Genomic DNA, 144,179 nt, shown 5'->3' with positions numbered 1-144,179 from the left:
TGAACCGAGCCTTCTTATCTATCTCAGCAAAATTTGTATCTGTTACACTTTCTGGCTTTTTTGCAATTCCCTATATCGTTAAATCAACTCCGTCTTGAACCAATATGCCCTCCATCTTAAGCAGCCACATCCCGAAATTCACATTCTTGTTGAATTTCTCGATAACAGTCTTTGTTATTGTCATTGTTGCCACAAAATTCAAAGGCTCCGAAAAAATTCTGATACCAATTTGTTAGGACTGGTCCCAAAAAATTATAAAAGTGTTTTTCGCTATCTCAAAAGACAAATAACAAAATAGAAATAAATAAGATAGGAATATAGGAATTTATGTGCTTCGATCAAATTGACCTACCTCTATAGATAAAGGAGAAGCAAATTTTCACTATAAAGAAGAAAGTACAAAAATGCCTTAGAAAAGTATTTCTAAACCCAAAAGACCTAATACTTAAAATATAAGAGAACCCAAAAAATATTTTACTTAATAAAAGGTTTAATGACCCAAAGACCCAAATAACCCACTAAAACTCTCTTGATTTTGTGTACTTAATCCGATCAAAAGCCCACTTTACTTATAGTCAACTAAGGAAAAAGGCTGCCCTACAAAAAGTGATGTGGGACAAAGTCACACATAACACATATCTAGTCTGTGCTGCCATCTACATTTACATTTGGTCCTCAACTATAAGAAATTGATGTTTCAACCTTTGTGCAGAATAAAAATCTTGCACAATCTACTATGCTACAAAGAAAGTCATAAAAGGAAATGCCTGATTTTTTATCTCACAAGCCATCCCAATAAGTATACATGAATTATATACTTCATGTATGGATGAAGGCATTAGAAGAGAAAAGTCTAGCTTATACTAAATAAGTTATATGATGCAACAAAATTTCATCATCATGAATTGGCTCAAAAAAGAAATGTGGAAGTGAATAGAATGCAAACTTGTACAAAGTTTAGCCAGACGTGGTTGGTTTCAAACCCGATTGTGAATACTTGAAGAAGGAAAAAAGCAATGTAGTAAAACAGGTAAATTATTATTTACCCTTTTGTAGTTTTGCACCTTTTTTTTATAAATCCATACATAAGGGAGGGATGACACCCCTAATTTATTATTAAAATACTAGAAAAAATAAGGGGACATAAACCATATCTCCAAAATACAAAGCAAAATTAAACCCAAAACGAGAAGTTCTACTCCCTTTTAAGGCCTTTGATCGACACTTCCTAATGGAAGGCAAACCTATCTTGTCTAATCTATAAGCTCTCTGAGCCAGCAATGAAACATACACTGGTTGATATACTTAATACTCGAGTCCAAAGCACCAACAATGGAGAGAATATTAGAAACTTGATTAACTTCTGGGAAACAATGAATAACTTGCATGAGATGAGAACTTAATGCACAAATCTAGTGTATTTCATGATATATACTTCATGGACAAGCTGCCCCATTGAGTCCAACTCAACGTGAAAGTTTGTGAACTCGTGAACAATACATTGTTGAAGTCAAATCAACAGTGCTTGAGTCTCTGATTGAACACTCGTAGCAATTTCAAAATGAGAAGAAAAAGCAAGCAACAAATCACCATTGTCATTCCTAAGCACACCCTCCTCCACTGAGACTTGGATTTCACTTCGAACAACTGTCTGTATTCAACTTAATTGTACCAAAAGATGGATCCAACCACCTAACAACTTTGTAAGTAAATTGTTGTTTAAAGGAAGAGACTTCAGCATAGAAGTGCTGCCAAGAGATCGAAAGAAAATTTTTCTTAGGAAATTGCAAACTAAACAGCCCCTTAATGTCCTCAAATATTCTAGAAGCAATAGCTAAGAATTCCAGCTAGATCCCCTCAATAACATATAAATTACGTGCCTTCTAGAGGTGCCAGCAAATTAGACCTAGAGTAACCTGATGGACAAAATCAAGATACTTGTTCCAATGATCACCATATCACCAAGGCTACAATAGTAGCTCTGATTGATAAGCCAACTTGAGACATACCACATATAGCCCAAAAACTTTCAAACCTGAACTGCTAACTCACCTGAGTAGAAAATATGATCCAGAAATTCCACATTTGATTCCAAGCAACAAAAACACTTTGAAGGGTCATGGAAACCAAACTTTATTAGTGTTGAATCCAAAGGCAACCTATTGCGCAACAAATAAAGCAAAAGGAAGGAAATCTTCAAAGGAATCATTGGATGCCAAATCTTACTAAGCATAAAAGAACAAGGCAATTGATCATGAACCAATTGGAATGCAAACTTCAAAGAAAAGACGCCTGTATAATTTGGAGATTAAACCATTACATCTTCAAGATTAGAATCAAGAAAACAAGTTCTCAAAATATCAACAAGAATATCCAGAGAAACCCAATGCTATAACAAGTTAACATTTTGTTATGACTGTAGACCAGTTATTGGTTATTCATTGGAAAATGCGAATATAATTCTTTTAGGTAGTCAAATGGAATCTTTCTTGTTAGCTAGGCAATTATGTTGAGTTAGCAAATAACTAACAAAGAAGGAAGAGATATGTTATATAAAGGGAGTAGAGTAGCAAGATTGAAGGGGGTTGTTGATCATCATTTTCTTTTTGGAATAATATGTTCCTTTCTTCTTCTTCAAGTTACACTTTCTCTCTCTTTTTTCTCTTTAATTCTGCTACAACATAGCAGCATTCTTTACAATGGTATCAGAGCTTCTGGTCCTTAGACTAGGAAGCTTGATTCACTACCATGGCAGAAGGTACATGTCCCAAAACAATTGAGGAACAGGTTAAGAAGCAAGAAGCAAGATTGCAGACTTTCATGCATTCCACCAGTGAGACTCTTAAATCCATGGAAGAGAAGATGACGGCTAACTCCATAGAATTGAAAGCTCTCATAGCTAGTGTTGCAGCACAGATTGAAGGAAACAATAGGAATTCTCAACAAGAAAGAGGAATTCTTGCCACTCCCACAAGTTCTATGCAAGGTAATTCTAGACAAGGGTAGATGAATCAAGATAGAGGAGAAAGAAATGGCTTTATCCCTGGGATGCCCAAGCTAGAGTTTCCCAAGTTTCAGGGGATCAAGTGAGGGATTGGTCCAGAAATGTGAGACTTTCTTTCATCTTTATGGCATTATGGATTTGCAGAAGATGTTTATTGCAGAAATGCATTTGGAAGGGAAAGCCAATGTTTGGTTCCAGAGATTCAAAAGAGATAAAGGGACAATGGCATGAGAGGAATTCAAAGGGGATGTAAATCAAAGATTTGGAACCCTTGGTGATGAGGATAGGGTAGAAGAATTTAACAAGCTATAGCAATCTTCCACAGTAATGGCATATCAAGAGAGATTTGAGGAGTTGAGGGCCATAGTCCTACTCAAAAATCCCGATTTGAGTGAAAGTTATTTTGTTTCAAGCTATTTAAGTCGGTTACAAGAACAACTCAAGGCTTTGGTCAAGATGTATAAACCCCAGACCCTACAAGAAGCTTTTGAGGTTGTAAGATGGCAAGAAAAGTCACTAGAGGTCATTTTCAAGAAGAATAAGACAGTAAACAGATTCTCCCTACCTTCACAGTTGAGTTCCAATGGAGGGTTGGCCATGAACAGATCTACTATAGCCAATGCATCATCCACCAGAGAGGGAGTTTCCAAGAAACCAGGTAATTCTACTCAACAATTTAAGAAAATCACTCCCACTGAGTTCTAATACATGAAAGAAAATAACTTGTACTTTACGTGTGAAGCCAAGTTTGGGCCAGGTCATGTGTGTAAGAACAAAGGAATACATGTGTTTATTGCTACTGATTGGGAAAGAGATGTATATGAAGAAGAAGTAATAGAATATGAGGGAACAGTCACAAACAGGATATTGAATTGTCCTTACATTCAATCACTGGGAATTTATTTTCTAGCACCACTAAATTGGTGGGGATGGCTAGGGACTTTGAAATTTCCAGTATGTTGGATGGTGGGAGCTCTAATTGTTTCCTTAAGAAGTCAGTTACTCAGAGATGGCATGAACTTATCAAGCAATACAAACCTTTTAAAGTCAGAATTGCAGATGGTTAGGAGCTTTGTTGCAGTTAGTCGATACCAGGTTTCCAATAGAATATGCAAGGGCAAAAGTTTTGTCACAATGTATACCTCTTAAATCTGGAGCCACATGATCTAATTTTAGGGGTGGACTAGATGAAGGCTTACAGTCCCCTAACATTTGACTTCAAAAAACTACAGGTCTCATTCAGTAGAGATGGTGAACTAGTGAAATTACAAGGAGATGAAGGCATTGCAAAAACCAGGATGGCTAAGGGGAATGTGGCCCAAAGATACACAAGGAAGAAGCTAAAGCAGGCAGCGTAGGCATATCTGACCAACACCACTCAATTACAGGTAATCACAACTCCAAATATTTTAGAACCTCTGTTGATTGAGTTCCAAGATGTATTTAGTGAGCCCAAGCAATTGCTCCCTAAAAGATCATTGACCATCAAATTCCTTTAAAAGTATATGCAAAACCCTTCAAATTGGCCCCTTATAGATATCCCCATTTCCAGAAAATAGAAATAAGAAAACAAGTCAAGGACATGTTGCACAGTGGCATTATCCTACCCAGTCACAGTCCATTTGCCTCCCCCATCCTATTGGTTAAAAAGAAAGATGGTAGCTAGAGGTTTTGCATAGATTACGGACAACTCAATTCCTAACCATTAAAGATAAATTTCCCATTCCTATCATAGATGGCATATTAGATGAACTCCATGGGGCCAAAGTCTTTTCCAAAATTGATTTGAAATTTGGTTAATACCAGATTCGCAAGAACCCTCTAGACATTCCTAAAACTGCTTTCAGAACTCATTGTGGACTTTATGAATTTCTGGTAATGCCATTTGGACTTACCAATGCTCCAGCTACATTCCAAGCTCTTATGAACTCAGTATTTGAACATTTTCTTAGAAAATTTGTCTTGATCTTCTTTGATGACATTCTTATATATGGCCTAGACATGGAAACTCATATCCTCCATCTTAGACAAGTCTTGGAAACTTTAAGATCCCACACCCTTTTCACTAAGCTCTCTAAATGTTCCTTTGGACAAAATCAAATAGATTATTTGGGGCATGCGGTTACTGGTGAAGGAGTAAGAGCTAATCCTTCCAAGGTGGAGTGTATGTTGAATCGGCCAGAACCTACAGATGTCAAAGCATTAAGAGGGTTCCTAGGTTTAATTGTGTACTACAAGAGATTCATCAAAATTATGGGTCCATAGTTAAACCTCTTATTGATCTCCTGAAAATGATAGATTTGCCTGGAATAAAGATGCTAGTTCTGCATTTTATGAATTAAAACATGCCATGAGTCACACACCAGTTCTAGCATTACCAAATTTTCAAAACCATTCATTTTAGAGACAAATGCCAGTAACCAAGTTATTAGAGCTGTTCTTATGCAGCAAGGCCAACCAATAGATTATATGAGTCAGGCACTAGGAGCAAGAAATTAGGCATTATTTGTCTATGAAAAAGAGTTGTTAGCCCTGATTTTTACTATAAACAAATGGAGGTATTACCTGCTGGGGTCTCACTTCATCATCAAAACTGATCATCATAGTCTGAAATACTTGTTAGAACAAAAAATTTGGACTCCCGTGCAATAGAAGTGGTTGACCAAACTGATGGGGTTTGATTATGAGACACAGTTCAAACAAGTGAAAGAAAATGTAGTTACAGATGTGCTTTTCAAAAAAGGGGAGGGAACACAAGAACTTAGTGCTATATCCATCGCAAGGCCAACTTGGATAGTTGATATAACTGAAAGTTATGAGAAGGGTCCTAAAGCTAGAGAGCTACTTACTGCATTAGCAGTTAATGGCAAAGAAATGCCAGAATACTCATGCAGTAGTGGAGTCATCAAATACAAGGGTAGGGTGTATGTTAGGGCCTTTACTGAACTTAGGCAACAACTTACAGCCTGTATGTACACGTCAGCAATTCAAGGACATTCAAGTAAATTGGGGACTTACAAGAGAACTAAAACTTATTTTTTCTGGCCTGGCATGAAAAAGGAGATGGAAGATTTTGTTCAGAACTATGATGTATGTAGAAGGAACAAGAATGAGAATTGCAAACCACCTAGGCTATTACAGCCCTTACATGTACCAAAGCAAGAATGGCAATACATATATATGGATTTTATTAAAGGACTTCCTAAGTCTGAGGGCTGTAGTGTACTGTACGTGGTAATTGACAAGTTCACAAAATATTCGCACTTCATTCCCTTAACAGCTCATAACACTGCTAAAGTGTGGCACGAGTATTTTTTGACCAAATATTCAAGCTGCATGGCCTTTCACTCAACATTGTGATAGATAAAGACAAGACATTTACTAGCATGTTTTTGCAGGAGTTATTTTCAAAATTGGGAACTCAGTTGAATCTCTCTATTGCCTGTCACCCTTCATTAGATGGATAGACAGAAAGAGTTAACAAGTGTGTAGAAACATGCTTAATATGCATGTGCTTTGAGCAACTACACAGATGGAAAAAGTTACTAGCTGCTACAGAGTGGTGGTACAACACCAACTTCCATATTGCATTGAAGATGTCCCCATTTCAAACTCTTTATGGCTACACAACTCAACCTAACTCTAGGAACACCTGTGGTAGCTATGGTGGATGATTGGATGTTAGAAAGAGTAAACTGGAATTTGGTGCTCAAGAAGAATCTATTAAGGGCACAAAACAGGATGAAACAAAATGCTGACAAACATTGCTTTGACAGGAGTTTTAAGGTTGGTGATCTAGTCTATTTTGAGCTACAAACCATATAGGCAAATTACCATGGCTCTTAGAAAGAATCTTAAGTTGTCTGCTAAGTATTATGGACCCTATAAGGTGCTGCAGAAGATGGGGCCTATAACTTACAAGTTAGAATTACCACTAGGATCAGCCATTCACTCGATGTTTCATGTATCTCAGGTAAAGCTTTCTACTAAAGGAGCTTCAGTACAAAACTTCCTGCCACAAGTAACTAACCAAAGGAGGATAAGGGTGGTTCCTGCCACAAGCTTTCTGCTGGACAGGCGAACTAAACGAAGGGGAGGACAGACTACAAAACAAGTGCTAATTCTATGAGAGAATTTAGGCCACGAAGATGCTACTGTCATCCGAGCTCAATTTCCAAAATTCAACCTTCAATCCTAGAGACTAGGATTTTGTTAAGGGAGAGGTATTGTGATGACTCTAGACCAGTTTTTCGTTATTCTTTGGCAAATGCTAATATAATTCTTTTAGGTAGTCAAATGGAATCTTTCTTGTTAGTTGGGCAGTTATGCTGAGTCAGCAAATAACTGACAAAGAAGCAAGAGATGTGTTGTATAAAGGGAATAGAGTGGTAAGGTTGAAGAGGGTTGTTGATCATCATTTTCTTTCTAGAATAATATATTCCTTTCTTCTTTCTCAAGTTACATTTTCTCTCTCTCTTTTCTTTCTAATTCTGCTACAACATAGCAGCATTCTTTTCACATTTCAAACCAAAATCTCTAACTCAATGATTCAACACGCTATCAAATGAGAAGCAAGAGCACTAGTCCCAACTAATAGTCAAACCAAAAATTACAATTTCTTGCTCTTACAATCCAATATATATTTTGCTCTACCACCTCTCTAACTTGTAACATTCTCCACCAAATATATGAGTAAGAACTCAACTGATAAAAAATGCAAGGATAAGCTCGAGGGCAATATTTAGCTTTCATGAAATTAGCCCAAAAAGGAGTTTTGATGGAACCTCCACCGAAGCTTAATGGAGAAGACTCGAAAAACTTGCTCTAAGGGCTGAAATCCAACTCCACCTTCCTCGTTAGCAACATAGAGATGTTTCCCCTTCAACCAGTGGTAATTTACATCCCCATCTATAGACCCCAATGAAAGTTTGAAAACTGGCGTTCAATGAACCAAAGCACTAGGAGGTGAAGCAAAAGACAAGATAGATTGGAATTGAAGACAGTATATGCTTGATTAAACCTATCTTACCTCCAAATGGCAACTAGGTAAACTATCTTACCTCCAAATGACAATAGGTTATTCTTCAAAGAATTTACTCTTGAAATTATTGTGTTATAAATTTCTGGAAAAAAAATCCCGCTTTCTCCTGCCAACAAATAAGGGGCAGCAGAGATATCTAACTGGAAATTCCTTATGTTAGAAACCTGTTTCATGACATATGACTACTTTCCTTGATACCGACAACTTTGGGTGGACCATAAAGCAACTCTTAGAAACATTAATTTTTTTGTCAGATTCGCTTTCATAAAAATTAATGATTTTCATGATGATTTTCAAAGAAGAAGAGACTGTAATTGAAAAAAATTAGAATGTCATCTCATAGACAAGGTGACTTACCACAGGACACCTTCTTAGGACTTTGAATGGAACAAATCTTGACTATATAAGCTATGAGGACCCGAATTTTTATTTTACTTTTATTTCATTTTACCGTCTTATTCAATTGTTTATTTATCCGTTTACTCCAAATAATTTATTTCATTCATTTCAAATCCATTTGTACGTAAAAATGTTTCATTTATATTTTTAAAACGTTTTATTAACGAATTTAATTTTTCTGCGACTCGTTTAACAAGAAATAGTGCATGCACATTTTTCGAGCTAAATTTGGTCCGAGAGTGCAATAATCTTGGAGAATTAAGAATGATCAATAGTAGATAAAGAAAAGTTAATTGAGAGATTAGATATGAGTGAGTTAATTTAAGCTCAATTAGGAGCACTAATGGCTCACTAATCAATTGTTAACTTTTAGGGCCAAGACCACCTTTATGTCATTTCTCTTGTTACTCAATCAAGTCACCCAACTACCACACAAACACTTTCTTTCTTTCCTCTCTATGGCCAGCCCTTTCTCTCCTCATTTCCTCCCCAAAAATTTTAGCTAGCTTCTTCCATTGTTGCTTCAAGAAAGCTCTCCATACTTGCTTCTTGTCTTGGATTTTCATACAAGCTTGGAAGAGGACTTGATCAAGGAAGAAACTTGGTGATTTAGAAGCTCAAATCCCTAGTGTTTACTCTTCATTTTGGGCAGCAAGGTAAACCTCCATGAAACACTCAACTTTTTCTCTTCAATTCATAGTCGTAAGTTAGTAGTTAGTTAGTGATAGCAAGATAGTTGTTGGGTTGTTGATGGGTTCTCAAGAACCTTGACATTAGGTAGTGGACTTGAGGTGAGTTGATAAGTAGAGGTCTTGAGGATTTTCTGTGTTTATTTGCTTGTTTGTTACTTGTTTTGATGAGATATGGTGTAGTTTGAGTTGAAAAGTTAAAAAAGAAAGCTAGAGGAAATGAGATGCTTGCTGGCCGAAAATTGCAGATTGTTACTCTCTTGTTAATTTCAAAATTTTGATATTATTTTGGTCCAATAATGCTTGATATATGATGGTGGTTATGTGTATGAAATACATTCCAAAAAGCTTTCCGTTTGGTTCTGTTTAAGTAGGGTTAAAGTGAGGTTGAATCCTGAAAAATTTCAGATCAGATAACCCCAACCAGTGTTCACGTTTTTTGTTATAACTCTCTATCTGGGGTTGAAATCGGGTGCCATTTGTGGCATCCGAAACTAGACTTTGAGAGCTTTCCGTTGGTATAAAATGCACCCCCTAACTCATTTCCTATGAGCCGTAGTGAACCGGCAAAGATGACTGAAATTCCTCTCTGCTTGCATCCGAGAAACAGTTCTAGCTGCAGTTTTTAGCTCAAGTTTGCCTATCTTGCAAAATGAATTTTATGACAGTTCCTTCTAGTGAATTGTAGTATTTTGAATCTAGTTTTCAATGTCACAAACCACACTAAATTTCGAGTTGTGTAGCCCTAGTTATGATCAGGTTTTGAAACTCTGTCTAGTACATCAGAACTGGGATTTCGTAAAACAGGTTCCAAACTTCAATTTTCTTAGAACTATTGTATCTTGGTATAGAAAGGTCCAAATTAAGTTCCATTTGTTGTGTTTGAAACTAAGCTTGGATTTTTAATTGTGATATAAATTTCAAAGGTTGATTCCATTTCAATGAATTTTGCCGAATTTCCAAACTTCACTGAATTTGCAAGCCTGCTTTGCTCTGTCCTGTCTAGAACAGTGACTTTGAGCTAAAATTTGAATGACTTTGAATTGGAGTCAGAGAAAAGTGTCTTCTAGAAAGTTTTAGTACTTTAAGTCTAGTTTCCAATTTATAAAGTTTTTAATTTTTGGACTTATGGAACTCGAGATACGATTTTTCCAAGTAGTGTCACTTTCAGCTGGGAATTTCTGATTTTCAAACAAATACGCTTTTAAAGAACTTTCCACCTTCCTTTGCGATTATTGGACTGTTTTAGGTGTAATTTCATGGTTGAATACACGGTTCCTTTGAAACTTTAAACTTTCATTTAAATTTTGGTTTCCGAAAGTTAAACCTCTCTTGATGCGTTTTCTTGGTCATATAACTCCCTTGGTTAATGGTATTTCACTTCATACCCGAATTAGAGACTTCAACCCCTATTCTTATGGCCTCGATTTCCATGAGTTTGAATTCCAAAAAAGGAGCGTTTTGACTATAGTAGTTCTTGGTGAATTGCACTAGTTTTATACTTCAACCTTGGAACCTTAGTTTTGACTTTTACTATGAAAATAAGTGGAGTTTTGGATACATTTGACTCCATTAGTTTGGAAAAAATATGAATGCTCTTTATATTGTAAAGTTTAGACGTAAGATTTGAACTTTTGGGAGATGAAAACCATCTACCCCTTTTCTTCGATTTTTGTGTCGAAAGTGAAAATGATACTTTCTCTTGAATTGAGATTCACTTACCACAACTTGAATTAAAAACGACCTTTGAACTCTCTTGAGCATTATTCCAATGTTTTAGCTAGAAAAGCTTCTCAAACTTGACTCGAATTTGTGACCTTGAGAGTAGGTAGCGAGAAAAAGTTTTTTCTTCTTAAACTTGGTAGAGCACCTAAGTAATTTTGATTGTACATGTTTCAGGTGGTCACGAAGACGTCGAAGAGCTCGTTTGACTTCTCGCTTCACTCTTGTTTTGCCCTTGACTTGTGGTGAGTGTCAAGTGCATGTTAAATGCTAATATGTTTGAAATGATATGTATACAAGTACTATACATGATACGTGAACTTGCCGAGACGAGAGTGTACTTTATCGTCCTCGTCCTCTCTCTCTCTCCTGATTACATGATACTTGTTAAATGAATATATGTGATTTGTACTTGTACATGAACATGTTTAACTCGTGACCATCGAGTGAAAGCATGTACCACACCCTATTGGGGTAGGAGGTACCTCTCATACTGATTCAGTGCTATGATCGATTCTCTGAGTGGAAGCATGTACCACACCCTGTTCGGGTGGGAGGTACCTCTCATTTCGACTCAGAACCATAAACAACTCTAAGTCGATTGGAACGATATCTCATCGACCACTTATATTTCTGGGGGGCACCCCAACCCATTGGCTAACCTTGTAACTCAAGCCGACAAGGGCTTGGTCATGGAGTTTGGCGAACCTTAGGAAATATTATAGTTTGATCTTTTAAGATCTCGGTTGACATACTCAAATAGTATCGCCACCTCATACGTGTTTGGTTTCGGATCTGAGTGGGTATATGTTGGATGGAGAAAGTATGTGGAGCACTACGGTCGTGTTACTATTTGGGGCGACAGAGGGTCAACCCCAGATGGCTCAACTTGATTGAGATGTGGAAATAACTCCTAAGAGCTTTTATATCCTTCTTGTGTGATTGATTCCTACTTGCGCGCTTGAATGAAATGTCATGTTTAATGTTGCTTTTAAACACGTTATTTGATTAATTGGTATTACGTGCTTGCTTGTCTGTTTTGTTGGCCTCATTGAACATTCGCTCATCCCATTAAGTTTGTTTTCCTTAATAGACTTTAGAGGTCAATTGGAGGACCTAGACTAGCGATTTGGTGGAAGCTAGTATTTTTGTATGAACTTTTGGTGACGCTTAAAGTGTAATTTTGTTACTTCTGGTTGATGGATTGTAATGATAACTTTTACCTTAGAAGTTGAGATTTGTATATTCGATGTACTTCTTATTTAGTCATTGGATATTTCGTGGCTCTATATTAAGCATGAACGAATGCTTGAGTCCCGACGAGAGTTGGACAGACGTTCCACTGATACCTTAGGATTCGTCCTAGAAAGAGGTGGGGGCGTTACATAAGCAAACAATTAAGAGACCAAGAAAATACTTCTGCAGCAATAATGAACAATGATGCAAAAAGTGGATTACCTTGATGAATACCACTTGAAGCTTTAAAAACCAGCAAAGAGAACCATTAACAATCACAAAAAACTATGGATTAGAGATAAGGCGTCAAATCATGTCTATTCACCTTTCTCTAGATACGAAGGTGATAGGTCATAATTGGTTGCTAAATTTATAATTATTTTCTCATTGATTTTAGTCAAATATTATTTTAATTGATTGACTCTACTTGTATTTGGTATAATGGTGCTAATTGTAGGAAAATGAGCAAAATGTAATAAAAGGCATAATTTTCCAAGAATTACAGTCAAGTCTAGAGATGATGGGATTCACGCATGGCAGTTTCGTAATTCAAGCCGAAAACTTACGAAGCATGTTTTCAAATACAGTTGGGAAACATCTTAGATTATTAGGAAATATCTTCTTTTTAGGAAAATTAGGAAGTTCAATGTATTTGGGAAAACTAGAAAATAGGAAAAGAAAAGGCCGGCTCCCGTTTGATTACTACTTCTTAAGAAAGAAAAAAGGAGGCTAGTCTATTTTATTCTTTCTTTCATGTTTGGAAAGGAATAGTTAGTAGTAGGTTATTTCTTCTACTTTATTTCGGCCGTAAGCCGAAAGGAACAATTAGAACATTGTTGCTTCATTTTTCTTTTATGTACTTCGAATAAATATATCACTTGCGGGGAGATTATCCATGTCAAAGAGCTCGACTATTTTGCATGGGATTTTCTCAGCGGAGATGAACTATGTTTATCTCAATTCGTAACTTTTGATGATTACAAAACAAATGAATGATTACTAATGTTCTCTCAAAAAGACTCTTTTAGAAATGGAGCAAAACAGGTTTAAAGATTGAAGCACAAAGGATGCTGAAGCTGCTGTCAGACGCGCAAGAAAACTGGATCGGACGTCCGACAACTTTTGCACAATTTCAGATGAATGAAGAACCCTCGGACGTCCGAAAATATTAAGTCATTCCCTCTAAACGCACTGACCTCGATCGGACGCACATCCTTAAAGCACCGGACGTCCGACAAGAGTTGCGACACTTCGGACGCAAAGCCTTGGAGGGACTGGACGTCGGAAAAGAATTAAAGAAGAACTTCCAGTTTCACCTCTTACCTTCGAACGCATACATTGAAGGTACCGGACATCCGATATAATTCAAAAGGATTTCTTGCACTCACTGCCTACGTTCGGACGCAAGAAGTTGATCTACCGGACGTCCGATACTACCAACGGCTAGTTGACTCTTCAACTGCCTTCTATCCATTGGAAGCATTAATTGAGAAACTTTTTGGTCTCATATAAATAGAACAAAGTCAACCACTTCAAAGGGACTTTGCACATTGGGACTACATCAATCAAGAGTGATTCAAGTGTGAGAATACTCTTCAAAAAAAAGATTTGTACTCTTAGTTGTATAACTTTCAATAAAGTTTTCTAGTGTGAGTCAACTACTTCAATAATGTAGCTTTGTGAGGGTTATTCAAGTGATTGTAAAACTTTATTGCTTGACCAAGTGTGGCTTAGACCAAGGAGGAAGTGATCCTTCCCTTGTACATAAAAGATTGGTTGTAAGTTGATCAACTTGAAGAAGTTTGCTCTATAAAGTGATATCCAAACTCAGGAGGAGTTTGACATTTGGTTTGGTATTCTATCCCCTTTTATTTACTGTTTTGATATATAAACTATTCATCTCTTCTACTCACAAGCACTTGTGCTTTCTCTTCTATTGCTCGATTGTGTGGTCGTTTAGAAAACGAGGACAAGTACTGAAAAAGTTGACTCATATCTTGGTAAATTTTTTAAACCACCTAATTCACCCCCTTCTTAGGTTGTTTTCGATCCTTACAATTGGTATCAGAGTTTGGTCTCCTAGAGATTAAACTCTAGGAGACCAAACTCAGTCAACTTTGGAGTAAAAGTGACAACCAACAATGCCATGTTCTTTGAAGGATAATCCGTCACTAGACCCCCAATATTCAATGAATCGAATTATGTGAGTTGGAAGGAAAGAATGATTATTTTCTTACAATCTATTGATATCGAGTTATGATTTATTGTCAATGAAGACCCATATGATGTCTCTACTGTTGATGAGTTATCAATAGACCGAGACCAAAAACAAGGAGTGATCTGACTGGTGATGATAGAACCCATCTCACCTTGAATGCTAAGGCCATAAATGTTTTATACAGTACTCTAGATTCAAATGAGTCTATCAGAGTCAAAGGCTGTAGATCTGCAAAAGAGATTTGGGATAAATTTAGAGAAATCCATGAAGGATGTGAGAATGTGAGAGAACAAAAGAAATCTATTCTGATCACTAAGTATGAATCATTTAAGATGGAATCTCATGAAAATGTTGATAAGATGTATTGTAGATTCAATGACCTCATTAAAGATTTAGAAGTGCTGGAAAAGAAATACTCTCTAGGTGAGAAAAATAAAAAAATTTTGAACGCCTTATCCAAGGATTGGGAGAGTAAGGTAACTACAATTGAAAAATCTAGAGATCTAAATATCATACCTATTGAATCTCTCATAAATTCTCTAATCTCTTATGAGATGAAACTCAAGTCCAAGGTGCAGAATGAAGAAGATGCAAAGCTGAGAAAGAGCATTGCTCTAAAAGCCTTGCAAGAGAAAGATGACTCAGTCTCCTTAGATGGAGACGATATGAAAGTTGATGACAGTGATATTGCACTCATCACAAGAAGTTTCAAAAGGATTCTCAACAAAAGGAAATTCAGAAAAGGAGGACCTAGCAATTCATTCCCAAATCAGTTCAACAACTCACGAAACAAAGGGAAGCAAGAGTTCCACAAGAAGCAAACAGATAAATGCTTCAAGTGTGGCCAACCTAGAGACTATGCGAATGAATGTCCAATCAAGAAAAAGAAAGAAAGAAAATTTGAACAGAAACCAAAGGTTAACAACTTCTAGATTACTTGGAATGACTGCAACTCAGAAGGTGAAGTCGAAAAAGAAGAGGAATTTGCCCAAATGGCTTTCATGGCTATTGATGATGAAGAAGCGAAATTGGTGAATATTATCAAGGAATCAAAATGATTTATAGATAGTGGATGTTCAAGACATATGACTGGTGATCCATCATGATTCATCAAACTCAAGCCAAAAACAAGTGGAAAGGTAATTTTTGGAGATGATAACAAAGTCAAAACTGTTAGAGTTGGTGATATTGGCAAGAATAATCAAACTTTTGTTCACAATGTTCTTTTAGTTGACAATCTGAGTTATAACTTGTTAAGTGTTAGTCAATTGTATGATAGAAATCTGTTTGGTTTATTTAAAAATCATGAATGTGTTATTCTTGATTCAAAGTTCAACACTATCTTCAAGGAAAAAAGAGTTAATGACATTTATGTAGTAATTTTGAAAAATGTTGATTTGTTCTAGTTTTAAATGTCTTAAAGTTGCAAATGAAGATCCTTAGTTGTGGTATAGAAGACTTTATCATTTCAATATGGATTTGCTAAAAGAGATTTCCAAAAAGGAACTTATTAGAGAATTACCAAAAATCAAATTTGAAAAGGATAAAATCTGCGATGCTTGTCAATTTGGAAAACAAGTCAAGGTTTCTTTTAAACCCAAAAAATGTGTTTCTACCACAAAATCTTTGGAACTTTTATATCTTGATTTGTTTGGTCCCACACAAACCACTAGTTTAGGTGGCAAAAAATATTGCCTTGTTGTTTTTTATGATTATTCTAGATACACTTAGGTGATGTTTCTTGAACACAAAGATGATACTTTCAAAAACTTTATTTCATTATTTGCTAAGGTTCAAAATCTGATTGGATTAAAAATCATCAAGATCAGAAGTGACAATGGCACAAAATTTTATTTTTGTGACTTTGCAAAATTTTGTGATAACAATGGCATTACACATGAATTTTTAATTGCAAGAGTTCCCCAATAAAATGGGGTTGTTGAGAGGAAGAATAGAACACTTCAAGAGACTGGTAGGACCATGTTAAGTGAGTGTAACTTACTAAAATATTTTTTGCCTGAAGCCATAAATATAGCCTGCTACACTATGAATAGAATCCTTTTAAAACCAATCTTGAACAAAACCTTTTATGAGTTGATGTTTAATAAAAAGTCTGTTGTTGGATACTTCAAAGTTTTTGGTTGCAAATGTTTCATTTTGAACATCAAGGAACATCTTGGTAAGTTTGATAAAAAATTTGATGAAGAAATTTTCTTGGGGTATTGTGAGAATAAGAGAGGTTTTAAAGTTTACAATCGAAGGACACTGATTATTGAAGAAACTATATACATTATTTTTTATGAATCTAATGGTGATATTTTCAAAAGTAGTGGTGAAAATGATGATGTAGGTGTTCAAGAAGAACTAAAGAAACTCTCAATCAATGACCAAGACATTGCTTCACCAGAAAATAACTCAAAGGAAGATGATTCTCAAGACATTCTAGCACCGGAAGACAGTGACAGAGATGTGAGTACATCTAACGATCTTCCAAAGGTCTAAAAATTTGCTCAAAACCATCCTAAGGAGCTCATAATTGGTGATCCATCAGAAAAGGTCAGAACTCATTCTTCCTCTAAACAATTGATGGATAATTTTGTATTAGTCTCATATTTCGAACCCAAGAATGTTGTTGATGCCTTGAAAGATGAGAACTAGATTTTAGCTATGAAAGATGAGGTAAATCAATTTGAAAGGAACAAGGTTTGGACATTGATTGAAAGACCTCAAAATCATCCTATCATTGGCACGAAATGAATTTTTAGAAACAAAATGAACGACAAAGGTGAGATTGTTAGAAATAAGGCCAGCCTTATAGCCAAGGGATATGCTCAAGAAGAAAGAATAGATTTTGATGAAACACTTGCACCCGTGGCTAGGTTAGAATCAATTAGAATGTTTTTGGCTTATGCATGTTTCAAAAATTTCAAACTATTTCAAATGGATGTAAAAAGTGCCTTTCTAAATGGTTTTATTGATCAAGAAGTATATGTTGATCAATCTCCTGATTTTGAAATTGAGATTTATCCTAATTATGTGTTTAAACTCTCAAAAGATTTGTATGGATTAAAACAAGCTCCAAGGGTTTGGTATGAACGTCTAAGTGATTTTTTTTATTGAAAATGATTTTAAAAGAGGAATTGTAGATATCACTCTTTTCACTAAACAAAGTACACATGTTCTGTTAATTGTGCAAATATATGTGGATGACATCATATTTGGTGCTACTAATGAGAGTTTGTGCAAGGATTTCTCCACAATAATGCAAAAAGAGTTTGAGATGAGTATGATACGAGAATTAAATTTTTTTCTTGGACTCCAAGTGATTCAAACCCGAGATGGAACATTCATTAATCAAGCAAAATACACCAAGGAGCTGCTCAAAAGATTTGGAATGGAAGATTCAAAACAAATTAGAACACCTATGTGCACCTCTACCAAGCTTGACAAGGATGAAGAAAGTACAAAGGTTGATAAAAAGAGGTATAGAGGTATTATTGGTAGCTTGCTTTACTTAACTGCTAGTAGACCTGATATCATGTTTTTTGTATGCTTGTGTGCTCACTTTCAGTCCTATCCAAAGGAATTTCACTTAAATGCGGTAAAAAGAATTCTTAGATACCTAAAAGAAATTGTGAATTTTGGCTTATGGTATCCTAAGTATCTTGAATTTTCTTTATGTGGATTCTCGGATGCTGACTTCGGTGGGTGTATGGTAGATAGAAAAAGTACAACGGGTATATGTAATTTTCTTGGAAAATGCTTAGTATCTTGGTGTAGTAAGAAGCAAAATGCCATTTCCCTGTCTACAACTGAAGCAGAATATGTTGCTGTTGGTGCTTGTTATGCTCAATTATTGTGGATGAAAAACACATTGAATGATTTTGGATTAATGTATGATTGTGTGCCTATGTATTGTGATAACACTAGTGCAATAAATTTGACAAAAAATTCCATCCAACATTTTAGGACAAAGCACATAGACATAAAGCATCATTTGATTCGCAATCTTGTCCATAAGGGTGAAATTTGTGTTCAATATGTCTGTTCAAAAGATCAAATTGTTGATATTCTCACAAAAGCCTTACCACTGGATCAATTTGTGTCTTTGAGAACAAATTGGGCGTTTCAGAAAAAATACTCTATTTATCGAACGTTCGATGTGTTAGAACGGACGTCTAACAGTGTTCTTGATTATTTTTTCCAAAAAGTTCTGGTTCGAACGGTCATGTCGGACACTTTACTTCGTTCGGCCGTCCGACACTCAAAAATTGCGTCTTATAAGGAAGTCCCCTGTATCATTCAGTTCATTCTCACCCCTCATCTTGGACGCAACTCTTCATATTCTCTCAATTTCAAAATTTAAATTCATCTCTCTTGGGAACAATTTCCAAGTAATCACTCAGACCGTCACTATTACATACCTATTCCGAGTTAATTGAACATCATAACTTCTCCCAACTTCCAACTGCATTATAAATCCCAATTTTAACCCGAAACCCTAACTACCCAAATTTACTCTCTGTGGACGAATTCTAACATCCATTGTAGTTCATACTACACTTTCAAATTCTTTGATACTTATTTGCATTACATACCACATCAAAAACACACTGTATTGCAATCATAGTGAGAATTAGAGAAGGGTCTGTGAGTGTCGAGCGCACCTTCAGGTTTAGAGATGAAGAGGATGAAGATGTTCAAGTTGTTGAACCTTCAATCAAGTCAACCAAAAAGGGAACTGGAAATCGTGATGGAAAAACGAAGCAGTCTACAAAGAAAATGCAGACTGTTCAAACCACAGAACCATCTGTTGAACCAACTGATGAGCAGATGGAGGAACAACAATTTGAAAAGTATCCAGTCAGTGGCAATGAAAAGGAACTGGAGCAGCCTACCAATGAAAACGTAATCGTCACGAAATCACCCAGGAAAGGAAAAAGGAAGAGCATTGCTCAACCCAAGGAAAAGGAAACTGCTGATCCTTCAGGGGAACAGCAGGATACAGAAAAAAATGCTGATAAACAGCAAACTGCTAAACCATCTACCAGGAAGTCACTAAGGATGAGATCTGATGTCCAGAGTACTGTGCCAACTACTCATCGCACTGAAAAAGAAAGCGTCCTGCAAATGAGTAACCTGAGACTCAAACTGCAGAGGAAACCACTTCCTTTCCCACGTTCATTGATGATGATGCCAGGAAGAGATTCGAATGGATCTCACAGAAAGGCTTCATCACTCAGAGGACCATTATCTCCTACGAATTCCGTAAACTTGACCTTGAACCTATTCTCAACCTTTTTGAATTTCCAAAATAGACCCATCTTCTGACCATTTCAAACACATACTATCCTGACATGTTTCATCAATTTCAAACACATATTATCTTGATGATGATGCCAGGAAGAGGTTTGAATGGATCTCACAGAAAGGTTTCATTACTCAGAGGACCATTATCCCTTACGAATTCTGTAACTTGACCTTGAACATGTTCTCAACCTTTTTGAATTTCCAAAATAGACCCATCTTCTGACCATTTCAAACACATACTATCCTGACATACTTCATCAATTTTTTGCCAACCTTAGGAAGGGCAAGTCACACACTGATATCATCTCACGTGTCAACTGTGTTAACATAGAACTGAATCCTGACATTGTCAACACTGTTTTAGAAGCCAAAAATTGAAGATGATTTTAAAGGAAAAATTGTAAACTTCTTTTTATACGAAGAATTTTCTTTTGCCTACCATCACTTTCATGTTGCAAAATTGATGACCTATTTTCAAACTCATTTCAATACTCCTTCTGAGGCGAGATTGGAGGATCTCAATCCTCAAAATCTAATCATTTTTTCATAATTTCAAATCTGTTGGTGCCCACTGATGGTCGCAGGATCGACGCCAACAAAATGAAACTTTATCTGTTCTACTGCTTTCTTGAAAAAATCAGAATTAATTTTGGCTTTGTCATGTGCAAGTTTTTGCTCAAAATAAGCACTGATAGTCATAGGAAACTTTCCTATGACAAATTTCTCAGTCCTATTTTTGCTCACTTTCAAATCCCCTTTACTGAAAAATCTCCAAAACAGGGTGCATCAACTGTTTTCTCCAAAGCTTATTTTGAAAGGAAAAATCTGAAATTTTTTGAGAGGCATTGGTGTTACAAGGAAACTGTTTCAGAGTCTAGGAGAAAGAACCTTCATGAAACTCCTGTTATCCCTTGGACCCCTCGTGATCAATCCATATATATGTCGCCCTTCATCATCCATCCTAGAAAGTCAGCCACCAAGTTTTCTTCATCTAACCTTGAAGTCATCTCTCTGCTTGAGGATCTCAAACAACACGTCCTACTCTTTGAAGATGGTCTGATGATGACTATGACATCCGATCAACAAGCCACCTTCATTGCTAAAAGGAATCTGCTTGTGCCTCCAATTTCTCAAGAAAATGAAAATGCACACCAAAAGGAGCCCAGAACTGAGCCCACTACTGAAACTATCCCAAAGTACCGTGTCTCCAGTTATCAATCACAGAATAAAGGAAAGGCTCCCGCAACTGAAGCAGAGACTAAAGAGGATGATGATGATGATGATGACGAGGACACTGAAGAAGAAGAAGATCCTGCTCAGTTTCGCCTAGCAAGGAGAAGGACTGGATCCTCCAAGATCACCTTTTACGCACTTCTAGGTAAATGCACTTTATTTAGGCACTTCTATAAGTTTTTAGTATCTTTTACATTATAAACAGTCTGTGTTTTGTACTAAGGATTCTACTTTGGTATCGTTTGTGTTATCTCTTTGTTTTGGATGAATGTTACTTAACTTTGTTTAGCCTTAAAATTCTGATAATGACTGTTGTTGATAATTGCTGACTGTTGCCAATATTGCTGCTGTTGATAGCATTACTGATACTATTGACTAGATAATTAATTGCTAATTTCTATTGTTAACAATTGCCAAAAATATTGCTGATGTTGTGTTTTTTGCTTAGTAGTTTTGAATGCTAATATTGAATACTAAACTCTAATATTGATGATCAGATTCTGGTTGTTTTAAATAATGACAAAAAGGGAGAGAAATGGATGTATAAGTAAGGGGGAGTCATTCTAAGGAGAAGTTGTGCCAAATTATTCTAAAGGGCTTTATGTCCATTAATCTTATGTGAGAGGACTGCATCAAGTAAGGAGGAGTTGTGTCCCGATTTTATTTTCTTTGATCCATTGTTTTGTCATCATCAAAAAGAGGGAGATTATTTATCTCAGTCCGTAGTTTTTGATGATTACAAAACAAATTGATGATTACTAATGTTCTCTCAAAAAGACTATTTCATAAATGGAGCAAAATAGGTTCAAAAATTAAAGCACAAAGGATGCTGAAGCTGCTGTCGGACGCTCAAGAAGACTAGATCGGATGTCCGACAATCTTTGCACAACTTCGGACGAATGAAGAACCTCACCCTCGGACGTCCGAAAATATTAAGTCATTCCCTCTAAACTCACGGACCTCGATCGGATGCACATTCTCAAAGCATCGGACGTCCGACAAGAGTTGCGACACTTTGGACGCAAAACCTTAGAGGGACTGGATGTCCGAAAAGAATTAAAGAAGAACTCTTGGTTTCACGTTCTACCTTCGGACGCATACATTGAAGGTACCGGACGTCCGATATAATTCAAAAGGATTTCTTGAACTCACTGCCTACATTCGGACGCAAGAAGTTGATCTATCGGACGTCCGACACTACCAACGGCTAGTTGACTCTTCAACTGCCTTCCATCTATTGGAAGCATTAATTGAGGAGCTTTTTGGTCTCATATAAATAGAACAAAATCAACCACTTCAAAGGAACTTTGCACATTAAGACTACATCAATCAAGAGTGATTCAAGTGTGAGAATACTCTTCAAAAAGAAGATTTGTACTCTTAGTTGTGTAACTTTTAATAAGCTTTTCTAGTATGAGTCAACTACTTTGATAGTGTAGATTTGTGAGGATTATCCGAGTGATTGTAAAATTTTATTGCTTGATCAAGTGTGGCTTGGGGCAAGGAGGAAGTGATCCTTCCCTTGTACACAAAAGATTGGTTGTAAGTTGATCAACTTGAAGAAACTTACTCTATAAAGTGATATCCAAAATCAAGAGGTGTTTGACATTTCGTTTGGTATTCTATCCTTTTTACTTACTGTTTTGATATATAAACTGTTCATCTCTTCTACTCACAAGCACTTGTGCTTTCTTTTCTATTGTTCGATTATGTGGTTGTTTAGAAAAAGAGGACAAGTACTGAAAAAGGTGACTCATATCTTAGCAAGTTTTTTAAACCACCTAATTCACCCCCCTCTTAGGTTGTTTTTTATCCTTACAAACTAGATTTCTACTTCTAGTCGAATGCTAACTTGAAGGCGTGGTTTCAAATATCTGTGAGATTGAATTAATTTTATTTATTTCTTTTATTCATTAGTATTCGTACATCTTCTGGTTTAATTTCTTATGATTGTTTTGTTATTTGAATGTCAAGGGGCCGATATTCGAATTAACCTAATAATCTACTGCCAGATTAATTGATTGAATCCGTAATTGTTCAATTGATTAATACCAGTAATGGCTAGCGTGATTGGTTTCATGTTAGGGAAATGTATGATCTAATTTAAACGAATTCTCGTAGCGTGTTTGTTGGTTAAGGTTGGGATTTTCTAATTCTTATTACAATCAAGAAATTAAATCCTATGGTCGTACCTAGAGTTATTTATTGATTAGAAAAATAGTTAATGGTTGTACCTTGACTATTGAAAAAGTAAGGAAAAGCTGGTTGTTTATCGCATGTATGACAACTATAACCAATCTATTAATGAGTAATTAAATTATCTTTGCATCGATGATCAGTTGAACGGACCGTGTCTGAAAAATTGCACATTTGACTAGAACCGTATTTGTTATTGATTAATTCCTGTTTATTTCTATTAGTTGTTTTATTAGTTAGTTAATTAGTTATTTTATATTCTTCAAAAACCCCCCATACTTCGAACTCTGAAAGAAACGAATTATCTCTAGTCCCTGTGGATTCGACCCTGCTTGCCATTGTCTATGAGTTAATAATTTTTTGTAAGTTAGTCAATTCTAGTATATTGGATTAAGCAAACTCTTTGAAACTAGGGTAAATCAAATAACACATTGCACATTCAGAGTCCCTGCTTCAGTACTTAGAATTGATTGTTGACTGTCGTCGGTGGTAGTTAGGTATTTATTATTGTACAAACTCAACACTCTGTCAGAAGGCTCGAAGCATTTTAATTAAGTAAACCCAAGAGACTCTATCATATGCCATTGTCATGTCTAGCTTAAGAGCCACATTCCTGCCTCTCTATTGTTTTCCAATACCAAACATCATTTCTTTGGCCAACAAGAAATTATTATAAATCAACCGACCCCTTACAAAGCCACTTTGCTTATGTAAAATAATATTACGTAGAATAGCGGTCAACCCATCAGCCAGAACATGTGAAGTAATTTTATTTAAAAAATTGCAAAGGCTAATAGATCAAAACTGCAAAAAATCCCTAGGATTAAGCATCTTAGGAACCAACACAATTGATGTAGTAGTGACACTTCTTAAAAGATCAGCTCCATAAAAGAAACTGACAACTTTTTGGTAAATATCTTGCCCAATAATATTCCATGCATATGTGAAAAATTTCCTCGTGAAGCCACAAAGCCAACTATACTATCTTTATTCAGGTCAAAAACTACACAATGGACCTCATCATAAGATGGAATATCCTCCAACATATCATTATCCTAAGGGGTCACCAAGTGGGGAATGATGTGTGAAACATCTGCCAAAGAAGAGGTCTCTTCTGTAGTAAATAAGGCCTGAAAATAACAAGGAGCCTCTTTCCCAATCTCTACTTCAGAAGTCAACAAAATAACCACAAACATCCTGAATCCGGTAAATAAAAGATTGAAGTCAATGTTGTTTAACTACTGAATAGAAAAACTAAGTATTCTTGTCACATAACTACAATCATTAACCCTAGACTTCTGCTCCCAAAAAACTTCTTTCACTGCTAAACAACGTTGTAAGAGAGCTTGGGAATAATAAAGTTGCTCTTGAGCATCTTCCAACCCATCCTTCTCCATCCGCCTTTTAGCAATAGCAACCTCTTCCTGAGCCCTTCTAAAATTTGAAAAAATGTTCCAAAAGCACTATTTGTTCCATGCCTGAATATCCACCTTCAATCTTCGCAACTTAGAACACATAAAAAGCAAGGAAGGAGCATCACACTCTTGCTGCCAAGAAGATTTAACCACATCCAGGAAGCCTAGATAGGAAGTCCATGCATTAATAAATATAAATGGTCGGGGCTTATCATCTAACCTAGTCTTAGCCGACAATAACAATGGAGAATGATTCAAAGGATCCTAAACTGAATGATAAACAGGAACGTCTAACCCAGCATCAAAACATTCATTATTCATTAATAATCTATCCAAATGTTAGCAAATATGAGCTTGTCCATATCGATTGTTACGCTAAGTAAAGCTTGACCTTGAAAACCCACCATCAATAACCTCAACAGAAGACATGAAATTACTAAAATCAATGGATTCTGAAGCCTGAAACAACCAGCCACCTTTTTCTCACTAGCACATAAGATGACATTAAAGTCACCACAAATCAACCAAGGACCATTTTGTGGTTTATCCAAAATTAAACAAGCACGTAACAATTGTCTCTCCTCAACTACGCATGAAGCATGAACAAAGGAAACACGAAAAGGAACTTGCAAAAAAATTATGTTGAAATAAAATTGACATATGTTGACTTCCTTCTCCCACCAACATACAAAAAAAGAATTATTATAAAAAAAACCTAAATTGAACAAAGAATTACAAATTACAAAAATCAAAATTGATTTTTGATAAGTGTGCATTTTGAGTGTTTCAGTGTGTTTTATTATTTAATTTTGGTGTTTTTATTCTTTTTTATAGTTAATTAACTAGATTTCTAGTGAATTATGCATTTTTTGGTTCCAAGTGTAAAACAGTGCATTTCTATGCGTTCAAATGGTGAAAACTCTGTCTTTTTGTAAGTTTTAATGATTCAATCATCAAATAAAGTGAATTGATAAGATATTTGGAAGATTGTTGATGATTTGAAGTAATTTAAAGAGAACATAAAGTGCAAAATGTTCAAAAGATGAAATGCAAGCAAGTATAAAAGAAGAAATGTTTGATAACTTTGATACCTTTTGGTATTTCGACTATATCTTGAATTAAAAGTATTGGATCTAGGTTATTCTTGACCTATTTTGAAGTTAATAAAAACTCTACATCTCTTATGAAAACATCAAAATCTAGTTCATGAGTTTTCTTGATCAAAAAGTCGAAATACAATTGCCTATTTTTGTTGTCAAAAGCTGAAAAAGGGGATTGACTAGTCAAGGGTATTTTGGTTATTTCTTAGTCTATAGAACTCCAAATTAGATGATTTTTCATGCATTCAAAAGTTAACTCAAAGAGCTACAACTTTAATGTTTTGTACATGAACTAGTTCAGCCTTCATCAATGGACAATCGCAACCTAATACACGATCTTAACCCGCGTTTTGAGGGTGCATATTCATATTTTGGCTGTTTTACAGCTGGAACCAGTTGTACTTCAATTTGCAACTCTTTCCTACTACTTTTGAACCAATTTTCTAAATGGATTTCATCTAGAAAGCCAAGAAGCATTTTGGAAATTTGGAGAAACAACTTTTGAAAATCTCAAGATACAATTTGCACAACTTGAAACATGATTGCTTGGAGCTTTAATTCTCTATAAATAGGGCCTTTGTTGAGCTTGTTTGACAACTTTGGAAGGCTAGAGATACTACCAAAATGTAGTCTTCGTTAGTTTTTCTTAGTTTATTAGTTTAGTATAGTCTAGTATAGTTTCCATCCATTCTTGTACTAGCTAAACTTGGATGAGATAGAAGATAAAGATGAAAATACTTGAAACTCAAGTGACAAGGGTGACTTCTCTCCTCTCACATTGTTTCTTATATTAATTCTTATTTTTTGCTATAATACAATTTTGGTGTCCATTTTCATATTTAGCTAAAATTTATGCTTAGAGTTATCGATTAATTTTTTATATTTTGTTTGTGATATTTATTTGGTTGTTTGTTGATATTATTTTGAACAAGTTATTTAGTACTTTTGATTTTCTAATTATGATTAACTGGCCAATTGTGATAATTTTAAGGTTTCGCAATGAGAATTAAGAGTTGACACTAGTTCAAGAAAGTGCTAAATCTAGAGAGTTTACTCACGAGAGTGGACGTATAACTTTATGGCTTTAGTGGTTTGCTTCATGTAATTTCATATAAGAAATGATTTTGTAATTAATTTTATAACCATGAGAGTAAGTATGCCTTAGTTACAAGTATAGGTGATTCGCTACGAGAGTAAGTTTCACATACATAAGGAAATTATGCCATAACTAACCAAGATAATAACATTCAATTAACCGATAATTTTATTTACAAGAGCAGTGAGAAATTTCATAACTCTAGAAGCTTTCTATTATTACTTTATTCACATTCATGTTCATAATGTAGATTTAATCTCTTGTATTTGTGATAGTCTAAATAATAAAGAAATTCAAAAATCATCGGTAATTTATAATCTTCCATGTGGGATCGACACCTAATCTCCCTGTACTCAATAAACAATCTATATACTTGTAGAAAATGGGGTATTTAGATTTTATTAAAATTTGGTGCATGGTAGAATCTCTTCATTCACAAGCTAGTCTCTCCTTATCATTTAGCTCTTGTAGGGAAATTTCACGGGATTGCCCAAAATTAAAAGAGGTTCACAAGTTTATTTGTTCACTAGATTTGAAATATTCATGTAAGATTGGCCATATGGATGATCAATAAGTTCTTTCGAATGTGTGTCGAAGGATGATTTCCATTGTCTTTGGACTCAAAGGCTTCGAGATGTTGAGAAGTTCCCAATGCGGGTTTTTAAATGGATCCCTAATTTCCATGTATCAAAAGAATCTTCTCTTGTTCCTGTTTGGGTGACATTGTTGGGATTGCCAATCCATTTTTTTTATAAACATGCTCTTTTCTCCATTGTTAGCCCTTTGAAAAAACCAGTGTTTGTTGACACAGCAATTGCTAATTATTGAGGCCAAGTGTAGCATGGATCTATGTGAGGCCAAGTGTAGATCTACGTTGAGGTCGATTTGCTTTGCATGCTGCCCTCTAGGGTTTGGATTGGGGTTGAGGATTCTTCAGAGAGATATTGGCAATTGTTAGAAGCTTAGAATCTGCCCAAACACCATACTACATGCTAGCATTTTGGCCATTCTGCTAAATCTTGTAAGAAGAATGTGATTTTAGATTCAAATCCAAAGCCTGCTCAGCGTGTTGGGTAGGAAATTGTGGTTCACCAAGGAAAGAATGTTGAATAGAGGTGGGTTTCTATTTTAAATAACAACCAATAGCCTTATGTGATTGATAAGGAATGGACTTCAGTGGCTGAGGCTATGGTAATTCCTTCTGCTCTAGTTATGATTGAAGCTATAGCTTGTGGTAGAGAAAACCCCTTTGGTGTCTATCAAAAGGACTGGTTGTTTCTACACCTGCTTCTCTTGCTCTTCATCGGAGAATTGAAGATCTTCAAAAGTTAATTTTCCAACCTCTAGTGTTCCTCCATAGGTGGGGAGCATAGAATCTTTGTCATTGGTAGCGGTCTGTAGTCCAATGAATTCTACTCTTCAGTTACAATTGGTTTGAGTTGATAATGATGTTGAGGCTTTGGTTGATAATGTTGACAACATTGCTGGACAGCTTTCTTTTGATGTTAAAAATACATCTATGCATTTGGATGAAGAGGTGCATGAAGAGATTTATGCTACCGATCCTCTTTTGAGTGCGAGGAATTTGCCATCTTGTGGTCCAATAGCTATTTCAAGTTTGGAAGTAAATATTTCAGCTGATATTGTGCTTTAGGTGACAGACGATTCTTTTCAACAAGTAAAGGCAAATAAGGAAGGGATTCATGCTCATTTTCCCTTAGATAGACAACTTCAATCTTCTACCAAAAAAAAACCACACAGAATTCCTATCAGGTTTTGTCTAATGATTCATATGCTATTTTGGAATATTAGAGTTTTGTCTAAGTCCTCTCACTTTAGACATTTGAAGAAAATTATTATTTTGCATTGACATCAAATGCTTGCAATTATGTTGATGTCTTGCAAGCTGAAACTTTTTGAATGAAACTTTTTCTTTTCTACTTGATTGCATTACATCTTTTGAACATTTTGCACTACATATTCTCTTTAAATCACTTCAAATCATCAATAATCATCCAAATATCTTCTCAATTCACTTGATTTGATGATTTAATTATTAAAACCTACAAAAACATAAAATTTTCACCATTTGAACACATAGAAATATAATGTGTTACACTTTGAACCCCCAAAATGCATAATTCAATAGAAATCTAGTTAAGTAGCTATAAAAATGAATAAAACACACCAAAACTAAATAATAAAATATACTTAAACACTCAAAATGCACACTTATAAATGAACATTATCAAAAGAGAAATAAACTGCATCCTCATTTCTATGAATCAATAGCTTCTTAATAGTAATAGGCAATGAAGGTGTAGTAATAAAAAATTGAGAAAAAGATTTTCTCTCAGACAATAATAACAAAAGGTTTGCCCTCAGTCACATATTGAGGATAGCCATAGCTGACAAGATGAAACCCAAACACGTATAGAAGAAGAAGGATCTTAATAAGTTCTTATTTTAGGAGCTTTATCTTAAGTTGCAAGACATAAGGTTTTTGCATATAATTGTATTACTGTGTAATGTTTTCAAATATCCACATAACTCTTATCTTATTCTATATAAAGTGAAAGATGGATAGAAAGTAAATCAAGTTACGAAGATTGCCTCAGGTATTCTAAAGAAATGTATGTGCTAACATTATGCTTGGGTCTATTTTATGATGTGTTTTTTGAGATATTTATCTAAAACTAGTATAGGAACACGTGTATTGCACGTTACTGGTCATTTTTATATGAAGTTTTTTCTTTTTAAGAATGAACTTTCTTCCATAATGACCTAAGAAATTTAAGAGTCACAAAATCTAATAAGTTTAAAAAAAATAATACATCTATGGATTTGGTCCAAATGTTTTTGATTTTTTTTTTTTTGGCTAACCCCGACAATGGGAAGGGATGCCACCCCCGCTTTTATTCATAATGTAAGTCGTAGTACAGAGAGAAGATCAGAGGACAGAAGATCAAGGATTAGGGGTTTCGCACCATCCTAAGGGAAGGGAACCCCATGCTATCGAGGCTAACTCCTCCACGGGCCAGCCGCGGCCAGTCACTCCAGTGCTCATAGAGTTGAATAGCTTGATGAGGGTGGGCTGCCCCTACATTAGCCAAAGCATCTGCTACCTTGTTAGCCTCCCTGAAGCAATGAGAGAATCTAGACGGGTCCCTAACCAGGTTCCAAATCTGCCGGACCTCCCCACGAATATGCCAAGGACTGCAAGCGACGTTGAAGAATGCCAACCAAGACCAGAGAGTCTAACTGGATGCTCACGTCTGTAACCCCCTTCTGACCACATATCCGAAGGCCCGTCAAGAGAGCTAGTGTTTCGGCATAAAGGCTAGATGTCACCCCGAAGAAAGTCGAAAACCCCACCAAAGATCGCCCCACAATGTCCCGTAAAACCCCACCCCCCCGCCTAGCCCAGGATTACCCTTGGAGCAGCCATCCGTGTTCAGGGTGAACCCTCCCTCTATAGCTGGTTTCCAACAAACCAATCTAAAACCAAAACTCCCACGTGACTGAGATGCCCATTCACACAACTGCAAGAATGACTGGGCCTCAACCCGCTCCCTGAGCTGACCTTCAAGCAAAACCTTAGTCTTCCGAAAGATAGCCTGACAAATGGAACTGGATTGCGGCTGAATACCTTCAAAAACTGCACGATTCCTCGCCTTCCAAAGATGCCAGCAGATAAGGCTCGGCAGAATATGGTAGATAGCCTGCCGTCTCTTTGTTCTGGGCGAGGCCAACCACCAAGAAGTGAGGTGGGCCCGCACTTACGGAACTGAACTAGAGATGCCACACAACCCCTCAAAAAACCCCCAGACTACCACTGCAACCTGACCCGTCGAAAAAACATGTTCAAAAGACTCGACCGACGGATGAGAGCAACACCGACATTTGGAAGCTGCCTGAAAACCAAGCGTGTGGAGCACGTCATCCAAGGGTAGCCGGCCCCATAGGAGACGACCCATGAAAAATGATACTTTCGCTGGGGTCGGCCTTTGCCAAACCCTAGAAAACATAAATGAAGAGTTACCAATCGAGCGTACCTCCTGATAGGCAGAGGCTAAGGAGAACTTGCCAGACCTTGCCGGCATCCATACTACCTCTGTTCAGCGGGAACCGACTTACTCAGCACCACAGCAGTAATATCCATTGGAAGCACCTGAGACAGGAGCTGGACATTCCAGTGACCCTGAATGATGAAGTCCCGGAAAGATAGATTCAACACAACTGGAGACCTAAGAAATAAAGCGCCACTCCCCAACCAATTATCGTACCAGAAATGACACGACCCGTCCTGAACCAACCACAGCATGGAGAGCTCGACCTGTCGACTGACATCCTGCATCCGCCTCCAAGTTGCTGAAGCAAATGGCTTGCGCTCCGCCTAGCAAGGATGAATTCCCCGACAATACTTTGCGCGCATGAAGGTAGTCCAGAGAGACGACCCTGTCCGAAACTGCCACCATAGCTTGTATGAAAAAGCTGTATATACATCCCTGAGCCTCCGAAACCCCACACCTCCTTCCTCAGGTGGAAGACACAGTTTACTCCAACCCATCCAATGGTACCTGAAGCCCTCCTCCGACGAACCCATAAAAAATTGGCACAAGCTCTCTCTATGATTTGAAACACTGCTCTGGGCATCACTGCAGCAGAAAGCAAATGGATTGGAATAGCGGAAAGAACATGCTTGATCAGAGTGAGCGTCCCCCCCGAAGATAAAAACTTTGACTTCCAAGACAAGATTTTCCCCAGCACCTTTTGACACACCTCCGCAAAGTAGCTCGTCTTGCACCTGCCAATGTACAAGGGGAAACCTAAGTAGTGGGTGGGAAATGCCTGCCGCGAGAAACCCATAATCCGCTCAATTACCCTACGACGAGCCACGGACAGGGACGGGTGGACCAAATAACCACTCTTTTGAACGTTGAGCATTTGACCGAAAGACCGTTGATACGCATCCAGTACCCTCATAACACGGCGGAGAGCTGTCATAGACCCATTAGCAAGGATTAACACATCATCCGCAAATGCTAAGTGGGTTACCCCCGGGCAACCTTGGAGTACCGTAAATCCCAAAAATGACGGCTGGACCGCCAGATTATTCAACCCTCTTGAGAGAACCTCTGCTCCTATAACAAATAGTGCAGGGAAGAGCGGGTCCCCCTGACGGAGTCCCCTGAAAGACTTGAAAAAGTCGTGTGCCGCCCCATTAACCATGACTGAAAACCAGACGTTTGAGATCAGGCGCCAAACCATGTCAATGAATCGTTCACCAAATCCAAACTTCCATAATACCCCAATTAGATTGAGCCAGGACACCCGATCATATGCCTTGGCCATGTCCAATTTTAGTACGACATTCCCTCCTCTCGACTTTTTCCAGATGCCCGCAACAATTTCTTGCGCTAACAGGTAGTTCTCCACAATGTTCTGGCCCCGGACAAACCCCGACTGCTGGGGGGAGATCAGCTTTGGTAGTAGACCAGCTAACCGGTCTGCCAAGAGACGCGACAGAACCTTATTAATGAAATTACACAAGCTGATAGGCCTAAAATTAGAAAAATCTTGAGGATTGGATACTTTCGGAATAAGGACAATAGAGGCCGAGGTAATAAATCGCGGCAACTCCGCCCCACAAAAAAAACTCACCACAGCATTATACACATCCTGGCCGATGACCTCCCAAGCAAAGGTAAAGAACTTACTGGTGAATCCATCTGGCCCCGCCACACTGTTCCCATCCATAGCATGTATCACCCTTTTTACCTCGTCCATGGACGGAATATCTTCCAGGATCATATTGTCCTCCCGTGAAAGTAAAGGCGGAATTAACGGAAGCAGCTCAGAGCTGGACACCACAGACTCTGAATACAACCCCGAGAAAAATCAAATGGCCTCTTCAGCGATGTCCCCATCCTTCTCTACCCAAAGTCCCTCCGATGTCTTGATACGATGGATTGTACCCTGAACCCTTCGTTGCCTAACCACTGCATGAAAGAACTTAGAATTCCGATCCCCATGTGAGAGCCATTTGACCCGAGTCTTTTGGCTCCAAAGCTGCTCCTCTATTGCCAATGCATGCCGAAACTTTGCCTGCGCCTCTTGCAGGCCAATGTGAGCCTCCTCCGAATCCGCACGCTCTGCCGCCGTTTCTGCTTGCACCATCTGAAGCTCAACCACTTTAACATTGTCAAAAATATTTCCAAAGGAAACTTTATTCCAAAGCTGAATTGCCCTTCTCGCGGCTAAAAGCTTGGAACACAGCACCCGCCAGGGAGACCTATTTACGGGCAGCTCCCAAGAAGAGCGGATCACTTCCAAGAGTGAGGGCGACGAGGTCCAAACATTGAGGAATCGAAAAGGCCGAGGCTTATTGTCTTGATGAGTGGCAAATGAGATTTTTAGAGAGGCATGATCTGATGGGTGCCTCGCCAAATGGACCACCGAGATAGCAGCAAAAAGCTCAGCACAATCACCATTCACTAGGAGCCGATCCAATCGCTTCCACACCCGAGATCTACCTCGCCTATTGTTACACCAAGTAAAGCTAGACCCTGAAAATCCCGCATCAAAGACCTCAGCCTCCTCCATAAATGACATAAACTCCAACCCCTCAGCAGGAACAAAAGAACGCCCCCATCTCTTTTCAGCCGGCGACACGATCACGTTGAAGTCCCCCCCAATACACCAAGGACGTTGCCTAGGCCTGTCAACCAGCAGATCTCTCCATAGATCCTTACGAGCCTCCACAGAGCATCTCGCATGGACCCACGAACACACCATAGCGGTGGGCAACAACGGATGATGGACATCTACCGTAATGTGTTGGTCAGAAGACCCAACCAACGAACAAGCTAGCGGTGACTTATAAAACACCCAAAGGTCAGCAGACATATTGAAAAGCACACAGTCAAATGACAGCCGCAAGCGTATAGTATCAATTTTAGAGACTTCCAGTTTAGGTTCACAAATAGCCAAAATCTGAACATCATGTAAATGAACTAGTCTAACCGAACGCCTCAAATTAGGAGCTTTAGCAACTCCTCGAATATTCCAAAACAATGCATTAATCATGACTCAATGCAGAGAAAGAATTACGTGAAGATGTTGAAGATCGAAGCAATCTGTCAGAGGGAAATTTAGCTCGTATACCTTTTGTTTTCACCTGTGAAAAAACCTCCTCAAGGTCCGCGGTTTGGTCTACATGAAATGTCATCACCGCGGAAGCCGACAGATGCTCAAGCAGCCTGGCCAAACATGGAGATAAATTTCCAGCAGAGCGCGACAACTCTCCTATCTCTGCAGGCTCCGCTGGGATAGCCTCGCACCCCAACTCTCTCCCTCCCTCACAATCGTCCAGTCCCGCTGCACCCGGCCTAGCCAACTCACCTGGACACCCTTCCTCTAAGCCTGCGCATGCCACCCCAGCAACTTTCACGCCAACCTCCTCCTCCTCTCCCACTGCGCGCGTCATCTCTTCCTGCCCGAGGTCTCCCACAGACAGAGAGGGACCCTCTCGGCCAGCATCAACAGCATCATCATGCTCTGCAGGATCACATGAGCCCCCTTGCGTGACAACTCTGGGAGCAGGTTCCTTGTCGCTGCCATTGCTGCAATCATGCGGGTGAGCACTGCCACCTATGTGTTGCTGGGACTGGTGCACTGCCACTCGGTCAGCATCAACAACAGATCCATGCTCTGCAGGCTCACTTGCGCACCCATTCATGACAACAGGATTGACATCACCGATGCTGCAATCCTGCGGGTGAGCCCTGCCACCCATGTTCTGCTGCGACTGGTGCACTGCTACCATGTTCTTACACTCACCATTGGCTTGAGGAAACCACGCCATGGTGTCCTCCTTGTTGCCCTCCTGTTGGTACCCACCGCCCCCCTGTTCTGATGTGGCATGGTACCTTTCTTGCACTCACTATTTGTATGGTCGAGCCGCCAACATGCAGAACAATATGACGGCAAGTTCTCCACCTCAATGGATTGCCAGAATCCCCCTTCCCCTTCGACCGCCACCCACACCCGCGAGCAGAGAGGCTTCAATAGATCGATCTCGACACAAGCACGAGCCACGCTGGGACGTGTTCCAGATGCAGTGCATTTTCTATTGATCAATAGATAGATCAATAGCCTTTCTATATATTTTTTTAAATGTCAACTCTCGGGAATTGGTGCATTTTTTTAATTTTTGATCCTAAAAGAGTTTTTGGAAAATATTAGGAATGTACATGAAAAATATTAGTAAATTTAAGAAGATGAAAATTGTGCACCAATGTTTCAATTCTTCAAATTTTATATTATTTGGTTCTATTTTCTCTATATATTTTGAGCTCACATTCTAAATTTCTTCTCGTCTAAATTCCATGTATCTTCCGTTGCTTTTGAGTTATTCTTTTTATCATTTCATCACAATTAATGCATTGGTTGAGTTAATTTCTCTGAGAGATATAAACAACTAATCTTTTAGATATCAAAATTGACTACATTATTTTATTGAGCATTTTTTAATTTATTATTAAAACATATATTCACATTATATGATATTATTATTTTATATGTGTATTTTTTTAAAACACTTTTTTTATTATTAATTTTGAAAAGACCAAGAGTACTACTCCTTTATATGTAACCTTTTGGAACAAATGTAAGGGAAATACTTAACATCTAAACAGGAAATGCCTTTAACTCCCCTGGGCAACGTGATAGCATCATAAGTGGCTGGTTGGTGGGTAGAAGCCGCCTGTTTTGCCAGGGTATCCATTCCTCAGTTGATCTCCCAATAACAATGCTCCAAAATGAACTCTGCCCTGGTCATCGCTTGTTGTATCCGTCTGATGATGCCATCAATCCTCCAAGGTGTAGGGGAGGTTGTAGCACCGAGTTGAGTAATTGTTCTGAGTCCATGTGCACTACCACCTTCAGAACTCCCATAGCTATGCAAAGTTGGAGACCCTCCGAAAGAGCCATTGCCTCTGATTCCATATTGGTATGGAACCCATAGAAGGAAGAGAAAGCCCGCTTTACTTGACTGTTGTTGATGGGCGTAGGGTATACATATAACATTAAACTCATCTTAATCAAATTTTACATTTATAAACTCCTAAATACCCCACACGCGATTTATCGCAAGTATACGAATCGTGAGCAAATATAGGGTATTAAGGGTCGATCCCACAAGAAAGATTGCAATTATCGGCACTACTAAAACTTATCTATTATTTAGACTATCAATGTATTATAAGAAATGAAACCTACTGAACTTATGCAAAATAACAAATGAAAGTTCCTTAAGTTATGGTATGCCTAACTACTCATGCAATTGCCATTTTTGGATCGTTGAGTACTATTATCTAGGTTAGTTATGGTGTAATTTCTTTAAACATGTGAAACCTACTTTCGTAGTAAATCAACTATACTCATAACTAATCCATACCTATTCTCATGGTTATGAAATTAGCTACAAGTTCATTTCTTCAATGAAATTACATGAAATTAATTACTAAAACCACATAGGTGCACCTCTACTCTCGTGAGCGTACTCCTTATGTTTAGCACTTCTTGAACTAGTGTTAAATCTCAATTTTCATGGCTGAAATAACACCTTAGATAATCACAATTAATGGTACTAGATTAATTATGATTTAAAGGGCCAAAGTGCTAAATAACTTGCTCAAATAATAGCAATCAACTAACCAAATAATAAACACTAACAATCATAGAAAGTTCAACCAAACCCAATGCATAAACTTTAAAGACACATATTAAACACAAAATCCAGAACTTACATATTAACTATACTTAAGAATCTGATACAAAAGATAAAGAGTTGGAGAAGAGATAACCCATGTCACTTGAGTTTCAACTCCTCCTTCTTCATCTACATCTTCATCTTAATCTAGCCAATATACAAGAATGGATGAACTACACTTACTCTATACTAAACTAACCTAACACTCAGAAAATGCAAGAGCTACATTTCTGCACTCCAAGCTTTCTCCGATATCTTCCTCTATTTTCCCTTCAATCTTGCAAGTTTTGGCTATATAAAGATGAAAGAAGTCAAGAAATGAGGCCTACACCACCCTTTTACAGCTGCAAAGTAGTTCTCACATGTTTGGTATTGCATATGACTTGTTGGAGGTGAAAATAAGTTTTCTGCGTAAAGATCAACCTTCTCTGACCACAATCCGACCAGAAATCCGGCCAAGTTCCTGCCGGATTGCTACAATGACATTTTGGTGCACTTTTGTTCAATTTCCAGCTCTGCTCTGATTTTGTGTCAATTTCAACTGAACGTTTCTTGAAGATAAAAGCTGATTTAGCTCTTGATCAAAACATAAAACTTGTAGCCCTTTGAATTAGCTTTCCAATGCATCAAGAATCACCTCATTTGGATCTGTGTAGGCTAATAAATGACCGAAATACCGTTGACTGCTTACTGCCCTGTTTCAGCTTCGACCAATAAAAATTAGCTACTGTAATTCGGCTTTTTGACCTATAAAACCTTCAAACTGGATTTAGATGTCTTCACCAAAGTTGTAGATCTATCTCTTATCTTCAAATTGGTTTAAGAATCATCTCAATCTGATCATTGTAGCTCAAGTTATAGTCAAAATACAAAAATATGTCAAAACTGTCAAGGTACACAAAATCCAAGTAAAAAGTGATAAAAATCTCATTTAACCACTTAAAAGCATTTTTCACCAATTATAACCAAAATGATTCATTTTCTTCCAGTAATATAACCAAAGTGACTAAAAATAATATAAAATGTGATACAATTATTACGTAAATTAGTCACTTACCAAATTCCCCCACACTTAAATCATTACTTGTTCTCAAGCAATCCATACATAATTAACTACAATGATTCAAGAGGTGAAATAATATATGCACTTTTGTCAAATTTAATTCCTCAAGACTTGGAAAATAATCATTAGACAATTGTTCAAATTACACTAAATACTCATAATATCAAGTAAAGGAAAGATAATTATACCCTAATTTAACAAGTTAAACTTAATCTCTCACCCTAACCTAATTTCACAAATAAGCAAATCACATAGTCAATTTATAGCATTCCTTCTCCTATAATCATCCTTTTTTTTATTATTATTATTTTACGACTAAGAGGGATTTATTCACACTAATTTTACTTAAATAGTGAAATTGCCTTTTGACGCGAAAATCGACACTTTTAGGTGAAGATTTCCGGTTACTCAATATTTCACTTATTCAAGTTGCAATGTATACTCTTAATTCAAATATCTTTTTACGTGAATGTCGACATTTGTAGATGCTAACCCCCGGTTACTCGGTACGAGAATCATTGAAGTAGAACAATTTTTATTTACTTTCTTTTCTTCTTTTTTTTCTTTTTTTCTCTCTTTTTTTATTAGAAAATAAATAGATTTTTCCTCATAGAAAATTAAATCAAAGGAGGAGTATACCTTTTATTGACTATATCAATCACTTACTTGCAAAATTAAATAAAGAAAAGAAATCTCATTAAACATGAAAAATTATAACCATAATTTTCTTCACTTTACCAAATATACTTTCTAAAATGTAAAAATCCTAATTGCATAATAACCATTTCCAAGTTAAATGAGGACTAAACCTTCCAAAATACATATAAAGTTTCAACAATTGGAAGAATTTAAACATTTAAAATTGGAACAATTAGCCCTTTTTGAATGAAAATACAAAAATTTGAAGAACTTTTGGACCATAGTGAAATATTGGAAAAGATTTTAGAAATATTTTTACAGAGTTTCTCCTTAAAAATGGATGAAAACTCCCTGCCAACAAACCCAATTTCAGGCAAATTATCCATATGGCAAATAATTCAAATACAATTTCAACATTTCTAAGCATTTAAATCTACAAAATATCATCACATAGAAAGTATTTGCAAGTTCAAATATTTCCTCCCCCACACTTAAGCTTCACATTGTCCTCAATGTGAGAAAAGGAATATAAATAAAGAGCAAAAGAAAACTACTCAATTGAACTTGCGCAATCCAAATCCATATCCAATTGATGAATTTCCAACCTAAATAGTCCGAATCACTAGCACTATAACAGAGATGAAGATCACTTGGATTAGTTCACACAAAAGAAATAAAGAAAATCACTAAAAAGTAAACATCACAAGCACTACAGAAAATAAAAGAAAAGACTAGCGGCAATGTCAAGTGGTGACGAGCACTCCCTCAAGTAGTTGCTTGGTCAGGTGAAGAGGGTGGAGTTGGAGAAGCTTCAATACCCAACTTGGTCTCAATGTGACGAAGACGCTCGGAGTTCCGTTTGTTCTCTTGTCGACTTTTCTTCACCTCAGCCTCGAGGCAAAGCAACTTATCTATTATCTTCTTCAGAAACGACTGAGTGTCTTGAGGTGAGGAAGACGGCTCAGTTGAGACCGGTGGGGTGGTTGTTTCAACCCCTTGAGTTTCTTCAATTCGTTCAATTTCAGCTTCCTCCTCATGCCTAATGTCTCCCTGAGCACCTCCTTGAGTTGAAGGACCACTTACGTCTTTACTCTTCAAAATAAACTTACAAAAATCCTGTGTAAAGACATCCTTCTTCTTAAGACCTGTAGGGATAGCGTTAGAAAAATCCACTCCAACCCTTTGAAACTCCAAGGTCAAGAAGCGAGGATATGGGAAAGCATGTTTAATGTCGTTACTACGAATCACTGTCCACATGTGGTTGGTGATAATGCTTCCCAATGGAATGCCTTGGATGTTGCCTAAACCATGCTTCATTTTATCCAAGAAATAGATGTCACTTGTGCGCGCCTCATTGGTTCCACTTGCCCTCGGAATAATGTTGGAGGCAAACAAGTAAATTAGAAGACATTGCGACTCCGGAAAAGATGAAGTTAATACTGAATATCGCCCAATCTTCCGAGTAGCCTTGTACTCAACCCCCAAGCGTACAAGTGTCTCTAGCATGTTCTAAGAGTCCAAATCGCTGGGTTTGAAAGCTTTCTTCAAATCTACCTTATATCCTACATCCGAAACATGAAGATAGCACTCCAAATCAGCTCTATGGACTCGAACTTTTCTCCCTCACACTGTACTGGTAATCACTTCTGTATCATAGTGAAAAACCTTCTTGTCCTCCACATTCGCATAAAATTTTCGGACAAGCTCCTCATAATAGAAGTTTGGGATGTTAAAGAAGTTTTTCCATCCCAATTTGGCAAAAGAGGCCTTAAGATGGTAGACCTCCTCAATATCCGGAGTGACATCTTTCTCCACCAATACCTTAGCTCCCCTTCTAGCATTGTACCAAGCTTCATTTTCAGCGGAGGTGAAGCGCGACTTATCATATGGGACTTGCTCCTCTTGGTCCTCTTGTGTCTCTTGTTCCTCTTGTTGTTGAGTCTCCTCTTCGGATGATGGCTCGTCCTTAAGTACTAGACGTCTACTTGCTTTTCTTTCATGCGCGATGGTCTAGACGTCGAAACTTCTCCTTTCCTATTGGGAGGAGGAGATTTCATTCCGGCTTTCTTAGTGCAAGCCATTGTACCTAAATTCAATAATTAAACATTAACTTCATTTAATAGGTATAATGCTAAGTAAAGATGATGAAAAATTGTTTACTTTTACCCTTTTATCTTTAAATAGACAATCTTATCAACTTACTCACATAATAATTAGCAATTAACACCATAAGTAAGAATCACAATTGATTATCAACAACAAATGCTCCTTTTGTTACTTTTTTTATATATTTTTTTATTTGAATTATTTAAGCATATAAAACCAATTAGAGGAAGCAATTAAACAAATGCACAACTTACTCCCAAATGACCTAAATAAGCATAATTAAGTGTTAATAATACCTTAAACATGAATTTTAAACTTACAAAGGTCATTAATTCTCCTTTTCACCAAAATTTCTAGAATAAATATGCCAAAATTTAAAGGATAAGCCAATTAAGCCTAATTTTTGCATGTAAATATCCTAGAGCAATCCATTAAGCTCATACAATTTTCTCCAATCCAATTAGCTCAAGAATTTAGCTAATAATTATCAAATCAAATTAATCCTCAAAATTAGCTAAAAATTGCTAAATTCACCAAATAATCACAAACTCATGAGTTAAACATCACTAATAATCATCAATTAGCTCAATAAACATAATAAAAGGCATCAAACTTCACTAAATGAAAAAAATTTGAAATTATCCAAAATTAGAAAAAAAGTGATAAATGGCAAAATTCAAATGATAACATTTGGTGAAGATTTGTTACCTCAAACTTGTTGGTAGATGATTAATGATGAAAATGGTTAAGAAACCCCAAAAATCTCACTTCAATTCGGCCTCAAATGGAGAGTTCAAAAATGTGAAACCCTTGTTTTTCTCAAGTTCAAATCCGAATTAAAACTTGTTTTTGAAAGAATTTAAGCTATGGATCAACTCTTAAGAGAAATGGGAGTGTTTTGGTGTATTTAGTTTGGAGATTTGAGAGTGAAAAGATGGATTTTAGGAGTAGTATGTGTTTTAGATGTGAGTGTGTGTAAAGGTTGAAGAAGAGAGGAAGAAGAAAATTGGGGAATCCGCGCACGGATTCCCTTCTTGTGTGTGAAACTGGCCAGAATCCGGCTAGTTTCTGGCCGGAAAGGTTGAAGAAGAGAAGAAGAAGAAAATTGGGGAATCTGTGCCCGGATTCCCTTCTTGTTTGTGAAACTGGCCAGAATCCGGCTAGTTTCTGGCCGGATTGTCGGCCGGATTCTGGCAAACAATTTTTTTTATATTATCTGCATATCCGGTCGGAATCTAGCCAGATTTAAGGCAGTAGCCTCAAAAATCCATGTTTTCTTCCCCTGTTAATCCGGCCAATTTGTGGCCGGATTTGCTGCAGAAATTTTTTATTCTGCAGTTTTTCCTTCCATTTTCCATTTACCAAGGTTTTTACTCACCCAATTTTCAACTTTCTTCATTTTTTTCAAGAAAAACTCACCTTAAACATAAAAAATGTGCTTTCTCAACCACTTGCACCTTGAAACATGAAATTATGCATTCATATAACCTTATAATAAAACACTTAGAATAAATGAAATGCATCCAATAACTATGAAAACTCCCTTTTTGCTTCCTTCTAATCTCTTTTGCACTTGAACAATTTGGATAAACCATTGTCATTGCCACCTATAAGACACACAAAAACAATAATTAAACAATTTAAACTTACTAAAAATAAGAAATCGTTGGGTTGCCTCTCAACAAGCGCTTCTTTATAGTCATTAGCTTGACTATATCACCTCATTATCAAGGAAGTTTAGTTAACGAGAAATCTACCATTTTTGGACGTGGTGGATCATTAAATGGTGACTTTATAGCAAAAGCCACATGATCTAATGATGTGAGAAATGGAAGTGACTTACCTATCCCAAGTGTTTCATAGATATTACCTTGAATGTGCACTACTTGAGAATTCACCAAAGGGAATGCCATGAAAATATCCTGGATAGCAATACCCTTAGAACCTATACTTTCAATGCACTCCTTAAGAGGGGTGAAAAATGAGTCATTAAAACTCATCTCTTGAGACTCAAAGTTAAATGGATATTTGCTCATTAAAACACACTTAAGTCATCATTTTCATCAAAATGCAACCCATTTTCACATACAACATTCCCACCATTCATGCTAGGATCATTTTGCAAATTATTAGAGGAAATAACTTCACACAATATATTCAATTGCTCATGTATTCTACCAAACTGAGAAACTAATTCATCTATTCTTTCCTCAATCCTGGTCGGAAGTTGCATTTGCTAGCTTTTCTATTGCTAAATCAAATTGATTAGAAAAATTTTCTACAGCTAGCTCCCAAGATGCATTAGAATCATTAGCTAATGGTTCACTTTCTAACTCCCAAGGTAGAGGTGCATTAGTTAACTTCTCTATTGCCAACTCCCAAGATGGTTTTGATTTATATTGGACACTTTCAGGTTGGTAATCATAAAAATATGAATAATCACTATAAGTACATTGATTATCCCAACCATAAGCAGGAGAATTGCTCCAATTGGCACTATATCGATCAAAACATGGATTGTAATGCTCTAATTCATCATAATAATCCACATTTTGTGTTTGCATACATGTATTAGTAGCATGATAACTTCCACACAAGTCACAAATCACATGATAAGAATTAAAAGCATTGACATCCCTCCCTTGCTCAATTTCTTGCATAATTGTGTCTATTTGAACTTGTAACATCATAACATCAAATTTAGCCTTTAAGCACCTTAAACCATTTTCAAAAGACATACACTTAGTAAATTCTTGGTTACCTCTGTTGAAGGAGTTTTGCGCTTGATAACCATCCATTGCCAATCTTCCACTTCTCAAGCATTGTCCTCCAAATTGACCTACCCTCCTTATTACCTAAAATTGCTTTTAAACAATCTCAAAAGTAAGATTAGTTAAGAAGGATGGATTCCAAGACACAAACTAAAACAGAAAAAAAAAAAACAAAAGTTGACTCCACAAAACACTAAAATGACATAAAACACATAAGATATAGCAAAAACAACAAAAATAAGAAATTTGTCTAAATTAATAAAATTGCTCTTCACACCGATATTGCCAAATCTTCCCCGGCAGCGGCGCCAAAAACTTGACGGGCGTAGGGTATACATATAACATTAAGTTCATCCTAATTAAGTTTTACATTTATAAACTCCTCAAAATACCCCACATGCGATTTATCGCAAGTATACGAATCGTGAGCGAGTATAGGGTATTAAAAGTTGATCCCACAAGGAAGATTGCAATTACCGGCACTACTAAAGTTTCTCTATTATTTAGACTATCAATGTATTATAAAAAATGAAACCTACTGAACTTATGCAAAATAACAAATGAAAGCTCCTTAGGTTATAGTATCCCTAACTACTCATGCAATTGCCAATTTTGGATCATTGAGTACTACTATCTAGGCTAGTTATGGTGTAATTTTCTTAAACATGTGAAACCTACTTTCGTAGTGAATCAACTATACTCATAACTAATCCATACCTACCTATTTTCATGGTTATGAAATTAGCTACAAGTTCATTTTTTCAATGAAATTACATGAATTAATCATTAAAACCACATAGGTACACCTATACTCTCGTGAGTGCACTCCCTATGTTTAGCACTTCTTGAACTAGTGTTAAATCTCAATTTTCATTACAGACACAACACCTTAGATAATCACAATTAATGGTACCAGATTAATCATGATTTAAAGGGCCAAAATGTTAAATAACTTGCTCAAATAATAGCAATCAACTAACCAAATAATAAACACTAACAATTATAGAAAGTTTAACCAAATCCAAGGCATAAACTTTAAAGACACATATTAAACACAAAATCCAGAACTTGCATATTAACTATACTTAAGAATCTGATACAAAAGATAAAGAGTTGGAGAAAAGATAACCCATGTCACTTGACCTTCAACTCCTCCTTCTTCATCTCCATCTTCATCTTAATCTAGCCAATATACAAGAATGGATGAACTATACTTACTCTATACTAAACTAACCTAATACTCAGAAAATGCAAGAGCTACATTTCTGCACTCCAAGCTTTCTCCCGTATCTCCCTCTATTCTTTCTTCAATCTTGCAAGTTTTGGCTATATAAAGATGAAAGAAGTCAAGAAAATGAGGCCTACACCACCCTTTTACAGCTACAAAGTAATTCTCATATGTCTGGCATTACATGTGACTTGTTGGAGGTGAAAATAAGTTTTCCACGTAAAAACAGTCTTCTCTCACCACAATTCGCCCAGAAACCCAACCACAAATCTGGCCAAGTTCTTGCCGGATTGCTACAGTGACATTTTGGTACACTTTTGTTCAATTTCCAGCTCTGCTCGGATTTTGCGTCAACTTCAATTGAACTTTTCTTGATGATAAAAGCTGATTTAGCTCTTGACCAAAACATAAAACTTGTAGCTCTTTGAGTTAGCTTCCAATGCATCAAAAAGCACCTCATTTGGATCTGTGTAGGCTGATAAATGACCAAAATACCCTTGACTGCTCACTGCCCTGTTTCAGCTTCGATCAATAGAAATTAGCTACTGTAATTCGGCTTTTTGACCTGGAAAACCTTTAAACTGGATTTAGATGTCTCCACCAAAGTTGTAGATATATCTCTTATCTTCAAATTGGTTTAAGAATCATCTCAATTCGATCATTGTAGCTCAAGTTATAGCCAAAATACGAAAATATGTCAAAACTGTCAAAATATACAAAATCCAAGTAAAAAGTGATAAAAACATTATTAAACCGCTTAAAAGCATTTTTCACCAATTATAGCCAAAATATTCATTTTCTTCTAGTAATATAACCAAAGCGACTAAAAATAATATAAAATGTCATACAATTATTACGTAAATTAGTCACTTATTAGTTGTGATCTCGTATAATGCCCCCACCTCCTGAGTATCCTGGATTACCAAGAGATGAGCCATCTACATTCAGTTTCATGTAGGGGTAAGACGGCATAGATCAAACTAAAGTAGTCATCATCGCTACGCGAGACTGCCGAAGAGTAGGAATTAAACCTAAATGACGGAAAGAAATGTCTTCAGGACTAGAAGAAATGAAAGGGTGAGTATCACCAATAACATTAAGTGACCAAATGCTTTGGTGGTAAATATGAGCAGGTGACACCTTAATATTCTCATAGATAACCTTATTTCTCACCTTCCACAACTCCTAACAAATAAGCAAAGGTAATAACTGGACCAATGTGGCCTTGAGCGATCGTCCTGATGAACATGACTACCAACCTTACAGTTTCTGTATGAGCGAATCTGCAGTGGCCATGTAAAGGCTGAGTAGCTGCTCAAACCATGCCCAAACTTGACTAGCTACTTGACATTCTACAAAGCAATGAATCAGAGTATCTTTATTATCACAAAAGAAGCATTTTGAAGGTAGTTGAAAATTGAATTGCATCAATATATCCGGAAACGGAAGCATAAAATTCAGTAGTCGCCACATGAAAATAGAGATCTTGAGTGGAATCCGCCTATCCCAGATTAGCTTCCGTGAAATTAAAGAATTAGTAGACTGCCGAACCTTCTTCAGCACTGACGAAACTTTGAAAATTCTGGTGGAGGAGGGTGTCCAAACTAATCGATCCCTAACATCAGATATGTGAATTTGAAAGGTGAGAATTTGCTGCTTTTCCTCTATTGTAAGTGAAGTCTGGACGCCATCTAAGTGCCATATGTTCCCGACAAACAAGTCCAAAATTTTGACTGCTAGCAGCGCAACCTGGTCTTTGTGTTTGGCTAGGGGTCCTGTCTCCAACCAATTCTCAAACCAGAATGAAGAGCTATCATCTCGAACCAGCACCTATATGTTTTCCTCCGTGAGAGATCTCGAGCTCTTAGTAATTTTTCCCAGATCCGTGACTTGAAAGATCTCACTGGTGCTATTGTCACGTGCTTCTCTAGTGGTACGTGTTTGGACAACATATAGCAGGCCCAGAGCGAGTCACTTGTCCGCAGCTTTCACCATAACTTCCATGCAAAAGTCACTAACACCTCATTAGGCCTAGAAACCCCTAACCCATCTTGCTTTGTTGGGAAGCACAACCCGCCCCAGCTTCTCCAATGTCTTTTCCCATGCGCCATCCACCTCACGCCAGAAAAAATGAGACATTAATCGCTCAATTTGATGTATTACAGTTTTTGGAGGCTCTAAAACAACACAGTGCAAAGTTATAGCAGCTAAAACATGTTTTATCAAGACTAAGTGACCACCAGTAGACAGCATTTTACTCTTCCAATCCGCCAACTTGCTTTGCATATTCTTTAGCAAATGCTAGAAATATTCCTTTTGCCACCTTCCCTTAAACAGCCGACATACACAAAAGGTAGTTTGTGATGTCGAAAGCATGTCAGTCTAGATATGAAATGCATCTTGGTTGCGGAGGACTTAGATGAGATGACCTAAAAACTCTTGTCCTCGTTAACTTTCTGTGTCGACCCATTCTGATAGATTTCCAGAAAACCCATTAATTCTATCAATGTTCGTCGATCTCCCCTCGTGAAAATAACAATGTCATTAGCAAAAGCCAGATGAAAAATCTGAATGGCACCTCTAGGTTGTGCATAAGACTAAATTTTCTTTGTCATAGCTAAAGCATTCAGCCCACCGCTAAGAGCTTCTGACACCAAAATAAACAGAAAAGGAGACAAGGGGTCACCTTGTTTTAACCCTCGAGCAGCCTGAAAGAACCCATTTGCCTTCCTATTAATGAGAACTAAAACCAAGAAGAGGTTAAGTTATTCATAACTAAGGCCACAAAACGAGGACAGAACCCAAATTTTAGGAGCATACGAGATACGAAACCCCATTACACCCGATCAAATGCCTTCATCATATCAATTTTATTTATAATGTTGTGGCCACGTGTATTCTTGTCAATGTCAGTCACCAATTCTTGCACCAACAGGATATTATCAGAGATCTCTCGACCCTGAACAAAAGCATATTGTTCAGGAGAAATGATAGAGGCCACAATCGATTTTAACCGGTTGCAAAGAATTTTTGCGAAAACTTTGTTAATAAAAGTGCACAAACTTATCAACCGGAAATCTAAGAAGGATTGCGGTGAATCCTTTTTGGGGACTAAAACTATTAAAGTACTCGCAATGCTTTTCGGGTTGGGCATGCCGCACATATATTCTCTAGCAGCCTGAAAAACATCCCAGCAATGTGTGAAGAAAAACCCCGTGAATCCATCCATTCCAGCCGAACTTTGACCATCAAGTTGGAAGACAGTATTCTTAACTTCCTTTAACTAGAGCTCCTGAAAAAGTTGGTCATTTTCTGTTTAGGCTACTAAAACTAGAACATTCTGTAATAAACTCTGAATTGCTCGCTCATCAATCGTGGACGGATCAGACAAGAGGGCTCAGGAATAATGAATAGCCTCAGCACTAATATCTCCTTCATTGAACAAAAATTCCTGCGAATTTTTGATTCGGCATATAAAGAGTTTAGCTCTCTTATCCAGCAGCATGGAATGGAAAAACTTGGTGTTAGAGTCACCTTTTTTCAGCCATTTAACCCGTGCCTTCTACTTCCAAAAAACTTCTTCATCTGCTAGACACTTAAGCAAGACGGCCATTGCTAGACTCCATTGCTCCCTTGTCTCTTTCGTATCCTCCTCCTCTAGCCGAATATCCTTTTGTTGAACTTGGTTTTCCGCCTCCAAGATATTGTCAAAAATGTTTCCGAATACCTTCCTGTTCCATTCACCTAGAGCTCACTTCAACCTCTTCAGCTTTTGCATGAAAAGAAACATGCCATAACCTTCAACGGGCTGCGCCCAACTTTGCTTTACTACATTCAAAAAATCCGAATGTCAAACCCACATGTGTTTGAATTTGAAGGCTCCTTTCCATTATAGTAATCAGCAGCAATCTTCATTAATAAGGGGCTATGGTCCGATACCACCCAGTTAAGGTGGTAGAGCTCCAAATTAGTAAACTGATGCTGCCAAGCTGCGTTCATTAGAATACTATCAAAGTGCTTCCATACTCATTGACCTTGGCAAATACCAGTCCAAGTAAATCAACTCCCACTGGCCGTCATGCATGGTTTTCAACCCACATGAAGAAATGCAATCCGTAAACTCGTTCATGGTTGCTATGTTCTGGGGAGTCTGGCCTAAATATTCACCTTCCTCAGTAATTACATTATAATCACTCCCCCACAGCCCATGGTTTGGAAGCTAGACCCCCAGAAAGTGAAACCGATCCTGACCAAAGACACCTCCTTTCTACTTGAGTGCATTTAGCAGAGACAAAGGAGCAAAACACTACGCTTCGCCACGATAGATGAGTGAAGCCAAATGTATGAACTATTCAAAATTAACTAAGACATTAATTGCAAAATCTGCCTTCCATAATATCCAAATCTTATTACTTACATTATAAACAGGATTTGGATTTAAATACTTCAAGTTGAGATGCATCTACCATCGGTTCTAAGATCACTAGGAAAGAGATAGAGTGTAATCTTATTAGTTTTTTCAGACACCTGATAGAAGTTCTGCTAGCTACTCCCCTAATATTCCAAATGAGCATATTAATCATCAAAACAGTGGGAGGGAGAGCTAGCGGGGATTGCTTTCAAAGACTGATTAGTGACAATGGTCTTTGGCAAATTTAAAATCGTTTCCTCCTACCTCACTTTACTGCTGCTTCCATACCCAGAATGGGAAAGAGACAGTCAATTATTTCCTTGAGCATAGTAAATTTTGCCATGATAATGTGCCTTGGTTTATCTGGTAGTGGGTCTTCCGTATTAGAGAGGGAGTCCTATCGATGATTACGACACTAGGCCATCAAGGACTGATGGTCAAGGAACTTTTCTACAAGATTATTTCCATTCGACATGTTGAGGCCATGCTCCTTGTTGTAGTCCTGAGTAATAGGAATAGCCCCCAAAGCAGATAGAGGCCCCAGTACCATGTCTGCTACGTTTGCCGTCTCCTTCTGAGGTACCACATCTTCCTTAAGTGAAACATGCTCGTTAAGGCTTAATTGTTGTGCGCTGTTGACACAGAAAAACTCCTGGTCCATTGTTTTCTGTTGTATCGTCAGCCCAAAGCTGCTCGGCAAAGCTTCTAGTTGTTTAATATCAATCTTTGGAATCCAAATCTTTTGTTTTTCGGGCTTCACAACTGGAGGAATCTACCTTTGCTCATGAGGAGCACCGGGACGATGGTGACATTGGTCCTTATTGTGGCCTAGCTTTTGACAGAAAGAACAATAGCTCAGGAGATTTTCATATTCTATTTGCTGCCAAAATCCAGAACTGCCTTGTCCAATCCAAATTTTTCCTAGTAACTATCCCTGCAGATTAACTTCGACACAGAATCTTGATACTCCAAACCTGGATTAAGTTGCAGTGGAGGCATCAATCTTTAGGGGGTCTCCAATAAGGCGAGCAATCGAGAAGAGCGGCCCTTTACTGAACAAATGCACTGGCAAACGTGGGAGTGAAATCCAAGCTGGAACTATCGGTGTTTTCGAATCCACGGAGAAGGAAGGTGTTTTCGAAACCCTTATTTAATTTCTTTTTCTTTGAGAAATTAACATTCACATAACTTCATTTCAAATCTAATATTTCATAATGAAAATTTGTAATTTCATTCCAAATCTATTATTACATAAGGAAATGAAATTACAAAAGATGAAATTACTTGTACATTTTTCATTCTATTTGGAATTTTTCATTCCAAATATATTTGTAATTTCATTCCAAATTTCATTACTTGTACACCAATATAATAAATTGATATTGACAATACTAAAGATGAAGCTTTTAAATAAACAAAAGGGAATTGAGAGAGTGTCTAAACATAGAATTTGTAATTAGATGATCTATTGACAAAGAAATTACCAATTTTAATTCATACATTCTACAAGTTATTATTGATATCAAACAAAATAAGTTTCATTACTTTTCCTAAATTTTGAAATCTTTATGAGAAATAATAGCAAGGTGCAGGTAAGGTTGTAGGAAATAACATACAAGTATGCATCTTTATGAAATTTCATCTGTATACTGTCTTCTTGTTTAAAATTATTTTTCTAGATAATTTGAATAACTTGAACCATAATCTTGTCTAACAACATAAGAATGTTATCTTTGCAAGCAAATCATTAGAGATTAATAAAGAAGGAAAAATGGTTGAATTTACTTTTAACCTTTGTTTCTAAGATGTTTGATTTTAGTTTGGTCTTCCTAATCTTGAGTAAAGCTAACCTCTGTCTTGAGTAAAAGAAAAAGAAAAATCAAATCTAACAGACGTTGTTAATGCCCACCATTGATTTAGGGTAGGAGTAACTCTTTTTTTTTCAACATCAAGAAGATAATATCAATATAGAAATCATGCTTGAGAGGTGAAATTGTCTCATTTTATACAAGATATTTTACAAATAATCCTACTGGTTATCTATCCTTGCTATGTTAGGTTATGCCAAGGTACTGGTAATTGATATAGTTAATTGTATAACCATTATCAACACTAAAATGGGTAACAATGACATGCCTTGGATAGGGTGATCTTCCCCTCTTTCTAAAACTTTTTCTTTACCCCAAAGAAAGAAAAACAAAAAATAGAGAATCTATAATACAAGGTTGAAATAAGTTAGTCATTATCGCAATGAATCAATGGAAAATGAAGAGCAAGTATGATTTGGGTATATATTATTCTTAATTTTTTTTCAATAATGCCGTATCATAAACTACATAAGATTATGTTGTGTGTCCAAACTGATGACTTTCTAACATTATTGAGGATTTTTGTGTAATATTAATATTGAAGTTCTATATTGGAAAATTATTTCATGGCACTAAGCTATCTTATAATCAATCAAGGAATATTAAATAATATTAATCAAATATAGATTTACTTTAACAATTAAAATAACAATTGTTTAATATTTAATTGATGAATGACCATAAAAGTTTATCATAAGTGCATTCTAATATACCATTTACTAAACCCCGAAAAATTTGAGGAAGAAAACAAATTCTATTCCATTTGCCAAGAGCGGCAGCTGTAAAAGCTTTCGTTCAATGTTGAATAATATGAATATTGCTCCATTTTAAACTTTTGATGTTCTAAATCTAAATACTGAACTTGTAAGTTGAAGTTTGGAATAAACAAAATAGCCTAAGTAGGAAAAGTTTAATCCAAAAGGGATGATAGAAGTTTATGTATAATGTCCAAGTAAGATAAAAGGTGATGAAAATAAAAAAAAAGGCATGCTCTCTCTTTGTTGCCAAATAGTGACAATGTCTGAGTAAGATAAACCAATATTTTGTTAAAAAAAATGTCCTCCAAAAATGAAGTAAATATTTATACCATAAGGTTTCTTGCTTCTTTTAAAAAAGTTGTAGGAAAAGAGTCAATTTACTTACTTAAAAAAAAATCTATAAAGATTTTCCAAATTATTTAGCACATGTTAAGGGAATCAATTGAGAAAAATAAAGGGTTGAACATGTGAATTGTAAATGTCCCTAAATACTTTGCTAAATTGTCTTTATGTAAACGTTCCACTAATTTCTCTTGCCATTTAACATTTATATTATCTAGCACTAATTTTTGTAGTTGCACCTTTCCTTTTATTAGTAATAAATTATTTTACTATTGAGCAAACAAAACGTTAGATTTCCCAAAAGTCATTTGTGTAAAATTCAATTCAAAATCAAATTCAGAAGTTCATTCTAATAGAATTCTATTCCTAAAATACAAGGTCAATGTTGGTATTACATAAATAACCTCAATAGATATTGAATGGGCATCCATAAGAAAAATGTCCCACTAATTTCTCCAGTCATTTAGCATTTATATTATCTATCACTAATTTTTGTAGTTGTACATTTCCCTTTACTACTAATAAATTATTTTACTATTGTGTAAACAAAATGCTAAATTATCCAAAAGTCATGTGCCTGCAATTTCATTCCAAATCAAATTCACAAATTCACTTTAATACAGTTCTATTCCTAAAACATAATGACAAAGTCGATATTACATAAATAACCTCAAAAGATATTGAACGGGCATCCATAAAAAAAGTACAACAAAGTAAATAAAATATGTAATAAGGATATTATTGGAAAGAGAAAAATAAATCACTGAATTACCAAATCATATTAGTACTTTTAATATAGTATCCAATTTCACAATGACTATTAATAGACCCATTCATAAGCACTTGTCCATCATTGAATAAATATTTTTATCAAATTATAAGTGTGAAATATAAATGTTATTTTTATAATCCAAAACATGGCCACTTGCCATTAATGTAAACCAAAAGCAATTATTTAGTAATAGTACAGTCATGACAAAAGAATAATTCAAAAAAAGATATTTAAAAGAAATAAAGGACTACTCAAATTGTCTAGAGCTTAACACGGACGGTTGTTCGAAGGGTAACCCTGGCTTAAGTGGAGGAGGGGGGTGCTGCGTGATGGGGGGGAGGATGGTGCTGGCATTTTCATGTAGTTTCGGTTTGGCTTCAAGCATGCAGGCTGAGGCCCGCACCCTATTGGTTGGGGTCAAATTGTGTCTCCAGAGGGGCATCGATACCTTGGACGTTGAACTGGACTCGTTGGTTTTGGTCCGCATCTTGAATCGATTAGTACGTTGCCCATGGAGCATTCACACTGAGGTGCAGCAATTGATGGGGGTGGCATCTCATTTTCCTCGGATTCTTCACTGTTACTGTTAGGCGAACCAGGTCACGGATACATTGGCAAATATTGGTTGTTAGCAGGCCCGTGACGATATATATTTGGCAGCTTCAGATTTGCCCCATTTAGTGCGAGGAGTTTTATTTCTAGATAGGCTAGGAGTGCCATCCCTCCGCCAAGTTGTTATGAGGGAGGGGTAGTTTTTGAGCATTGGTGCTTGTAACTTTGGTTTTTCCGTTTAATAAGATAATCTATTGAGATAAAAAAAAAAAAAAAAAAAGGACCACTCAAATCAAAGTAAGAAACTCTCAATTCCTTAATAAATGACCAATTTGGGCTCTCCCTAGATTAGGCTAGAGTAGGAGTAGAGTAGATAAATAACGAATGAGAAAAAATAAAAATAAAAAAATAAAAGTATGAAATAAGCATTTAATAGATTGAAGTTGGTAAGGATGATAAGTCTAGCTTAAATATGGGTAAAATATCTAGCTCTACTTTTTAAACAACAAAGAACCACAAAGAAAAAAAAGCTACAAGAAAGAATGTATTATGAAGAAATATCTTTTAATCTCCAAGAAATAGTGATATACGAAGAAACTATCTTTTAATACCCTAACTTATAAGTTGATATAACCTACAGCTTAACATCTAAATCTTTAATGTATGACTTCTAACAAAAATAAAGTTCGGTTCTTTTGATTGTTCAATTTTAAGATGCTTGTTAGGATTATCGAGCAAATATCTAATTAAAGATATAATTACATTTGACATTTTTTTTTGTAACTAGAAAGTTTTGAAACTAGGATCTCCTACTTATAATCCCTCTCACCTTACCACCCAACCCAACCCTTCCCTAAAACAAATTAAAGACTAAAATTTAAAACAACAATTAAACAAGTAGACTAACATGAGAATACTAATTCTTCAACCAAACACCTATTTTACAGGTTGTTAAATGCCAATAAAATCTTGGTCTTACAAAATTATTTCTACTAATACTCTTCATCATTTTTAATAAGATGAAATCAAGGAGAGACAAAATCCAATCTAAAACATACATAACATCTATAACGTAGTCATAACTTTCTTTTGGTCTTCTGAAGTGTTTCTATATGCAATTCATGCACAATACCTGCACACATGTTTTCTTTAGAAAATATAATTAGTTAAGAAAAGACAAACCAAATTAACTAATTATACACTAATTGTTCATTATTTTTGCCTTTTTCTTGGTTATAAATTAAATGGAATTTATGATTCAACTATCTCTTTTTGCATCTCCCGAAAATTTGTATGTGCACAATAATCTTGCAAATTAATAACTGTTAAATTATAAACTTAACCCTAAGCAAGATACTAGGCAACGTGCAAAACACGTTCTCTTATGCAAAAAACATGGACCTTGCTCCATTCAAAAGCCCCCTTGAACATGGAGTTCCAAACTACTTCAGGACAAATGATAGATTTGATTATTACCCTTGAAGAAGAAAAGGATCTATGTAAATATTCCTTGTCACTGTGACAAGATGAATCTGCCAAACTCTTTCGCGTTCAAATCCCATAAACTAGTTGCACTTGTTACTTGCAGTTAACTTTCCGCAAAAAGCCACCGATTAACCTACTGCCAATTCTTTCTATTTCTAGGTTTTTGGGGAACCATCGTTGTACTAGTACAACATGAATATTCTATATTCCATTTGAAAATGTGGGTTTTCCACAAAGGAAGACTTCTTTCATCCAACAATCAGAATTAGAGCTTTTTAATAGGAGTTTTCCACTTTGAATTTATGATCTTGGCATAGATGAGAAATGGTTATGCATTTTTGTTTTTTTAATTACATCCGTGCTCTTTTATATTTGTTTTTGATGCAATTGTTCAGTAGAAGACTGCTTATTATTCTTTCTACCTTCCTAGAAGCTAATGGAATAGAGTAATTGACATTCAAAAGTATTTGTCAATGTGAATGACAATCATTTTGTTTTGATTACCAAATAGGTTGCATGTGCATTGCTTATGTCTAGTGAGAATTTGAAGAACCATATAGATGTAAAGAACATTCTGATTGACATGGTAATTTACTTTCAAGTTCAAGTAAATTCTTGTTTGATTGATGCAATCCTGTGCTCTAAGAATTTTATGAGTGATGCAGTTCTAGTGAAACACGTATTGACAAACTTCTTTTGAAGTTATCTTTTGGAAAGGATGGGAAGTAAAGAGGTGAAGGTTTTGTACTCTTTTTGTCTTTTTTGCTCTCTCTTAATGATGGGGAAGGGGGCTTTTGAATACAAATAAACATGGACCCTGACCCTGCTCCATGTTAAACATCAGACTAGCAAGATCCATGTTTTGTCTTTTGTGTATTAGTAATGGGAGTGCGTGCAGTGCACGTGTATTGTGTTTCTCGTGTGTTATAATTTTTTTTTATAAATTTTTTTTCTAGCAATTAATAAGAAAAGAGAGAAAATTAACAATTTAATGTAATCTTAAGTATATTTAGATGTTAATAGTTCCAAGTTATATACCATTATCTCATTATGATAGGTAAAACCCACCTGATAAGTGTTTATTTTGAGTGTTTTAAGTGTGTTTTATTAATTAGTTTTAGGGTACATTTGATTCTACAGAATTGGAATTGAATTAGAATTGAAATTCTATAGAATTTGAATTCTATGAATTGGAAATCCAAATCCTTGCAATTCTTTCATTTGGAAAATGCATAGAATTGATACGAAATTTGTTTGGAATTCCAAATTCTTTGTTTGGATGAGAGAAGAATTCATTAGGAATTAGAATTGTTTTCATGAAACATTTGCTTACATAAAATTTTTGTTTTTTTCTTTTTTTTTTATATAATACTTTCTTTTTTCTTACATTTAGCTAATTTTTACTAAAAAATTTAAAGGAAAAAACCAATTTGTACCTTTAATAATTTACTTTTCTTGCATTTAGCTAATTGTTACTCAAGCTTTAATGAAAAATGCAAATTACTTCCTTTTTTGGCAAAATATCAGCCAAAACCCCGAAACTAGCTAAGACATTCAGGCAAAATTATAACCAACAATGACAATATAAATAGAAAATATTGCAACAATGATAATATAAATCGACACCTACATATCAAGAATAGAATACTTGTGCTAAATTGCTTGCTTAAACAACCATCATAGATATAGAGGTTATATACACTGTAGTGGAAAAGTAGCCCTCATTTCTGGCTACTTTAACATTGAAATGGTTTGTTAGCAATCGAAACTTTTGGCCTCTGGTAGCAACACCAGTCCTAGTCATTAGTAGTCTCTTGGCATCTGAAAAAAGCAAACATTGATACAGCCAAATATTGATATAATCCATGACTACTATAATGAAAAAAGCAAATTACTTCCTTTTTTGCAAAATACCAGCCAAAACCTTGATAAGCCCTAAGAGCAACAACCAGCTGAGACATTCAGGCAAAACCACAACCAACCATGACAACATAAATAGAAAATATTGCAACACAAATTCACGATTCTTTAGAAGAATGCATTCTCACTAAAAGTTTAATAAATGTATTCTCGCTAAAAGAAATAGAAAAATGTATTCTTGCTAAAAGTCTAAAACAAGCCAAAGAGAAAGGTAGCCCTTTTGAATTGTAATAGTCCTTTCTAGCTTCAAAGGTAAGACAAGAATTCAACCAATTGTGGATTTCAAAAACACAAAACAAAGGAACCAAGCCATCAACTTCAACATTGAAACACCAAGGCACCACCACTTTCCTCCTCCTTGCAGACCTACGCAGGCCATCAGTTCACAATGTTTCCATGCCAGGTAAGGGTGACAATAAAACTGCATAAGCTCAATGCTAAATTAAGACCATTTTCTTTTGACAAATAATACTTGAATAAGGACACAACGACCATTTTGCTTTAGCTGTAGAGCAAATGTACCATTTTCACAAGAAATGAAGCACCTGCCACTAGCTTTTCCTCTTGCTTCTTAATATCATTCTCATCTAATATTCAGTGCCTTCCAAGAAATTTGACGGGGTCACTAATTTGCTACAACAAGTATACAATAATCTCACCTCCTTTAAAGAACAAGACACTGCACCTGGTGTGAAAAGTTAACAAAATAAGGAAGTAGAATTAATAGGCTTAATCATGGGAAATTGCAGTTATATCCAAGGCTTACTTACAGATGTTACTCTACAAGCAGTTAGTTTAAGTTCTTGTTCAAGTAGACCAGGCTCTGCTTCATTTAATTGGAGAAAACCTCTCTCCACTACCCTGTAATAAATTCAATCGTGGGATTATTTGTAAAAGTCATTACCGTTTATAACATACCTCGTCACTAATTTTATCATACACCAAGTGCTACACAGCTACTGTTACAGGACTTTTATCAGATTTTGCATGGACATCCGACTGCAATAATGCTTTCTGCACTTTCTGCACAGAGTTCCAAGTGCTACACAGGTCACAGACAAAACTTAGTGGAGAAGCGTAAAAATACATAAAACTTTGACTGATGAAGATGCATATAACTGAAAATTTGATAATGCAAAACTCGGCGGTTTCTGCTCATGTAAGTTTCTGATGTTGCCGTATTGAAATCAGAAGAGGAAATCAAACACGTAGCCTACTTTCATATGTCATACAATATAATGAGTTACTTTTAAACAGTGAACAGAATTATTTTCCTGGTGCAAGTCAGTCTAAGAAATTAGAAAGGAGAAGTAGAGTTCTCCAACATACCAGAAATTAATTTGCAGAAAATGCAATACATAATATATTAAATGAGCTATCTGTGCTATTTCATCCCTAAAAAATGATAGGATAATTAAGAAGTACTACTAGTTAATATTGCGAATCAAGCTAAAAGCAAGAGATAGAAAATTAAGAGATGAATATAATGGTGGTAGCAGTAGTATTATTAGTTTACTTCTAATCAAAGTTGATTTTTCCAAAAGCCTCAGGATCAATAAAAAATGTCCAATATTAGTGTATATACTTGGTGGCTGGGCTGTAGTCTCGGCTGCAGTTTTGGGTATCTTGTGTTTATAGTATCTATCTATATTTGGTAGTATTGGTAATTGCACATAATTAGGTAAATTGGGGCTGAAGTCACGGGAGTCTGAGGTGCACATTGTACTTGTATATATAGAGCAGATGGCAATGAGAAAACTATGAAAACTTTTCCCAATTCTTCTGGTTTTTCATGGTATCAGAGCATTCTGGCTCTGAAAACAATACCGAACCCCTAGACTATAAATCCTAGGACGATGACAGATCAAAAAGTTTCAAGTTTGAAGACCAATTCGCCGTTCTTATTGAGCGCGAATGACAACCCAGGCAATTTAATTACGCAGACGCAATTCAAAGGACCAAACTATGAAGAATGGGCTAAGGCCATGAGGATTTCGTTGAGGGCAAAGAAGAAACAAGGTTTCATTGATGGCACCATTAAGGAGCCGAACCAGAACTCTGATGAAATTGATGATTGGTGGACAGTGAACTCCATGATTGTGTCATGGATTTTTAACACTATCGAACCAGGCTTGCGTTCCACGATTTCATACAAGGAAACAGCAAAGGAATTATGGGATGATATCCAGCAGCGATTCTCTGTTCGTAATGGCGCGCGAGTTCATCAATTGAAAACGGAGGTTGCAAATTGCAAACAAAACGGGGATTCGATCATGGCTTATTATGGTCGACTCAAGAAACTGTGGGATGATTTGAATGATTACGATCCTATGCCTACTTGTTCTTGTAATGGATGCAAGTGTAATTTCGCTACACGGCTTCAACAGCGTCAAGAGGAAGAGCGGGTGCATCAATTCCTCATGGGGCTTGATGAATCATCTTATAGTAATGTTCGTTCCAACATCATCGCTTCAGACCCTCTTCCAAACCTTCATAGGGTTTATTCTCAAGTTACAGAGCAAGAACAAGTGCAGGTAATGACGCGAGCAGCTCCCAATCGGTCTGATCCGGTGAGCTTTACCATGAAAACAGTCAGCCTAGGCCCTCGGAATTCAGGGGGGGACCGAAAAGACGATGGAATAGTTTGCTCTCACTGCCAAAAACCGGGACATAGCATGGACACATGTTTTCGTCTTCATGGCTATCCCGACTGGTGGCCATGAAATTCGACTCAAGGAAAAGGTAAAGGACATGGTAACCAGGGGCGTGGTCGTGGTGGAGTAGCACGGGCTCATGTTGCACAAGGGGTAGTACAGGCGGCTGCTAATGTTTCCCATGGGAGACCACTTGATGATTCTGATAAAGCTGGATTGGAGAACTTGAGCAAAGCTGATTGGGAGACTTTGAAGTCTCTCTGGAACACTCACACGAATAATACATCAGTTGCTCAGTCACGGCTTAATGGTAAGACATATTTACAATGGTTGTTCGACACAGGTGCTTCGCATCATATGACGGGAGAGGAAACTGCATTTGTAGAGCTTCAAGGAATACCTCCTTGTCCCGTGAAAATGCCAAATGGTGAATACGTTATGGCAATAGGAGAAGGAACAGTTCTTGTAGGAAAATTATTTCTCAAGGGTGTTTTATATGTTCCTGAAATGCGATGCAATTTGATATTTGTTTCAAAATTAGCCCGTGACAAAGTTTATATATTGAAATTCACTGATCGTTTATGTGTTGTCCAGGACCGCACTTCGAGGATGCTGATTGGATTGGGTGAAGAACTTGAGGGGCTGTATGTCGCACGAGGGGAGCCTTTGGTCAATGCTCATGGAGCCGCTACAGTCAAGAATATGGATTTGTGGCATAAAAGGTTGGGACATCCCTCTGTGCGAGTCATAGAAAAGCTCCCTACAATAGATGGTAGTATAGAGATAAATAAAGGTGTTCATGAACCTTGTGACGTTTGTTTCCGGGCAAAACAAACTCGTATTCCTTTTCCTATTAGTGACCGTAAAGCTAGTGATATCTTTGAATTAATTCATTGTGATTTGTGGGGAGCTTATCGAGAGGCTAGTTTTTGTGGTGCTACCTATTTTTTGACTATTGTTGATGATTGTTCTCGTGGTGTATGGGTTTATTTGTTAAAAGGGAAACATGAGGTCCCATATGTTGTTAAGAATTTTTTGGCTATGACCGAGAGACAATTTAATAAACAAGTCAAAATTATACGCAGTGACAATGGTACAGAGTTTACTTGTTTAGATGATTATTTTAAGGAGTGTGGCATTATTCATCAGACTTCCATGGTTGGGACACCCCAACAAAATGGAAGAGTTGAGAGGAAACATCGACACATTTTGAATGTTGGTAGGGCGCTTCATTTTCAGGCTAACTTACCTATTCAATTTTGGGGAGAATGCATTCTCACTGCAGGATATTTAATCAATCGTACTCCATCGTTGGTTTTGGGTGGAAAAACTCCATATGAAATTTTGTTTGGAAGTCCTCCATCTATTTCTCATCTTAGAGTATTTGGATGCCTATGCTATGCTAAGAACATTAATCGGGAAAAGGATAAGTTTGCAAGTCGAAGTCATAAGTGCATATTCATGGGTTATCCATATGGTAAAAAGGGATGGAGGGTGTATGATCTAGATAGGAAGGTTTGCTTTGAAAGTCGAGATGTTGAGTTTGTTGAGCACGTGTTTCCTTTTGTCCATACGGACTCCGCAAGATCGGCACCTCCAGATCCTCTGCCTACTGTCATTGAGCCTACTATATTGGAGGACGTGCCTGAGATTGAGGCACCTCCCCCAGTCTCTGAATATGACGGACAGTCCGTGGAAGAGGGTGTGACAGCAGATGGGACCGTACCAATACCTGAAGTTGCAGAGATTACAGGTACAGCAGAGGATCTTGGTCGCGGCAAACGAGCGCGACAACCTTCAGTTCGTTTGCATGATTATGTGTTGCATACAGCTACCCTCCGTTCCTCAAGCTCTCCTTCCTCTTCCTTGGCATCCTCAGGTACGCCCTACCCCATCACAAATTATGTGAATTGTGCTAAATTTTCTCTGTCGCATCGTCGATTCGCGGCTGCAGTAACTACAGGGATTGAACCAACCAGTTTTAAAGAGGCAATGCAGCATTCATGTTGGCGTGAGGTAATGAGAAAGGAGGTTGAGGCTCTAGAGAATAATGGGACCTGGACAGTTTCTACTTTGCCTACGGGAAAGAAGGCTCTTGGTAGTAAATGGGTCTACAATATCAAGTATCATGCAGATGGAACAATCGAGTGATACAAGGCACGGTTGGTTGTTTTTGGGAATCATCAGATCGAGGGTCTTGATTATACTGAGACGTTCGCACCCACTGCGAAGATAGTCACGGTTCGTACCTTCTTGGCAGTAGCAGCGATCCGTGGGTGGGGATTGCATCAGATGGATATGCACAATGCATTTTTGCATGGCGACCTTGAGGAGGAAGTTTATATGCTTTTTCCACCAGGTTTTACGGCACCCGGAGCGGATAAAGTGTGTCGTCTGTGCAAGTCTCTCTACGGGCTGCGACAGGCACCGCGGTGTTGGTTTGCCAAGCTGGCTGCGGCTCTGGTTCAATATGGATTTCAGCAATCTGGCTCAGACTATTCTTTGTTCACGTTTCGGCGTGACAAAGTTCAGTTGACCATTTTGGTCTATGTGGATGATCTGGTGATAGGTGGGAATGATAGTGATGCCATTCATGCGTTTAAAACTTATTTGAATGATTGTTTCCACATGAAAGACCTTGGTAAATTGAAGTACTTCCTTGGTCTTGAAGTAGCGCGAAATTCGACTGGAATTTTTCTTTGTCAGAGAAAGTATGCTCTCGATATTATTTCTGAGACCGGTTTGTTAGGTGCTAAACCTGCCGGCACACCAATGGAGCAAAATCATCACCTTGCTTTAGCTAAGGACGAGCCCTTTCCTGACTCTATGCCTTATCGGCGTCTTGTTGGTCGTCTTATCTACCTGACGATTACTCGCCCTGAATTGTCTTACAGTGTACATATCTTGGCATAATTTCTGCAGGAGCCACGGCATAGTCATTGGGAGGCGGCTCTTCAAGTTGTTCGTTTCTTAAAACTTCATCCTGGGCAAGGTCTTTTGCTACGCTCTGATTCCTCTCTTCATCTTACGGCTTATTGTGATTCGGATTGGGCGAGTTGCCCCTTGACTCGACGTTCTTTGACGGCATATTTTGTCTTTCTTGGGGATTCTCCAATTTCCTGGCAAACGAAAAAACAGCATACCGTCTCTCGATCTTCGGCTGAGGCAGAGTATCGATCTTTGGCCTCTACGACTTGTGAATTGAAATGGCTCAAGGGTTTGTTAGCTTCTCTTGGCGTTCCTCACTCATCTCCTATGCGGATTTATTGTGATAGCCAGTCCGCTCTTCATCTTGCTCACAACCCTGTGTTTCATGAACGCACCAAGCACATCGAGGTTGATTGTCACTTTGTTCGTGATGAGATTCGTCGTGGTATCATTCTTCCCCAATTTGTATCCTCGTCTCACCAACTCGCTGATATCCTAACCAAGGCTCTTGGCAAACGTTCGTTTGATGACATTCTTTGCAAGTTGGGCATTTCCGATCTTCATGCTTCAACTTGAGGGGGGTATTAGTGTATATACTTGGTGGCTGGGCTGTAGTCTCGGCTGCAGTTTTGGGTATCTTGTGTTTATAGTATCTATCTATATTTGGTAGTATTGGTAATTGCACATAATTAGGTAAATTGGGGCTGAAATCACGGGAGTCTGAGGTGCACATTGTACTTGTATATATAGAGCAGATGGCAATGAGAAAACTATGAAAGCTTTTCCCAATTCTTCTGGTTTTTCATCCAAGTTCCTAATAAGTACCCTCAAATCCTCAGGCATTATCCCGAATGGGTTCCAAGTCAAACTTTGACTAATTAACTAAAACTCAAACAAACAAGAAAATGGAAACCAAAGACCAACTTGTTCTTTTGTTCTCATAACATCGTAAATTATAAGCTTAAAATAATAATAATAATAATAACCGCATAGAATCAATCACTACCACAAATTATCAAAAAAAATACCTTAAAAAAACAATGTTAATAGAAAAAAAAATTATTAAGTTACCTTTATAAACTCTAATTCTATCTGAAAAATCTGGAATAGTAGAGAGTAAATTGCACAGGCATGCCGTATTGGTTAAAGTATCCGTCAATCCTGGAGTAAACCGTACAAGTGCGGTATTTATTGTTTGCAACTGGGGTTTCTTGACTTGATGAAGATCTGGAACTACAAAGCAAATGAATGAAGTTTGGAGGGGCCGAAGACGACTTCTTCTAATGTAGCTTCACTGGAAGGGAAGGAGGAGATTGACAAAAATTAATTAAAACCCCACAATTTCAACCTGAGTTATGCAATGGGCAGCGAGTGGAGCATGGAGGGGTGGAGGTGGCAGCAAAAGTGATGGGTGAAGGCAGCACAAGTGGAGGAGGCGGCGGCAGGAATGCTCCAACAGAGCATTAGATATGGCAATTGATAATCGAAAGAGAAGAGCGAGGTTTGAGTTTTTTCCATCAATTTTATAGTTGACCCATTTTTTAGATTTTACCCGTACAAGACCCGCGTGTTGACCCGATTGAGGAGTTCGGTCATGGAATTGGAATTGGAATTCTTTGGTCCAGCCAAAGAATTGAAACCATGGAATTCGATGGATTTGGAATTGCAATTCAATTCTAATTCTACTGAAAAGATAGTACCCAAACACAAGAATTGAAATTGAGGCTCCAATTCCAATTCTACACTCCAATTCCATGGGAAACCAAACGTACCCTTAGTGTATTTTAATTATTTTTATAGCTAATTGATTAGGTTTCTAGTGAAAGCATGCATTTTATGGTTTAAGTGTTAAAAGTTGCATTTCTGTGGATTAAATGGTGAAAACATCATGTTTGTGTAGGATTCAAGGATTCAATCATCAAATGGAATGAATTGAGAAGATAATTGGATGATTGTTGATGATTTGAAGTGATATAAAGAGAATATGAAGTGGAAAATAGTTAAAAGATGAAATGCAATCAAGTATAAAAAGAGGAGAATTTTGACAGTTTCGACACATGTTGGTATTTTGACTATATCTTGAGCTACAAGTATCAGATTGAGGTGATTCTTGAGTTATTTTGAAGCTAACACATAGTCTACATTTCTTGTGAAAATATCAAAATCTAGTTCGTAATTTTTCACGGTCAAAATGTCAAAATATAATCAGTCATTTTTGTTATTGAAAGCTGAAACAGAGTTTTGACTAGGCAAGGGTATTTGGTCATTTCTCAGGTTATAGAGCTCCAAATTAGATGATTCTTGAATAATTGGAAATCTAACTCAAAGGAATACAACTTTCATGCTTTGCACAAGAGTTAGTTTAGCTTCTATCATCAAGAAAAGTGTAGTTGAAACTGAAAGTAAAGAGTAAAGAGAAGATTTGAAACTAAAAGCGGGAACCCGCAAAAGAGGAAAACGTGGGGTAATACGTGAGTTCCAACTCACGTATTCCATAGCTCATATATTCTCCCCTATTTTTTGCAACTTGCACATCAAATTATTCTACATTCACACAATTTTTCCCGCTATTCACTAGCTCAGAATTTTGGATGTAGCTGTAAAGAAAAGTGTGGAAACTTGGAGAAATACCTTTTGATGATTTTAAGAGACAAATTTGCCAACTAGAAACAACTCACTTTGAGCTTGAATTCTTTATAAATAGGGTCTTTGTTGAGATTATTTGATAACTTTGGAAGGCTTGAGACACTACTGAAAATGTAGTTTTCACTAATTTTCTTATTTAATTAGTATAGTATAGTTAGTGTAGTTTATGCTTCTTGTATTTATAGTTAGATTTGGATGAAGAATTAAAGAGCAAGATGGAGAGTTGGATCTCATGTGACAAGGGTGACTTCTCTCCTATCACTTTCTCTTTTGTATTTGAGTTCATGTTTAGCTATAATACAAGTATGGTCTTTTCTTTTATTCTTTTTATGTTTTGCTAAAGTTTATGCTTAGAGTTATGGATGAAATTTCTAGATTTTGTTTGTGATATTTACTTGGTTATTTGGTGATATTATTTTGAGCAAGTTATTTAACACTTTTGTTTAACTAATCATAATTAACTGGCCATTAATTATGATAATATTAAGGTGTTAAGTTTACAATGAGAATTGGAATTTGTGACTAGTTTAACAAAGTCTTAAACCTAAAGAGTACACTCACAAGAATAGATGTGCACGTTTGTGGGTTTAGTGACATGTTTCATGTAATTTCATAGAAAAAATGAGCTCATAGTTCATTTGATAACCACGAGAGTAGGTATAGCTTAATTACAAGTATAGTTGATTCACTATGAGAGTAGGTTTTACGTACATTAGGGAATTACGTCATAACTAGCCAAAATAATAACATTCAATTAATCGAAAATTTTCATTTGCAAGAGTAGTGAGAAATTTCATAACCCTAGGAGCTTTTTATTGTTACTTTTATTACTTTTATTTCATGTTTATAGTGCAGATTCAATTTCTTGCACTTGTGACAGTCTAAATAATAAAGGAGTTTAAAAACCATCGATAATTGACAATCTCGCCTATGGGTTCGACCTCAATGCTCTATACTCAATCTCGACTTGTATACTTGCAAAAAATCGCGTGTGGGGATTTAATAAATGTAAAACTTAACTATATATGGAATGAACTTAATTGTTATATGCATACCCTGCACTTGTCACTACCTGCATGGTTATATTCAATGCCATACATATATATGTGGGTAATTGGATTGCATAACAAATTAAAAATGTGGTATGCTTATTCATCCAACGGCTAAATAATAAGCCACATAAGTTCAATAGTCCTCAATTTAAACTTGTCAGAATTTTGCCTACGTACATCTGGAGTATACACACACACACCAGAGTATCAAATTAAATAAAAGAAAATACGTAGTAAGAGAAAGTATATATGGTGTAATATGCTAGCACAAAAAATCAAGTAGCGGAAGTAAATATATCAATTTAAAATATTAGATAATGAATAATTGATAAACCAAAAAATAACTCACACTACAACAAAAATGACCTTTAACGGCATTTAAAGGTGTCAGATAGATAATTTAAGCTGACACTTTACCTTTTCTCACACCTCGAACGAGTGTTGTCCCTTCCAATGTGGGGATAGGCTAGTAGCATTCAAATGTGTCAGGAAAACTATGCTATTATAGCATCCCATCTGCCAACAAAAATCTTTTTTCTTGACAATCGAAAGTGTCAGGATATTGTCGATGCTGTTAAGCTATGTTGATACTTTTAACTGCCAGGAGTGTTTTTTCTTTTTTTTTTTTTAAATAAAGAAGAAACCTAGTTGTGCTCCCTACTGTACATTCCGTCAATCAAATACTCTAAGGACTTGTAAAATTATCCCAAAGAACAGAATGCATGTAGTAATTTAAAAACAAAAGTTAATGCTCAAATATCCTTCAACAACAAAAGTAACCAAATGAAAGGGTTCAAAAGAATTGCAAACTAACATGAAAAGCATTGCCATCTAATAAACAAAAGAAACTAAATGAGAGAATCAACACTAAGTCTATAAGAACTTGCAGTAAGAGTTGTCCAAGGGAATTTCTGCTTTTTGCTGGGTCCAAGGGAATGCTTTTGGGCCCGAAATTTCAGTAACTAACGAGGAAGAACTCTTGAATGTTTTAACTTCCTGAATTCCTTGCTTTGGGTTCTCTGATCCCAAGGGTGATGAAGGTGTAACTAGCTGGAAAGTTGTTCCAGATGCAATTGAATTAGGCATGGTGACACCAGTTTTTTCTTTACCAACATCCATAGCATTGCCAATTTCCAAGTCACTTCTTTTACCAGATATAAGTTCTGGAGATGTCCTTATTTCAGGCAAAGCTCTAGCGCTCTCTGGTGCCAGTTTTTCAGCAAAAGATGAACTTTTATTTGTAGCAGATGTTTCTTGATTTTCTCTCCCTTCACCCAAAGGTTCAAATGCACATCTTAAGCTTATGTCATCCTCCAACTCCAAGGAATCCTGCAAGATACAATCCCATAATCGGGCGCAGAAGAATAAGAAATAAATGCAAATCTAATTTTTCAAAGCCATTTACTTCTTTCCTCTCCTCTTTTGCAGGAGCAAGAACACAAAGTGAATTGCTCTGGGACCAATCCTCCAACTTATGGTTATCTTCATTGCCCTACTGCAACTTTAAGGAATCCGTATGTTCCAGGCTTTTAAGAGCCTATCTACGAAGCATATCCATTGTCAATCTAGCAAGTGTCTTCTCCCTTGCAGTAATGAGTTTGGACTTCGTAGATTTCTCTTTTGGGGTCATCTTCTGCAACCAGACGTGGCTTGGTTTGTCTTGTCCAATGACTTAAGCAAATATGTCATTTCGGACACAAGAAGGAGAAAGTTCAATTACCACAAGTGAGATTAATTGGCTTGCCATCTTCTCAAGACTCCCAAAGAATCCTTTCTTGATTTCTCTGCGTTTCGCTTCTTCTCTGGATACAGTTGATTTCACCAACTCATTGTTTTCTCCCATTAACAAGACGAAGGCTTTATTGGTCTTAAGTTCAGCGACTGGTAGCGGATCCCCTTCAACATCTACACTTTCAAAGGAAACCGTCACTATGTTGGTCAGGAACGAAACTGCTGCCTGGCTGCTACCCATTTTTCCCACCAACTACATCAGAATCTGACAATAGAGAGACAGAGAGAGGGGGAGGGGGCTGGAAATGGTGGAGCCAAAAAATGAAAATTTTGAGTAAGTGTTTTGGCCGGCAAAATGAAAATTTTGAGTATTTTACAGCAAATGAATCTTCGCCAAAATCAAACGATGCCGTTTGGTGTCTTTTTTTTTTTTGGTACATCTCACATCTTCTCAAGTGTCATATTAGGTAGTCTAAAGGCACATTATTATTTTTATATCTGATAAAATTAAAAAAAATTAGAGTATATATTATTGAGTTGATAATAAGTGTCATGATAGGAGTGTTATAATGACACAAACCAGCAAGTATCCTTATAGGCATGGCAGGAAAGGCCATTTTTGTCATAGTGTCACAATATCGATCGAGCCATGGACTTTGATTAGTCACAAAAACATGAAACAAAAGAGTAAGAGTAAAGCTATTGGCTAATTAATCACAAGACCAATGGAGAGGGTATAGGAGGAATTAACAACTACTATTCTATTGACAACCAAATTTCCTCAACCTACAAATGTAGGACTTCAAGTCCTTAAATAGAAAAAAACATAACCATGAATATTAATCTAATTATAATAGCAAAACATGACTGAATTATATTTCCTAAATTAACTGTGATACCAAATCTAATATAATGACCAAATAACAAATCAATTTCTAAAACTATTAAAATTCTAAATATGCTTGATTTAAATGATCGAAAATGCTTCCCTTAAATTAAGTTCTTGATATTGCCATCATGAGATTTAATCTCCTTTGCAGTCTCTAGCAGTGTAACTCAAGTGCAATTCCAATTTGCAACGGATACCCATCTGTATATTTATGGATGCAAGTGGACTTGATAAGTATGCATTTTGAGTGTTTAAGTATGTTTTATTATTTAGTTTTGGTGTGTTTTATTCATTTTTATAACTAATTAACTAGGTTTCTAGTGAATTATGTATTTTTTGGTTTAAGTATGAAAAATTGCATTTCTATATGTTCAAAATGGTGAAAACTTCATGTTTTTGTAAGTTTTACTGATTCAATCATCAAATGGAATGAATTGAGAAGATATTTGGATGATTGTTGATACTTTGAAGTGATTTAAAAAGAATATAAAGTGTAAAATGTTCAAAGGATGAAATACAATCAAGTATAAAAAAAGAAATATTTGACAGTTTTGACACCTTTTGGTATTTTGACTATGCCTTGAGTTACAGGAATCGGATTGAGGTGATTCTCAAGTTATTTTGAAGTTAAGAAGTAGCTCTACATTCATCATGAGACACAAATCCAGTTCATCATTTTTCCTAGTCAAAACGTTGAAATATAGTCGGCCATTTTTGTTGTCAAAAGTTGAAGCAAAGGATTGACCAGTCAAGGGTATTTTGGTCATTCCACAATCTACAGAGCTCCAAATTACATGATTATTAAAGCATGGAAAGTAATTCAAAGGGATACCATTTTCATGTTTTGTACGAGAGCAAGTTCATTGTTCATCATCGAGAAAATATCAGTTGAAATTGGTGTAAAAACAGAACAATGTTGAAAACTGACCAGAAAAGTGCAAACCTGTAGGAGAGGTAATACGCACCCACAATATGTGACCTTAACCTATGTTTTTAAGCTGTGTATTCATATTTTGGCTGCTTTATAGTTGGAACTAGTTGCACTTCAACTTGCAGACCAATTTTTTGAACGAATTTCAATTGGAAATTGCATGAAGCATCTTGAAAATTTGGAGAAACAACTTTTGGAAATTCAAGACACAATTTGTACAACTTGAAACATGATTACTTGGAGGCTTAATTCTCTATAAATAGGGCCTTTGTTGAGCTTGTTTCATAACTTTGGAAGGTTGGAGACACTACCAAAAATGTAGTTTTCACTAGTTCATTAGTCTAGTATAGAATAGTATAGTTTCTATCCATTCTTGTACTAGCTAAACATGGATGATATGGAGGATGAAGATGGAGATGCTTGGAACTCATGTGACAGGGGTGACTTCTCTCCTACCATTTTGTTTCTGTATTAATTCTTACGTTTGGCCATAATACAAGTTTGGTGTTTTTTTTCATGCTTAACTAAAGTTTATGCCTAGAGTTATAGATGAACTTTCTATAACTTGTTAGTGATATTTAATTGGTTATTTGATGATATTATTTTGAATAAGTTATTTAGTATTTTTGCTTAACTAATCATGATTAACTGGCCATTAATTGTGATAATTTTAAGGTGTTAAGTTTGCAATGAGAATTGAAATTTAACACTAGTTTAAAGAAGTACTAAACCTGGGAAGTTCACTCACGAGAGTAAAGGAGCACCTTTGTGGTTTTAGTGCCTTGTTCCATGTAATTTCAGGACTATTGGCATACAATTTTTCTACTAATTCTCCTCCATCAAAAAGTCATCCATATTGACCCTTTCGTAGTTAGAGCCACCATATTTTCTCATATAACAATCCACATAACTTTCAACTAATAAATCATGCCTTTCACAATTTTCTTTATGGTAAAAATTTTCACCATTGACAGATTCTTTCTCCATGACAACTCAAACAATTTACGTACCTTCACAAAATATTTCTTCCTTGCTTGAATGTTTTGGCATACCTGCTTCAAGTTTGATCAAACACCATTATGACAATCAATAATGCGGTAAGACATTTTTTACACAACACCAACAATTTCAACAAAGTCCCTCTTTTTAGACTCTATCCAATTAAGATCACATTTTCCTAATTTCAATCAATGAATGAGACGAGCACTCTAAGACCAACTCTCGTGGCCCAATTTTCAATATACGAGTACTCTACTGCAACCTCTGCATCCTTCTATCGCATAGATTACTTTATCACAAACTCTACACGCCCTTCAGAGACCACAGATACCCTATGATCAAACTCTTAAATTTAGAACTCTGATACCACTTATTAGCACAAAAAATCATGCAATGGAAGTAAATATATCATGCTAAAATATTAGATGATGAATAATTGATAAATCAAGAAATAACTCACAATATCGATCGAGTCATGGACTTTGATTAGTCACAAAAACATGAAACAAAAGAGTAAGAGTAAAGCTATTGGCTAATTAATCACAAGACCAATGGAAAAGGCATGGGAGGAATTAACAACTACTATTCTATTGACAACCAAATTTCCTCAACCTACAAATGTAGGACTTCAAGTCCTTAAATAGAAAAAAACATAACCATGAATCTTAATCTAATTATAATAGCAAAACATGACTGAATTATATTTCCTAAACTAATTGTGATACCAAATCTAATATAATGACCAAATAACAAATCAATTTCTAAAACTATTAAAATTCTAAATATGCTTGATTTAAATAATCGACAATGCTTCCCTTAAATTAAGTTCTTGATGTTGCCATCATGAGATTAATCTCCTTTGCAGCCTCTAGCAGTGTAACTCAAGTGCAATTCCAATTTGCAACGGATACCCATCTGTGTATTTATTGATGCAAGTGGACTTGATAAGTATGCATTTTGAGTGTTTAAGTATGTTTTATTATTTAGTTTTGGTGTGTTTTATTAGTCAACTTTGATTAGTCACAAAAACATGAAACAAAAGAATAAGAGTAAAGCTATTAGTTGATTAATCACAAGGCCAATGGAGAAGGCACTGGAGGAATTAATAACTACTATTCTACTAATAACCAAATTTCCTCAACCTACAAACATAGGACTTCAAGTCCATAAATATAAAAAAACATAATCATAAATTCTATTCTAATTATAATACCAGAGCATGACTAAACTCTATTTCCTAAGCCAATTGTGATACCAAATCTAAAATAGTTACCAAATAACAAATCAATTTCTAAAACTATTAAAATTTTAAATATGGTTGATTTAAAATATGTCAACAATACCTCCCTAAATGTTGGCATATTAAATTATGTTCAAATATAGAAATTTCTATGTTATCATTTAATAGTGTTTTAGGCAAATTCGGGTTTTAGTAATTCGATTGAAGTTAAGTTATTTTAGTTTTATTATTTTGAAATTAGTATTTTATTAGAAAATTTCTTGTGGTGTATTAATAGGAATAGGAAGTCATATTACTGTGATTAGTTGAGAAGAGTAAAAGTTTGAGAGCATTGTTGATATTATGGTGTTATTGGTATTATATTGTTTATTTATTCCCCGTCTCCAACACATATTTGTATATATGTGAATTGTCTCTCTATATAAATGGTTTCTAAAATTTATCTCCTATAAATTTTTTGGTACAATTATTTCGATTCTACATCTAATATCAGAGCTCTACATTCAAGAAATTGATCTAATATCTCCTGTGAACATTAACAAATTTGCTAAACTACGATGTTAGTCCTAGACATTCCTACTGTCAAAGTATAAAAATTGCTGTGAAGAAATTAATTGATCGAATTAGACCACAATGTTGGCTCTGAAGTGTGCAGATGGTGAGGAATTTGACTATAAGATTGGTCAGCAAATTGTCAGATTGTTGATGGTGTTACGACAAGTGATCAAACAAGAATCCTATCAATTAAAATTGTGATTATTAGATTCACAAAGTTATGAGTTGTCAATGAATTGACATAAAACTGTGTGATGAATACTAGGGCCGGATACTAGGCAGATTTTAAAGTATTGCAGCTATAACAGAGCATGGCTATCAGGCCCAGTTTAGTGCACAATCTGGAGCCAGATATGTGTTAGCAAATGCGATTTTTAGGGCTTCCACTCTTATTTTCTTCATAATTGGTCGCCTTCTATATATAGCACAAGAGAGGAATGAAGGAATAACTTCTAAGAGAGGAAACTAGCCACAAAACACGAGCAAAAATGTAGATGTCAACCCAAATTCTTAGATCTTAGGTTAGATTATATTAGTGTAGGGGTAGATTAGTCATCTAGTCTTCGTATATAGCTAACTTGGATGAGGATTAAGGTTGAAAATAGAGACGTTGACCCCTAGTGACAAGGATTTAGTCTCTCCTAGCATTTTAACTCTTGTATTTGATTCATTTGTTAGTTATAATACAAGATTGGATTGCATTTTCATTTGCTTTATGTTTTATTAAAGTTTATGCCTTGGGTTTTTGTTGTATTATCCATGATTGTTATGTGATATTTCCTTGGGTATTTTGATGCCATTATCCTGAACAAACTTTTTAGCACTTTTGTTTATATAATCATGATTAGCTGGCCATTGATTGTGATCATATCAAGGTGTTAGATTTGTAATGAGAATTGAAATTTGACACTAGTTCAAGAAAGTGCTAAAGCTGGAAAATACACCCACGCATGTAGAGGTGCACTATTGTGGCTTATTCTGTAGTAATTTCATCGAGTTTCATATCCAAGAAAGTAGGTATTGATTAATTATAAGTATAGAGGTTACACCTGCAAAAACGGGTATCACAAACATTAGGAAATTTAGCCATACCTTAGCCGAGATTTTGGCACTCAATCAATCAAGAAATTGCACTAACATGAGTAATAAGGATTCCATTACCAAGAAGCCTTCATTTATATTTTTCTTCCCAATAGTAGCTTAGGCATATTAGTTCTAATTGGATGATAGTTCAAATAATAGAGAATCTTTAGTAGTGTCTGTAGTTGTCCGTCTTCTCTAAGAGTTCGACCCTTTATACCTATACTAAAACATGACCTGTACACTTGTAGTGTTGTGTGGGGTATTTAAGAATTTAAAATTTTAAAACTTGAGGCATAGCAAGAGATTGTTTTTGTAGACATATCCCAAATCTATTAAGCTTTTGGCATCATTGTTGGGGAAGATTTATGGCAATATTGAAGTGAGGAGTGACTCTATTAGTTTAGACATTTTTACTTGATTTTTTGTGCTATTCTTGTCGTATTTTTTTTGTTCGTGCTTGTGTGTTTGTGTGTAATTTGTATTGTTGTGTTTCATTTTTGTTTTGTGGTGTGTATTACTAGACTCTATCTTTCTTGCCTAATCTTACTTTGAGGCGTTTGAAAGCATTTTTAAGATATGAGTAGGATAAGTCATTTTGGAGGACAGCATGTGAGAGAAGGAATTTGGGGATCTAATCCACAGTATTTTTAATGCACAATGTATGGTAGTGGAGTGCAAGGAAATCTCGCAGATTTGACCCTTGATGATGGCATGTTGAGGTTAAATGCTAAATGGATAGTTTGATGCACTTGGTTGAACAATATAGGACTCTTAATATTTTGACTTCTAATTATATGGGTTTGTGTCTTGTGTGGAGGTTAGCATGATGGTTATCAATGTATACAACCACAACACGTAGATTACTCTAATATTGCACTTCTTATGTTGATCAACATGACCCTAATCGGGGTTATTTGCATGACTATGGTTGGTCTAATCAATATGTTTATAATGATTCTCAAAATTTTTATGACTTCCAACCTAATTATGTCCAACAAAATTATAGGCCATCTTGGGAATTGGCAATTTAGCAGTTGGATAATACGCCTTTTCCTGGGGAGCTAGGAATAGAAAAATTAGCTAACAAATCTAAATCATCTTGTGAGCCAGTTACAGAAAATTTTGTTAGTGAAATGGATTCAAAATTTGAAAAGCTAGCCAATGAAATAGACAACTGTTTTGATAGGCTAGAGGATAGAATGGAAGAATTGACTTCACATTTTAATAGAATGTATGACCAATTGCCTGTTTTGTGTAAAGTTATTTCTTCAAATGATATGAATCCTAACCTGAATGGTAGAAATATCACATGTGCAAGTAGATTATATTGTGATGATGATGATGAATCTAATTTTTTTTGTTAATGATGAAATGCCCACTTTGTATGATGGCTCCTTTGGAACTAACATTGAATCTCAAGATATGAGTATTAATGGCTCATGTTTTACCCCTCTTGAGGAGCATTTATAAAGTGCAAGTTTCAAAGATAAAATAGCTCGAGAAATTCCTGTGGACGGGCCATTGATAAGTCCCAAGTGGTGCACATTCAAAAAATAATATTTATAAAACACTTGAAATTAGTAAACCTTTTCTAACCCTCCTATCATTTGTAAATCCACCACGACCTAAGTTGGTGGACTATTCTTTCACAAAGCCTCCTTGACAATGAGGTTAAATAGTCAAATTAATGATTATAAACAAGCGCTTGATAGTTCTACGTTGGGGTGAGTTCACTAGCCCAATAAGCACACCACAAGCCTATCTAGCAGGCAAGGCATGCATTTTTTGAGAGTAAAAATTTATTGATCAAAACAAATAGAAGAAATATTATAATAACTACTACTCAATAACATAATTATTTACAATATAGCTATAACTGGAATTGAGCACACTGTCTGAACACTATAGTCACAATGCCCCTTTCCGGAAAATTCTTGATAACAATAAAATTGAGCTGCTGCAGATGGAGTCAATTTCACAATCACATAAAACAACATCGAAACCGGTTTGGAAGGGCCCAAAATCACAACAAAAGACCCTTTCGGGGTCCAAAAGTTCGATAATCATGACACATTGGTAGACAATGAGTATATTTACGAGTACTCCGTAGTCCAAAATTAGACAAGGATTTCTGAATTCAAGTACTAACGCATGATCTTGTATATCAATATCCTGTCAACTCTATATAGTGACATCATGGCCAATTCAAGTTAGGTAGCAAACAAATCGAATTGAGCCAAGTTTTGATCTAATTAAATTATATTTTAACTTATTTTATCAAATTCAAACTTGAACTCAAGTTCGATGAGTTCTCAATTTAAAGCTTGATTTCAAATTCAATCTCAAATTCGTGCCCAGCCAAGTTTAAAAAAAAATTTTAAAAATTATTTTATTTTTTAAAAAATGAATAAAATAGTAATTTTTCTTAATAAATAATAAAATATTAGAAATATATATGTGTGTACTTTCACTATTAAAATAAAAAATAAAATACATACATACATACATACATATAATCAAATGTGAGCCGGTACTATATGTTTGTTACCATTCTGACGTCTCGTGTAAAATCATTGCCATGGACAAGAATGAGAAGATTGTTTAATATGTTTAATTTGGCGTCAATATCATATTATTTTGCGTTGAACCCATATTAGGCCAACAATAGAAGAGCCTGGCCCACACAAAATTTTGACAACAAATACTTATTATTGGAAACTCAATAGCAATACAGGCGCAAAAATTTAATTGGATTCATATTTCATTTCATTTTAAAGCCCTAATTATTTTTAGATGAAACATAAGAGGCCATAGTGATTCAAACTTCAAATATTACAGATCAAAAATGAAAATTCAAAACTTTTGAAGAATCTCACTTTGATTTTTATTGTTAATTATTATGAATTTTTTGTCAATTATCCTAAATTTGGCTAAAATCATAAACTTTGGGGACTCAAATTGTTTTGACGAAACATTAAAAACTAATTTAGCATACAAACTAAATATTGGGCATTAAAACTGTACGTTTCCCCCTTTTTTTCCCTAAATTTTTGAATCTGCAGAAGGCATTTTTTAGAGTCAATTTAATCCCCAAAAACATCACTATGACAATTATTCAATTGCTGAAGTCAATAGCATCCAACTTATCCACAAAGAAAACTTCTATAAGGTGTATGAATTGTCTAATAATTTAGCATACAAACCTTACATTTTAATCCACCTCGCCTTAGGATAGAACAAGCTTTCTTCGAGAAATAGAGCAGATCTGGCAAATGGTGGGAGATGTGACGTGGGTTTCTCATTGTTTCCGAGAGGCTAATCGTGTGGCAGACATTCTGACTAACAAGGGTGTTTATAATCAACAACGTGCATGTACTGTCTATGAGTATATCCACAGTTATCCAAAACTAGCTAGGGGGGAATCCCGCCTGGATAGGCTAGGAATGTCAGCTGTTAGGAGGACATCAAGGGGGGAGGGGGGGGGGAGATTGACCGCTGATATTCAAGGATCATCCTTCAGATTGACTAGAAGAGTTGAAGTTGAAAAGGGAAGATTTAATCTTAGATTCAGATCTTAAATGCTTAAAATTTTCACTATGATGTAAATTTATTGTTGAATTGTGGGTTGCTGGCAGAAAGTTTCATCCCTTTATAAGGGAAACCTCTGCCGAAATTTTTATATAAAAAAAAAAAAGAACAAGCTAAAATTCCCCTTCTAACTAAGGCAATTATAACCAAACTTTACAGCCAAAGCTGATACCATTGGCTGATGATTCTTCATTACAATCTCATATGACCTTATAGATCAACAACTGACAGAAACCGCAATTCATCTATAGTTCTCTTGGCTGGAGACATAAATTCTCAAAAGTCATAATCCTCAATCATATCAGTACACATTGATTTATTAACTAACTAAAAGTCATAATCCTCAATCCTGTCAGTACTCAGTACACATTGATTTATTAACTAAGAAAAGAAAAATCTGCCACACATACAAGCAGGGGCTGAGCTATTCACACTTAAGTGTAGGCAACTGCCCCCCTAAACTTTTGAAAAATTACGCAACAAGATTGATATAAAATCAATTTTGTACCTTATTTTCAGTTTTGCATGTTATTTGCCTCCCTCCCCCCACCAATTTTATAGAATTTCTTTCCTTTACTACATTGTTCCCCCTCTAAATTTTAAAAAGTTCATTCTTTTGTCTACATTTCCTTTTTAAATTACATCGAATCGCATTCTTATTTAAAATTTTTGTAATAAATAATTCCTGTATAAGTATTGGATCTATTTTAGATCAAATATAGACGTTACTTCTTTGAGGAAAAACTAAAGATTCGACCCTTTTCAACTTAAATAATGTAGTCATCACAATAATTGAAGCCTAAGGCAATACATTACTCATAGGAAAAATGTTAGTATTTGCACTTCTATTTTTGTTAATCATACTCCTATTATCATTTTAATCATATAACTTTCATTTATTAGATTATATCCTAAACAAATAGTGGGAGTATAATAAAAAAAAATGAGTGCAAATGACATTACCCTAACTAATATTGACAATAAGTTTTTAATTCTACGAAAAAGCATTTTCGCATTGAATCCCTTGGCCATGGCTCCTGATTCCGCCACTGTATAGTCAGACAACAATTGCATTCACATACTCTGGTTACCAATTAAAACGTCAATATCAGTACTTAATACTTCAGTTACAAAACAAATTAGAAAATATGAAGTCAAGATCCGTAATACGTCATTGATTTAGAACAGTAAAGTTACATGATCATTTCCCCAGCCACAATTTTAGAAGTATCCTATGTATTTATGTGTACATAAAATTAATACATTCTCTACATCTACATGCTTAAATTTTGATAAAATATTTTAAAAGGAAGGATCGGAAACTCACCCCAAGGAAACTGAAGAAACGGAAGGCCGAGGAGTTGTCGGGAAAGAGGGCCATTGATACAGAGGTTTGGGCTCCAGAATTAAGACAAATGGCAGAACATTCCCGACACTTGTACAAAACCAATCGTTTCTCAATTGTTTTCCTTCTCAAAGGTCGATGGGCTTTTAGAGTCTGGGCCATGGGTAATTAACTTACATTTTGGGCTACACTTACAATTTTGGTTGCCCCAATAACATATACCCAACACCTAGAAATAGTTTTTTTTTTTTTTGGAAGGCATTATCTAAGGAGACAGTTATGAACACAATAGCTTCTTAACCAATAATCCACGCTGCCTAACCAAGGAGCTGTAGTGGAATATACCTGACTTTGAAATCATCCTCCGCCCAGTGCAAAATGGACTAAACAGCCTACCTTACAAGAACAGCTGTGTTTCTCCTTGTAATTATGCAGTGCTGGTGGCATTCCCAACAAGTTACTCTAAAGGAACTATAATATTCCCTGAAATATACTTCTTATATTGTAGACTTCCATATTTTCTTTTAATAATTACCATTCATGACGGAGTTAAATAAGGCAATACAATTGTATAAAGTTGAATCCTACACTAGTCTTATCCGGGGAAGATGTTTGGCAACTAATCCAATGAAATATTTTCTAAGATTTACAATTTAAAAGATTCATAAGTAATTAATGGAGAAAAGAGAAGGTGAGAAACTACTTAATTACACTGTCTTCAAATCGGATCCACTCCCACTTTTCCTTCACCAAAGTAGGCACCATAATGCACTTTAAACGACCCATTACCTTCCCCTTTCATTTTGTCAAAGCTATTGAACTCTCTTACCAAAATTCCACTTTTGACACATATGACCAATTACCAAAGGTGATTCACAATTTCACATGTATATAAATCTAGACCACGAACATGAGAAGCTGCCAACTACCAAGTACCATGTTATCTTCACCACCATCCCTTATGGAATCATCCCATTTCTTGAGACTTTTCTTAGCTTTCTCCATTATCTTTCTGGGATTTTCTTCATCATCATCTTCTTCTTCTTCACATTTGTCTTCAAGAGAACTTGGGGACATCACCTTCGAGTATCGAAACTACACTGCAATACATGAATTTCGGTTACTCAATCGAAAACGTAGCATTTTTTGTCCTGATCCAAACCCATATCTCCAAATCAACATTACATCAAATCCATTGCTTTCTGATGATGAATTTGTCACGGTTAATATCAGTGGAGTTTTGCTTCCCGCAGAGAGTGATTGGGTTGCTATGATCTCGCCTTCTCATGCTAAGTAAGGAAATTTTTTTTTTTTTTCAAATGATTTCAGAGTAGAAATACACTGGACTTAATCTTGCAATACTAATTCATGTGCACGCTGGTCTCGGAGTTCCAGTTCATAGTCATTAATCCATGAATGGTTTTGCCTTAACTTTCTTAGATGTTCTGATACCATTACTCAGGCTTGAATATTGTTTTGGGTTTTAGCACATCCAAAGACACTGGCATGAAGTTATTTTCCAAAATATGCATCTTACAGACAATGCATAGGATATATACAAATTGTTAATTATCGAATTCTTTGGCTTGGTTTGGCACTTATGTTCCTTTTGTGCCATGAACTTTGAACTTGCAGTATTTCGGCTTGTCCCTTCAATGCAATTCAATATGAGCAGACTGGCGATCTCAGTAAACTTCCACTTCTCTGCCATTACCCCGTGAAGGTAGGAGCTTTAGTTGCGGAATTTATTTATTTTTGCGAGATAAGAACAAGAATTTATTTTCTCTGCCACAATGATGGTCTCTAAAGTCTAAATTTGTGGCTCAACGAGTATTTAGCTATCAAAAGAACAAGATTAAAATTTAATAACATTACTGGCCCATAAATAGTGGCATTTGTCGATCTTAGAAAAATCATATGGCAATTTCTGTTCATGTTTCTATAGAAAACTCAGTAATCTTCAGTACGAAACATTAGTTACATTTAAGTAGTTGAGATTGTCTATCGTCCATATTGGGTATCATATTCTCGAGTGAAATTGACTATTGGATGGTGAAATAAGTATTTTTAACCCTTAGATTGCAACAATTTGAAAATTTTTAAAAATAGATAACTATCATTTTAAAGATATACAAATTGGGGGAATAGTTGTCTAATGACTCCATGGAAGTTTCTTAAGTAATTTCCTATAAGTTAGGATGCATGATGCTATAATAATGGTATAGCTCCGCCTGTATGTAAAAAAATCCCAGTGAATAGCAGAAGATATCACAAAATCTACATCAATGTCAATCAATACCCCTGCATTTGCTAGAAACAAATTTTTCATTTTATGTATTTATTTAAATACCCTTTTTCTGTTTAAGTTTCAACTTCTCATTTCCCCTTCTTTCTCACTCTAAAATTCAATAGACTAACTTCCTTCAACCCTAACAAATTTATACTACAGTTTTTAAATGGGTTTGTCCATTATGGCACCAAATAAAAAGTGGGCCCAGTATCATATTTTTGATAAAAAGATAAATATCTTTTGGAAAAAAATTCAACTCAGGGGTGGGTGATAATTTTATAGCCGATACATTTTCTTTTTTTTTTAATGTGCTTATTTGGTGTCGTTAGGCCATCAAATAGAAAAAGGCCCATGGATCCAAGGACCATGGGTAGGAACGGTTTTGTGCATTTTACACACCGCATAACTTTATTTGCAAACAGCGTAACTTTGTTTGTATAACGTGTAACTTTAAAACAAATTTTTGTGGGCTCCATATACGTTAAAAACGAGATACAAGAAGTGATCTGGACGGTACAATTTTTTAGGATCAAATCTTGGCAGTAAACAGCTTAGAAACGGTCCATCTGATGATCGCTCCTATCCCTCTTCCTAGATCCAATTCCTCTGTCAAGTTTCTTGCCGCATCGGATTTAACAACTATAGTAGAATGTACCAAAAGCATCAATTTATGCCACATTCAAGGATAATTAACATAGTTTAATAATGAGGGGAAGCGTTGAGTTGGATGATAAAGAAGAAAGAATTACAAATAGGCAGTTTTAGATTCAATACCTTCCACTTACAATAAAAAAAATTTAACAATCTTTTATTCAGTTACCGATAAGAAATTAATGGTCATGGACACCATTTACCTCTTAAGTAAGCCACTCCCCATTAATTTGTCCGTCCTAACCACTCATTTTCCAACGGGTGGCAGCACGCCATACGTATTGTCTGGACGTGATACAAATTGTGCCGTCTCTTAACTTTCGACATTTTGACTAAGACGCAAATTATAATTATGCTTTGGTACTAAGATTAGAATAATGGGACCATTCCTAATTGCAGTAGCTTTTCAAAAGGTGGATTAATTAGAATTAATAAAAGCTATTTTTGGGCAATTCTAGATGTAAGACTTTTATGCTCACGTTATATATACAGGAGTTAAAGGTGCAGTTAGTTACTTATGGGTTAGCAAAAATGATGCTAAAATGAATTAATAATATGAGCTTTTCAAATAAGATCAATTTTCTTAGTATTGCTTGCACACAAGGACAACGAAGAGTACCGTGATGGTTCTCTTGTTTTATCCTTCTCCAAAAAGATAAATTAAAAAAATAGTGATGGACGGGGACGGGGAATTTAAATTAGAAATCTCTATGTTCCAAAAGTCTCAACTTTTACCACTAGAAATCATTTATCTTGGTTAATAGCGAAACCACTTATCTTGTCTAACCTCTTACTATTAGTAAATTAAGAGCTTTTTTTTTTCTTGACACTTCCTACCTATCACTAGTTAATAATCTAAATACCCTTTGCATTCTGTAATCAACATTCACTTAAGTTATATAAACATTGTTCAATATTGACTAACATTATCCTAACTTATACAATTAGACAAAACAAAAAGCTGAAAAAAAAGAACTTTTTTTTTTGTCAGACCACCCGGTATTTGGAGCCACTGCTCTGACTAATTCGGATTTGGCCCGGGTTGCGCCCGCAGAGTCTGAATCTTGCTCGGAGGTAAAAAATAAAAATAAAAAAAAAAACTTTTCATGCAAAATGCCGTAACTTTTGGGTCGCGCAACAAAGTCTTCGGCGGAAACGGCGGAAAGGTTCCTATACCTATTTGCACGACACCGCTTCTCGGATTCATTTCAGGGAAATTATTTTGAATGTCGTTATTGAACTGTATTATGGCCTGATTGGATACTATTGTTTCATGATTTCATCTTATAGGATTCCAATTGCTTTAAAGATAATTAGAGATAGATAAAAACTAAATCTTGTTTTGTTTTTATGGAATTCCATTTACTAAATAATGTTCAGAGACAATTAGAGATAGATAAAAAAAAATAAATCTTGTTTTTATTTTTAATCATATTTGACTCCTTTTCTGCTCCTTTATTTTTTCTTCAATTGCCTTTATTGCCAGCTTGAATTAATGTGAACTCAATTGGTCCTGACTACTATTTTAAACCAGCAATAATAATTGTTCTTTATGTCCTATAATCCTTATTAAGCACCTAGGAATTATTTATCCCCCACATTTACACCACGAATTAGAGAGCAAGATTTACCAAGAACATGGAGAAATCAAATGTTATATTTTCAACGACAGATAAAATAAAAGAACACAACTTATATTTTTATGTAACAGGGCATTTCAGCTTTCTCTTTTTATAAGTTGTACCCTAATTTTCAATTTAATTTTATCTAAAGCAACACTAAATTCAAGAAAAAAAAAACAAAGAGAAACGAATGAAATTTTTAATATTTTTTTTTGCCATAATTTGCAGGCACAATATGCAAGCAAAGATCCAGATTATTTGAGTTGCAAGAAAAAGACATGCCAAAAGTACGTGGCTGGGAAGTGCAGAGTTAGCACCTGTGCTGCCACTTTATCATTTCATGTTATTAACATCAGAACAGACATAAAATTCGTTTTCTATGGTGGCGGATTTGAGACTCCTTGCATTCTAAAAATATCTGATTCTGCTACCTTTGCCAACCCCCAAAAGCCTCTTTATGGACACCTCTCCAGCACTGATTCAACTGGAAAATCTGTAAGTAAATTACTCTTGCATTTTAGGCTTTTTTTTTTGTCCCATTAATGCAGATTCATTTTGAGGCTTTTATCCCATTATTCTACAATATAAACAGTTTTAATAAAATATTTATTTGAGTTTATTATCCCATTAGTTCATAGTAGAGGTGTCAAAATGGGTGACTTGGGCGGGTTTGGGTTGGGTAAAATGGGTAATGGGTATAAGTGAGTCAACTCATTTATACCCATTTAATTAGATGGATATAAATGGGTAAGTCAAAAAATGAATTGGGTAACCCAATTACCCATTTATAACCCATTTATTTTAAATTTTTGTAAACTCATTTAAATTCATTTTTGCAAACTAAGTTATCAATTTATACCACTCTTTGTACCCATCATTAGTTTTAAATATTTACTTATAATGTTCAATAAACTTAATTACCAATTTTTTTTTCATATATACTCTATGTCACAAAATTACCTATTATTTAATAATTGAATATATAAAAATTTGAACTAAGTACTATAAAAATTAATATAAAAACTTAATCCAAAAATTTTGAACCCCTAACATTTTTTTCATATATAAATTTAAAATTTCATTTTAGAAAGATAAGAAAATAGGCTAAAATTTATCATAAATTGGTAATGTTGAAAAACGAGCAAGTTAACAAACTAAGAGGAAATAAAATAATAAGATAAAATCAACAAATAATAATAATAATAATGAAACAAAAGTAGTTAACATCATGACAAAATGAAAAATTTGAAAAAAAAAATGGGTGGGGAAAAAGAAGAGACTTGGGGGGAAGAGAATTCTAAATAGGTTAATTGGGTTTGATGTGTTACCCAATAATACTCATTTATTAAATGGGTATTATTGGGTAACCCATTTATACCCATATACAAAAATTTAAGATACCCATATTTATCTATTCATAGACGGGTATATGTAAATTTAGTTAAGTGGGTTAATTTGCTACCTCTAGTTCGTAGTATGATTAATTTGAATCAAAGATTGTCATGAACTAGGATTTATACATCATAAAAGGTAAAGCGTTCAAAATGAAAGTGTAGTGATAAAATCGGTTTGTAAGCCTAAGACTTGCAATCATGCCTAGTCGAGAATAAAATTCTAATGGTGCAAACTCACAATTTGTAAACAATATTAAAGGTGTAACACCAACTCCCTTTAAAAAAAAAAAAAAAAAAGTTGTTGCAAGCATCTTTTACCTCATTATTTGTCCAAAGGACAAGTAACATAATTTTGGGCTTTTCTTTTTCTAATTATAGATGAGAGTAACGTGGGTAAGTGGGGATAAACAACCACAGAAAGTTCAATATGGAGATGGGCAATCCCAAACATCTCAAGTGACTACATTTACTCAAGACAACATGTGCAGTAAGTGACATGTTTCCTATGCCTTCTTTTACTTCATTCCGAATTTAAAGTTGTACCCAAATAAAAAGATCTTCAAATGAAAACTACTAAACATTTGCAAGATGAATCCATTCAATAGTTTCATCATGATCACTGTCTTGTATGGCCAATTTCATTTGGAGATGTGCAAAAATTCGAACTTTTTAGAAATTCTTTTCAATAACAATACCAGCTTTCAGAGTGTGGATGATATGGTTTCATGTATTGACTGCAATTTTTGTTCAAAATAGTTTAGCATATAAGTTTTTCAATTTTTTTCTCAACCCTTCGCTGCAAATTAAACTGATATATAACCTTAATTGGGACAAGTGAAAAATTGGATGAGCACAATATCAGAGATCCCATAACTAGAACATAAGAAATCTCTCCTCAACATTAATATTGGTATACATGCAGTTCTTGTAACATTAATATTCCTTGGAAATAATTTTAGTATTGATTGAAAACGAAAATAATGCTAAGATACAATCTTTAATTTTTTTTAAAAATTTGGTCTATTTCATAGGTTGGGCTGTGAAAAGTCCAGCTAGCGATTTCGGCTGGCATGACCCAGGCTACATTCATTCAGCAGTGATGACTCGACTTAAACCTTCAACCCAATTCTCTTACAGATATGGCAGGTAATAAACTAACTGATTCAACTAGCAAAATCCTTCATTTAAGATGGATTTTTTCAAAAAGAGTAGAGAAGTTAAAAAAAAAAATGTCTGATCTGATGAATTTATTAGCTAATCCCTCCCCGGAATTAGAATAAACCATTACTCGGAACACAGATGATTTATCTTTACTTAGAGATGGACTTCACATATTTTACACTAACCCTCCTAAATTATTTATTTTAACTCTGTACGTGTGAGATAGATTTGGTAGAAATTGGATGAAATATTATAATTTCCTAAAAACTGATCTTCTATGCTTGATTTTTAGCTGCCTTAATTGTTATATGTATTGATGCACCATTAAAACTTTTCTATCTTGTAGTGATTCAGCAGGTTGGAGTGATAAAATCACATTCAGAACACCACCTGCTGGTGGATCAGATGAGGTTAAGATTGTTGCATTTGGAGATATGGGCAAGGCCCCTCGTGATCCTTCAGTCGAACACTATATTCAGGTAAATAAAAAGATACATAGCATTTCAACTGGCTTCAAGAATCTGACTAGAATTCATGACCTTTTTGGTTGATTGAGGAGTTGGTTTTTGTTACATATGCAGCCGGGATCAATATCAGTAATTGAAGCCATAGCTAATGAAGTATCTAGCGGAAATATAGATTCTATATTTCACATTGGAGACATAAGTTATGCCACTGGATTTCTAGTAGAATGGGATTACTTCCTTCACCTTATTAACCCTGTGGCTTCTACTGTGTCGTACATGACAGCAATTGGGAACCATGAGAGGTAGGTTCACTTTCTTGAATAGCTATGTGCTTAATCTTTCACATGCAGGATTTTCTTTTTGATTATGGCCTTGTTCTTGTTGCTTTAGATTTTTGCAAAATCTAATTAGGGAATTTTTTTATTATTAAAAAAATCTATAATTTTAATAAAAAAAGTACAATAGAAATTTTTTTAAAAAAAATAATTATCCAGAATCAGAACTTGCAGTGGGTTAAAATAATCAGTCGAGAATAAACTAAAATGTAGCTAGCCCATTAGAATTTCTTCCATATATATTAATAATAAATATTTTCAGGGATTATGTGAGCTCAGGATCAGTCTATATTACTCCAGACTCTGGTGGAGAATGCGGAGTGCCTTATGAAACTTACTTTCCAATGCCAACAGCAGCAAAAGACAAGCCTTGGTATTCTATAGAACAAGGAAGTATTCATTTTACCATTATCTCAACCGAACATGATTGGACAAAAAATTCTGAGCAAGTAAATCTCTTCTTAAGCTGCATGTGCAATATTCGCTTTTTCTTTTAATAATATTCTTTGATCATTCTATCAAATTCCAACTGAAATGCAATATCTTCTATATTAATAACAGTACAATTGGATGAATAAAGACATGGCTGCAGTCGATCGATCTAAAACTCCTTGGCTAGTCTTTACTGGGTAAGTTTTGTCTTTGCTACTCAGTGAAAGAATTATGTGGTTCTCTAAATTGGTTTATAAACTAATATTTTAAAATGATATATGGGCTACAAAATTACATTTGAAATAAGTTAAAAAAGGTTTTTCATTTTAACTTATTGGTGAATATTTTTTTTTTTTTGCTTAAAAAACTAGAAAAAGAGTAGGTAAAACATTTATAGCTTTTAACCCCACTGAAAATTTTTTCTGGCTCCGCCACTTTTGCTACTCCATTTTTGTTAAGTTGAACTCATGTTATGAATTTGCAGTGCTAAAAATTGATGATTAAATACTTCGTCTGCGCTCTTACGTTGCATCTTGGCCTTTCTAGCATCATCAACTTATGATTGATTGTTTACCATAGTTTATACTACAACCAAGCATATCAAGGATAAACATGGCAAATTAAGCTTTTATTTTGTAAAACTCGGAATAGCCTAATATACAATTTTTTTTATGAAAAACAATTTTTTTATAGTAGAAAAAGAGTGAGATTTAAGTAGAGGTGGCAATATGGATAAATGGTTCATAATTGGTTTTGATTTAATGGATGGTGGATAAAATTTATCCAATCCATTTAGATCCATTTAATAAATGGATCTAAATGGATGGATCTAAATGGATTAAATAAAAACCAATTATCCATTTATAATCCATTTAAATATTTTTGTTACTTTTTTTTTGTATTACCATTTCTTGTAAATTCAAGCCACAAAATACCACGGATGTAAATTCAAGCAAAATGAACCTTCATTTCACTAAAAAAACTATCTGAAAATATTATTATTATTATTTTTTTTTATTTTTATTATTATATATGTATATATATATATATATATTACATATTACAGAGTAGCCATATATTGCAAACTAGCCCAAACAATAGAAGTCCTGCATAGACCGTACGTAGGGTATCTACAAATTCGGCATCCATGGAATTTAATTATGGCCCATATTATCTTCTACTTTTAGCCTTGACTGCATTTAAATTTATCTCAAATTCGGCATTTCCCTCTCAATTAATTAAGTCCAAGAACAGATACCAGTTTTCTGTTGTACTTTAAAAAATAAGAGAGATCTTAGAACAAGTAAAAGTTCATAGATATATGATTCAAGTGGATTAATTAACCGATTTGTAAACTTATTAATGTGTTTGTTACCAAAAAGAAAATGATCAAATTTACCCCTCCTAATTCAAAATCCTCTCATGGTCTGATGTTGACCCACTTTCTTAGCAAATGAATTAGATTTCACTAAGTGAAGAATTAAAATAAACTAGTAACTCACCTTATTCAAAAATGCATTTAAATGAATAACTATATTTTTCTTGTTCTAGTTACTAGTTCATGTAAGCAAAATTTTCACACCCCAATTGCAATTTTAGGATGGCTCCTTTTTTAGTCATTTCCTTTCCCTCTCTTTTATTTGGTTTTTAAGTAAATAGATATATATGGTTTTAGTGGATAATCCATATAAATCCATTTAATTTAATGGTTTTACTTTGATCAACCATTTAAAACCAATACTATAAATGGATAATCCATTATCCATTTAATTATGGATTATATGGATGGATAAATGGATTTCAATCCAAATTGCCGCTTCTAGATTTAAGATACGGGCAGAAAAACCATGGAAATTTGAATCAAAGACCTCTAATATCTGGTATCTCAATCTTACCTTCTAAATCAAGGCTTCCTTGACACAACATTATAAATATGTCAATTAGCAAAAAGTGTTTGTGGAAAGACCAATACCGTGTACGTGTACTTTATCTTACCAAGGCCACCTAGATTATGTTTATTTAGCGCATTTGTTTTTCCGTGTATTCCAAATTAGTAATGAAATTAAAATTGCAAATTGCAGACACAGGCCTATGTACTCCTCCAATGGTGGCTCAGTCATTATTCCAAGTGTGGATAAAAAATTTGTGCAAGCTGTGGAGCCCTTGCTATTAGCAAACAAGGTAAGTAACTGACGAAAGTTAAACAACCATTTACTACTTGATAGTTATTTACTTCAGACTTTGTACTAATACCGATCAATCAACCTGGAATGCTCTTTTTCTAGGTCGACCTAGCTCTCTTTGGTCATGTTCATAATTACGAGAGAACATGTGCAGTATACCGGAGAGATTGCAAAGCAATGCCTAAGAAAGATAAAAATGGGATTGATATTTATGACAATTCCAATTACAGTGCACCAGTTCATGCTGTTATTGGAATGGCTGGATTTACCCTCGACAAATCTCCAAGTAATGTAAGCATATTGAACCTTTCTCAATTTTAAATTCCTCCCCCATCCCCGTGCTTGACTCGTAAGAAACGCCTATTTTAAATGGATTTGGGACAGGAACAGTTACTCGTATCAATTCAGTGTTAGGATAATTAGATTTTAGAACATCTGTTGTCAAAAATCAGCAGCGTATGAAGTTACTTTTTCAACAATTAATCTATATGAACCTCACAAACTTTTTTTAATACAATTATGATTTGTACAAATCCCTATTCCAATTGTATTAAAAACCAGTCCAACCATTTTGAATCACAGTTCCAATCTGTAGACTGTATGGAAGCCAAAGACAAGCTGTTTTCAATTTATACGTGGCTATGATAGTCAGAAATTTTTTGGGATTTTAAATGTACTCGAGGTTTTTCCAAACAATTCTTGTCAAACGTGATTATCTAAGCACTGATGTTGAAGAATCTCATTCGATTATTACCATGGAATTATAGTTTTGAGTGTCCCTTTACGTTCAATGGAATTAAGATGAAGCAATTTTAATACACTTGTCTCGTGATCAACAGGCCGATAGCTGGAGTTTAGTTCGGGTCTCGGAGTTTGGGTACGTGAGGGTCCATGCAACAAAGAAAGAACTGAATTTTGAGGTAAGGTTGCAGATTTGTTTGGATATTGATCTTATTTGCAAAAATTTGTTTACGTGTATCATAAACACGTTTTTTAACTATTTTTTTATGTTTTAAATCACACTTCTATTTTATATATATATTATAACATAAAAGTACTATAGTGTTATTTCGAATAATTTTTTCAGAAAACCCCTTATCCAAACATGGATGAGATCCATATTGGCTATAGTGTTAGGATAAATAATTTTCTCCATAACCCAAAAGGTCAAAACCCATAACCCAATTGGATTTGTTTGGATATTAATCTTATTTGCAAAAATATTTTTATTTGTATCATAAACAAATTTATCAACTATTTTTTTATATTCTTAATCACATTTTTACTTCATATATATTACATCATAAAAAGTACTACAGTATTATTTTGAACGATTGTTTCAAATAATCGCTTGTCCAAACATCTCCAATATATGAAACACCCTTTACGAAAAACGTGTTTGAGAAGTTTGATAAAAAGCAACGATAAGTAGGATACCAGGGCAGGAACAGCTGTGTATGATTGTTGTACTTCGTCTATAATTAATTGAGTATACATTTAAAAATGTGATTGTATTTATGCATTGAATTGGCGTGGATGAATAAAATTTATGAAAATAAGGCTGTATAACCGAAAATCATGTTATGTAAAAAGTATAAACAACCAGATAATTGTACAAAATTTCCAACTGTATTTGCCCTTGTCCCTGATAAGTAGTGTTATTTGAAAGACTAATAATTATTTAAGTTCACACCTGTTATGTTGCATTTTCCTTGAGCATTGAGTACTGCTGTACTAGAAAAATTAAACTCGTTGATTAATGCCCCCATAATCCTGAAAAATAGGGCTCTATGGTAATCGTGCACATTCAAATATTTGACTATTTGTATTCATCTAATTTTCATTGCTTAATTATACATTTTCACTCCATAATTCTCACAGTTAAGTTGGTGCAGGAGACTGTTAGATGAAGTTGTCTCACTTTTTTTTCCATTCAATTTTACAGTTTGTAAATTCAAGTACGAAAAAGGTTGAAGATAGCTTCAGAATCATCAAAGCATAAGGATTACCGAGAAAATATATATATGTATACACATAGGAAGCACAAGTATATCTTTAGCAAAATTGCATATTTTGTCCTTGCTCCTTGATAGAAATCCTTTATGAGGACAATCCATATAAATATATAGGGAGAGAAACATATATGAGCTGCAAAGCATAGCAAAGCATATTCCCCATAACTTTTTCTCAACCGGATTGAAAGCAAGTTATGTATAGGAAGATGATCCAAGTTGAACTTAATTCATTAAATAAAATGAAGATTCGCATTGATTTATTGATTTTTCATTACCTAAATTCATCCTATACACTAAATTATATGAGTCCAAGTTTCAGCACTAACCTTGACAGAAAAGAAAAAGGAAATTGTCATAGTGTCAGCCACTAAAAAGTTCTAATTACTTATTCCTCATCATCATTGATCATTCTGATAAGATTGCACTATCATCAGTGTTAAAACCACTAGCTTCCACTCGAGCAACAAGTTAGACATGCAAACATTACCAATAATAATCCTATTAAAAATAAATAAATGCAACAGTAAAATTAAAGAAAATATCTTAATGAAAAAACTGAATTAAGTAGTATCGATACAAAGAAGGAATTCCTGAATCCGAGAGTTATCGTTCTATATCAAACACTGCCATTAGGACTCGCTCTCGAGTCGCACGAAGGAGCTTGACACACAAACCACAAGACACAGCTACAATTCATCCACGGATTTTGTAGGATCAATATTTGTAATGGAATTGCTGCACCCAACTATACACATAATATTGATTATACCTTCTTAACTTATCCTGTAGCTGTGCAATCGTGGGCGTTTAGTTTCTTAAACTAGAAAATTCAACTACAATCGACTGATCAGATTACATCTTGGCTTCCCAACCAGCTTTTGCGACTATCAAGCAAAGAGATGGAATTGGTGAGTGTTATTCTTTGGAATTTATGGAATAATTGAAATGGAGCAATCTTTGATGGGCCCTACCAAGATCCTCTTAGCTTGGTCTCCCTGTCCATAACATTCCTAAATCAATTCCATGAAGCAAATTCCAAAGATAAGTGCAATACGCCTACCTCTCTTCAGTCAAGGTTATCAATAGGTCATTGGATATGACCCAAAGCAGGTTTTGTTAAGGCAAACTTTGATGGAGCTGTGTTTATGGATGATAAATCATCAGGGTTGGTGTTATTATCCAGGATGATAAAGGAAGTTTCATTGCTGGCCTCTCCAAGAAAATTCTTGGGATATTGGAACCAAATGTGGTTGAATCATATGCGGCCAAACATGCTACCCAATTACTACAATCTTTGAGTTTCAATAAGATTGTTTTGGAAGGAGATTCACAAAAAGTCATCAAAATGCTAGAGTGTTTGGAATCTGACGATTCATCATGTGGCTTATTGATTGATGATACCATTGTCTTATGTCAAGATTTCATGTGTTGGGAAGTTTCATGGAGGCTCACAAATGACTTGCCTTGATACTAATTGATATGATATAGAAGCGTGATAAAATAGATGGAGGCTCACAAATGACTTGCTCTAATACTACCTGATGTGATATAGAAGTGTGTGTGCGCATGTGAAACTCGATTGAATTCGATTAAACTCGACAAGTTTTCGAACTTTACATATTAAATTCGAGTTCGACTTGTCAAGTAGGTGGACCTGCTTAAACTCGAGCTCGAACTCACATTGTTTTGACCGAACAATCTCGCGAGTTACTCAATTAAGTTTGACTTGTTTGTACCCCTAGTGTCAAATGTAATAGTTCGCAGTTGGACAAGTTGCTTCAACAGTAGAGTGCTATATGAAGCAAGCAACATGGCGTGATGTAGCAGTAGCAAGCTTGCAATGAACATTACAACAATTGTGAGAGACAATGAAGGAAGGAAGGAAGGAAATGGTGCTCCACATGGAAAGGCATTTACTTCATCCGCTATTAATTATTAAACCATACAGACAAAAGAAAATGGTAAGAGATAGATGCTTGCTAGTGCATAACAACCATTACTAGCTAATACTACTATTCCCAGCATTCCTTAATAATCTTGGATAACAACATTATGAAGTAAAACTAACCGTTGAAGTTTCACCTTCTGATTTTCACTTACAAGCATCTTATTAATAGAAAAGTAATATTGCTTTTTCAATCAAAAGCCAGAATTATTAAAAAAAAAAAAACCTTTCATATTGGGATTGGATCTATAAGCACAGTGGTAATCAAGTCCTTGAGCTTGGTGGCAGAATGTGTATACCAATCTTCGTCATTGTATAACAGATTTATACCAACCTCGTGTCCCGCCATGTCGTCCATTAATCTACAAATGATTGATGCAGCTCTAACGATTAATGGTTCGTTTGTTACCCAATCAAAAGTTTGTGTAGTCAAAGAATCTCCCATTCCAACCATGGAAGTTGTTGCTAGCATCATGTATGCTCCTGTGACAAGTGCAACCTTCATGTGCTCCTCAACTTTTGGGACGTAGCCATTGTGAAGCCATATGGCCTCTTGAAGATATCCCTTCACTAACTTTTTCATCTGGAAGATGGAACAATAATCTATCGTATGCCATACGATACTCCAATAATCAAACGACAAATTTGTAATATACTCTGTGAATAGACCATCTAACAAATATGTAACTCTCATAATGAATCCCACATGTGGAAATTGGAATACAACTTCACATGTATTGATTGTGAAATGGTCTACCTTAATTGGGATCTCGATCCATCAGAATTTGCAAGTTAGCCCAGAAAAGCGTTAATCCAAGCATATTACCTCTAATTTTGAATAATTGACTCTATCTGGTTTGCCTTCCTTGGCCAATTTTTCCTCGAATTCTTTGTAAACATCCAGCAAGGCACGGTAACAGTGTCTCATATAAGATGGTAATCGATCCAATTCATTGCTGTGCCACCTGGGTATCATTCATGCAGACCACCAGACCAAATTATTGTTACAAAAATAGCAAGGGACTTAGGACTGTGAAAGGGGAAAAAACAAACAAAAAAGTAAATTTACCGTTCTATCGCATCTGTGAAAATGATTAATTCATCCAGAGTGGCATAGACATCATAAATGTCGTCAATGATGGAAGTGATGGAGATTACTTTTGTTAGCACTTCTCTAGCGAAGCAATATTTGGGCTCAAAATACACTCCCCATATCCAAAAGTAGCACTCCACCAATCGGTCCCTTGCAAATGGTAAGTTCGTTGCAACATCTATGCCTTTCCACCATCTGAAATGTAAAGAATCAGGGTAGAAGTTTCTTTTTACTCACTAGCAATTGGACATGTGATTACTTGGAAAAATTTTCAGAATAATCATTTAGAAATTTTTTTTTTAATAATTATTGTAGCACCCATCAGTATTTTGTGGGATCGTCAGCCTTGCCCTGGTCCTTTTTTTTTTTCTTTTTAAGCTAAGTATTAGGATATATGCAGTCATTTACTTACTTTGTTAGTCCGCTTAGTTCCTTCTGATGCAACTTCTGCAATTTGTTAAAATCCAATTTTGCAAATTTTAGCAACAATTTATCATGTGATTCATGTTGTTGGTAGAGAGATATGTACTGCCTTGCTCCCAGCCTTGTCAAAGTTTTCTGGATCGGCAGCTTAAGAGCTTGAACAACTTGTGCAGCAAGAAAATTGCTCAAGTTTGGAACCAAGGATTCAAGGTTATCAGAAGTAAATTTCAGCGCTTCGTCCAAAACCTTCTCCCCGTGCACTCCAAAGTTTGCTGCTTCGTACAAGCTCAACATTCCTCGCATATCGTTCGCCAGAGATTCCTTAAAATCTCCTTTCGGGTTCTTGAATTTGTTGAACACGTCTGTTGAAAAACGTAATAAATAAACAAAAATAAATTAGTAATGCCTTCCACTAAAAGTATAATAAACGGTGCATGTCTTTTATGTTATCAAGAAATATTAGAGAATGGAGAAAGAAATAATAGTCTCTGGTGTAGCACGTCCTGGTCCATGAATGCTTAAGTGCATGGCAATTTGTGAACCTGATTTACATCTATGTGTGTTTTAAAGGTCGATTTACTTACCACAAGAGGCATGAAAACCTTTTTGTCTGAGTAATCGGAAACGAAGAGCAATAGTGTAGAGGTCATTGCCATCTTTGTGATTCAACTCATGGTAGGCATCGAAAATCTTTTGCAATGATGCCTCGATTTCACTCTCAAAATGGTACGACACCCCAAGACGCTGAATGGTGTCTATCATGTCTAGCTTTCCAGGAAACTCGTCAGGAGTTTCAGTTAACATCTCTCTAACCTCTTCTCTTAGCCGTTGAAGCTCTCCCCCTCCTTCGAAGAATTTTTCCTTCAAAAAAGGAAAAAAAAAAAAAAACCAGTTCCAAAATTAATTAAGTTTTGTGATTCGCAAGATCAAGAAAGTAACTGCCACAAGAAAAGCTGGAAATCGTATGCTAATGCTATCACCTTATGCTGAGAAGCATACGCAAGAAAATGATCTCCCCAAACGCTTGGATGATAATTGGCAAAGCGACGGGGAACTGGTACTTTTTCAACAACATCCTCCATAATCGATTTTAAGAAATGCTTGGAGTTTATTTAAGTAAACTTCCTGGCAGACTGCAAAGTTCCCGCAATGCAGCTTTTATGCACCCGCCGCTCTCTCTACTCCGCTATTTATGTCCCTGTTAGATGTGGCTAACTTTGACTATAGCAAGACGTAAAGGAATTGGCAACTATTTCGTTAGTTTTTGTGCATTCCATAAAAAATTAGAATAAAGCCAGATGAATTTTATAGTTTAACAATCTAGGACAGTGCTAGGGTGCCTATAGTTATCAGAACGATATTAGGGACATCTACTATTGTACGTCTATATTAACTTTAGTAATAGATCAAGTTTTTTAGCATCTTTTTAAATATTATATTAGAATAATTAATATTAACATTAGTAAGTTTTTAATAAAATTAGTAAGTATATGTCTGAAATGGTAAGTTTTAGTCAAAATAGAAATTTACACTTTGAGTAATATAATTTACTTATAATTTGACAAAAGTTATTTTTGTTTAAATTAAGCTTACTAATACTAAAAGTAAAAAATTGCATCTTTAAGTAAAAAAATCACCTGTTCCTAAAATGCTTGCGGGTTATCACGTCTCTCTAAAATCACATGCCTTCTTCTTATTCTCTTCTCACGATATGATCTTGGCAAAATTTTCCTCTTTGCCCCGCATTTTGTCTTGTCGCAATTGAACAAAATATTTTCTCTAGCAAAATTTTCCTCTTTAGTCCACACTTTCCCTCTCTCCTTCGTAATTGATCGGTTTTAGATGCTAACATATGCAGACCCAACAAAAGAGTTGAGATTTTTATTAGGGATTAGTGGCAGTGGCAGTTGATGAGAGAGCAGATAAAAAATAGTAGCCAAGAGATTAGACCATTCTTAAAAATCATTTGATTATATTGCTTTAATTTATTTATCTTTCATTTGATTTGATTGTCAAGATTTTCTTGCAAAATACATGGGAAATGACTTAGACCCTTTATGTGAAACTTAGTAGTATGTAGGCATCTATGTTAAATGTGGTTAATTTGGGAATACTAATAGGATGTTTGGTGAAATGTCAAAGAAAAATTTATCTACTATGTTTGATGCTTGTGCGGGATGAGAACGCACCAGGTAGGGTGTAACAACACCAGTTGAAAATTTGTATCATCTTACACAGTAACACTCATTTAAGATTTGAGTACAGTTTAACAAACAATTTGTTTCAGCAAAATAACATACAATCAGAAGCAATTATGCAAATAAAAGGGTAAAATTGTGAAAAAATAATTAATATTATATAAGGATAATAAAACGACAGATAAAAATACATTAGAGCAAATTTCTTAAACTTCAATTATAAAAAAAGGAGGGAGTAATTGGGAGGCATGCAGCCACCGGCCATGCAAGATAAATGCAAAACATGTCTCGGTACTTGGGGTGGGGGTCTGCATCCACTGTTTATGGCTTTATGCCTTCTCCTTTTTACTCATTAATTCTCTTCTGCACATTTTAATTGTAAATTGCATTTCTCACTTCCCCTTTCCCCTCTTCACTTCTTAAATTTCACTCCTCTGTTGTTAGAGAAATTTTTTTTAAAAAAAAATTCCTTTTATTTTTTCCAACGATTTAACAACTTCGACATTTTGACAACATAAGTTTGTCACACAGGAGTGGTAGAAGACCCCCATAAACCACAAAATTAACCGAGTATGAAAGTTTTTAAAAAATACAAGAAGAAAAAGAAAAAGAAAAACTGTAATTGGAAAGGGAGTACACATTTACCATGAAATAAGAAGTTTGAATAATTTCAGCGTGTCAATTCATGTAATCTTGATCCAAACACAACTGAAAGAACTTAAATTATATGAAGGTGTGCTTCATTATCCAACTCCTGTTTTTGAGTGTGTGTCTGGTGCTAAGTTAATTGGAAAGATGCTATCACCAGGTTAAGGGGAAAACAAAACTCAGAAATTTTCTAAATTGATGAACTGATCCAGACCGATTACCTGCCCATCTTCAGCATAGTTATATAACATGAGTGTGTGTCTAGTGCTAAGTTAATTGGAAAGATGCACGATAAAGGGAGTATATAGCTTCTAAAAGGGCCTTCTGAGGAAAGTCCCCACCATAATCTAAAACCACTAGCTTCCACTTGAACAACAAGTTAAACATGCAAACATTAACGATAATAATCATATTAAAAAATAAATAAATACAACACTAAAATTATAGAAAATACCTTAATTAAGAACCTAAATTAAGTAATATCGATACAAATAAGAAATTCCTGAACCCAAGAGTTATCGTTCTATATTAAACACTCTCATTAGGACTCTCTCGAATTCCACGAAGGAACTTGACACACAAACCACAAGAAGACACAGCTACAATTCATCCACGGATTTTGTAGGATCAATATTTGTAGTGGAACTGCTGCACCCAACTATACACATAAGAGGTTGTATACCATCTTGGGGCAATTTCGAAACTAACAACTTCATTGCCTTCCATTGTCAAAACATATTTTATTGTCCTTCCCCGGTTGATAAGGAACTCAATATGCTTGGCCTTTGCAGGAAAAATCTCAATAAGAGAAGATTTGCCGAAAATAAATTCATTTTTTTTTTACGGAAACGATAGGAAATATATTGATTTCAAAAACAAGCTATACAAACTTGAGCAAAGGCCCATCACGAGCTTTACAATTGTGTTGCTTGACACAGAGGACTTAGATATTCCTCATCTTGCACTAAAGTAGTAGCATACTTGCTAATTCTTTTCCCTAATCTATTACACTGGTTTTCAGCCAAGCTGAATGAGCAGTTCATAAACAAAGCTTTGAGCATGTGAATGTCTTCTAATTGAGCAAAAAGTCTGATGTCTTGTGTGTTGTGAGTTCGCAGCATTCGTAACAACTGAGCGGATGAAACTGGTAGATTAACATCTGGCCAAGGCTTTTGTCTAATTTTACACAATGATAATTTGAGCGCAGCAGAATAATCCAGTAAAAAGTCACCTGTACTTCTGTCTCGCATGGCCCATGCAGCGTGGCCGAAAATAAATTCATTACCAGACCAAAATTCTCGTGAGCCAAAGTATCAACTGGCTCTATAGATTTAACCAGCAACTCATATGGTGGTGGTCGATTTATTGGCGAGAAATCCTCAGAAATTTCATCAACCATCAAATCTTGAAATTCATCCAACCCTTCAAATTTGACGGTTGGAGAATTTAGATCCACTTCAGGATCCATCGCAGACAAGCATGGAGGAAATTCAACTTCTTCATCTTCAAGATTGGGATCATAGATAAATTCCTCCTCCTTGATCTTAGGCTCACAAATGACTTGCTCCGATACTAATTGATATGATATAGAAGTGCGATAAAATAGATGGGGGCTCACAAATGACTTGCCCCAATACTACCTGATGTGATATAGAAGTGTGTGTATGTGTAAAACTCAATTGAACTCGATTAAACTCGACAAGCTTTCGAGTTTTACATATTAGACTCGAGCTCGACTCATCAAGTAGGTGAACTTGTTTAAACTAGAGCTCGAACTCGTATTATTTTGACAGAACTCGTATTGTTCGCGAGTTACTCAATTAAACTCGACCCGTTTGCACCTCTAGTATCAAATGTAATTGTTCGCAATGCTTCAACAGTGGAGTGCTATATGAAGCAAGCAACATGGCGTGATGTGGCAGTAGCAAGCACGCAATGAACATTACAGACAAATCGAGATATGGCCAATAATTGTGTGAACAATGAAGGAAGGAAATGGTGCTCCACATGAAAGGCATTTACTTCACCCACTATTAATTATTAAATTATACAGACAAAAGAAAATGGTAAGAGATAGATGCTTGCTAATGCATATCAACCATTACTAACTAATACTACTATTCCCAGCATTCCTTAATAATCTCGGATAACAAAATTATGAAGTAAAACTAACCGTCGAAGTTTCACCGTCTGATCTTCACTTACAAGCATCTTATTAACAGAAAAATAATAATGCTTTTTTCAATCAATAGCCAGAATTATAAAATAAATAAAAAAAATTTTCATATTGGGATTGGATCTATAGGCACAGTGGCAATGAAGTCCTTGAGCTTGGTCGCAGAATGTGTATACCAATCTTTGTCTTTGTATAACAGATTTACGACCTTTGCAAGGTCCACAACTCGCTCAAGAACGGCCATAGGCACTGCATTTGAATTGAGGCATTCCCCATTTATATCTTTCCAAGCATTGGCTACCTGTTTGTTAAACTCATCAAATGCCTCTTGCTTTGTAACCCCATATTCATTCACGTAACACTCAACAGCTGTGGCCAAATGTCCTCTTTCCTGCTCAAACTGCACCACATAAGATATTGGTAGCAATATTCATGAGACCTGTGTATAACAGAAAATTAATTTACAATCGTAAATTATTTGATATAAACCTCGTGTCCAGCCATGTCGTCCATTAATCTACAAATGACTGATGTAGCTCTAACGATTAATGGTTCGTTTGTTACCCAATCAAAAGTTTGTGTAGTCAAAGAATCTCCCATTCCAACCATGGAAGTTGTTGCTAGCATCATGTATGCTCCTGTGACAAGTGCAACCTTCATGTGCTCCTCAACTTTTGGGACGTAGCCATTGTGAAGCCATATGGCCTCTTGAAGATTATCCCTTCACTAACTTTTTCATCTGGAAGATGGAACAATAATCACATTAATTTTTGAGTTAATCTATCGTATGCCATGCGATACTCCAATAATCAAACGACAAATTTGTAATATACTCTGCGAATAGACCACCTAACAAATATATGACTCTCATAATGAATCCCACATATGGAAATTGGAATACAACTTCACATGTATTGATTGTGAAATGGTCCAACTTGGGATCCCGATCCATCAGAGTTTGCAAGTTAGCCCAGAAAAGCGTTAATCCAAGCATATTACCACTAATTTTGAATAATTGACTCTATCTGATTTGCCTTCCTTGGCCAAGTTTCCTCGAATTCTTTGTAAGCATCCAGCAAGGCACGGTAACAGTGTCTCATATAAGATGGTAATCGATCCAATTCATTGCTGTGCCACCTGGGTATCATTCATGCAGGCCACCAGGCCAAATTATTGTTACAAAAATTGCAAGGGACTTAGGACTGAAGCCTATACCTGCTTTTATATATATTGAAAAGTTTAAAGAGGATTTGAAAGGGGAACAAAACAAAAAAAAAATAATAAAAGTACCGTTCTATCGCATCTGTGAAAACAATCAATTCATCCGGAATGGCATAGACATCATAAATGTCGTCAATAATGGAAGTGATGGAGATTACTTTTGTTAGCACTTCTCTAGCGAAGCAATATTTGGGCTCAAAATACACTCACCAAATCCAAAAGTAGCAAAGTACGTTGCAACATCTAAGCCTTTCCACCATCTGAAATCTAAAGAATCAGGGTAGAAGGTTCTTTTTACTCACTACCAATTAGACATGTGATTACTTGGAAAAATTTTTAGAATAAACATTTAGAAAATTTTTTAGAATATTTATTGTAGCACCCATCATAGGATATTAATCATTTAGAATTTTTTTTTTAATAATTATTGTAGCACCCATCAGTATTTTGTGGGACCGCCAGCCTTGCCCTGGTCCTTTTGTTTTTTCTTTTCTTTTCCTTTTAAGCTAAGTATTAGGATATATGCAGACCGCTTAGTTCCTTCTGATGCAACTTCTGCAATTTGTTAAAATCCAATTTTGCAAATTTTAGCAACAATTTATCATGTCACATGTGGATATTTTAAATTTTGGAGTATTAGAATATTTTTTTTGAACATGGAGTATTAGAATATTAGTTAGTTCACAAGAGAAGACTAAAGAGTGTAATTAGGAAACAAAAAGTGCAACTATATGCTTGACGTTTAATCATCCAAAGGAACCAACCCAATGAACCAAAATTTATGAGTCATCCTAAACTGGCATTCAAGGAGCAATTATAAGTGCATACAACAATTGTACACAATACGAAGATGGTGTTAATCATTTTTTTCTGTGCTTTATATAAAAAGATTTACTAGGTTACAGTGATATCTTTCCCACTTCAATACAATTGGATCCAGAAAATGCCTTGATATTGGACCCGTATTTTAGAACCTCAATCAGAATATGCTTTGATCTTGAACCCTCTTCTCTAAAATACATCGGAGCACCAAATTTGAATGCAGTAAAATAAGCAACAATCTTATGTAGGATTGTTTCAAATGTACGTTGACAAACAATATTCCCACTTTACTAGTATTGGCATTCAGGGGAACCAAAATTGTGTGGTGGCATCAACCCTATAATATCTTATTCTTGTTATTAGCAAGGTAAAATTAACATTGTGTGTTACACCATCATGTCAACTTTCAAGATTTCAATATGGTCCTTTTCGGTTACAGTAGGCAAAAGGCCTAACCATTTTTTTTTAAATAGAGGTGCTGTAGACACCAAAAGGCCATTTTTGCAAAGGTCATGGCAGAAATTATTGCCATTTTTGGGCTTCATTTCCACTCGTTTTTGTTTTTTCCTCTTCCCCAACCCTTTGCTAGCTCATCCCTTTTATCTCTATCAAGATTTTTCTAGAAGAAATGCCATCTAATGGCTCAAAATTTGGAGAAAATACCAGCCTTCATCCTCACCTTTGAGGTGAGGGTTTTGGGATTTTTTTCTGGCCTATAAAAAGGCTCATAAGGGCGGCCAAGAGGAGGAACAAGTGAGAGAGGCGGCTGAGAACAAGAAGAAAAGAAAAACAGCAGAAAACAGAGTGAAAAAAGGGTAGAAAAAGCGAAAAAAAGGAAAATATTTTTGCAGAAAATTTGTGGAAAAGGCTGGTTCTTCAGCCACATTGCGGGGCATTTCTCTCTCTCATTATAGCTTCTCTTGAGGAACTTTGAATTTATGCACCATCTACGTAGCTAGGGGAAGAACTTTTGTTCAGAAATTTTGTCGAAAAAATGATTTTAAAGCCTTCGAATTTGGCCATAAAATCGTTGCATCATCAACCCTGGTTCCGCTTAACCTTGCTGAGAACTTTTTCAACCCGCGTTCATTCGCATTTTTTTGCCTCAAATCTATTTCCTTTCCGAAGCTTCATCAGGTAGTTTTCCAACCTTTCTTAGTTTGATTTGACATTTATGCAACTTATTGGAATAAATTTATGGATGTTCACGCTTTAGGAATTTAGAACTCATGTCTATTCATATTTTTTGGATTTTGGCCTTTGTTTGATGTTTACTTAAGCTTTAAATGCCATGAAATACATATATATGTGAAGATCCGCTTTTAAAAGTTGGTAAAAATGGATTCCGGCGAAGTTCCAGCCAATATGACGGAATTTTTCCTACCTGTCGGAATCTGCATCCAGGCAGGTTGATCAGTCAGAATCGTCATGGTGTTCTTGACAATTTTTTGGGTCTTTTATTTTCCGATTTTTTGGCTTGGTTGATCTTCCTCAAAGTTGTTGGGCTAATTTTTGGTGTTTCTGGACTGATGATTGGGCTAAGATCTGCTTCTTGATTTGGGTTTTATTGTCAAAACCCAACTCTTTTGGTTGGGTTTGTTTGTTAAACAAATGAGGGCCGGTCCACCTGTTGCCTCCGGGTTTTTTGTCGGGCTTACAGAATTTTGGCCTAAAAAAAAAAAAGCAAAAATGGCCCATTGGCCTCTGGCCTATTAGAAACCAGAAAATGAAATTGCAAATCAGTCTCTATATTTTACATATTTATTCTAAAGCCCTAAAAAATTTAGATTTCTTTCAATTAGATCCTAATTTAATTGTATTTTGGCTCTTAAACTATATTTTTATTTTATTTTAACCCTTAATTTTTGTAATAATTATAATTTGACCTCTAAAACTTTCTTAATTTTGCAATTAGGTCCCTAACAGTTTTGATTTCTAAAATATAAGTTACTTTTCTTCTTTAATTGTTAATTATGCTTCATTTAAGTGCTTTAATTGGTAGATTTCATGATTATTTTCATTTCTTTATAATTAAATTGGTGTCTTAATCATTTGTTCATTTTGGAGTATAAGTAGAGCAAATTTCACCCCATTTAATCACCACTTCAAGGGAGGTAACCTTTTTTATTATTTTAAACTCTTTTACGTTCTCCAATGTGTTTTTATGTGTAATTGCATGTTTTGAATGATTTTTTTTAATTAGTGATTCTTATTCATTTTAAAGTTTCATTTGTCTTATTTAATTTTGATGATTATTTGAGAGGCATTAAGATATCAAGTTGTAATAGATAGGCGCTCAAGACATGTATTTAGCTAGTTTATATAATAGATAGGTTTTAGTTTTGTTAAAAATGTATTTAGTTAGATAAATGTAATAGTTAGGTTATTATTTTTTAGAATTCCCACCTTACATTATAGTTAGAGCCCCGAATGTAATAGTTAGGCTCTTATGGGTGTTTATTTGCTTGTGTGCTTGCATGCTTATGTACTTACGTGTTGTACTCGCTTTTTCGGGAGATTTGCATCTAAATATTATGTTTACGTGCTATGTGCTCTATGTGCTTACGTGTTTACTTGCTTTAATTATGTTTATATGATTCCTTATATTATAATAGATGCATGACATCACCACACTAGTCCAACGCTAGTTGTGGTCTATTTCCTTGTAAAGGATCGAAAACAATCTAAGAGAGGGGTAAATTAGGTGGTTTAAAAACTAGCCAAGATATGTGTCACTTTTTGAGAATTTTTCCTCTTTTTCTAAAAGACCACACAATTGAGTAATTGATGAGGAAGTACAAGTGCTTAAGAGTAGAAGAGATAGACAATTTATATTTCAAGACAATAAATAAAAGGATAGAATAGCAAACCAAGTTTCAAACTCCACTTGAGTTTGAATACCACTTTATATAGCAAGTTTCTTCAAGTTGATCAACTTACAACCAATCTCTTGTGTACAAAGGAAGGATCACTTCCTCCTCGCCCCAAGCCGCACTTGGTCAAGCAAAGAAGTTTTACAATCATTCGGATAACCCTCACAAAACTACACTATTGAAGAAATAGAAACACACTTGAAAAGCTTATTGAAAGTTCCACAACTAAGAGTACAAATCTTCATTCTAGATTATTCTCACACTTGAATCACTCAAGATTTAATGTAGTCTCAATGTGTGAAAATCATTTGAAGTGGTTGACTTTTTCCTATTTATAAGAGACCAAAAAATTCTTCAATTAATGCTACCAACGGATAGAAGGTAGTTGAAGAGTCAACTAGCCGTTGGTAGTGTCGGACGTCCGGTAGACTAGTTTTCTACATTCGAACGCAGGCAGTGAGCTCCAGAAGTTTTCTTGAAATGTTTAGGATGTCCGCTACCTCCAGAATATACGTCCGAAGGTATGATGTAAAATTGGAAATTCTCCTTCAATTTGTTCGGACGTCCGATGCCTCCAATGTTTTGCGTCCTAAGTGTCGCAACGTTTATCGGACGTCCGGTACTCAGGTGTTATGCGTCCGATCGAGGTCAATTGGCTTAGAGAACTTGGCTTATCATCTTCGGACGTCTGAGAGTGGGTTCTTCATGCGTCCGAAGTTACTCAATGGTTGTCGGACGGCCGATGCAGTCTGTATGTGCGTCCGACAGCTATACCTGTTCTGCTCCAATTCTGAACAGATCTAATTAGAGAATATTAGTAACATCCATTTTTTGTACTTATCAAAAGTTACGGATTGAGATAAACAAACTCCTCCTTTTTGATGATGACAAAACAATGGATGGAATAAAAAGATTTTAGGTACAGCTCCCCCTAACTTAATGCATTCAAGGAGGATTCACAACATCCCTTTAGAATAATGTTCACTCGTGATTATTCACAACTCCCTCTTACAATGACTCCCCCTCACATATAGATTACATATCCATTTCTGGATTTCTCGCTAGTCCAACGCTAATGAGAACTTATAGACATGGAATAGTCCAATGTTAGATCCTTAGAAACTGTCCACGGGTTATATTATGTTTGCGGTGACAATCACTACATTTCATGCATATTTTCTACTTTTTAGAATCTTTACCATTTTGCATGACATTACCTCTATACTTACATTCGTTATTCCTATGTGCGAAACATGACATTTAGACTTGCATTTCATTTAAAAAAAACTAAAAATAGATTAGTCAATTTGCTTGATTAGGTTAGGGAGTACCCTTCAAATATGGAAAATGGATGAATATGGTTTCTTAGCCTTAGCACGCTCGCATCTCCTCTATAAAAAAGAAAATTGAATCACGAATCTTAGTCTCCCGTACCCGTTATGTTGCATTCCTATTTTTAGGTCGCGTATATTTATATATTATAATTTTTTCTTTTTTTCGAGTCTTACTCTTTGCATATTCGTGACCTTTTCTAAGAATTATTTTGTGCATCACAATTAATGTGATTTGCACCGATTAAATTTTGAAGAGATATCTCAACCCTCCCGATATCCATTAGCTCTAGGTTTGCATCCATATAGTAACATCCAAATGTGACAAGTTTTATAAGTTAAATTAAAAAAATTTTCAACTAAATCACGCAACTAGCCTTGGTTAGATTAAAAGGGTGTCTTGGATTTTATCCTTGCCTTCCCTTTCTTCAATCGTAACTCCCGAGCCCTTTTCTCTTGTTTTTCAAAGACTTGGAGTCGTCTAAAAAGAGTTTTCTCTATTTTTTTATTTAAAAATTCGTTTTTAGGTGACTTGGTACACCTTAATTCAATACCAAGTGGTGACTCATATTTTTCTCAAAAATCCTTTTTAGACTATTATTTTGGGTCAAAATCGTCGCACTTTTTAAGTCCCATTTTAGGCCCTTTTTCTTTATTTATTCTCTAAAAATCAAAAACTCATTTTCACTCAAAATTAATCAAAAATTCATTTTATAACTCATAATTTTATTTTTCAAAAAATGGGGCCCGACAAGTGCTTGGTAAATCGTCCAGTACAGTAATTTGCTTTTGTAGTCAGGTTTTAAACTAAATTTTACAATGGATCCTTAAACTATAAATGCAATCTTATTTAATCCATAAACTTTAGTTTTTGGTACTTTACCTGCTAAAGTATGAAATTCATCTCACTTTAGTTTTTGAATTTCAATTTTAGACACTTTACCTCTTAAAATATAAATTCATTCCATGCATCAGGTCGGGGTTCAAATCACGCCTGGTGTATTAAGAGGAAGCATAGTGTTTCCTTCCATCAAAAAATACAAAGAATGCAGTAGTACACTTGTTCGATCTAAAGGCTTACCTCCAATTCCATACAAACTTAGTTGGACTCCCTCCTTCTCCCATGGTATAGGAGAGAGTAGAATAGATTATTAATATTAGACCCAAAAAATTTTCAAAATTCAAGTTTAAGACCTAAAGTGAGAGTGCGTGCATGGTTTCAAGGTTCAGAGCCGAATTTAGCCCAGGTTTCACACAAACATGCTTGGTAAAAATTACCCCTTTCACTATACCTTTCTCTTTAAACGCATGAGCTCCAGTAAAGTTTCCTTTTTTCTTCTGCCTTTCTTTTACATTATTGCCCATAAATAATTGTAATTTTATCTTTTACTGCTACTCGTTTAGAAAAATTATATCTCCTCAGGAGTCCAATATGTATAAGAAATTTAAGCTAACATATAGAATTCTATTATTTAAAGCGAAAAATTGTGGTAGCTGAACATTTTCAAGGCACCAAATTTGAATGGTAAGTTTTAGAATGTGATATGTTGAGTTGTACAAGCAACGATATTTTGAATTCAATGACAAGAAAACATTTATTATAAATTTATTTAACAAATAGCTAAGATGTTGTGGCCATTCTTAAGCACAGGAGTAAAGAATCTTTATAATGACATCTCATAAATTTTCTAAGTGTCAAGCAGGTTCAAAGTTGACCTTAATTAATGACATGAAACAATTAGACAGAAATGTAGTAAACTAGAAAGGGCACGTCCTAATTGTTAATCATAATTCCCACAGGCATGGAGTAATATATATTTAATATGAGAACTCTAAGTATTCTGGCAGTACTATAAAATATAGAACTTATCTTAAATCATGCATAAGATTCAAGCTGTCATAATGACTTATTCTAATTCTGTGAAATCGATTAGATACTTAAAACCTCGAAAATAAAAAAATTTTTGGTATTGATAACATGATGATTATATTCCTTTGACTAGTTAACTACATGTTTATCAACTGTCTAGGCATACCTATCTACGTATAAAGCAGCAATATGATGTTCAAAGAAATTGTCACCTCGTAGCTTGCCTATTTTACTCCCATATCATGAACTACTACAAAGCTATCACAATTCATAGCTGGCAACACATATTTATAGGATTAATCTTATTTATATATACATTGATAGTATATACATATCCTTATTATGGAAAGATATGATTATAGTATCATGTATTAATTAGGTATCATATGATTATAGTATCATGTATTGATTAGGTATCATATGATTATAGTATCATATATTAATTAGGTAGTAGATTGATTTAGATTAACATGATTTTAGGATCTAAATTAGATTACACTTGTGTATATATATATGTATATTGTGTAGTCCAAAGATATGAAAAAGAGTATTTTCTCTCCCTTTGTCTTAGTTTTCATGGTATCAGAGCCCTACTATCAAGGTTAGGGTCTCTGTCCGCTGCCAGAAAATTCATTAGTCATCATTCGGTTCATCTGGTTCTGTATAGGATATATCTGTGTTCTATTCTTCACTCTTGTTTTAAAGAGTTCAAATCTGTCCTTTTTTATTATTATTTTTAATTCTAAACCCATGGCAGAAACGAAATCTGTCGTTACATCTAATGTGGTTCCTGTGATGTCTAAGATCACGGACCACAAATTCAACAATTCTAACTATTTTGATTGGAGCAAAACGGTTCGTCTTTATCTGCGAAGCATTGATAAAGACAATCATCTGACTGATGATCCTCCAAAAGATGGTTTAAGACAGACATGGCTAAGGGAAGATGCTAGATTGTTCCTGCAAATACGAAATTCTATTGACAGTGAGGTAATTAGCTTAATTAATCACTGTGAATTTGTTAAGGAGTTAATGGAGTATTTAGAATTTTTGTATTCTGGTAAAAGGAATATTTCTCGCATATATGAGATGTGTCAAGCCTTTTATCGTGCAGAGAAACAAGATAAGTCCATCATGACTTATTTTATGGATTTTAAGAAAACTTATAAGGAGCTTAATCTGTTATTACCGTTTAGTTCTGATGTGAAAGTTCAGCAAACTCAACGGGAACAGATGGCAATTATGAGTTTTTTGGCTGGTTTTTCACCTGAATTTGAAGCTGCTAAATCTCAGATTCTTTCCAGTCCTGAGATCTCATCCTTGCAAGATGTGTTTAGTAGGGTGTTTCGCATAGAGAATACCCAGTCTGTTCAGTCCAGCAGTGCTCTTGTTGGTCTTGGAAAACAGCAATACAAAGGTAGTGGTAAAGGAATTGACACTCGGGGACAGAATGCAGAAGTGGTTGTGTGTCACTATTGTCATAAGCCAGGTCATATGAAGCGTGATTGTAAGAAATTGCAGTACAGGAACCAGAGAACTCAATCCGCACATATTGCTTCTACCAATGATGCTATTAACCAGGAAAAGTCTGTTACGATCTCTGCAGATGAATTTGCTAAATTTTCTCAGTATCAAGAATCATTAAAGTCTTCATCTACTCCCGTAACTGCCATCGTTGAGTCAGGTAAACCAAACACATGCCTTGTGTCCTCGTCCTCCAAATGGGTAATTGATTCTGGTGCCATAGATCATATGACAGGTAATTCTAATTTATTTTTTACCTTTCAGCCACACACATCTGCACCTACAGTTACCTTAGCTGATGGGTCAAAATCTCGTGTTCTTGGATAAAACTCAGTTAATCCCACTCCATTAATCTCATTGTCATCTGTCTTAAGTTTGTCTGAGTTGCCTTTTAATCTAATTTCTGTGAGTAAACTTACTCGTGCCCTCAATTATTCTGCCAAATTCTTTCTTGACTATTACTTGTTTTAGGATCTTACAACGAAGCAGATTATTGGTAAAGTGCATGAATCTGGAGGTCTTTACATTCTTGACACACAGATACCAAAGTTCATAGCTTGTTCTGGAATTGTAACTCCATTTGAAGCACATTGTAGGTTGGATCATCTTTCTCTCCCGTTGTTAAAGATACTTTGTCCACAATTTCAGAGTTTTTCTTTATTAGATTGTGATTCTTGTCAGTTTGCCAAACATCATCGTGTTAATCTGAGTCCTAGAGTCAATAAACGAGCGGATGCTCCTTTTGCATTAGTTCATTCAGATGTCTGGGGATCTAGTCCAGTCATTTCTAAAACTGGATTCAAGTATTTTGTTACTTTTGTCGATGACCATTCTCGTATGACTTGGTTATATTTGATGAAAAATCGGTCAGAGTTATTTTCTCATTTTTGTGCTGAGATTAAAACCCAATTTAAGCGTTCTGTATAAATATTGCAAAGTGACAATGCCAAAGAATATTTATTCGCACCTTTTCAATTTTATATTGTGGCGGCCCCACTTCCCCCTAAGGCGAACCAAAGGGTTGGCGGGTCGCCTGCCTAACTCTCGCCAGGACTCACTCACTCTAACAACTAATATCACCAAACATAAATTGAAAATAAAACCTTACACCTCGAGCAAGCTAAATACTTAAATAAATCATACAATTCAACTTATACAGCCCGAAAATACAATTCCAAGTACCAACAAAAACATCGAGTTTAAAATACTTAATTTACAATTTAAAGTTCCTAACTCAGGGCACAGAAGCACCACAGGATTCACATTTTCCCAAAGGCACAAGAAAATCATCCAAAAGATATTAAAGTATCTCCCAAAGTACAATTACAAAAGTGGACATTCAAAATATAACATTTCTTTTCTAGTTCTCCAAGACTTCATGCATTTCAGAACCTGTCAAGGAAAATAAATTGGAAGGGATGAGCCAATAGCTCAGTGGTGTCTCGAAACATGCAATTCACATAGGGCAATTTAACAAGTACAAATGGACAAGTAAGCAATTAACAATTTAGAAAAAAGAAGTAACATGACAAGAAAAGGATACAGGGCTCTCAGGAGCCAAAGTCCTCGCGTTTGATCAGGTAATTTATAGTAGTTGACACTTCGTCAACTTTCACTACCTAATCTCCATGTAGACATTTTCCCTAATCTACACGTCTCCTAGCAACGACTTTCCCCTTATTTTCGGGCCCGACTCCAACACGAATTTTGTAAGCACTTTTACCAAGACGGCAGAGAGGTACCTCCCACTCTAATAGAGCGTGGTACGTGCATCCGTTTGGTTTATTTAGTCGACGAGACCCCGCTCCAATCGACATTGCAACACTTGTACTTGTGATATTTCACGAAATCACATAGCATATAACATTTCATGATATCTCTAGCAAGTACTTTTAACAAGTAGTTCAACTAGCAGTTAAACATGATTCATGCAAGAGACACTCACCTTAAGTGAAGTGTCTAGAATTTCAAACTTTGACCGAGGTTGTGCCCTTCACCAACTCCTAAAAACATACAAATAATTCACGTAAATTTCTACTTTTGAGTTGGCGAGTTTACTCAAGTTTTCTAGCATTTAATTTCACTCAAAAATCCCAAACTAGCATTAATCGTATTCTCAAAGTGAAATCCACAAATTTTCAAGTGAAATTAAATTTTGAGGTTTCTTTAAAACCAAAAACTTGCTAAATTCGTCAAATGTTCCAATAACCAAGTTCTAGAGTCGTATAAGCAATTAACACCCCTTTGGTGTCACAAGTTGAGAAAAATCACATTTAACCATTTAGAAGAATTTTTCCCCTCTAATTTTCCCCAAAAATATCTTGAAAAATTCTTTTAAGAGGAAATCATATAAACCAAGTAAAACTAGCCGTTGGAATTTCTATAAAATAGAAACTCCTTAAGTTTGCCAAATTCCATTGTTCAACTTGGTTCAAGGATTTTCTTGAAGGCAAAAACTTGAGTTTTCAAGAAAATTTCCAAATTTGGCATATTTATCGAAATAGGACATTTGGTCTAATAAAATTCAAGGTTATTGACTCGAAGTGGACCTAGTAACGAAGGTTAATGCTAGAAAACATTTTCGGGACAATTTAATCCACATTTAACCAAAACGAAATCCAAACGTCAAAATCATTTCTAATTTCAAACAAAATTTCTGTTTTGGGTAGCGTCGTGAAGAATAAAATTTTGGTCCACTTTTTGAACGTAAACTCTACTAGATTTTTGTCCCAAATTGAGCTATACACACCCCTTAACTAAACACAAGTCAAATTGGGTTCATGTTAACGTGAAAATCATTTAACATGTCTCATGCAAAGCTGGAAAAATTTCCAAGTGCATTTGGTACAAGAAGTCCATTTTCTCTTCAATTTGTCCAAAACTTTTCAACTACCCAAAAGCTACATTTTCCCCCAAACAATGCTACACATATTGGTAAACATGTATACAGCCCAAATAGTTCACAAATTTGTCGAAATCAACCCCCAAAAATTCGACCAAAATCTGGAAAATTTTCAGAATTTTCGGGTAGCTCAAAGGGCATTTTTCTCTTTGATTTTTCAATGAAATTTCCCATTGTACCAAAGCTGCATTTTCACCAAAACTACTCTACACATATAGGTGAACATATACATGATTTAAATAGCTCAATAACTTCACAAAATCCAGTTCAAAAAGCCGGGCAAAGTTGGAAGAAAAACAGGCCTGCTGGTTCGGTTGCAGAGCAGAAATTTTCTCTTCTTTTTGATCAACCATTTCCAACTTATAATTCTTACTTTAAGTCCCTAACAATCACCACTAACTAGTCTAGCCCCCAAATAAACAATCCAGTTCATTAACTAAGCGAAATTTGCAAAACATCAACAGGTACAAATCTGGAAAATTTTCCCTTCTCTCGGCAGCACCCCAGCTTCATTCTAAAAAACCTTTTCCCAATATTTAACCACCTCAAAACATACATATAGCACATAAAACACCTCTAGCTTCATCAATCATTAGCTTAGAGGATCAGCAACCCAACATGTTTCACCAAGACAAGCTAAAACTTCAAGAACCAAAAGCTGCAAGAAATCTGAAATTTTGGCTAAGGGGTGAAGCGGAAGTTTTTGGGTTACCTTTGGTGGTTGTTTACTAGCTAAATGAAGTGCCTAATTCCCCAAGTTTGCTCCTAGAATCATTGAGGTCAGTCGGCACCCCTTGCACTCTGTTTCCCTCTCGGTCTGACCACCCACAGCAGCAACCCAGCAGCAAACGTTAAGGTGAAGAGAAGCTTGGGTCTAGGGTTTTTGAGTCAGCTTGGAAGGTTCTGTGGTTGGAGGAAAGAAAAATGGCAGCTGGTTTCTCCTTCTCTCCTGGTCCGATGCAACGCCGGCAGCAGCCGCAGCGATCTTCCTCCTCCTTGCTTGGTCGAGACAGCAGCCAAGAATGGAGGTGGAAGCTGGAAATGGAAGCTTGAAGGTTGGGGTGTGAATGGTTGAGGATGGAAGGCTGTTAGAAGCTTGGAATGGTAGCGGTCTCTGCTTCTTCTTGCACCAGAGGAACGAGCTTGAAGAGAAGAGAAACGGCTGGTAGTTGGTGATAAGATGGGTTGAAAATGAAGGTAAGCTAGAGGTATAGGCTTGAAGACTTTTTGGACATGCCATTAATGGTGACAATTTCGAATTTGAATCGCGTTTAAGCGCGAAAATTTTATCTACTGGTAGGAATTCCCCATTTAACATTTCCTCAACTTAGTTGTACATTTTATAACCTCTACATACCTTACATTTCAACTTAGGGCTACATTGCGCGTCAGTACGCAAAAATTCACCCTAATGCTTAGCCAAACACGAACCGTCAGATAAATTTTTTTTTTAAATTCATGTAAATTAAAATATAACATTTATATAAGTGAAAACATCATTAATAATATAAATATACATTATTAAATATAAATACATATTATTTAATAATTTCAACATTTAAATAATATTTTGATTTTAATTTTTAGAATTAATGCAATTTTGAGATCCTCACATATATGGTGCAAAATGACATTATTCATCAGACCTCTTGTGTGGATACACCATCCCAAAACGGGGTCGCAGAACGAAAGAATAGACATTTGCTCGAAATTGCAAGAGCCTTATCATTTCAAATACATGTTCCTAAACATTTTTGGGCTGATGCAGTGTCCACAGCTTGCTTTCTAATTAATCGTCTACCTTCATCTGTTCTGAATGGTGGGACTCCTTATAACACTCTTTTTCCAAATAGACCTTTATTTCCCATCGAACCTAAAATCTTTGGGTGTACATGTTTTGTCCGCGAATCTCTTCCCCAAGTCACTAAATTGGACCCCAAATCATTAAAATGTATTTTTCTTGGTTATTCCCGTGTCCAAAAAGGATATAGATGTTATTGTCCTAGTCTCGGCAGGTACATTGTGTCAGTTGATGTTACTTTTCTTGAAAATACACATTTTACCCCATCCTCATCTTATTCATGTCAGGAGGAGGATGATGATTTGTTAATCTATACTGTCACATCCTCAAGTTCTTCCCCTGCTATACCTCTAATTACTTAGGTATATTCACGACGACAAAAGTCTCCTGATGTATGCCCTGAACTAGTTCCTTCGTTACTAGATCCTATCTCAAGTGATGATCTTCCTATTGATCTTCGCAAAGGTAAGCGTCAATGCACTTATTCTGTATCTTCGTGTGTATTTTATAATCATTTACCCACCTCTTCTTGTTCCTTTATTACATCTATTGATTCTATCTTTCTTCCTAAAACTGTTCATGAAACCCTATCCCATCTCGAATGGCGCAATGCTATGATAGAGGAGATGAATGCTCTAGATGATAATGATACTTGGAACTTAGTAAATTTACCTGCAGGGAAGAAGGCCATTAGGAGTAAGTGGATTTTTGCAGTTAAATTTAATCTTGATGGGTCAGTTGCTCGGTTAAAAGCCTGCCTTGTTGTCAAAGGCTATGCCCAAATCTATGGAGAGAATTATTCTGGCACTTTTTTCCCTGTTGCTAAGTTAACATCTGTCAGGTTATTCATTTCTACAGCAGCCACTCATAATTGGCCTTTGCATCAACTAGATATAAAAAATGTCTTTCTTCATGGAGACCTCCAAGAGGAAGTTTATATGGAGCAACCACCAGGGTTTGTTGCTCAGGGGGAGTTTGGGAAGGTTTGTCATATTCGAAAGTCCTTGTATGGACTAAAACAAAGTCCTCATGTTTGGTTTGGAAAATTTAGTCTAGCAGTTGAAAGGTTTGGGATGCAGAAAAGCAAATCTGATCATTCTGTTTTCTACAAACAGTCTGAAACTGGTATTATTTTGTTGGTAGTATATGTGGATGATATTGTTATCATTGGAAATGATACTGCAGGTATTTCATCTCTTAAAACTTTTCTCCATAGTCAATTTCAGACAAAGGATTTGGGACTGTTAAAGTATTTTTTGGGTATTAAGGTAGCAAAGAGTAGGAATGGGATATTCCTGTCACAAAGAAAATATGTTCTTGACTTACTATTTGAAACGGAAAAATTGGGGGCTAAACTAGCTAGTACCCCAATGATTCCTAACTTGCAGCTCACAAAAGAAGGTGAATTGTTAGAAGATCCTACGAGATATAGAAGATTGGTTGGAAAGTTGAATTATCTTACAGTGACTCGTCCAGATATCGCGTATTCAGTTAGTATTGTTAGTCAATATATGTCTAATCCTACTGTTAATCATTGGGCAGCTGTAGAACAAATTTTGTGTTATTTAAAAGGAGCTCCTGGACGTGGTATTCTGTATAAAAATCATGATCATACTAAGATTGAGTGTTTTTCAGATGCTGATTGGGCAGGATCCAAGGCAGATCGAAGATCCACAACTGAATTTTGTGTCTTTGTTGGAGGAAAACTGGTCTCATGGAAGAGTAAGAAGCATAATGTTGTCTCGCGATCGAGTGCAGAGTCAGAATATAGAGCTATGGCACAATCGATATGTGAAATCATGTGGATAAATCAACTTCTAAATGAAGTAGGTCTCAAAACCTCAATGCCTGCAAAATTGTGGTGTGATAACCAAGCGGCTCTTCATATTGCATCCAATCCCGTATTTCATGAGCGAACAAAACACATCGAAATAGATTGTCATTTTGTTCGTGAGAAAATACAGCAGGGCTTATGATGTCCCCACTTCTCTCTAAGGCGAATCAGAGGGTATCCGCGGGACGCCTGCACAACTCTCGTCAGGGCTTATGATGTCCCCACTTCTTTGATTTCTCGGTCCAAAATCTTAACTGGTCGCTCCTCATAAGTCAAAGACTCGTCTACTTCAACGTTATCTAATTGAATCACATGACTTGGGTCGGGATGATATTTCTTGAGTATAGATACATGGAAGACATTATGAATCCTGCTCATACTAGGAGGTAAATCCAGCTGATAAGCCACTTTTCCAACTCGTTTAAGAATTACAAAAGGTCCAATGTACCTCGGCTTTAATTTCTTTCCCTTCTTGGATACTACCCTTCCTTTCATAGGTTTTACTCTTAGAAAGACTTTATCCCCTACGTCAAATTCCAAGTCTTTTCTTCGGTGATCTGTGTAACTCTTCTGCCGACTTTGAGCGGTTTGAAGTCTCTTCCTAACCAGCTTAACCTTCTCATAAGCTTCTTTGATCCATGGAATAGCTGTCGGGTCTAAAACTTTCTTCTCTCCTATTTCATCCCAATGAATAGGGGATCGACACCTTCTACCATAAAGCGCCTCATACGGTGCCATTTGGATTGAAGCCTGATAACTGTTATTATAAACAAACTCTGCCAACGTCATGTACTGGCTCCAACTCCCTCCGAAATCTAATATACAGGATCTTAACATGTCCACTAGGGTTTGTATGGTCCTCTCCGACTGTCCATCTGTTTGTGGATGATACGCAGTGCTCAACTTCAACTTAGTTCCCAAAGTTTCCTGAAATTTCTGCCAAAAGCGGGAAACGAATCTAGGGTCTCGATCGGAGACTATACTTACAGGAATCCCATGCAATCTCATAATTTCTTCTGTGTACAACTTGGCTAATTTCTCCAAAGAGTAACTCATATTCACCGGTAAGAAATGTGCAGATTTAGTAAGCCTATCCACTATCACCCAAACCGCATCATGTCCCCTTTGACTTCTAGGTAAACCTGTCACAAAATTCATGGTAATATGCTCCCATTTCCACTCAGGGATTTCTAAAGGTTGTAACAAACCAGAAGGCTTTTGATGTTCTGCCTTAACCTGCTGACATACTAGGCAAGTCTGTACAAATTTCGCCACATCTCTTTTTAAGCCATCCCACCAATAAAACCCTTTCACATCCTGATACATCTTGTTAACTCCAGGGTGAATAGTATACTTGGACCGATGTGACTCCTCTAGAATTTCTCTTTTCAAACTTTCTTTACTAGGTACTACTATTCGATCCCTAAATCTCAAAATGCCTTCAGGTCCTAGCTTAAAATCTAGGGTTTCCCTCCTTCTCACTTTCTCCAAATAACCTTGTACTACCGGATCCTTCCCTTGAGCCTCCTTAATTCTTTCTAACAAAGGGGATTTTAAGGATAGATTTTCAAACAAGATTTTTAACTTTTCTAAACGAGGATTCCAACTACTCGCTTCTTCTAACATATCCCATTCTCTCACCATTAGACCCGCTACTTGAGTCCTTCTACTTAGTGCATCTGCAACCACATTTGCTTTCCCAGGGTGATAATTGATTGAACAATCATAATCCTCAAGAAATTCTACCCAACGCCTCTGTCGCAAGTTCAATTCCTTTTGTGAAAACAAGTACTTAAGGCTCTTATGGTCGGTGAATACCTCAAATGTCACCCCATACAAGTAATGTCTCCACTTCTTCAAAGCAAAAATAACAGCGGCTAACTCTAGATCATAGGTCGGATAATTCATCTCATGGGGTTTCAATTTCCTAGAAGCATAGGCCACAACTTTTCCCTTTTGCATTAAAACACAGCCTAACCCTTCTTTAGAAGCATCGGAATATACTACATACCCATTAACTCCCTCAGGTAGGGCTAACACTGGAGCCGTAGTCAATCGCCTCTTCAATTCTTGAAAGCTCGCTTCACATTTAGGGCTCCAAATGAACTTATGGTTTTTCTTAGTTAACTCCGTCATTGACCCAGCAATTTTTGAGAAATCTTTTATAAAACGACGGTAATAACCCGCCAATCCCAAGAAACTTCTAACTTCAGTTGGATTCTCTGGTTGTTTCCACAAAGTAACTGCCTCCACTTTAGTTGGATCCACTGCAATTCCATTCTTAGAAATTCTATGACCCAGAAAAGAAATTTCTTCCAGCCAAAATTCACATTTATTGAACTTAGCGTAAAGCTTGTGTTCCCTCAACACTTGTAAAACTATCTCCAAGTGTTTGGCGTGATCCTCTCGGGTCTTAGAATATACTAGAATATCATCTATGAATATCACCACAAATTGGTCCAGATATTTCTTAAAGATTCTCTATATTAATCCATGAAAGCAGTTGGGGCATTGGTTAACCCAAAAGGCATTACCGCAAACTCAAAGTGCCCATATCTAAAATTAAAAGCAGTCTTAGGTATGTCTTCCTTTTTAATCCTCAATTGATAGTACCCTTGTCTCAAATCTAACTTAGAGTACACCACCGATCCTTGCAATTGGTCAAATAATCCATCAATCAAGGGCAACGGATACTTATTCTTAATAGTCACCTCATTCAAACCTCGATAGTCAATGCACAATCTCAAACTCCCGTCCTTTTTCTTTACAAACAAAACTGGTGCTCTCCCCATGGTGAGTCACTTTCCTTAATAAAACCTCTTTCTAGTAGGTCCTGCAACTGGATCTTTAGTTCTTTCAACTCCGCAGGAGCCATTCTATAAGGAGTCTTTGAAATTGGGGCTACTCCTGGAACCAAGTCAATCTTAAACTCTATCTCCCTTTCAGGTGGCAAAGATGTTAATTCTTCCGGGAAGACATCGGAAAAATCTCGCACGATTGGCACATCTTCTAATTTCACTTGGTCACTAGGGGCGTTAATTAAGAAAACTAAGAAACCCTGGGCTCCCTTGTGAAGCATTTTCCTAACTCGAATCCCTGAAATCAAAGCAGACGAAACTAATCTACCCCTTACATCTAGCTTGAGAGTTGCCTCACCTGGGATGCAAAATTCCACCACTTTAGCTGTACAATCTAGCTTAGCATGGTGGTAAGACAAAAAGTCCATTCCTATAATCACATCATACCCCTTAAGGTCCAAACTCACCAAGTCAACTAGCATTTTTCGCTCCCCAACCCAAAATTCACACTCCTTATACACTAAACTAGTGAGCATGCTCTTATTACCCGTAGGAGTCCTAACTTCCAAATCATAGGGTAATCGTACAGGTTTTACATCAATTCCATACATAAAAGCAGGATTAACAAACGAATGAGTCGCACCGGGATCAATTAAAACCTTAGCTAATCGATGAAAGATTGGAAGTGTACCTTCGACTACCTCCGAAGGGTCAGGTGCAGGTTGACTATCTAGGGCATAAACCCTGGCCGAGACCTTCGGCCGACTCCCTCCAGAAGCAGTTTGCCTAGAACTTGTGGCACCTCCTTGGCTTCCCCCATTCTCGGAAATCTTAGGACAATTAGCAATTTGGTGCTCAGCACTTTCACACTTGAGGCACTTGCCATCCTTTCTCCAACACTCATTTGTAGTATGATTGGCTTTTCCACAATAACCACAGGTTATCTGAGGGGTTGACACTTGTACACCTTGTGGAGCACTCCTAGGGGGTCCCCTTCCACTTTGACCTCCTCTCACTCCAGATCCTCTCGCCCCAGGGCCTCTAGCTCCAGCACGCCTTACTAAAGCACCTCTCGATGCACTAGGGATATTCACTACTCCAGTTCCTCTACCCATCTTAGGCGATGGGGCACTTGTAGAAATTGGGTCCCTGCTACCACTAGGGGCATTCCTTTTCCTAGCAAAGAATGACCTAGATTGGGCTCTAGCCGTCTCAAACCTCTAAGCTTTCTCTACGGCATCACTATACGTGTTAATTTGAGCAGTTGCTAGCCCCTCTTGAATCTCCACATTGAGCCCTTTCACAAATCTTCTAATGCGTCTCTGCTCAGTGGCTATCAGGTCAGGGGCATATCGGGCTAATTTAGTAAAGTTGGTTTCATACTCTGCTGCACTCATGGCCCCTTGTTTGCACTTAATAAAGTCATCCTCCCTTTTCTCTTGGACTAGAGGTGGAAGAAATTTGGCATTAAACTCACGGGTGAAGTTTGCCCAAGTACTAGGGGTACGGTCTCTATCCCACTTATCCTTAATTAGATTCCACCAAGACCGTGCAGCTCCTTCAAATTGAAATGACGCAAAAGTCACTTTCCGCGTCTCAGTGTAATCCAATGTGGCAAAAATATCAGATATTCTCTCCCACCATCCCTCAGCTATTTCAGGCTCTGGCCCACCTTGAAACTTAGGCGGCCCAAACTTTAGGAACCTCTCCAAGGCCCTATCTTCAGTATCTAACTGCCCACCAGGTTGTTGATGCACTGGTCCAGGACCTTGACGGTCCGTCAAACGTTTTAGCACTTCGGTTATCCTATTAATAGCGGTGGCCATTTGATCTCCGCCCCCGCCCTCGGGTCCCCGATTTTAGTTCACTTCCGACGCTCTATCGCCCCCTTGATCACGAAGGGGTTCAGTCCGTCTCCCTCGACCTCAACCTCGACCTCGACTTCGGCGTTGACCTCTACCACGGGGATCCATACCTAGTTATGCCTAATGCAAAACAAGAAGTAAGTATACAGAAATTTACACAAAGTTTAAAGAGCAACGCAGGAAAATTGCATAAAACTGAGGAACAAAGCAGAAAATTATGCCAAATGAAGATCAACTTGAGGGCGATAAAAATAATCACAACTAACACATATATTAACATTCGAAATTCCTACAATTAGCATTTCGTTGGGATTTTACAAAAATATAGCACAAAGGTGCTACAAGGTGCAACCAGTCATTCATAATCAAATAAAGTGCAATCACCACAAAAGCAAGCCATACAGTTACAAAAATACAATGGCCCAAGAGTTAGCACCATCCCAACCAATGTTTACAAATTACAAGTCAAAAGAGAGTCTAACTAAGCCTAGTCCTCAGCGGGACCATCAGATGGATTCCCCTCATCAGGATCCTCTTCTGGATCCTCCTCCGGGTCCTCCTCTGGATCCTCCTCCGGGTCCTCCTCTGGATCCTCCTCAGCAGTAGGAGCTACCTCTGAGGCCTCGTCCATCACCTCATCCACCAGCATGGTAGCATCCGCTAGTATCCCAAAAGCTCGCTCACGAACCATGTCTCTCATCCTAGCCACGCTATCCCTTGCTCTCTGCAACTCCTCACGGTCTGCCTCAGCCCTAGCTCTCTCCTCTATCACCCTTCCAGTCAGCTCTGCTACCCTATTATGTAGATTAGCCACCATGGCACCCAACTCGTCCACGTCCTGAATCAGGGCTATGTTGGAATTCACCAACTGGCGACGTTCATCGTCTATAGCCAGAACCAAGCGGTTGGGGTAAGAGAAGGTCAATCTACAGTCACACCTAGGAACCCTGGTGTGGGGCGAGTACTGACCACGAGCTCCACCACCCTGAACTTGGTAAAATATAGGCCTAAGAGGCGGCACGTGACCATTCACGTGCCCGTTACCATTAGCATCATGTCCGTTCCCATTAGGGTTCTCCATACCTACAAAACAGCCAAAACTTTCAAAGTTAAACCTTAGCACCATTAACTTGATCAATTATCACTTAAAATATATCTAAGTATCTCATTCCTATTTCTAGGAATAAAATACCTAACAATTCTCCCAAATACGTTCTAACCTAATGCTCTGATACCACCTGTGGCGGCCCCACTTCCCCCTAAGGCGAACCAAAGGGTTGGCGGGTCGCCTGTCTAGCTCTCGCCAGGACTCATTCACTCAAGCAACTAATATCACCAAACATAAATTGAAAATAAAACCTTACTCCTTGAGCAAGCTAAGTACTTAAATAAATCATACAATTCAATTTATACAACCCGAAAATACAATTCCAAGTACCAACGAAAACATCGAGTTTAAAATACTTAATTTACAATTTAAAATTCCTAACTCAGGGCACAGAAGCACCACAGGATTCACATTTTCCCAAAGGCACAAGAAAATCATCCAAAAGATATTAAAGTATCTCCCAAAGTACAATTACAAAAGTGGGCATTCAAAATATAACATTTCTTTTCTAGTTCTCCAAGACTTCATGCATTTCAGAACCTGTCAAGAAAAACAAATTGGAAGGGATGAGCCAATAGTTCAGTCGTGTCTCGAAACATGCAATTCACATAGGGCAATTTAACAAGTACAAATGGACAAGTAAGCAATTAACAATTTAGAAAAACGAAGTAACATGACAAGAAAAGGATACAGGGCTCTCAGGAGCCAAAGTCCTCGCGCTTGATCAGGTAATTTATAGTAGTTGACACTCCGTCAACTTTCACTACCTAATCTCCATGTAGACATTTTTCCTAATCTACACGTCTCCTAGCAACGACTTTCCCCTTATTTTCGGGCCCGACTCCAACACGAATTGTGCAAGCACTTTTACCAAGACGGCAGAGAGGTACCTCCCACTCTAATAGAGCGTGGTACGTGCATCCGTTTGGTTTATTTAGTCGACGAGACTCCGCTCCAATCAACATTGCAACACTTGTACTTGTGATATTTCACGAAATCACATAGCATATAACATTTCATGATATCTCTAGCAAGTACTTTTAACAAGTAGTTCAACTAGCAGTTAAACACGATTCATGCAAGAGACACTCACCTTAAGTGAAGTGTCTAGAATTCCAAACTTTGACCGAGGTTGTACCCTTCACCAACTCCTAAAACATACAAATAATTCACGTAAATTTCTACTTTTGAGTTGGCGAGTTTACTCAAGTCTTCTAGCATTTAATTTCACTCAAAAATCCCAAACTAGCATTAATCGTATTCTCAAAGTGAAATCCACAAATTTTCAAGTGAAATTAAATTTTGAGGTTTCTTTAAAACCAAAAACTTGCTAAATTCGTCAAATGTTCCAATAACCAAGTTCTAGAGTCGTATAAGCAATTAACACCCCTTTGGTGTCACAAGTTGAGAAAAATCACATTTAACCATTTAGAAGAATTTTTCCCCTCTAATTTTCCCCAAAAATATCTTGGAAAATTCTTTTAAGAGGAAATCATATAAACCAAGTAAAACTAGCCATTGGAATTCTATAAAATAGAAACTCCTTATGTTTGCCAAATTCCATTGACCAACTTGGTTCAAGGATTTTCTTGAAGGCAAAAACTTGAGTTTTCAAGAAAATTTCCAAATTTGGCATATTTATCGAAATAGGACATTTGGTCTAATAAAATTCAAGATTATTGACTCGAAGTGGACCTAGTAACGAAGGTTAATGCTAGAAAATATTTTCGGGACAATTTAATCCACATTTAACCAAAACGAAATCCAAACGTCAAAATCATTTCTAATTTCAAACAAAATTTCTGTTTTGGGTAGCGTCGTGAAGAATAAAATTTTGGTCCACTTTTTGAACGTAAACTCTACTAGATTTTTGTCCCAAATTGAGCTATACACACCCCTTAACTAAACACAAGTCAAATTGGGTTCATGTTAACGTGAAAATCAATTAACATGTCTCATGCAAAGCTGGAAAAATTTCCAAGTGCATTTGGTACAAGAAGTCCATTTTCTCTTCAATTTGTCCAAAACTTTTCAACTACCCAAAAGCTACATTTTTCCCCAAACAATACTACACATATTGGTAAACATGTATACAGCCCAAATAGTTCACAAATTTGTCGAAATCAACTCCCAAAAATTCGACCAAAATCTGGAAAATTTCCAGAATTTTCGGGTAGCTCAAAGGGCATTTTTCTCTTTGATTTTTCAATGAAATTTCCCATTGTACCAAAGCTGCATTTTCACCAAAACTACTCTACACATATAGGTGAACATATACATGATTTAAATAGCTCAATAACTTCACAAAATCCAGTTCAAAAAGCTGGGCAAAGTTGGTAGAAAAACAGGCCTGCTGGTTCGGTTGCAGAGCAGAAATTTTCTCTTCTTTTTGATCAACCATTTCCAACTTATAATTCATACTTTAAGTCCCTAACAATCACCACTAACTAGTCTAGCCCCCAAATAAACAATCCAGTTCATTAACTAAGCGAAATTTGCAAAACATCAACAGGTACAAATCTGGAAAATTTTCCCTTCTCTCGGCAGCACCCCAGCTTCATTCTAAAAAAATTTTCCCAACATTTAACCACCTCAAAACATACATATAGCACATAAAACACCTCTAGCTTCATCAATCATTAGCTTAGAGGATCAGCAACCCAACATGTTGCACCAAGACAAGCTAAAACTTCAAGAACCAAAAGCTGCAATAAATCTGAAATTTTGGCTAAGGGGTGAAGCGGAAGTTTTTGGGTTACCTTTGGTGGTTGTTTACTAGCTAAATGAAGTGCCTAATTCCCCAAGTTTGCTCCTAGAATCACTGAGGTCAGTCGGCACCCCTTGCACTCTGTTTCCCTCTCGGTCTGACCACCCACAGCAGCAACCCAGCAGCAAACGTTAAGGTGAAGAGAAGCTTGGGTCTGGGGTTTTTGAATCAGCTTGGAAGGTTCTGTGGATGGAGGAAAGAAAAATGGCAGCTGGTTTCTCCTTCTCTCCTGGTCCGACGCAACGCCGGCAGCAGCCGCATCGATCTTCCTCCTCCTTGCTTGGTCGAGACAGCAGCCAAGAATGGAGGTGGAAGCTGGAAATTGAAGCTTGAAGGTTGGGGTGTGAATGGCTGAGGATGGAAGGCTGTTAGAAGCTTGGAATGGCAGCGGTCTCTGCTTCTTCTTGCACCAGAGGAACGAGCTTGAAGAAAAGAGAAACGGCTGGTAGTTGGTGATAAGATGGGTTGAAAATGAAGGTAAGCTAGAGGTATAGGCTTGAAGACTTTTTGGGCATGCCATTAATGGTGACAATTTCGAATTTGAATCGCGTTTAAGCGCGAAAATTTTATCTATTGGTAGGAATTCCCCATTTAACATTTCCTCAGCTTAGTTGTACATTTTATAACCTCTACATATCTTACATTTCAACTTAGGGCTACATTGCGCGTCAGTAGGCAAAAATTCACCCTAATGCTTAGCCAAACACGAACCGTCAGATAAATTTTTTTTTAAATTCATGTAAATTAAAATATAACATTTATATAAGTGAAAACATCATTAATAATATAAATATACATTATTAAATATAAATACATATTATTTAATAATTTCAACATTTAAATAATATTTTGATTTTAATTTTTAGAATTAATGCAATTTTGAGATCCTCACATATATGGTGCAAAATGACATTATTCATCAGACTTCTTGTGTGGATACACCATCCCAAAATGGGGTCGCAGAACGAAAGAATAGACATTTGCTCGAAATTGCAAGAGCCTTATCATTTCAAATACATGTTCCTAAACATTTTTGGGCTGATGCAGTGTCCACAGCTTGCTTTCTAATTAATCGTCTACCTTCATCTGTTCTGAATAGTGGGACTCCTTATAACACTCTTTTTCCAAATAGACCTTTATTTCCCATCGAACCTAAAATCTTTGGGTGTACATGTTTTGTTCGTGAATCTCGTCCCCAAGTCACTAAATTGGACCCCAAATCATTGAAATGTATTTTTCTTGATTATTCCCGTATCCAAAAAGGATATAGATGTTATTGTCCCGGTCTCGGCAGGTACATTGTGTCAGTTGATGTTACTTTTCTTGAAAATACACATTTTACCCCATCCTCATCTCATTCATGTCAGGAGGAGGATGATGATTTGTTAATCTATACTGTCACATGCTCAAGTTCTTCCCCTGCTATACCTCTAATTACTTAGGTATATTCACGACGACAAAAGTCTCCTGATGTATGCCCTGAACCAGTTCCTTCGTTACTAGATCCTATCTCAAGTGATGATCTTCCTATTGCTCTTCGCAAAGGTAAGCGTTAATGCACTTATTCTGTATCTTCGTGTGTATCTTATAATCATTTACGCACCTCTTCTTGTTCCTTTATTACATCTATTGATTCTATCTTCCTTCCTAAAACTGTTCATGAAACCCTATCCCATCTCGGATGGCGCAATGCTATGATAGAGGAGATGAATGCTCTAGATGATAATGATACTTGGAACTTAGTAAATTTACCTGCAGGGAAGAAGGCCATTAGGAGTAAGTGGGTTTTTGCAGTTAAATTCAATCTTGATGGGTCAGTTGCTCGGTTAAAAGCCTGCCTTATTGCCAAAGGCTATGCCCAAATCTATGGAGGGAATTATTCTGGCACTTTTTTCCCTATTGCTAAGTTAACATCTGTCAGGTTATTCATTTCTACAGCAGCCACTCATAATTGGCCTTTGCATCAACTAGATATCAAAAATGTCTTTCTTCATGGAGACCTCCAAGAGGAAGTTTATATGGAGCAACCACCAGGGTTTGTTGCTCAGGGGGAGTTTGGGAAGGTTTGTCATATTCAAAAGTCCTTGTATGGACTAAAACAAAGTCCTCATGTTTGGTTTGGAAAATTTAGCCTAGCAGTTGAAAGGTTTGGGATGCAGAAAAGCAAATCTGATCATTCTGTTTTCTACAAACAGTCTGAAACTGGTATTATTTTGTTGGTAGTATATATGGATGATATTGTTATCATTGGGAATGATACTGCAGGTATTTCATCTCTTAAAACTTTTCTCCATAGTCAATGTCAGACAAAGGATTTGGGACTGTTAAAGTATTTTTTGGGTATTAAAGTAGCAAAGAGTAGGAAGGGGATATTCCTGTCCCAAAGAAAATATGTTCTTGACTTACTATTTGAAACGGAAAAATTGGGGGCTAAACCAGCTAGTACCCCAATGATTCCTAACTTGCAGCTCACAAAAGAAGGTGAATTGTTAGAAGATCCTGCGAGATATAGAAGATTGGTTGGAAAGTTGAATTATCTTACAGTGACTCGTCCAGATATCGCGTATTCAGTTAGTGTTGTTAGTCAATATATGTCTAATCCTACTGTTAATCATTGGGCAGCTGTAGAACAATTTTTGTGTTATTTAAAAGGAGCTCCTGGACGTGGTATTCTGTATAAAAATCATGATCATACTAGGATTGAGTGTTTTTCAGATGCTGATTGGGCAGGATCCAAGGCAGATCGAAGATCCACAACTGAATTTTGTGTCTTTGTTGGAGGAAAACTGGTCTCATGGAAGAGTAAGAAGCAGAATGTTGTCTCGCGATCGAGTGCAGAGTCAGAATATAGAGCTATGGCACAATCGATATGTGAAATCATGTGGATAAATCAACTTCTAAATGAAGTAGGTCTCAAAACCTCAATGCCTGCAAAATTGTGGTGTGATAACCAAGCGGCTCTTCATATTGCATCCAATCCCGTACTTCATGAGCGAACAAAACATATCGAAATAAATTGTCATTTTGTTCGTGAGAAAATACAGCAGGGCTTATGATGTCCCCACTTCTCCTTAAGGCGAATCAGAGGGTATCCGCGGGATGCCTGCACAACTCTCGTCAGGACTCAGACAATTTTCGTTCAAACTTAAAGCAAAACTATTCAACAACTCTAGATAAGTAAGAAAGTGCGAAAAACTTCCAAACTTAACACAATATATATAACGATTATCCAACCCTTACATCGTTTTCCCAAAAGTTACATCAATACCCAAAGTATACAACATCCAGGCACATCAAATGTCCAATTCATACATCAGTTTCCCAAAAGTGCGACCAATAAAAGGTCGAGCCCAAAATGTATTAGAAATCCTAAGCCAAAAGTGCATCAAAAGGGTTCCTCCAAGTCTCATTTCATGCCCAATCCTGATAAGGAAAACAAATCTACAGGGTGAGCAAAACGCTCGTGAGGCCAAGAACACACATGCAAGCACATTGTTCAAATAACAATCCCAAATTTACAAGTCAAGTAATAATATTTCAATGATTAATAATTCACTGGAAAAGTAAACAGAAACAATTCAAGAATACTGGAGTTCTCAGGAGTTATGTTCCATTTGCACGATCAAGAACCTCCACGAATTGACACTCCGTCAATCGGGTAGGTTTAGTCCGTAGAACTCCGCTTAACCTGTCCCCTGTCACCTTACATACCCCTATTTCGGGCCTGCCCGTCATTTGTTTAAGGCAATACTACTCGAATATGCCAAGCAAGATCTCTCCAATAGATCAAACTTATTATGTAATTCTCATGACTCGCCAAGGTTCCCGACCAAACCCATGCCGGATCGAGTCCAAGGATCGCCAATGAGATGTGAGCGTCCCCCAAGCATGTTCGAGTGTCGAGGAGATTCACTCCAACGACGTATGCAGCCATAGCATACTATTTCAAGTCAAGTAAGCATGTAACATGTGCAAGCAATTGAGACATTCGAGCATTTAAAGTACGAGCCATTTATTTCAAACGAGAATGAATGCGATAAAATACACCCCCGTCTCGAATTTTAAAAATCTCAAGTATCAATAATAGATAACATGTATCGAGTTCACGGAGTTCAAGTAACCATGCACTTGACACTCACCAAATCAACCAAGGGGAAATGCTACTTGAAATTCAAGCGTCCACCGTAGGATCCTCTTGAAGGTCCGCGTGCGAGCCTGAGGAATTAATAGTGAACAATTACTTATAAACCCCAATTATCAAGGGAGATTGCACACTTGTGCGCTCTAAGAAAATTTCACGAAAATGAGTCTTAATTGTTCGTAAATCGAGGCTCAAAAGCGGGGTTTTAAAACACAAGCGAAATCTGATTTTCACCTTTGGAATCGAGTGTAAAACGATCAAATGGTATCAAAGGAAAAGAGAGAGTTTGAAAAACTCCTTTTCCTTCAAGTTATGAAATTTCAGACTTGTTACACTCACTTTGAAAAATCGTATCTCATTCTCTACAAGTCCAAAATGGGAAAACTTGGTACCGTTGGAAACTACTTCTAGAGTACTAAAAGTTCCTAGAATACACTTTTCCATGATTCCAAACGGAAGATATTCAAAAATTGGCTCAAAGTTGCTGTTTTGAACATGAGGACAGTTTTCAGGGTTGGTTTTTGGCCAACTTTGGAAATTCGGCAAAATTCACCCATTGCAAACCAGCATTTGAAATTTGGAAATATATTAGAGTTTCATGCCAAGTTTATAACAGAACAAGCGGAATGAAAATCGAAGTTTTGAGCACCAAAATATGGTGACCCAAAGTTACCAAAATTTCCTTGTTAAACAAGGGTTTTCCAAATAAGATTTTTGAACTTTGGAAGTTTAGTTGAACATCGAAACGGCTTCGGAATAACACCAAATTTGATATGATTATGCTACCATATAGGGGCTACTTCTCTACCAAATTTCATGGATAAATATTTACGGGAGGTTGGTGAACTAAATCACCAAGATTTCAAAATTTCTAAGGCAATTTGCCTCGTGAATTCCGTTTCGTCGTTCATTTTTTTTTTTAAAATGTTTGGTCTATAAAGTACCTCAAACATGGTCCATTCCAGTAGGAAATGTCTAAAATATGTCCAAGGTATATTTGATAGGTGATTTACACCAAGGAGTTTCGGATAACAAGTCCCAAATCATTGTTAGTTTCAAATCTGTCTAAAACACTGTTTTCGTTAACAAAGTCAGTTTTGAATTTTGATCATAAATCTCTCAATTTAACTTGGAATTGAGCGTGGTTAATGGAGTTAGAAAATAGACTCATAAGGCTATATTTTCTCAAAAGGAACCATTTTAAAAATCTATCCATAACTAGCTCACTCGTGAGCATCAAGTTGCAGCTCATATGCTGCCTTCCAGGAAGCAACGAAACAGGACAGTGGATTTCAAACGAATGGTTTGGCTTGCTCAAGTGGAACCAGGACATGCATTTTATACCAACGGAAAGCTGGGAATGTCTAGTTTCCAATTCCATAAACGGCACTCGATTTTGATATTGGAGCAATAAGTTATGGCCGAAACAAGAAGACTGTCTGGGCAATCCGGGAACAAAATTCCAGTTTTCTAATCTTTCGAAATTTCAACATTTGAGTGACCAAATCAAGTTGTTTTTCAATGAAACTTTTTACACAACCAATATAACATGTAAAAAACATAAAGAAATCATTAGAATCTCAAAATGTTGCACAAAAGTGGTCGGACAACGCAGGGGTAAAACGGTCACTTTTGCTCCAAGCACCTCTTTTGATTTTCTACCAACAATACAACATTAATCCACTAATTTAAGCTCTAAACCACCATAAATTTCATCATCAATCATTAGATCAGTCCTTCCATCAAAAGTGGGAGTTCATAGAGCCCACACAACAAAAATCCACCATAAACAAGACTACCCACATTCATACAAGAGTTTATACGTGAAATTCTACTTCCATAAACCAAGATTTCAAGGTTTGATCATCACTTACGTTTGTTGATGAGCTAAGCAGAAATTTCGGTCCTTCCCTTGGCCAAGAAAACTGTGGTTTGCAGCTCTCCTTTGTAGCTTAATATGATCTCCAAGTATTAAGCTAAGTGTAGTTCAATTTTGGTAGGATTTGGTGAAGGTTTGTGCAAGATTTGGAGATAAAAATTTGAGAAACTTTGAGTTGTTTTTGCAGCTGATGGTTCGGCTGTCTTAGTGAGGAGGAGAGAGAGTGTTTTGGTCTAAATTTGGCTTCCTAAGGAAGCTTCATTTGTATGGCTAAGAATGGTGCAGAAGTCAACTCTCCCTCGCGCGCGCACGCGTGCGTTTCGTGCTCAATTCCTCTTGCATTTGTTTCACTAGTGCACTAAACCTCTTATGCGCTTGTATTCATATTAATATTATTCACTCTTAATTGTCCCAAAATAAGGGTCTAAAGTCCCTCAATTAAATCGCGCGTGTGAAAACGCGTATCTCCAATTTAGGCGCGATAAAATGAAACCTCCAAGAATTTCTTATAACGATAGTACTAATAACTATCACTTGAGTACTTAAACATAAAATTACCTATTTTAGGACCATTGTACAAGTCCCCAATTTTTCAAATTTATTGTACCCTCAATCGGTTAAAATTTCCAAACACGTTTTCACTATTTTCATTAAACGAGCTTCTAAAATTAATTTTTGAAACAAGTCACTTTAAAAATATAATGAAACTATAATTCCATGTTTTTAGGTCTAATAAGGATAGAAAATAATATTCGGGGCAAATATCCAAATAAATAATTAAATGAACCAAAAATAGGGTTTTAAAAATAAGAATTTTTATGAGTTCTCACATGAGTCTAGTATTAATTTCTCAATTAATCTTTCTTAATCTACTATTGATCATTCTTAATTCTCCAATATTGATACACTCCCGATCCAAGTGTAGTCTCGAAAACGTGCACTCGTTATTCCGAACTAAAGGAATTTTCAAAAGTAGATTTTCCAACAAAACGCTTTAAAACTATAAAAGAGACGTTGTTCCATACAAATGGATTTAAAATGGTCGAAAATAAATAATTCGGAGAAAATGAGTGAATAATTATTTAAATAACCCAGTAATATTCTATAAAAATAAGAAAATTTTCAGGTCCTCACGGGGCTTGATTTCTACAGGATTTGTAAGGACTGGAGAACAATTGGGAGATCTCTTTACGAAGGCTCTACATGGGGTTCGAGTTGATTACCTTTGTAACAAGTTTGGGCATGAGCAACATCTATACTCCAACTTGAGGGGGAGTGTTGAAAATATGTGATCTGATATTATGGAAAGATATGATTATAGTATCATGTATTAATTAGGTATCATATAATTATAGTATCATATATTAATTAGGTAGTAGATTGATTTAGATTAGCATGATTTTAGAATCTAAATTAGGTTACACTTGTATATATATATATATATATATATATATGTATATTGTGTAGTCCAAAGATATGAAAAAGAGTATTTTCTCTCCCTTTGTCTTAGTTTTCACAACTCATCTAAATTTAAATTTAAAATCTAAATTGTGCTTATGTGTCATGCATTCAACTATGAAAGTGTATATATTATTAGTGTAAATAAGATTAACTCATATTTATAAAATAAAAATATATATTCAATTTTTCAAATCATAATCTACCAATAATTTCTATATTTCTTGCATTAGTATTTCTCAAATTTTCTTGGAATACGCATACACATAAGGTGTGCCTTTCTTATTAGTATCAATATCACATAAACAGTACCTACACCATATGTGCAAGCCTAGAAACTTATCTTGTTAAGACTTTTGAAAATATCCGTATGCTGTCATATTTATTTCAAAATAATGTAAAAAGCAGAAAGCTGTTCTACGCAGATTCTTGAAAACGCCCCACATGACATGTAAATCAAGTCATATGCGTCAAAATATATATGAAATTTTCTATGACAAAATGTACATGGTGCGTATAGAATATCATATAGCCTTCAATCGTGGAAACATTTAAAACTCATGACAAATCGAGGAGCAGTCCCCTAACAATTTAAATTAATGTACGCAGCAAGTTTGTTGAACTGAGTAGGAATAGATTTAAAAGTCATATTGCATTAGAATCCTCACTTGGACGGGAAAAAAAATTTAAGGGTAGGGGTGGGGATGGGAGAGGGAGGTAATAATATGTCTTGAGATTTTGTTTGGGTGTTTTTTAAGTATTTCGATTGGGTGCTATTAATGTACTTGTGCTGTCCTCAGGACTTGAATTTTAAAAAGCTAAAGAATCCAATCCTACTGTTCCGAGTTTGAGAACTAGTAAAACTAGTCTGAACACCCGTGCCATGCACTGTAGATCATATTTTTGGAAGAAATTATAATCAAGGGGGGAATTTAAAAAGTAAGAAATGTATGTAATTGTTTGTATAATTTAGGGCACATGAAAATATAGTTAAAAAAAATGAGATTTTGTAGCAATAGTTCAATACATGATAAAAGCATCCCCATTTTTTATAAACTACCACATTGATGGAAGTTGGATTATGAAATTAAAAAAAAAAAATAGAAATCTATATCATAAATTGAGCGAAATGAGGGTTCAATTAAATGTAACTAAATATTTAGTTTGATAAGTAAATGAAATACCTACAAATATTTTGCCTTCAATTTGATAATCTTCTATGAAGGTGGGAACATTCTCCATACCAATCAACTCTAAGTACGAATGCGAGTATTGGGGGTTTAATTAATTCTATTGAATTTTGTGAAGTTTGTACTATAAATGAGAATGCATGATTTTTGCATGAATTAATGTGTTGGTCAAACAATGTACCTCCATTTTCCTAACACTTAGGAGCATACGGAATTTAGAATTATAATTTATTTTAGAAAGTTTGTAAATAATATTGTATAAAAATATATACATATAAATAATTTATACCTTCCCTTTTAAATTTCTAAGATGAGAAGCACGACAGCGAAATATGAATCGTGCATGCATGTCTTGAAGAGTAAGGTATAGGTTACCACACGAATCTCTAACTTGTATGTTAACATTGTATCTGTTAAGAAGAAATTGTGATATACAATAAAAAAAATGTAATTAAAATTAAAGATATATGGAAATAATTACCTGAAAATAGTGTCAACTACATTATTACAATGGATGCACACCATTTTTGAAAAATGAGATTGACATGGTTGTCCTCAATTTTTTGTATAACTCATGGAACATATTGTCTATGTTAATGCCTTGAATGTAAGCAAGTATTCGAAAATATTTAACCTAAAACCATTCAAAAAACATATAGATTACAATTATTAATTCAAAATAATATGTAGATAAGTATTCATTAATTAATTAATTGAGAGAATTTTTACCATAGGTGTGATTGCATATTCGGATATCCATATTCTCTTAGTATTTGATATCAACAATGCCTGTGACATTGTAAGATTGCATGACCTCAACCACGTTACTAACTTCTAAGCACATTTATCATTTTCAAACCTACAAATTTTTCAAATACATATTTGTAAGTGTATGAAATATTATTAATAATTTAATATTTTGTTAATATTTTTAAAACTTACCCACTATGTCGATATTGAGCAAATCCAAGTAGTGATTGACATATAATTTGCTTGCTCGAATTGTACAAAGTAATGGTCTTGCACAATGTGCTATATTTATTAATAAACTATAAAATTAAATAAATAAAGTGAAAAGAAATTGAATTACCTTTATAATTTCTTACACAAATACCACAGGCTAGTAAAACATTTTATTTTTTGCAATAGTTTGATGTGGGTGTTCACCATCATCAGTAGCAAATTTATCACATAAAGTCAACCAAGCTACTGTCAAGCTTCATTTAGAGAATTTTAGTAAGTATAAAAAAATTTGTAGATTATAAAATGTTTTGAAAATATTAAATTTATTAACTAACCTTTTGTCGAGTAAAAGTATATAACGCCTAGTTTTATCATTGATAGATGTTTGATAGCATGAACCAACAGATGCAACTAAACCAATCACATTTGCAAAAGGTAAAAAAGTATAAGTAATAGCAGTTCAAATGTACAACTTAAAAAGAAAAATGGTTAATTTTGAATGAAATACCTTTTTTTTTATGGCAAACCTTGTACACGAGAGGGGGATGTCAGCCCCAATTTATTTCAAAATCATAGCATTACAAATGAGTCCTTACACATGCTAATCTTAATGAATTCTTGTATGAAAGTTAGGGTAACCTAATCTGTGAGAACCCTGAAAATAGACATATTAATATCAGTGCATATTTTATTTGCATTTTAATTCTTTAATAAATTTTAGCACTAAGTCCAATTGTTTTTAAATAAGTACGTAGAAATAAACGTTAGGTGCAAAATAAAAGAATTGTGCTAAACTACTAAACTTCTTAGTTTTGTTACATTAACTTCATATTTCAATGGTAAACTATTTCATTGATCTAATAATTAATTTCTTTGAATTCTAGTATTGTAATTAATTGTTTTGAAATAAAAGTGTAAAGATAATTTCTATGTAATAAATAATATAATTGTGCCAATATTGAATTATTCGGTTTTGCTATACTAAATTAATATTTCTTGAGTTGGATTAATTCTATTACTTTAAAATAAATTCTTTGATTTCCGATAACTAGTTTTAATCGTTAATAATGTTAAATGTTAATAGGAATTTCCGCGTTAAGATGAAAACCAATGAATTTTAGATAAATATGATACTAATATACTAAACATACTTAAGGCGTGAAAATTTCGATAATTATAGTCTTATCCTTCTTTGTTTTCACAATAAGTGCGTAAAAATAATTTTTATGTGCAAACTGACACCCTTGGATTAAATTATTGTTTCACTTGACTTTATATTACTAAAACGATAAATTTCGAGTTAGATTAACTCTAATTCTTGAGATATAATAATTGGAAATTCTAATAACTAATTCAATCGCTAAATAATATAAGAATTAATAGGAACCTTAATATTCAAGTTTAATCGATTATTATTCGATAAAAATGGTTTAGGTATATTAGGATATGATTAGACGTTCAAATCACACTTGGGGATAATTTTTAGAATTAAGTCGGAATTGAGAAGTTAAGTAGAGGTTAGGAAGAAAAGTGAAAAGACTAAAATGCCCTTACAACCACAACATTTCCCTGCAAAACCAAACAATCCCTCTGACCGCAAGTTCAATTACCGCAACTATCACCAATTCTATACGCAATCGATTCTAATACATGAAACCTCTGCTCCTAAAACCGCGGCACCGTATACCATTCTTTCTATTTCACATCTCAAACCACATTTCCATTTCTGCCGAAGTGCAATCTTTTCCCTCTACACATATACTCAACCTCCACTACCGCAAATCACTTCATTATTCCAGCCTCTACCACAACTACTCCACACCATTCTTCCTCACCTCGTGATCATCGACCAGGAGAGAGAGAGAGAGAGCTACACTCTGCAAGTCGAGAGTGAGAGTGAGGGAGAGCCGAGCTTCTTGTTTCTTTTCTTTCTGTCCGTAAGCTAGAGAGGGAAGAGAGGGACTTGCGATCCATTTTGCCTTCTAACCGTGAGCTGGTGAAGGGACTGAGGGCTGAACTTTCTCCATTCCAGCCGCCACCCAGAGCAAGGGAGAGAGAGAGCTAGTGGTCTGCATTTTCTGGGCTGCCGAAGGGAGGAGGATTATTTCTGCTGCTAACCGTGTGTGTGAGCTCCATTTGAGGTAACTTCTGAGCTGAAATTAGTTGGTTATAGGCAAGTGAGGTCAGCTATGGACTTGCATGTGGTGCTTGTGAGGTTAGATGAGGATTTGTAACTTAAGAAATCTGATTTGGAAAAGAATTAAAGCTGTCGAAAGTTTGAAGCTGGAATTGCAGCTTGTTTCTGGAAATTTGCTGGAAAATGGTTGACTTTCACATGGGTAGGTGCTTGACTAATTAAAATCAGAAGGTTAAGCTTTGCATGAAATTATCAGACCGGCTAAGCAAGAGTAATAAAATAAAAAGAAACCGAATCTGCTACATGCATGTTTCATCCGAGACTTGTTGGAAAATTCTGGAATTGTGGATGATAGTAGTTGCTGTCCGAACTTGATTTAAACCAGAGCTGATAGTAATTCCATTAATTAGTCATGCATGTTGGTTTTGAGTACTTAATACAAGGTTTTAACTGAAGAAAATCCAGATTTGCGTCTAACTTAGCTGCTGGAAATTTTCTGGAATAGCCGAGAGACTTCATGTTTGTTTGCATTTGTAATTGCTGTCAAATGGAAAATTTTGTTATGAATTGCATATAGATTGTTAGCTTTAAGTATTAAGTGAAGCTTAATGGAAGAAAATCTGAGGAAAAGTTGAATTGTGGATTGAAACCGAGGGAAATTTTCTGCTGCAAAATATTCCAGCTTGGTCGAGAGAAGGAAGTGAGCATTTAATTAGTTTTGTTTTCGAATTTCAATTCAGATTTTCGTATTGGATGTTTAAGATTTGCTTGAGGCTTGCTAATCACCTTTTGCATGTTGAGCTGAGGTAAGAATTGAAGAAAACTAGGAACAAAAGCTATATAAATAAACTATCAATTGCTGGCAAATTTTATCTTAGCTGATGACAGATTTATGGGGACTTTTTGGTGGAATAATTTATTGGAATTAAGCGTTATTTGCTTTGATATATGCTGGTATGAATGTCATACTTAAATGTATGATGGTTTGAATAAGAGTCTTATGGTTTTAAAAGAGGAAAAGGAGTTTTTCACAAGTGAAAAATGAGTTTCCTGATTTTCGGATTTCTCTGACCAGTCTCAGTAAAATGCTTATATCTTGGTGTAGGAAAATCCGATTGAGGTGCCGTCAGTGGCATTTGAAACTAGAGTCATGGGTCTTTGTTTTGTAGAAATTTCATATTTTTCCTCCATGTGTACTGCTGTCCGTGATTCCTCAAAGTAGGCTGTCCTGTTTCCTCAGGAAACTGAATTCTTGACTTGGATAGAATATTTGGCCCATTTGTGATTTGAATCTCTGAAAAGTGTCTTCTGGGATGTGATAGTATTAAAAAATCTATTCTACAACAGTATAATTTTCATAATTGTTTGATTTGTGGAACATGAACTAAAGCAATTTTTGAAGGAAAATATTTTTCCAGCATGACCGAACTGGTTGGGACTTTTGGTGAGTTTATTTGCTGGATTTGTGTATTATTTACTTTAGCTTGGTTTGGACAGATTATAATCTATATGTATAGTGATTCTAGCAAATAAAAGTGGAAAGTTTAATGGATATTTTAGATTCTTGGAATCATTTGGATCTCAAGTTGGTTATAGTTTTTGTTCTTGTTTTGAATGAATTGGTATTTGAAAGTGTGTATTGGTTGTCAAGAGCAAATGATTGATGAAGCCCTTGGCCATTTGAATGAATTTATAAGTACTACTGGATGATGAAAGTTAATTGCTGGAATGTCTTGGATGTGGCGGCCCCACTTCTCCCTAAGGCGAACCAGAGGGTTGGCGGGTCGCCTGCCCAGCTCTCGCCAGGACTCACGCAAGCAAACCAATCAAACATTCCAATATAACTTAACCTAAAACACAATTCGCCATCCGAACATGCCAAACTTTTAAAAACTGGAATACTAAAACACGTTAACTTCAGAGATAACATGGCCAACAACATCTGAACATTCACTCTTAAGGTACAACTCCAACTATCTTAACGTATAACTACCTTTATACATTACAAACCATGAAGTGGAATCATAAAAGTTAAACACTTTCATACAAGCCAAAACACAGGGTTGCACTTTTCCAGCTTCAAGTGACAACCCAAAACAAAGGTACAAGTACGAATCGAAATACTATTTACAAAACGATAAGGTAGACTTCAGGTCTCTCGATTTCCAGGACCTGTTAAGGAAAACAAATATCGTATGGTGAGCTAAAGCTCAGTGGTGCCCAAAACATGCAATTACATAGAACGAGTAGCAATTATTGATTTTAACTAAAGTAAACAATTAAGGAAGCGTATAACAGCACAGGGTAGGATACAGGGGCTCTCAGGAGCCATTTTCCTTGCACTTGATCAAAATTACCCGCAGTTGACCCTCCATCAACTTTCGCTATCTAAAGTCCATGTAGATTCATTATTATTATTTTTTTCTTAACACGCTCCAGCCAACTTACTTCCCCAACCAGGCCCGCACGAGAGAATTTGGTATTACTCGAGTATACCTTTTTATAGACTAGTCGAGGAATTCACCCAGCGACGTTGCGTCCAGCATGAGTTTATTATAGACTAGTCGAGGGATTCACCCAGCGACGTTGCGTCCAGCATATAGACTAGTCGAGGGATTCACCCAGCGACGTTGCGTGCAGCATGAGGTTATTATAGACTAGTCGAGGGATTCACCCAGCGACGTTGCGTCTAGCGTGTGGATAGTGCAAGCAGGATATTCACGAAAATATTTCAAGCAAGTCACCACTCGAAAGAGCTAGTGTGTAAAGTACACACTGCCCACTTCGATGGATCAGAAAACCATTTTTCCAATTATCACATATCAAATCAAGAAAGCACTTTAATCAAGTAGGCATTGAACAAGCAGGGACACTCACCAATTCGAAAATAATTAAGCGAGAAAGTCTTTAATTGTCCCCTCCGGGATTCTCTTCAAGACTAGCTTGGGCACCTGAAGCAATTTGACGAGTATTTTTCACTCATAATCACGCATTAATCAAGAAAGGAGTTACACTCATCTAGACTTGTCAATACCTCAAATTAAGAACCTTAACCACTCAAAATAAAGGTTCAAAAGTGAGGTTTTATTAACACAAGGAGAAAATGATTTCCTTCATGAAATCAAGTTTAAAGCGACCAATTATCATCAAGAAGGAATAACGGGTTTTCAAATTTTCAGTTTATAAGAAATCGGCAAAATTTCAGCTTTGCACGTCAAACTTAGAAAAATCAGATCTTGTACTCAGTAGGTCCAAAATTGGAAAACTTGGTACCGTTGGAAACTACTTCTAAAATACTAAAAGTTCCTAGAATACACATTTCTAAGATTCCACATGGAAAATATTCAAAAATAAGCTCAAAGTCTCTGTTTTAGTTCATAAGGCAGATTTAAGTTGATTTTTAGTCAACTTTGAAAATTCGGAAAAATTCACTTGTTTGGAACTAGCTTTTGCAATTTATAACTCTATTAGTGTTGTAATCCGAGAGTATAACAAAACAAACGAAATGAGAAACGGAGTTTTGAATACTAAGATATGGCAACTCAAAGTTACCAAAATTCCTTTGTGAAACATGGGTTTTTCAAACTCGAGTCATGAACTTTGGTAATTTATTTGACCCATGAAACGGTCTCAGAATAACACCATAATTAGCAGTATAATACTACCATATAAGGGTTGTCTCTCTACCAAATTTCATAGAAAAATATGCACGGGAAGTCACTTAACAAAATCACTCAAGTTTCCAAAATTTTAAGGCAAAGCTGCCTTGTATATGAAAATTTCCTTTTCTAAACTTTTTTCCAAGGGAAAATTCTCTAAACCTGGTTCATTTACATAGAAAAGGTTTAAGGGTCATCCCAGAACAACATTTGTGGTGGTTAACACCAAGAGATTAAATTTGCAAGTCTACACTGAGCCTTGCATCAAATCTGTCCCAAAAAGGAGGGTTTTCACACACAGAGCAGGTTTCATATTTTGATCACAGATCACTCAAATTAACTCAGAATTGGACATGGTTTAAGGCGTTCGAAAACCCATTCATAGAGCTATGATTTCACAGAAAACATCATTTTGAAATTCGACACACAACTAGCTCGAATTCGAGCCACAAGTTGCAGCCTCAGCATTTCGTTCTTTGTAAAACAGAGAAACAGAGTAGCCATCTTTAAATGGTTGGTTTGGCTCACGCACATGGGTCCAGAATGTGCATTTTATACCGCTGAAAAGGCTGGGATGTCTAGTTTCAAATACCGCTGACGGCACTTGATTTCGACATCGGAGCACAGAGTTATGGCTGAAATACGAAAACTGGTCAAAGCATTACGAAAACAGTTTTTCCAGATTTACTAGCTTCACGAAATTGATCCAATTGACAAACCAAACCTCAATATTTTTCAATGAAACTTTGTACATTATATATTCAACATATAAACATGATATACAAGTCATGAAACCCTAAAAATTCTGCAAAAAGGGTGCGATTAAAACAGGGCAAATCTGGACATTTTTGAACTATGCATCCCTTGAAATCTAGACTAGCTAGGTATCATTAATCTACTTATTTAAACACTAAACTAGTATTATATCCATCATCAATCCAAGGGTGGGAGTTCATAGAGCCCACCATCAAAATTTTCCGACATGAAATAAAACAATTAACATGCAAAGCTTAATCATCTAATTTTAATTAGTCAAGCACCTAACTAAGTGAATATAAACCACTTCCCAGCAAATTTCATGCTAAAATACCCATGCAATTTCCAAAACATCTTCAACGGCTAAACTGGAAAAATTGTTTCAGCAGTCCATCAACTCCCATTAAAATTTCCAGCCATGCAACCGAAATTCAAGCCATATAGTTCACATGCAACATCAAATAAGGAACTATCTATCAATTTTGATCCATAAGCAAGTTCGGACAACATCAAAGCATTACTCAACCAGAAATTCAAACAATCCTGCTCTCGGTTGGCTTGCATGCAAAGCCTAATTAACTTGTTATTAATCATCTAATCATGGTTATAAGTTTAAACAACAACACTAAACCAAATCAGGTTGCAAAAATTTGAGCTAAGCTTTCGGCAGAAATTTTCTTAACCCAAACCAGAATTTTCTCTGTTTTAACACATCATCCGAATGCACAATTTTAACATGCATGATCTAAACATCAAGTTTTCACACAGCTAAAGGCACTCAAGTGTTTCAAATTGTCACAGGAAACAAAATGGAATTGCAAAAAAAATCACTTCAGCTTCTCGGCAGCAACATATCAGCCAAACAGAAATTTTGTAATGGTTTGTTTTCAACATCCGATTGTACAATCTGAACATGCATGCTCAGATGTAGCTTGCTCAACTAATAATCAACCTATTTTAGACCAGAAATTACCTCAGCTAGCAACTAATCCTTCACACGAAATTCCAGAAATTTCCTCCCTAGCTCTCAGCCAAGTGCAGTCGGTGATTCTGGTTTGATGAGTTGCGGCTGGGAGGTGAAGTGCAGCTTGGTTGAGGTTGAAAAATGACCACGGCTGGAAGAAGGAGGAGGTTCGATGGTCCCCTGGTCTCTCCCTCAGCTTACGGTTAGCAAGAAAAGAAACAAGAAGCTCGGCTCTCTCTCTCTTGCTCCCTGATAAGTGACTAATTTACGTAATAATTGTATGACATTTTATATTATTTTTAGTCACTTTGGTTATATTATTGGAAGAAAATGATTTATTTTGGCTATAATTGGTATAAAATGCTTTTGTTCAATTAAATGAGGTTTTTATCACTTTTTAGTGGGATTTTGTGTATTTTTGACAGTTTTGACACATTTTCGTATTTCGGCTATAACTTGAGTTACAATGATCGGATTTGGATGATTCTTGAACCCATTTGAAGATAAGAGATAGATCTACAACTTTGGTGAAGACATCTGAATCCAGTTTGAAGGTTTTCCAGGTCAAAAAGCCGAAGAACAGAGTCAATTGCTATTGGTCGAAACTAGAACAAGGCATGGAGCAGGCAAGGGTATTTCAGTCATATCTCAGCCTACACAGATCCACTATTCATCCGAACCCTCGGCTGTTTCTGGGTTAGTGGAACCGAGCTCGGATCCATACGGATCCGAGGCACTGTAGCAGCTCGGATCACTGTAGCAGCCCAGATTTACTGTAGCAATCCGGCCGGAATTTGGCCGGATTTGTGGCCGGATTCCTGGCCGGATTGTGGTCAGAGAAGTCTGCTTTTTACGCGGAAAACTCAATTTCACCTCCACCAACTCACATGGGATGCTAGACATGTGAGAAACATTACCAGCTGTAAGGAGAAAGTGTAAAGTTTCATTTCTTGACCAACCTTTCATCATTAAAAGAGCCAAATTCATTGCAAGAGGAAGAGAGAGGAGATAGAGCAAAAAGGGGATGATAGAGTAAGAGATAGAGAGACATACGGGAGAAGCTTGGAGTCTGCAGAAATGTAGCTCTTTCATCTTCCTAGTATTAGTTTAGCTTAGTATAGAGTAGTATAGTTCATCCATTCTTGTTTATTATCTAGATTAGGATGAAGATGGAGGATGAAGAAGGCAAGGAAGAAAGCTCATGTGACAAGGGTTGTATTCTTTCCAAACTCTTTATCTTTGTATTTGATTCCAAGTTTAGTTAATATACAAGTTCTGGATTTTGTGTTTAATATGTGTTTTTAAAGTTTATACCTTGGGTTTGGTTGAACTTTCTATGATTGTTAGTGTTTATTATTTGGTTATTTGATTGCTATGATTTGAGCAAGTTATTTAGCACTTTGGCTTCTTAAATCATGATTAATCTGGTACCATTGATTGTGATGATCTAAGGTGTTGTTTCTGCAATGAAAATTGAGATTTAACACTAGTTCAAGAAGTGCTAAACATAAGGAGTACACTCACGAAAGTAGAGGTGCACTTATGTGGTTTTTAGTGATTCATATCATGTAATTTCATTGAAGAAATGAACTTGTAGCTAATTTCATAACCATGAAAATAGGTATGGATTAGTTATAGGTATAATTGATTCACTACGAAAGTAGGATTCAAATGCATAAGGAAATTACACCATAATTAGCCTAGATGTAGTATTCAATGATCCAAATATAGCACTTGCATGAGTAGTTAGGGATACCACAACCTAAGGAGATTTTATTTGTTATTTTGTATAATTTGAGTAGGTAAAATTTGTTATAATTCATTGATAGTCTAAATAATAGAGAAGCTTTAGTAGTACCGGTAATTGCAATCTTCCTTGTGGGATCGACCCTTAATACCCTATACTCGCTCACGATTCGTATACTTGCGATAAATCGCGTGTGGGGTGTTTAGGAGTTTATAAATGTAAAACTTGATTAGAATGAGGTTAAATTGATATGTATACCCTGCGCACGTCAAGTTTTTGGCGCCGTTGCCGGGGAAGATTTGACAATATCGGTGTGAAGAGCAACTTTATTAGTTTAGACATAATATTAGTTATAATGTGAATGTTATTTTCTATTATTTTTGTATTTTATGTGTATGTGTTTCATTACCTATTTTTCTTACTAATTTTGCTTTTGAGGTTGTTTAAAAGCAATTTTAGGTAATGAGAAGGGTAGGTCAATTTGGAGGACAATGCTTGAGAAATGGAAGATTGGCAATGGATGGTTACCAAGTGCAAAACTCTTTCAACAGAGGTAACCAAGAATTTACTGAATGTATGTCTTTTGAAGATGGTTTAAGGTGCTTAAAGGCTAAATTTGATGTTATGATGTTACAAGTTCAAATGGACACAATTAAGCATGAAATTGAGCAAGGGAGGAATGTTAATGCTTTTAATTCTTATCATGTGATTTGTGACTTGTGTGGAGGTTATCATGCTACTAATACATGTATGCAAGTACAAAATGTGGATTATTATTATGAATTAGAGCATTACAATCCTTGTTTTGATCAATATAGTGCTAATTGGAGCAATTCTCCTGCTTATGGTTGGGATAATCAATTTACTTATAGTAATTCTTCATATTTTTATGATTACCAATCTGAATGTGTCCAATATGAATCAAAACCATCTTGGGAGTTGGCAATAGAAAAAGTAGCTAATAATTCTAAGCCATCTTGGGAGTTAGCTATAGAAAAATTAGCTAATATGACTTTCGACCGTTTTGATAGGATTGAGAAAAGAATAGATGAATTAACTTCTCACTTTGGTAGAATACATGAGCAATTGAGTGCATTGTGTGAAGTTATTTCCTCTAATAATGTACAAAATGATCCTAGCATGAATGGTGGGAATGTTGTATGTGAAAATGGGTTGCATTTTGATGAAAATGATGAATCTCAAGAGTGTTTTAATGAGCAAATATCCATTTCACATGATAATATCTTTAGAACTAACTTTGAACCTCAAGAGGTGAGTTTTAATGGCTCAATTTTCACCCCTCTTGAGGAGTGCATTGAAAGTATAGGTTCTAAAGGTATTCCTGCCCAAGATACTCTCATTGCATTCCCTTTGGTAAATTCTCAAGTGGTGTATATTCAAGGTAATATCTATGAAACACTTGGAATATGTAAGTCACTTCCATCTCTCAGATCATTAGATCATGTGGCTTTTTCTATTAAGTCACCTTACAATGATCCACCAAGGCCTAGAATGGTGGATTATTCGTTAACTAAGCCTCCTTGAA

General features: G+C 35.9%; 4 protein-coding genes and 1 long non-coding RNA gene across 8 annotated transcripts; 1 reads left to right on the top strand and 4 right to left on the bottom strand.

The window, feature by feature from the left end:
• Positions 1 to 56,978: 56,978 nt before the first annotated feature.
• LOC113723109 (uncharacterized) lies at positions 56,979 to 57,356 on the bottom strand. Its single transcript, XR_003456890.2, has 2 exons — positions 57,120 to 57,356; positions 56,979 to 57,034 (listed from the first exon to the last, which is right to left on the bottom strand). It is a non-coding gene; the product is annotated as an uncharacterized lncRNA (long non-coding RNA).
• A 21,249-nt stretch (positions 57,357 to 78,605) lies between these two features.
• On the top strand, positions 78,606 to 92,072 carry LOC113724312 (probable inactive purple acid phosphatase 27). 4 transcript variants are annotated; one of them, XM_072075792.1, is made up of 13 exons: positions 78,606 to 79,283; positions 79,626 to 79,713; positions 82,782 to 83,048; positions 84,326 to 84,434; positions 84,979 to 85,093; positions 85,455 to 85,587; positions 85,690 to 85,877; positions 86,173 to 86,359; positions 86,472 to 86,539; positions 88,424 to 88,523; positions 88,628 to 88,816; positions 89,365 to 89,445; positions 91,416 to 92,072. In XM_072075792.1, the coding sequence occupies exons 1-13, from the start codon at positions 78,901 to 78,903 to the stop codon at positions 91,482 to 91,484; spliced, it is 1,977 nt and encodes a 658-aa protein (XP_071931893.1). In that variant the 5' UTR covers positions 78,606 to 78,900; the 3' UTR covers positions 91,485 to 92,072. The 4 variants fall into 4 exon arrangements, with proteins under 4 accessions (XP_071931893.1, XP_071931894.1, XP_027103022.1 ...); XM_072075793.1 differs by having other exon boundaries at positions 91,330 to 91,441; XM_027247221.2 differs by lacking the exon at positions 91,416 to 92,072 and adding an exon at positions 90,471 to 90,800.
• Positions 92,073 to 92,430: 358 nt separating this feature from the next.
• LOC113724307 ((-)-germacrene D synthase-like) lies at positions 92,431 to 95,142 on the bottom strand. Its single transcript, XM_072075798.1, has 6 exons — positions 94,982 to 95,142; positions 94,586 to 94,862; positions 93,991 to 94,363; positions 93,555 to 93,773; positions 93,312 to 93,450; positions 92,431 to 93,068 (listed from the first exon to the last, which is right to left on the bottom strand). The coding sequence occupies exons 1-6, from the start codon at positions 95,081 to 95,083 to the stop codon at positions 92,715 to 92,717; spliced, it is 1,464 nt and encodes a 487-aa protein (XP_071931899.1). The 5' UTR covers positions 95,084 to 95,142; the 3' UTR covers positions 92,431 to 92,714.
• Positions 95,143 to 99,129: 3,987 nt separating this feature from the next.
• Positions 99,130 to 99,683, bottom strand: LOC113724724 ((-)-germacrene D synthase-like). The gene is made up of 2 exons (XM_072076929.1): positions 99,513 to 99,683; positions 99,130 to 99,423 (listed from the first exon to the last, which is right to left on the bottom strand). Exons 1-2 carry the CDS (start codon positions 99,681 to 99,683, stop codon positions 99,130 to 99,132), a joined length of 465 nt encoding a protein of 154 aa, XP_071933030.1.
• A 19,536-nt stretch (positions 99,684 to 119,219) lies between these two features.
• On the bottom strand, positions 119,220 to 119,825 carry LOC113724314 (uncharacterized). The gene has a single exon (XM_027247222.1). The coding sequence runs from the start codon at positions 119,823 to 119,825 to the stop codon at positions 119,220 to 119,222; it is 606 nt and encodes a 201-aa protein (XP_027103023.1).
• Between the last annotated feature and the right edge of the window lie 24,354 nt (positions 119,826 to 144,179).

The sequence above is a fragment of the Coffea arabica genome, chromosome 2c (genome assembly GCF_036785885.1).
Source record: "Coffea arabica cultivar ET-39 chromosome 2c, Coffea Arabica ET-39 HiFi, whole genome shotgun sequence".
Lineage (NCBI taxonomy): Eukaryota > Viridiplantae > Streptophyta > Magnoliopsida > Gentianales > Rubiaceae > Coffea > Coffea arabica.
Note: the sequence above shows the minus strand (reverse complement) of the source record. Positions and strands in the feature narration are given on the sequence as shown.

What these genes read in the sequence shown, in the direction of transcription:
- LOC113724307 (XM_072075798.1), bottom strand. Translation starts at nt 95,083, where the DNA reads ATGGAGGATGTTGTTGAAAAAGTACCAGTTCCCCGTCGCTTTGCCAAT. An exon ending in GAACTAAGCGGACTAACAAA is followed by an intron (nt 93,774 to 93,990) that starts GTAAGTAAATGA and finishes TTTACATTTCAG; the next exon opens with ATGGTGGAAAGGCATAGATG. An exon ending in TTCACAGATGCGATAGAACG is followed by an intron (nt 93,451 to 93,554) that starts GTAAATTTACTT and finishes AATGATACCCAG; the next exon opens with GTGGCACAGCAATGAATTGG.
- LOC113724314 (XM_027247222.1), bottom strand. Translation starts at nt 119,825, where the DNA reads ATGGCCACCGCTATTAATAGGATAACCGAAGTGCTAAAACGTTTGACG.
- LOC113724312 (XM_072075792.1), top strand. Translation starts at nt 78,901, where the DNA reads ATGAGAAGCTGCCAACTACCAAGTACCATGTTATCTTCACCACCATCC. An exon ending in TACTCAAGACAACATGTGCA is followed by an intron (nt 84,435 to 84,978) that starts GTAAGTGACATG and finishes TCTATTTCATAG; the next exon opens with GTTGGGCTGTGAAAAGTCCA. An exon ending in CCTTGGCTAGTCTTTACTGG is followed by an intron (nt 86,540 to 88,423) that starts GTAAGTTTTGTC and finishes TGCAAATTGCAG; the next exon opens with ACACAGGCCTATGTACTCCT.
- LOC113724724 (XM_072076929.1), bottom strand. Translation starts at nt 99,683, where the DNA reads ATGAAGGTTGCACTTGTCACAGGAGCATACATGATGCTAGCAACAACT. An exon ending in ACGACATGGCTGGACACGAG is followed by an intron (nt 99,424 to 99,512) that starts GTTTATATCAAA and finishes TATGTGGTGCAG; the next exon opens with TTTGAGCAGGAAAGAGGACA.